Here is a 121,896-nt window from a genome sequence, read left to right as displayed (position 1 = left end):
CTTGTGTATCCTGTCTCAGTATCCCTTACTCAGGTGGCTTATCTACCGAGTTGTAGGAGTCAGAGACAGCACACTATGGGTAGTAGCTAGAGAGGAGGCAGCTGAGATCACACAATCATGGACAGGGACACACACACACACACACACACAGGGGATGCATAGATGAGATTGGAGATCCGGAGGTAAACCCATACAAGGCAGTGCATGAAAACCAACAGTCAAGAGCACAAGACATGACAGATATCAAGATAACCTTGAGTTCCGGTCTCTTCACATGTTAACATCCAATTGATACTCACATCTCAAACTTCCACTGCAAAAACGACCAAACGTAATATTATAGTAATATCACTGTTGTTATACTTTTGCTAGTCTAGGCTTCTTTTAACTACACAGTTCTCCAGATTAAGTCAGAGGCAAAGTGCTTGAATAAGGCAGGTTTTAAAACAAAAACTATTACGGCTCAAGACAAATAACATTGTCATCAACAGTATGGGTGAAAACAACACAAATCAGTCCATAAGTTAAAACAGACACACTGACATGGGGAAGTAATTTGTTTGTTCCTTTGAAAACCCATGTATTTGTACATTGAAGTCAATTGTTGATGTGAAACGGTAATAACAAAAAATAAATGAATCAGCTCCCACCAACAAAAACATGTGACCTCAAAGATCTATCAAGTCCCTTCTGTTTGAAAATATATCTGAACTGTTGCCATAACATGACAACCTATTAACATGTACACATATTGAAATTAAAGAGTGATATAATATATACTGTATATACATTTGACATTTTAATCATTTAGCAGAGCGACTTAAAGTAGTGAGTACATACATTTTCATACTTTTCGTACTATATACACACACATCCTTCCCTGATCAGTTAAGGCCAAAGTGCTATGGGGTGCGCAGCTTCTCCACACTTTGTGTAGGATGCTTTTGCATTTAAATGTTCCTCCGATGTTTTCCACAAAAAAGAAATCAGAAAACCAATACAACACCAAGCTCATTAGGCTCTTTAACTAGCTCTATATTCTGTCTCAAACATATCAATTAAGCAACTCTAACATCTAGAATAAAACTACCAAGCCTTTTTAAACACTAGGTCATTTTCTTCATTAGAAAAGCAAACGATGTACAGTATATACACATAGTGCAGACACCTGAGGACTTCCCAGAGCCTTCTGGGACATCCTGTGGACTTCCTTTAATGCTCTCTACCACTGAAAGAGGATCATGGGTAGTCCGTGTGAGTCGAGGAGGGATGTCCATTGTCCAAAGCGGAATGAGAGGGTAACGGGCATACCAGGGGCCTGGTTGGCGCTGGTGTCGTTGGTACCGCCCCTGCTGTATAAGCAGTCTGGGGTCTGGGGGTGAGCTCCAGGGAGAGGGCCACTCAGAGCATGCCAAAGCCCTCACTGCCCTCACTGATGGCCAGCTTCAGCATCTTGTGCAGCTCTTCATAGGAATCATAGGTGGGGAGGCACAGCTGGTTAAAACTAGAGAGAGAATAATTCACAGATAGTCAGTCATTTGACAGTTGTGTATGTGTGTATTTACAAGATGTGTAGTGTGTCTGTGCATTACTCAAGTAAATAACTGAAACTGACTGTACAGCACATGTATATGAATGTGTAAGAGTGCATGTGTATATATATATATATATATACACAGTGGGGAGAACAAGTATTTGATACACTGCCGATTTTGCAGGTTTTCCTACTTACAAAGCATGTAGAGGTCTGTAATTTTTATCATAGGTACACTTCAACTGTGAGAGACGGAATCTAAAACAAAAATCCAGAAAATCACATTGTATGATTTTTAAGTAATTAATTTGCATTTTATTGCATGACATAAGTATTTGATACATCAGAAAAGCAGAACTTTAATATTTGGTACAGAAACCTTTGTTTGCAATTACAGAGATCATATGTTTCCTGTAGGTCTTGACCAGGTTTGCACACACTGCAGCAGGGATTTTGGCCCACTCCTCCATACAGACCTTCTCCAGATCCTTCAGGTTTCGGGGCTGTCACTGGGCAATACGGACTTTCAGCTCCCTCCAAAGATTTTCTATTGGGTTCAGGTCTGGAGACTGGCTAGGCCACTCCAGGACCTTGAGATGCTTCTTACGGAGCCACTCCTTAGTTGCCCTGGCTGTGTGTTTCGGGTCTTTGTCATGCTGGAAGACCCAGCCACGACCCATCTTCAATGCTCTTACTGAGGGAAGGAGGTTGTTGGCCAAGATCTCGCGATACATGGCCCCATCCATCCTCCCCTCAATACGGTGCAGTCGTCCTGTCCCCTTTGCAGAAAAGCATCCCCAAAGAATGATGTTTCGACCTCCATGCTTCACGGTTAGGATGGTGTTCTTGGGGTTGTACTCATCCTTCTTCTTCCTCCAAACACGGCAAGTGGAGTTTAGACCAAAAAGCTATATTTTTGTCTCATCAGACCACATGACCTTCTCCCATTCCTCCTCTGGATCATCCAGATGGTCATTGGCAAACTTCAGACGGGCCTGGACATGCGCTGGCTTGAGCAGGGGGACCTTGCGTGCGCTGCAGGATTTTAATCCATGACGGCGTAGTGTGTTACTAATGGTTTTCTTTGAGACTGTGGTCCCAGCTCTCTTCAGGTCATTGACCAGGTCCTGCCGTGTAGTTCTGGGCTGATCCCTCACCTTCCTCATGATCATTGATGCCCCACGAGGTGAGATCTTGCATGGAGCCCCAGACCGAGGGTGATTGACCGTCATCTTGAACTTCTTCCATTTTCTAAAAATTGCGCCAACAGTTGTTGCCTTCTCACCAAGCTGCTTGCCTATTGTCCTGTAGCCCATCCCAGCCTTGTGCAGGTCTACAATTGTATCCCTGATGTCCTTACACAGCTCTCTGGTCTTGGCCATTGTGGAGAGGTTGGAGTCTGTTTGATTGAGTGTGTGGACAGGTGTCTTTTATACAGGTAACGAGTTCAAACAGGTGCAGTTAATACAGGTAATGAGTGGAGAACAGGAGGGCTTCTTAAAGAAAAACTAACAGGTCTGTGAGAGCCGGAATTCTTACTGGTTGGTAGGTGATCAAATACTTATGTCTTGCAATAAAATGCAAATTAATTACTTAAAAATCATACAATGTGATTTTCTGGATTTTTGTTTTAGATTCCATCTCTCACAGTTGAAGTGTACCTATGATAGAAATTACAGACCTCTACATGCTTTGTAAGTAGGAAAACCTGCAAAATCGGCAGTGTATCAAATTCTTGTTCTCCCCACTGTGTGTATATATATATATACCGTCATCTTGACGGTATATATGTGTGTATATATATATATACATACACACACACACACACACGGTACATGTCTGAGTGTGTGTGTGTGTGTTTGTGAGGGTGCGTGCATGCCCGTCCACTCACCAGGTGTGTGCAGTGGGCAGGGTGCTGTGTGTGGGAGCAGCGATGATCTGGAATGAGGGGCAGAGGGTGTTGAAGCCCCCAGGGGGCAGCTGGGAGGAGCCTGTGGTGAACTGCAGCAGACGAGCCAACTCCTCCTGGGTGAAGCTAGACACCACGGCCCAGAACCACTTCATCACCTAGCACAACACAACACAGTCAGCACAGGGCTCAACACTAACACATTTAACACATCTCCATCCATATAATACTGTAGCAAAGCAGTATCTTTCACCATCTACTATGGCTCAGACCAGGTGATGTCACACACCTTCTCTCTGAAGTGCCACAACCCTCCTACGATCACAGCATGGGCCTTGAAGTCCTGGACATTGATGTCCCCCGTACCACACATCAACAGCTGGGGACAGACAGACATTTAGACATTACAGGGCCATAGGACTAAGATTTAGAACGTATGACAAGGGATGTAAGCTTGGAACGTATGATAAGGGATGTAATTAGCGACTAAATCAGTTGTGAGTTTTATTCAACATACCTCCAGCTCATTCTCATCAAATATGGCCAGGAGGTTCTCTGGAACAAGTTCATTCAAACCTGCAATTCACAAAACAGTTAATTGCCAAAAGCTTGGTTGCTTATCCCTTCATAGAGATTCCAGATTAGACACAGGGGTGAATGTGAAATGACCCTATACTATATCAGTGTTTTATCCCTACCTTTGAGAAAGTGCTCCACCTCGTCTCGCACCTGACTGGCGAGCCTGTACTGGGCCAGCAGGTTCAGATAATGCATCTTGTTCTCATTGTTGACAGCAATCTGAGCACCTCCAGATATCAGCTCCACCACCTGCAGAGTGACAGAGTAACAGAGCTCAGGACATGACTGACAACGCACCCACATACAGACCCTACACTGCCTTTCTATGAGTACTAAGCAGTCTGCCAAGGAAATCATTATTCTGTTTAGTTAGTGCTTTCTTTTTTCTGTGAGATGACATGGTGGATAAGGGAAGTCATGTCAAACAGAAAGGTTCCCTTGTCACCTTCTCCAGCTGTCCTGACTTGTACTTCTCCTCGGCAAACACCAGGTCCATTTCACTGACATCATTGTTTAGGATGAAGCAGACTTTCGTTTTGTAGAACTCCTGATCATCTGTCTCAAAGTACTGCCGTGGAAAATGAAATGCAAACACAGGAAAATGGATTTTAAATAAACATGTCATTCTATCTCGGCGAATCAATAAGGATGACTTAACCACTTAAAGCGGCAGGGTGAACTCTTAATGTGTTCTAGAAACACCACGATATACAACTCATACGCTATGAAATAAACAGATCGCCTTTCCAACCAGCCGAAGCATCGAGGTAAACATTGGAAGAGAGTTCCATCACTAGGTCCTCAGAGGATGTGGGACTGAGGCGGAGGGCGTACCTTGTAGTTCATCCTGAGTCCGATGAGCTGGGCCAGGAAGGAGCGGGTGAAGCGAGCGCGGACCAGCTGCTTGTAGGCCCCGCCCAGGGCTGACTCGTACAGGCACTTCCCCACCACGCGGCCCGCAAACTCATACATCTTCAGACGCAGATGGACCGGCCGCTCCGCGTTGGGGTGGACCTGAGAAGATACGACGGACAGACACAGTCCCTCAATATCCTACTGGCTAACCCCAGCACTAGGTCACTGAATACTGGCCCTAGCCGTATTGTGTTAGTTGTGCTGGTGAGTAGGGAGGTCTTACCAGGCCCTGGTTGTCATCACTGAAGCGAGTAAACAGCTGATTGGTGGTATCAAACAGGGTCTTACAGATGAGCTCAAACCACTCCCTTCGCGGCCCTCCCCAGTCCAGAGCTAGGGACCAACGCAACACACATACTTAGTCATTCAACAGCCCTCCCCACACACAACACCAGTTGACTGCCTTGTCATCTGCTGTATGTTGAGTGTTGATCTTACCTTCCTCATCCTGGAACACCACCTCAAAGTTCTTACTCCAGTCCGACGCGGAGAAGTTCCGGGTGGATTTCAGAGACTGAGGAGAGACAGACATTTTAAAACGTTGTCATTTTAACACTCATTATCACCATACGAGTCTGCAGTAGCAATTCTTAATCTCACTGTGGCTCGGAGAATAGTTGCACGGTGGGTTCACTCACAGAGTCCAGGATGCAGTGGCGTGTGATCTTCAGGCAGGTCTTGGTGCGAGGTCTCTTGGAGTGGATGTGTCTGAGCTCCCTCTGGAAGAAGCTCACCTTGTCCTGGAACGTCTCCGAGCCACCTGTCAACAGCATACAAACCATCCAATCTCAATGCTTCTACAGAGGCCAAAAAATTATTTTAACCAGGTACACCCCAGGGTTACTGAATTGTAAAAGGAGGGATACCAACCGATATTCTTGTGCAGGAAACGGATGAAGGTGGCGGCCATGATGTTTCTGTCTTTACAGCTCAGCTCCACTGGCGGCTGGATCCCATCATCCACCACAAGAGTCAAGTACTTGTGAATGGGGTCAGGGCCATAGTATGTGAACTGGAGGGGCAGAAAGATGACGGTGAACACACAAGCTCATTAAACCTACTGCTAAAGGTCAGACAGTATTATGTGGACATCACACAGTGTTTCACAGCAGGGCTGCTTGTCCTACCTTTGTCCCTGGGCAAACTCGAAAGGTGAAAAGGCGCCATGGAATAATTTTCAGGTAAAACTCCTTCACGGACAGTTGCTGTGTAGCAGAAAAGTAAATTGTCTAGTCAATGACAGAAGTCTGCAACACACCCAGCTGTAGAGCATGTGGTATGTCTAGTCAAAAACGTCCTTTCTATCCCCTCTTCACCCACCTTTGGCGATATGTAGCAGTAGACCTTTTTTGGTTTCTTGACCTTCTCCGGCTGGCCCTCTACAGGGGAGTCATGCTCGTCCTCCTCGTCCCCCATGGAGGGCCGTCTCTGAGGGGCCATCAGAGCCGAGGCTGGGAGCTGCCACGAGGAGTTACTGTAGTTACTGTAGTTCCCTGTGCCATACAGGTACGCCTCAAAGTAGATGCTGATCCCTGTGGTGGACACGTTCTTCTCCACACAGTTCTTCTCATTCTCTGTGGGGGAGGTGGAAGGGTAGCAATTGAAACAAAGGAGGGATATGAGAACTCTACAACCACAACTTTTACTACACCAAGACGAAAGTCTAGACTCTACATATATTACATTGTGGAGTATCTCATTTTGAGTATGATAGGCTGAAAATACATGTAGCAAGTTGGTGAAATACCATTTGATCCACTATCCTATCACTCTCTCTTCCTTCACCTGGGCTTGTGTAATCGTACCCTAAAATAGGACCCTTACTCACCACTGAGAACAATGATGTCAAACTCCCCGTTGCTGAGGGGCAGGTCGGTATAGGAGATGCATACCCGGAAACAGCCCTTCTTCCTCAGGGTGATCTTCAGCAGTACCTGGCACAGCTGCTTGTTGGACGACACTGACTTACTGTAGTACTCCTCCAGACTGTCGTCATCCACCGTGCCCAGCTGAGAGGAAGAAGACACAAAATGGATTCCCATTGTCCACTTTCACAGTCTAAAATCAGGAAGCAAATGAATTTATGCTGTTGTATGAGTGTTGTGTCGTGTCGTGATGTTGGGTTCTTACCGAGTGGACGTGGATGCTGTAGTTGACTTCGTCTATTAGTGAGGTGGAGTTACTGGTGGGGTTGCCATACTCGTCCCGAGGCTCGATCTGCAGGGTATGCTGCTGGCCATATACTAAGACCAGGGTGGAGAAGTGGTAGGCTATCTTTGTTTTGGACGGGTCCACTCTCCCTGAAATGGACACAGAACATGTGGGGAAGAGATGAGCATTGAGGGGATGTTTCAAATTAAAGTATGTAGTATTTGCCAGTAAAATACATACAATGGCCCTGAGAAAACAGAGAAAAACAGCTCTCCTTCATTTACACAAAGGTTAAAGTTGCTTCCATGTTAAGGGACCGTTTTCAACACTTATCAAGGCTAATTGAGCAAAGCTGTTGTAAGGTTCTGTATTTGTTTTCTTAGTTCACCTTGTGTTCTTGTACGTAGCCCTGTTTCTTTGTGTTCTTGAACGTAGCCCTGTCTTTCATTTTTGTTCATTAATTTCACCTGTGTTTGTTACTCACCTGGTCTCATTAGCTCCTTATTTAGTTCAGTTCTTTCTGTTTGTGCCTTGTGAGGTATTGTTCGTTTTGACGCTACTAAGCCTTTTCCTAGCTCGTTTGTGAGAACCAGTTTTAGCCTTCAGTCCTAGTTTTGTTTCACCTGCCTGTTTGCCTACCTGTGTATGACCATTGCCTGCCTGTGACCACGATTCCTGCCTTCTGCGAAGGCGTAATAAACAACTGCCGCGCTCTGCGCGTGAATCTACACCTTTTTCTCCCTGAGTATTCATTACAGCTGTAGAGCATAATACAAATAATTCCAAACATTGTAATAAACAATCCGATTTTAAAAAATATTGATATTGCCTTATTATCATGTTATGAGGACAAGCAATGGAAAGAACATTGGAAGTAACATTAGCATTATAATTCAGTGGTATCAACATTTCTGGTCTGGGTGGCCATTATTCATTCTTACTAGGCAACGTCAAAGTTCTGTTCTTTATCATAAGCAAAAACACAATTATCAATATCAATTACTTAAACGTCCTCATGTCACCCATGCTTCGCATTTATCTTACAAATATAGCACAGTCCTGTCCTGAGATGGGTTAGTTACACAGTCCAAAAGGTCATGACCTTACCTGGCTTGAATATCTTGTAGTAAGGGCTATAGGCCACGTTGAGTCCTCCCAGTTTGACAGCTACCTCATAGCGTCCGGCCTTGCGGACAGTGAAGGCCACTTTGACCACATTGGACTCTGGCTCCTGCAGAACCTCCTGGGTGATGGGGATGTCTAGGGCCAGCTCTATGTGGTTGATGTTGACCCTTAACCCCACAGGCCGGTGGGCAGGGAAGGGCTGGCCGTTCTTATAGAAGAGCTGGGGTAGAAAGTCAGAGCAAACCATGACAAACCATGACAGGATCTCTAGCACCACAATTTGTGCCAGAACACCATCGTGCCAACAGTCTATTCTCACCTTGATATTGAATATTGCATTGTTGGGAGAAAAGCTAGCAAGTAAGCATTTCACTGTACTATTTGACACCTGCTGTGTCCCGTCCACGTGACAAATAAACTTTGAAACTTGAAACTTCATTGTGTGCTTTATGGCCCCAATAGAAACCCAACCGACAAGACAAATAACAGAATTACTGATTAAAATCCGCAGAAACAAAAAAAAGTGTATCCCTCATACACATTCTCTTTAAAGGCCCAGTGCAATCAAAAACGTGATTTTCCTGTGTTTTAAATATATTTTCTACACTATAAGGTTGGAATAATACTGTGAAATTGTGAAAATTATGATAATGTCCTTTTAGTGTAAGAGCTGTTTGAAAAGACCGCCTGAAATTGTTTTGGTGGGATGGAGTTTTTGCCAATTAGTTAATAGACACATAAGAAAAGAGAGTTCTAACCCCCCCTTGGAGTTTCACAAAGAAGTAAACATATCGCATGACTGAAACTTAAAGGAAAACTCCACCCCAAAACTATATTTTGGTATTTGTTTCATAAGTCCATTGTTGACATAGTCCCAAAATGTGAGGGAGAACTTTAACCCCTCTCCAAACCTCTCTGCCAATAACAGCTTGTTTTCAGTTTCCCCCTCCCCACTCAGACCACTCAGACAGTCCTAGCAAATTTCTTGCTTGAGAAATTGCTCTTTGCTAAGAAGCATTTTTTTTTCTCTTTTTTTTAACCATTTTAATTTAAAACAATCACAGTAAGGTACTTCATTGTTACCCAGAAATGATTTGATATTGAGATAAAAACGTCTGCATTGGACCTTTAATATTTGAGGTGGGTGGTTGTGCTCTAATCATAGTTTCATACAGAAACTTAACTCTTAAAATCCAGAAATGACTGTGAAGTAGCCTAGATGTTTGATTTCAAGCAGTTAGGTAGGAAAGGATCTTACCTGAACACGGAAGCTCATAGTCTGGCCCACTTCCTGTGGATCCTTCCAATCCCAGGACACCTTGCAGGAGCGCGGGTCCAGGTAGTTCCCCCGTACATAGTCGTAGATGCTGCGGTCGCCCCTCCTCCCAGGGTCATCATTCTGTAGGAAGCTAACCACCCGCGCAGCAAGCTCACATAGGAACTTGATGGTAAAGCCAAACGCTATGATGGAAACAGTAATTCCACCTGCCAGGGGGAGACATTCAGTCAGACACCTTGTTTGAACTCACCAAATGTGATTAAATGCACAGCATACTGAGGATGGCTCATAGAGGTCTTCACGGGACCAACAGACCCGAAATTCTGTGATCTGACGAGCGGGTCCAGGTCCTAAATTCTGACTTTTGTCTCGGATCTGGGTTGAGTCTGATATAATTGGCACGGGTCTCGGGTATGTGCAATTCAAATTGATTTACCGACTGGACCCGATTGGACCTGTCCTCTGTTAATTTACTGTTTGTGTGATGAGAAATTAGCGAGCTTGTTATCTGTGTCAGCCAATTGCAGCTCAATAAAACGTATAGTTACGTCCGACTGAAACTGGTTCCAGCTGCTCACCTCACCTGCTGAGGAGAGAGAGAGAGAGAGAGTAAAAGGAGCCTTGGCCTAGGTTACTGTTGATTGTGAAGATGAAGCTATTTTTCATTGAAGTAAAACGAAAGTTAGAGGAGAAAGAGTATAGTAAAAAGAAGCCGACAAGGGGAATGAGAAGAACGTTGGAGTGGCCAAATGGAATGTGTGCAACTCACTAGTCAGGTTTGATGCAATTGTCTACCTTTAATTTATTTATTTGTGTATTTATTATCAATTGTTTAGTCATTATTATTAATGTAAATAATTTGTATTATTATTGTAGGCCTATTTCATAATCTAAACCAGTTCTCTACATAGCCTATGCAAAAAGTGTTTTGTTTCATTTTGTTGAGACATTTTCGTTGGCTAAATTAAGTTCTGTCTTTTTAATTTTGTGATCCGTATTTAGTTTAAGGTTAAAAGTAGGCCTGTTGTAAAATAAATAGCATTAGCCTATTGCTGTAATTTGTTAAGTAGGCCTGCGGTAGGCAATCGCCTTTGTTGGTAATAGCTGCAATATAAGCCTGTTCAAAACTTTTTTGAACGTTTCATTCTGTTGAGCCATTTTCGGTGGCCAAATTAAGTTCCAGCTGTAATATTGTTTGTCGCAATATAACAGAATTACCGGTATTCCCGTAAGGCCTACTATGCTACTCGCACACAAACCATGGGCTCCCGAGTGGCACAGCGGTCTAAGGCACTGTATCTCAGTGCTTGAGGTGTCACTACAGACCCCCTGGTTTGATTCCAGGCTGTATCACAACCGGCCGTGATTGAGAGTCCCATAGGGCAGCATTGTCCGGGTTTGGCCGGTGTAGGCCATCATTGTAAATAAGAATTTGTTCTTAACTGACTTGCCTAGTTAAATAAAGGTTAAATAAAATATAAAATAAATAAATGAAAAGGAAAGGAAAAACCAAAGAGGGCAAAATGCAAAACTTAATTGAATGCAGCAATATAATAACCTGTTCATATTTTCCCTATAAACAATGACTTGACTTACTTTTGATATTACCCTAATTAAGTTAAGCAACTTTTGTGAAGGTATGGTATGGCTATTATTAGGCTTAGCTACTGCAGGCCTGTGACGGCAGTGCGTACTCCAACTGACTCCCACAGTTGAACTTGAGGTGAGGAAGAATGTTTTAGGCCTACCAGAGTTACTCCTACAATCTAACAATGACAGGAGGATGGTGGCACCTTCATTGGGGAGGACGGGCTCGTGGTAATGGCTGGAACGGAATAGGGTGGAATGGTATCAAATACATCAAACACATGATTTCCAGGTGTTTGATACCATTCCATTTACTCCATTCCAGCCATCATTATGAGCCGTCCTCCTCTCAGCAGTCTCCTGTGCTAACAACATAATGCTTATCTTTCAAAAACATATTCGGATCGAAAATTAACAAATTAGCCTCCTGTATGCCTATATCTGTATAGCAGTAGTAGCCTATCAGACAAGTATAAAGAAATCCATGTCGATGTTCGGAACATGGCGCCGGCAAAACCCTATCTTTCTATCGGTCTCTCTAGGGCTAGGCCTAAGCGTGTCTCCCTTAATATTTAATTTTTGTATATGAATATCATACAGTGGACACCTAAGCCTGTAGGCCTATATGCATGCAACGCCCTGATGCATTTAGCGCTCAAATCTCAGACAGCTAAACTGTGCGGTAGACAATTATTGTTTTAGGAAAGTAAAAACCAATAAAACCAATAGACTATAAAGTTTTGAACATCGAAACACAACACATTTAGTTTTTTTGTATTTGGTTATTGGCAGTTTTTAAGGACACGTAATGGTGGATGATTTGGCCAATATCACTTGTTTATTAATGGCGCTGGCAGCGCCGAGTTGGAGGTTTCTTTCTACTCTCATATCTGAACGGGTCTCTCGGATCAGAACCAGCACAAGTCTGTTTTCCATAGTCTTTTTCGGAACAGGTCTGACTGTCCTCAGGTCCATTCGGAACAGGTCTTCGTTTCAGGAAAATAAATGTATGCATATCGGGTTGCGTGGGAAAGCCACGGATCCATTTCAGAAGATCTAATGTCTCATGCTCTGATCTTATTAGTGGAGAGACCATTTGCAATGCAAATGTGGATAAATTACTTCAACGAATGCTTTAAAGGGATCGTTCACTTTCATCCAAAAGTATCTAACATTGATTGTGAAGCTCAAACAGTTACTTATAGATGCTTTGAACATGATGCGCAAAAAAAGTGAATATCGGTCCCATGACTTGAATGGGATTTGTGCCACAAATGCCAAAACTTTAGCATGTGGAAACAGTGCCAGGGAAACTAACCCAAAGCATGGATTGGCGTGATACCTTCTCCATAGACTGCTTACAGGGTAAGGAAACCAATTTTGTAATTTGGGTGAACTATCCCTTTAAGGTCTATTTCCTTGAATGAGCTGTGGAGAAGCAGTAATTGTATGGGTAAAGCCTGGAAGTCTTGGGACACACAAACAGTATCACTAGTTCAAATATGTACTAGTATTTTCAACAAGTACCTCCTGATAATTTTAATGACAGGTTAGTTTAGGCCCCAGGCCTGGCTGACAGGCGTCCATCCCCTACTTCAAACAGCTACTGTCAGTGGAACTCACTCACCAATCACGTAAAACATGAGGTCCCTTATCAGAAAGCACAGTGCCACAGTACAGCCAAATATAAAAGCTCCCGCTGAAAGAGAAAAAAGACAGACATCATACTTTACTTGACTTTCACAGCACAGGACTTTTGACAGACATTTCACACAAAGCTGATGTGCCCTAAGCCCAGGTCTCTAAAGTGCGACTATTTTGGTCGCATATGCTCCTTGATATTTTGCTGTGCGACCTGACATTTTATTTTGGGAGCACCAGTGCGACCAGAAAAATAAAATAAAAAAATAAATCACCCAGATAATGACGGTTGTAATGATAGGCTTCACTGTGCAGTTGTTTCTGAGTGCCCTAGAGAAAAAGGTGAGCGCAGATTCATTCAATCCAAAGTCTAAATGTAAAGAATATTACAGAATGCATCAGCGATTTGTATTTCTCGAATTAAATGGAAGCAGGCTTAACTGGCAGAATGATATGATATCATGATGAGCAAACTTTGCTATTGAGCATGCAGTACAGAAACACCTCGCTTTAGTTTTTATTTTCTTCCCTAGACCTCAAAAGTGGTCTCCTGATGTGGTTTAACCATTGCTGTGGAATTCAAATCCCATATTCTCTACAAATCACTTAATTGAAGTGCCAGAATGAACTCTTTAATAATTCAAAGTATGAAGCTACAAGCCTATACAGATGCTTGTGGCACAATAAAACCCAATCCAAAAGTATTTTTTTTGGCTTTTGGTGTTATTAGGGTCAATACATGTACTGGCTGGTAAGAATTCTGAGTGGCTGGTAGATTTTTTAAATCTTTAAAAAATTGTAGAATTTTCAATGTAATGCATTTCAATAGGTAGTGCTTTTGCACAATGTAGAAACCTAATATTACACAAATGACTAATTTCAATGAACAGCTTTTTTATCAACATTGTAGCTTTTTATAATAAACAAATGTCTTTACAGGGTTAAATATTACATGTGCTTCAAAAGGAGCAAGAATTCATATACACCCAATATGCTAGATCTCAATCAATTCAAAAATATATATTATTTTCTGGTGCTCCTAGATTTTATGTTGTGCTCCACCAGTGCTACAAATGAATGGTTTTAATTTAGAGCACTGCCTACGCCCTTCATTCTCACAGGCATACTTGCAGACCAACTTGGAGGATTGACAAATATTTCACTTTTGCTTTCTGTTATACCTGTAGATAATAAACCTTTAAAACTAGAACACATACCAATGTTGGACTCTGCATTCTGGACATTAATCCGAAAGTCTAATTGGTCCATGTTGTCCTGCACTAGCCAAGCACAGCAGTGTGTGGACACCGTGTGTATTCACCGATGCATCACACAACAAAGGCAAATCAAGCTTTTCCAGAAATAGGACTTAGGTATCTTCTCTGATGCCAAGAATAGCCTATCATAGGAAGCATAGCTATTTGCTCATTGGGAGTGTATAAGCCAATAAGAATCAGTGTGTGCTACAGTATGTAAATTAGGATAGGGTAAGGAAAAGGTACATGAGAATTGTAATGTAACAACCTAGGCCTAGACCACCTTCTTTCACATTATGTGGTTGCACTAACTGTCTTAACATGACCCTGTAGTAACAGTCAACTTCTCCTTTACAAAGCATGACCTACTGTTGCTCATCTGTGTGGCTATTGCTTGATAAAAAAAAGTGAAACACTAGGTACATGAAATTAGGGCTGGCATAATGACCATATAACCGTGTAACCGATGGTTATGGATGAAGACCGCCATGAAAATAAAATAACTGTCACAACGAACAGCTGACTGAAGACAGGACTGACAAGCAATGGTGCTGTTGAGTCCGTTTCTGCGGTAATATGGACTCAACAACTAGGGCTGGGAATTGCCAGGGACCTCACGATATGATATTATCACGATACTTAGGTGCCGATATGATATTTATTGTGATTATTACAATTCTATATGTATTGCGATTCGATATTGTGAATTTAATTGCGAATCGATGATCCAAACATATTGCTCACCATATGTCTGTTGCAGAGGGACAAGAGAGAGCCATGAGAAAACTAGTTTTGATCAGTCATGGAAATAAAAGTGCTGAAAACAAATTTGCTGCTTATTTAAAAAGATTGGGAACAAGCTATGAAGGAAAAATACTGGAGTGTTGGTGCAGGTGCAGCCAACTAGCACAAACATTATATTGCGATATTGTGTCTCGACGACGTTACAATATATTGTCAAAAATAATATCCCGATATGTAACGGTACCAATTCCCCCCCCATCAATATTAACAAAGTTGATGACACGTTGTTGCTCCTTGCTGAAATAAGCAACAAATGAGTCTTTAATGCAGCAGCAACACACATAGAAATATAATGAATATAACGGGCTTGGAACTAACTTTGGCAAATGCACTGGAGATGTTATGGGTACCTGATATTGTGATGCACTAATTTCCATGGTAATATAGACTGTTCATTCAAATTATGTTAACTTAAGAGTGTCTGCTAAATGACTAAACATGTAAATGTGTAGCACATATTGAAGGGTACACTTCCTGCTTTTACTTCGTGCTTTTACTTCCTGCTTTGCTCCTATGGGTACACTCGCAATGGCCGCCAGTCACAGCCCTACTTGTAGTGCATCAATATCTTCTACAGCCAGTGACTGAAATCACTCTTAATCCATGGCAGATGCCTTGCACTCACCGATAGACCACTTCTCATTCAGGCGCCTTTCAGCAAGACTGTGCACCAGTTGGATCTCGTAGTCCTGGTCGCGGCTCCCCCTAGAGGCCTGGAGAACCTTGACGCCCGTGGACAGCTTGATGTAGTCTTCGTAGTAGTATCCCCACGCAGCAAGAGAGAGCTGCAACTGGCTGTCAAACTGGGCTAGATCATCCAGAGTCATACAACCCAAGGTCTTCAGTCTTCATTTGGACCACAGCGCAATATGGTCAAACAGAGAGAAAAAAACGGTCAATTGTATTCATTCACCGCTAGCATGGCCACAGTCTCACACAGGATAACACACAGAACGATTGAACATGAAGAACCTGACTTTAAACTGGGCTTTGGTCTGTTATTTCTTTAAATACTGTGTACTTTATCATGCACGCAAAGCAAATATTGGTCTATCACCCTGTTCTGCACTGTACCACAGTTACCTTAACATGATCTACTAGGTTACATTTACCCTGCCACTGATTTGGTAAATAACAATAATGATTTATTACATTTCTAAAGTGCTTTTCATTATCCAAAAATAATCTCAAAGTGCAGAAAATAACAATTTAAATAGAAAAATAGGTTTTAAAAAACAAAATAAATATATACTAAACAAAAATATGAATGCAACATGGAACAATTTCAACGATTTCAGTGAGTTACAGTTCATATGAGGAAATCAGTCAATTGAAATAAATTCATTAGAATCTAATCTATGGATTTCACATGACTGGGCAGAGGCGCACTTGGGAGCCAGGCCCACCCACAGCCAGGACTGCCAATCAGAATGAGTTTTTCCCCACAAAAGGGCTTTATTACAGACAGAAATACTCCTCAGTTTCTTCAGCTGTCCGGGTGGCTGGTCTCAGATGATCCCACAGGTGAAGAAGACGGATGTGGAGGTCCTGGGCTGGCGTGGTTACACGTGGTCTGCGGTTGTGAGGCCGGTTGTACGTACTGCCAAATTCTTTAAAACGACGTTGGAGGCGGCTTATGGTAGAGAAATGAACATTACATTCTACATTGTGTTGTGTGACAAAACTGCACATTTTAGAGTGGCCTTTCATTGTCCCCAGCACAAGGTGCACCTGTGTAATGATAACGCTGTTTAATCAGCTTCTTGATATGCCACACCTGTCAGGTGGCTGGATTATCTTGGCAAAGGAGAAATTCTCACTAACACGGATGTAAACAAATTTGTGCACAACATTTGAGAAAAACAAGCTTTTTGTGCGTATGGAACATTTCTGGGATCTTTTATTTCAGCTCATGAAACATTGGACCAATACTTTACATGTTGCGTTTACATTTTTGTTCAGTATACAGTACCAGTCCAAAGTTTGGACACACCTACTCATTCAAGGGTTTTTCTTTATTTTTACGATTTTCTACATTGTAGAACAATAGTGAAGACATCAAAACTATGAAATAACACATCTGGAATCATGTAGTAACCAAGTGTTCAACAAATCAAAATAAATGTTATATTTGAGATTCTTCAAAGTAGCCACTCTTTGCCTTGATGACAGCTTTGCACACTCTTGGCATTCTCTCAACCAGCTTCATGAGGTAGTCACCTGGAATGCATTTCAATTAACAGGTGTGCATTGTTAAAAGATAATTTGAGCCAATCAGTTGTGTTGTGACAAGGTAGGGGGGTATACAGAAGATAGCCCTATTTGGTAAAAGACCAAGTCCATATTATGGCAAGAACAGCACAAATAAGCAAAGAGAAACGACAGTCCATCATTACTTTAAGAAATGAAGGTAAGTCAATCCGGAAAATGTCAAGAACTTTGAAAGTTTCTTCAAGTGCAGTCGCAAAAACCATCAAGCACTATGATGAAACTGGCTCTCATGAGGACTGTCACAGGAAAGGAAGACCCAGAGTTACCTCTGCTGCAGAGGATAAGTTCATTAGAGTTACCAGCCTCAGAAATTGCAGCCCAAATAAATGCTTCATACAGTTCAAGTAACAGACACACCTCAACATCAACTGTTCAGAGGAGACTGCGTGAATCAGGCCTTCATGGTCAAATTGTTGCAAAGAAACCACTACTAAAGTACACCAATAAGAAGAAGAGACTTGCTTGGGCCAAGAAACACGAGTAATGGACATTAGACCGATGGAAATGTGTCCTTTGGTCTGGAGTCCAAATTTGAGATTTTTGGTTCCAACCGCCGTGCCTTTGTGAGACACCTAGTAGGTGAACGGATGATCTCTGCATGTGTGGTTCCCACTGTGAAGCATGGAGGAGGTGTGATGGTGTGGGGTTGCTTTGCTGTTGACACTGTCTGTGATTTATTTAGAATTCAAGGCACACTTAACCAGCATGGCTACCACAGCATTCTGCAGCGATACGCCATCCCATCTGGTTTGCGCTTAGTGGGACTATCATTTGTTTTTCAACAGGACAATGACCCAAAACACACCTCCAGGCTGTGTAAGGGCTATTTGACCAAGAAGGAGAGTGATGGAGTGCTGCATCAGATGACCTGGCCTACACAAGCACCCGATCTCAACCCAATTGAGATGGTTTGGGATGAGTTGGACTGCAGAGTGAAGGAAAAGCAGCCAACAAGTGCTCAGCATATGTGGGAACTCCTTCAAGACTGTTAGAAAAGCATTCCTCATGAATCTGGTTGAGAGAATGCCAAGAGTGTGCAAAGCTGTCATCAAGGCAAAGGGTGGCTCCTTTGAAGAATCTAAAATCCAAAATATATTTTGATTTGTTTAACACTTTTTTGGTTACTACATGATGTCTTCCCTATTATTCTACAATGTAGAAAATTGTAAAAATTAAGAAAAACCCTTGAATGAGTAGGTGTCCAAACTTTTGATTTGTACTGTATATAACCATAACATAAAAGCAACAATCAAAGACTAGGTGGAATGATAGGCCAGCCAACAGTCTGAACAGCCCTGAGATTGTCAGGAAGGAAGTTCCTAAGGTGTGGTGCGTGAGAGGAAAAGGCACAGTCCCCCAACAGAGCCAGGTCCTGGGTGCATGAAATTGTTCGGCGTAGCTTGACCGTAGGTTGCGTGAAGATTCATAGGGGGAGAGAAGGTCTGACAGGTAGGCAGGTCCGATGCCTTTTAGGGCTTTGTAGACCAGGAGGAGAATTTTAAAGTCAATTATTTGAGGGACAGGTAGCCAATGGAGGTCAGCAAGGATGGGGGTGATGTGGGCAGACTTTTTTGTTTGTGTCAAAATCCTTGCAGCACTGTTTTGAATGAGCTGTAATTTATTTATTTTTTATAGTATTTTTTTGTCATTTAGGGTTAAGTGCCTTGCTCAAGGGCACATCGGCAGATTTCACCTAGTCAACTCGGGGATTCGACCCAGCAACCTTTCGGTTACGGGCCCAACCTCTTAACCTCTAGGCTACACCCAGCCGATGAATGGAGTTCGCAGGCAGGCCCCCAAGTACTGCATTCCCATAATCAATTCTGGAGAAAACTAATGCATGGATAAGAATTTCTGCGTCAGAAGTGGTGAGAGAGGGTCTTAGGCGGGAGATGTTCTTCAGCTGAAAGAATGACATTTTACAGACTAATGTGGGCATTGAAGGAGAGAGCAGGGTTGAATTTCACACCCAGGTTGGTGATGACTGAGAAGGGAACGATGTGGCCGTCTATAGCAGGGTGGATGCTGCAGGAGTTGGTGATCTGCTGGGGGGTGCCTATCAGCATTGCCTCTGTCTTGCTGCTGTTGAGTTGAAGGAAGTTCTGCATCCAAGATTTAACCTCTTTCAGACAGTTGGACAAGGTTGACAGAGCAGATTCGTTTTAATGTACACCTGTGTGTCGTCTGCGTAGCAGTGGAATTGCTCATCCTGTCGGGCTGTATCACCGCCTGGTACGGCAACCGCAGGGCTCTCCAGATGGTGGTGCATCACCGAGGGCACACTGCCTGCCCTCCAGGACACCTACAGCACCGGATGTCACAGGAAGGCCAAAAAGATCATCAAGGACATCAACCACCCGAGCTAGGGCCTGTTCACCCCGCTATCATCCAGAAGGCGAGGTCAGTACAGGTGCATCAAAGCTGGGACCGAGAGACTAAAAAACAGCTTCTATCTCAAGGCCATCAGACTGCTAAATAGCCATCACTAGCCGGCTACCACCCGGTTACTCAACCCTGCACCTTAGAGGCTGCTGCCCTATATACACAGAATCACTGGCCACTTTAATAATGGAACACTAGTCACTTTAATAATGTTTACATATTGTTTTACTCATCTCATATGTACAGTCGTGGTCAAAAGTTTAGAGAATGACACAAATACTAATTTTCACAAAGTCTGCTGCCTCAGTTTTGATGATGGCAATTTGCATATACTCCAGAATGTCATGAAGAATGATCAGATGAATTGCAATTAATTGCTAAATCCCTCTTTGCCATGAAAATGAACTTAATCCCAAAAAAACATTCCCACTGCATTTCAGCCCTGCCGCAAAAGGACCAGCTGCCATCATGTCAGTGATTCTCTCGTTAACACAGGTGAGAGTGTTGATGAGGACAAGGCTGTTGAGTTAGAATAACAGACTGGAAGCTTTAAAAGGAGGGTGGTGCTTGAAATCATTGTTCTTCCTCTGTTAACCATGGTTACCTGCAAGGAAACACGTGCCGTCATCATTGCTTTGCACAAAAAGGGCTTCACAGGCAAGGATATTGCTGCTAGTAAGATTGCACCTAAATCAACCATTTATCGGATCATCAAGAACTTCAAGGAGAGAGGTTCAATTGTTGTGAAGAAGGCTTCAGGGCGCCCAAGAAAGTCCAGCAAGCGCCAGGACGTCTCCTAAAGTTGATTCAGCTGCGGGATCGGGGCACCACCAGTGCAGAGCTTGCTCAGGAATGGCAGCAGGCAGGTGCGAGTGCATCTGCACGCACAGTGAGGCGAAGACTTTTGGAGGATGGCCTGGTGTCAAGAAGGGCAGCAAAGAAGCCACTTTTCTCCAGGAAAAACATCAGGGACAGACTGATATTCTGCAAAAGGTACAGGGATTGGACTGCTGAGGACTGGGGTAAAGTCATTTTCTCTAATGAATCCCCTTTCCGATTGTTTGGGGCATCCGGAAAACACCTTGTCCGGAGAAGACAAGGTGAGCGCTACCATCAGTCCTGTGTCATGCCGACAGTAAAGCATCCTGAGACCATTCATGTGGGGGGTTGCTTCTCAGACAAGGGAGTGGGCTCACTCACAATTTTGCCTAAGAACACAGCCATGAATAAAGAATGGTACCAACACATCCTCCGAGAGCAACTTCTCCCAACCATCCAAGAACAGTTTGGTGACGACCAATGCCTTTTCCAGCATGATGGAGCACCTTGCCATAAGGCAAAAGTGATAACTAAGTGGCTCAGGGAACAAAACATTGACATTTTGTGTCTATGGCCAGGAAACTCCCCAGACCTTAATCCCATTGAGAACTTGTGGTAGATCCTCAAGAGGCGGGTGGACAAACAAAAACCCACAAATTCTGACAAACGCCAAGCATTGATTATGCAAGAATGGGCTGCCATCAGTCAGGATGTGGCCCAGAAGTTAATTGACAGCATGCCGGGACGGATTGCAGAGGTCTTGAAAAACAAGGGTCAACACTGCAAATATTGACTCTTTGCATAAACTTAATGTAATTGTCAATAAAAGCCTTTGACACTTATGGAATGCTTGTAATTATACTTCAGTATACCATAGTAACATCAGACAAACATATCTCATAACACTGAAGCAGCGAACTTTGTGAAGACCAATACTTGTGTCATTCTCAAAACTTTTGACCACGACTGTACTGTATATACTGTATTCTATTCTACTGTATTTTAGTCAATGCCACTCCGACATCGCTCGTCCAAATATTTATATATTTCTTAATTCCATTATTTTACTTTTAGATTTGTGTGTATTGTTGTGAATTGTTAGATACTTCTGCACATTTTGAGCTAGGAACACAAGCATTTCCCTACACCAGCAATAACATCTGCTAAAAATATGTATGTGACCAATTTATTAGATTTCTTTTGGGACTGTTTCTGGAATATGTTCCGGGATTCATCCGATGGCATTGAAGAGTATACCACATCAGTCACCGGCTTCATTAATAAGTGCATCGACGACGTCGTCCCCACAGTGACCGTACGTACATATCACAACCAGAAGCCATTGATTACAGGCAACATCCGCACTGAGCTAAAGGCTACATTTGAAATGTTTGTAAATCTGTGTCATTTAGCAGACGCTCTTATCCAGAGTGACTTACAGGAGCAATTAGGGTTAAGTGCCTTGCTCAAGGGCACAGACTGATTTTTCACCTAGTCGGCTCGAGGATTCAAACCAGCAACCTTTCGGATAATCGCTCAACGCTCTTAACCGCTAGGCTACCTGCCACCCCTAGAGCTGCCGCGTTCAAGGAGCGGGACACTAATCCGGATAATTACAAGAAATCCAGCTACGCCCTCCAACGAACCATCAAACAGGCAAAGCGTCAATACAGGACTAAGATCAAATCCTACTACACTGGCTCTGACACTCGTCAGATGTGGCAGGGCTTGCAAGCTATCACGGATTACAAAGGGAAACCCAGCTGCTAGCTACCCAGTGACGCGAGCCTACCAGACGAGCTAAATGCCTTCTATGCTCACTTCGAGGCAAGCAACACTGAACCATGCATGAGCGCACCAGCTGTTCCGGATGACTGTGTGGTCACGCTCTCTGTAGCCGATGTGAATAAGACCTTTAAACAGGTTAACATTCAGACGGATTACCAGGACGCGTACTCAGAGTATGCGCTGACCAGCTGGCATGTGTCTTCACTGACATTTTCAACCTCTCCCTGACCCAGTCTGTAATACTTACATGTTTCAAGCAGTCCACCATAGTCCCTGTGCCCAAGAACTTCAAGGTAACCTGCCTAAATGACGTGTTGCATCATATGATGCATTTTTGCATCATCATGATGATGTGGCTGGTGACACTTTGCTTCTTAAAAGACCAATATCTTGATAACTTGACTGCTGATATGCAAAACATTTTGGGACTGTATCAACAGTGGACTAATGATTGTTTTTCTCCAAAAGATAGTTTGAGTGAAATTTCCCTTTAAGTTTGCTGACGACATGGGTAGGCCTGATCACCGACGACACGATGAGACAGCCTATAGAAAGAGTTGATCATGGACTACAGGAAAAGGAGGGCCGAGCACGCCCCCATTCACACTGACTGGGCTGTAGTGGAGCCAGTCGAGAGCTTCAAGTTCCTTGGTGTCCACATCACTAAAAGGTCCTATTATGGTCCAAACACACCAAGACAGTCGTGAAGAGGGCACAACAACACCTATTCCCCCTCAGGAGGCTGAAAAGATTTGGCATGGGACCTCAGATCCTCAAAAAGTTATACAGCTGCACCATCGAGAGCATCCTGACTGATTGCATCACTGCTTGGTATGGCAACTGCTCGGCATCCGACCGCAAGGCGCTACAGAGGTTAGTGCGTATGGCCCAGTACATCACTGGGGCCGAGCTTCCTGCCATCCAGGACCTCTATACCAGGTGGTGTCAGAGAAAGGCCCTAGAAATTGTCAAAGACTCCAGCTACCCAAGTCATAGACTGTTCTCTGCTACCGCACGGCAAGCGGTACCGGAGCGCCAAGTCTGGGACCAAAAGGCTCCTTAACAGCTTCTACCCCCAAGCCATAAGACTACTAAACAGTTATTCAAATGGCTACCCAGAATATTTGCATTGACCCCTTTATTTTATTTGTATTTATTCTTATTTTTTGCACTGAGACTCTTGCACAGGCTCGATGTACACTCACTGGACTAACCACACCCTCACACATACTACACTGACACTCCAACACACACATGCATATTGACACCACACACATATATTCACATACACTGCTGCTACTCTGTTTACTATCTATGCATAGTCACTTTACCCCTACCTACATGTACATATTACCTAAATTACCTCGACTACACCGTACCCCTGCACATTGACTCGGTACCGGTATCCCTTGTATATAGCCTCATTACCGTTATTTTATTGTGTTACCATTTTTCCTTTAGTTTAGCAAATGTTTTTGACTTACTTTTTAAAAACTCTGCACTGTTGATTAAGGGTTTGTAATTAAGGTTTTCACTGTAAGGTCTACACCAGTTGTATTCGGCACATTGATTAGAGTTTAGCGCAGTCCCACAGATGGCAGTGTGCTCTCTGAGACGCTGCAGTAGAATGGTGTGATCTACTGTGTGGAAAGCAGCACTAAGGTCCAAAAGAAGGAGGAGCCAGAGTGGGGTTAGGGTTGGAGGATACAATTTTCTCTCAGATGGTGTTGATTTTAGCCATGAAGAACTCAGCAAATCTGTTGCATTGTTCAGTAGTTGCAGTGGGAGGGCCAGAGTCTGTAGGATGGAGAAGACGACTGATGGTGAAAAACAAAGTCCTGGGATTTCCTCTGTCGTTGTCTATCATGGCAGAGTTGAAGATTGAGTGGGCTGCTTTTAATGCTTTGAAATAACAAGCCTGGTGGTCTTTATAGGCCGGTAGGTGGACAGTTAGGCCAGTACTTCTCCACAGACGCTCTAGCTTGTGGCCATGGGTCTTCATGCTACGCAGCTCCTCTGTGAACCATGGGGAGGACCGTTGGAAGGATACTTGGAACGGTCCTCACCAGAGAGCATGGAAAAAACAGCGCCGGAGAAGATGGCTGCCGTTTTACAGCCCTCTAACCAATTGTACTATTATGTGTGTTTTTCCGCGTTATTTGTAATTTATTTTGTACATAATGTTTCTGCCATCGTCTCTTATAACCAAAAAGAGCTTCTGGATATCAGGACAGCGATTACTCACCTCGTATTGGACGAAGATTTTTTCTTCAACGAGGCGGCCGCGAAGGATATCATACAGACACCCGACAAGGCCCAAATCCCCGTCATTCGCGTGAGGAAGAGACGGAGATATCGTGGACGTAGATCGGGGTGCCTTGTAAGGATCCGACGGCGAGCGAGTAAACTGCCTCTTCCATCAATCCTATTAGCCAACGTTCAATCTTTTGAAAATAAAGTGGACGACTTAAGATTACGGTTATCCTACCAACGGGACATTAAAAACTGTAATATCTTATGTTTCACCGAGTCGTGGCTGAACGACGACAATGATAACATTCAGCTAGCAGGCTATACGCTACATCGGCAGGACAGAACGGCTGACTCCGGTAAGACAAGGGGTGGCGGTCTGTGTATATTTGTAAACAACAGCTGGTGCACAAAATCAAATACTAAGGAAGTCTCGAGGTTTTGCTCGCCTGAGGTAGAGTATCTTATGATAAGCTGTAGACCACACTATTTACCAAGAGAGTTTTCATCTATATTTTTCATAGCTGTCTATTTACCACCACAAACCAATGCTGGCATTAAGATTGCACTGAATGAGTTGTACAAGGCCATTAATCAACAGGAAAACGCTCATCCAGATGCAGCGCTCCTAGTGGCCGGGGACTTTAATGCAGGGGAAACTTAAATCCGTTCTACCTCATTTCTACCAGCATGTTAAATGTGCAACCAGAGGGAAAAAAACTCTAGACCACCTTTACTCCACACACAGAGACGCATACAAAGCTCTCCCTCGCCCTCCATTTGGCAAATCTGACCATAACTCTATCCTCCTGATTCCTGCTTATAAGCAAAAACTAAAGCAGGAAGCACCAGTGACTCGGTTAATAAAAAAGTGGTCAGATGACGCAGATGCTAAGATACAGGACTGTTTTGCTAGCACAGACTGGAACATGTTCCGGGATTCTTCAGACAGCATTGAGGAGTACACCACATCAGTCACTGGCTTCATCAATAAGTGCATCGATGATGTCGTCCCCACAGTGACCGTACATACATACCCCAACCAGAAGCCATGGATTACAGGAAACATCCGCACTAAGCTAAAGGGTAGAGCTGCCGCTTTCAAGGAACGGGACTCTAACCCGGACGCTTATAAGAAATCCCGCTATGACCTCCGACGAACCATCAAACAGGCAAAGAGTCAATACAGGTCTAAGATTGAATCGTACTACACTGGCTCTGACGCTCGTCGGATGTGGCAGGGCTTGAAAACTATTACAGACTACAAAGGGAAGCACAGCCGCGAGCTGCCCAGTGACACAAGCCTACCAGACGAGCTAAACCACTTCTATGCTCGCTTCGAGGCAAGCAACACTGAAGCATGCATGAGAGCACCAGCTGTTCCGGATGACTATGTGATCACGCTCTCCGTAGCCGATGTGAGTAAGACTTTTAAGCAGGTCAACATTCACAAGGCCGCAGGGCCAGACGGATTACCAGGACGTGTACTCCGAGCATGTGCTGACCAACTGGCAAGTGTCTTCACTGACATTTTCAACATGTCCCTGACTGAGTCTGTAATACCAACATGTTTCAAGCAGACCACCATAGTCCCCGTGCCCAAGGACTCTAAGATAACCTGCCTAAATGACTACCGACCCGTAGCACTGACGTCTGTAGCCATGAAGTGCTTTGAAAGGCTGGTCATGGCTCACATCAACAGCATTATCCCAGAAACCCTAGACCCACTCCAATTTGCATACCGCCCCAACAGATCCACAGATGATGCAATCTCTATTGCACTCCACACTGCCCTTTCCCACCTGGACAAGAGGAACACCTACGTGAGAATGCTATTCATTGACTACAGCTCAGCATTCAACACCATAGTGCCCTCTAAGCTCATCACTAAGCTAAGGATCCTGGGACTAAACACCTCCCTCTGCAACTGGATCCTGGACTTCCTGACGGGCCGCCCCAGGTGGTAAGGGTAGGTAACAGCACATCTGCCACACTGATCCTCAACACGGGGGGCCCCTCAGGGGTGCGTGCTCAGTCCCCTCCTGTACTCTCTGTTCACCCATGACTGCATGGCCAGGCACGACTCCAACACCATCATTAAGTTTGCCGACGACACAACAGTGGTAGGCCTGATCACCGACAACGATGAGACAGCCTATAGGGAGGAGGTCAGAGATCTGGCCGTGTGGTGCCAGGACAACAACCTCTCCCTCAACGTGACCAAGACAAAGGAGATGATTGTGGACTACAGGAAAAAAAGAGGACTGAGCACGCCCCATTCTCATCGACGGGGCTGTAGTGGAACAGGTTGAGAGCTTCAAGTTCCTTGGTGTCCACATCACCAACGAACTATCATGGTCCAAACACACCAAGACAGTCGTGAAGAGGGCACGACAAAGCCTATTCCCCCTCAGGAGACTAAAAAGATTTGGCATGGGTCCTCAGATCCTCAAAAAATTCTACAGCTGCACCATCGAGAGCATCCCGACTGGTTGCATCACCGCCTTGTATGGCAACTGCTTGGCCTCCGAGCGCAAGGCACTACAGAGGGTAGTGCGTACGGCCCAGTACATCACTGGGGCAAAGCTTCCTGCCATCCAGGACCTCTATACCAGGCGGTGTCAGAGGAAGGCCCTCAAAATTGTCAAAGACTCCAGTCACCCTAGTCATAGACTTCTCTCTGCTACCGCACGGCAAGCGGTACCGGAGTGCCAAGTCTAGGTCCAAAAGACTTCTCAACAGCTTCTACCCCCAAGCCATAAGACTCCTGAACAGCTAATCATGGCTACCCGGACTATTTGCACTTCCCCCCCACCCCATCCTTTATACGCTGCTGCTACTCTGTTAAGTATTTATGCATAGTCACTTTAACTCTACCCACATGTACATATTACCTCAACTACCTCAACTAGCCGGTGCCCCCGCACATTGACTCTGCAACGGTACCCCCCTGTATATATAGCCTCCCTACTGTCACTTTATTTTACTTCTGCTCTTTTTTTTCTCAACACTTTTTTTGTTGTTGTTTTATTTTTACTTTTTTTGTTTAAAATAAATGCACTGTTGGTTAAGGGCTGTAAGTAAGCATTTCACTGTAATGTCTGCACCTGTTGTATTCGGCGCATGTGACCAATAAAATTTGATTTGATTTGATTTGATACATTTTCAGGTGCAAGGCTGTTTAAGTTGTTCTTTAGAGTCCTGTTATACAGGTCAACCATCTCATCAGGGGTGGACTCATGACAGTCAGCTTGTAGGGCAGGGCAAACAGACTCCTGGAAGACGGACGTGTCAAGGGACTTGTTTTTTAATTTAATAGTGCGCTTAGGGCAGAGTTGAAGTGCAGGAGTACTCACAGACATTGTCATGGCCCTATGGTCAGATACACCTATCTCATGTACATCCAGGTCTGAGGCAGGGACTTCTCCAGTGATGATGAGGTCTAAATAGCTGAGGGATGGGGCTGGATAAATATAACCAATTACAATTACTTTGTTTGAAAACAAAGGAGTAAAACAAGCTTATATTTTGGGTTCTGATGGGGTAAGAAAACTGCTCATTAGGGATTTATAAGTCACATTCTTCAATAATCAATGGGTATATATCATGAATTTAAATGTTTTTTAAAAAATCGATGTAGCTCTCGCAGAGTGCCCCTTTAAGGTTTATATAAACATTAGAAAGTCAGATAGTGTGGTATGTATTGAGGCATGATGAAATGGCTTCCTCCACTGACAGATTAAATGGTATATGGGTAATCTACTCAAGGAGAAAAAGCTTCCCAGAGTTGACAGCTGCTGTAGCCACAATAAACACAGTATAGTAACCACTATAACCCAGCTGCTCATGTTTACAATACATTACTTTAGGTAGGGAGTAAGTGTCACTGCTCAGACAGAGGTGAGCTCATACTGTACTACAGAAATCTGCAAAGAGGATGTGAAGTTTACAATCCCCTCTGTATGACTAGCCCATGTATCACAATGAAATATCTGAATGTGATGCAACTGAAAAGTGTTATGTATTCAAACATTAGACAGAAAATAGGGTCTGCTATTATAAAGAAAGGTTCAGTCTGATTACAGTTCAACTCAGTCCACTGAGAGCTACCCCCACATATGTAGCATTGCATAACATCTACCTGTGTAACAGCCCCTTAAAGCAGCAATCAGCAGTTGAAACAATAGCAAAGCCCCGTTTTGGTAAAAAGCTGAAGGATGGGGCTCTGCGAAATGTAACCACTCTCAAATTCATAGACAGAGCTATGGATGCAAGGACTGACCATCCATGAGATAAAAATTACAGTTTTTAACCACATTTTAAGTGTTTGTTTACACTTACTAATTTACAAACATTGGAGTAAAACAAGCTTATATTTTGGGTTCTGATGGGGTACGACAGTTGAATCTAGCTCATGAGGCATTTATAAGTTCTATTTTTCAAAAATCAATGGGAACATACACTACCAGTCAAAAGTTTGGACACACCTACTCATTCAAGGCTTTTTCTTTATTTTTTACATTGTTGAATTATAGTGAAGACATCAAAACTATGAAAGAATCATATAGTAACCAAAAAAAAGTGTTAAACAAATCAAAATATATTTTATATTTGAGATTCTTCAAAGTAGCCACCCTTTGCCTTGATGACAGCTTTGCACACTCTTGGCATGCTCTCATAACCAGCTTCATGAGGTAGTCACCTGGAATGCATTTCAATTAACAGGTGTGCCTTGTTAAAAGTTAATTTGTGGAATTTCTTTCCTTCTTAATGCGTTTGAGCCAATCAGTTGTGTTGTGACAAGGTAGGGGGGTATACAGAAGATAGCCCTATTTGGTAAAAGACCAAAGCCATTTTATGGCAAGGACCGAGTTTGGGAAACCCTGCTCTGAAACCCTGCAGCCACCTGAGCTCAATGTCACCAAGCGCAGCCAGCCATGAATGGGGATGCTGCCCCCAAGTGGACAAAAAAGCAGATACAGTGGGGGAAAAAAGTATTTAGTCAGCCACCAATTGTGCAAGTTCTCCCACTTAAAAAGATGAGAGAGGCCTGTACTTTTCATCATAGGTACACGTCAACTATGACAGACAAAATGAGGGGGAAAATGCAGAAAATCACATTGTAGGATTTTTAATGAATTTATTTGAAAATTATGGTGGAAAATAAGTATTTGGTCAATAACAAAAGTTTCTCAATACTTTGTTATATTCCCTTTGTTGGCAATGACACAGGTCAAACGTTTTCTGTAAGTCTTCACAAGGTTTTCACACACTGTTGCTGGTATTTTGGCCCATTCCTCCATGCAGATCTCCTCTAGAGCAGTGATGTTTTGGGGCTGTCGCTGGGCAACACGGACTTTCAACTCCCCTCCAAAGATTTTCTATGGGGTTGAGATCTGGAGACTGGCTAGGCCACTCCAGGACCTTGAAATGCTTCTTACGAAGCCACTCCTTCGTTGCCCGGCGGTGTGTTTGGGATCATTGTCATGCTAAAAGACCCAGCCACGTTTCATCTTCAATGCCCTTGCTGATGGAAGGAGGTTTTCACTCAAAATCTCACGATACATGGCCCCATTCATTCTTTCCTTTACACGGATCAGTCGTCCTGGTCCCTTTGCAGAAAAACAGCCCCAAAGCATGATGTTTCTACCCCCATGCTTCACAGTAGGTATGGTGTTCTTTGGATGCAACTCAGCATTCTTTGTCCTCCAAACACGACGAGTTGAGTTTTTACCAAAAAGTTATATTTTGGTTTCATCTGACCATATCACATTCTCCCAATCCTCTTCTGGATTATCCAAATGCACTCTAGCAAACTTCAGACGGGCCTGGACATGTACTGGCTTAAGCAGGGGGACACGTCTTGCACTGCAGGATTTGAGTCCCTGGTGGCGTACTGTGTTACTGATGGTAGGCTTTGTTACTTTGGTCCCAGCTCTCTGCAGGTCATTCACTAGATCCCCCCGTGTGGTTCTGGGATTTTTGCTCACCATTCTTGTGATCATTTTGACCCCACGGGGTGAGATCTTGCGTGGAGCCCCAGATCGAGGGAGATTATCAGTGGTCTTGTATGTCTTCCATTTCCTAATAATTGCTCCCACAGTTGATTTCTTCAAACCAAGCTGCTTACCTATTGCAGATTCAGTCTTCCCAGCCTGGTGCAGGTCTACAATTTTGTTTCTGGTGTCCTTTGACAGCTCTTTGGTCTTAGCCATAGTGGAGTTTGGAGTGTGACTGTTTGAGGTTGTGGACAGGTGTCTTTTATACTGATAACAAGTTCAAACAGGTGCCATTAATACAGGTAACGAGTGGAGGACAGAGGAGACTCTTAAAGAAGAAGTTACAGGTCTGTGAGAGCCAGAAATCTTGCTTGTTTGTAGGTGACCAAATACTTATTTTCCACCATAATTTGCAAATAAATTCATTAAAAATCCTACAATGTGATTTTCTGGAAAAAAAATTCTCATTTTGTCTGTCATAGTTTACGTGTACCTATAATGAAAATTACAGGCCTCTCATCTTTTTAAGTGGGAGAACTTGCACAATTGGTGGCTGACTAAATACTTTTTTTCCCCACTGTATAAAGCACTCTCTCTTCCACGGCTGTTATTCTCAGCCATGTAGCCTATTTCTCAGAAAAAGAGAGAAAGTGAAAGAGGGACCTCACAGTGTTTCACAAAAAGACTGAATTCAGTAAGATGTTAGTGCACTAACTGTAAGTCGCTCTGGATAAGAGCGTCTGCTAAATGTAGTGCAGAATCATGTAGTAATGTGAATTGTGTTTATGGGATGCGTTTGAATCTGCCCATGACAGGTGAGAGGTAGGTAGTACTATGCTGGTAAAAAGTAGTTGTATGCTTGTGTAGTGGCACTGATAACATGGTGGTGGTATGCTTACATATGATAGTAGTGCTCAAGGCTCTGAGAGCAGAGCCACTCCTGGAAGGCAAAGTCTCGCAGCAGCTGGATGTGAGCCTCTGCGATGTCCCTCCAGCGCCGCTTCTCTCTCACTACGTCCTCCAGACGTGTCAGAATACTCAGGCACAGCTCCTCCAGAGTCTGCACATCTACACACACAGGCACAGGCAGACACCACAGACAAATCAGCCAGAGCAGAGAAGGATCTAGTCTATAGCCTGCCTTATCATAAAGAAATTCACCTCAACATCACCAAAATGAGGCCAAGATAAGAATATACTCATACCTGCAAACAGGCACACCCTAAATCACTGAAACCACAACATCATGAGCTATGGGAAATTACACTAACCTAAAACCAAGACCTCTACCTCTTCAATGGTAGAGGATGAGCTAAAGAATTTCACCCAATGGCTGAACATTCAAAAAAATGTCCTTTGAACTGTGTAGGCTTTTGTACAAACTCCAATGGATGAGCAAATTCAAAGATAATCAATTTCCCTTGTTGTAAAAGAACTGGATTGCTGTGCATCAACTACAAAGTAAATCAATGAAGATGTTACTGTGTTTGGATGCAATCACATTCGCCTCTGGCTCCTTTACATCAGCAATAGTTCAGAGATGCCAAACTGCAACTGTTCCATGTCATTCATAAACACTGGACCATCTCAAAGAGTCTGATATTTTCTCAACTGACCTTCAAATAAGTATTTGTATTCGGAGAGACCGTGGCCTTGAATCCATTCTTCGATCTGATTTTCTTTGCCTTTCTTCCAGCGCACTTCCCAGAAGAAAATCCACGAGACTGAGCAGAAGAGGAAAGTCAGCAAAAAGCGGAGGTCCATCAGACCATCTTCAGCTCTGACTCAGACTCCTCTGCTCTTCACAAAGGCTGGGCCAGGTCCAAAATACTGCACAATAAAATATAAAGTCTCAAATTATGCTCATTCTCCAGCTTCTTCACTTGGAAAGACCTATAGCAACAACAACAAAAACATTACAGGTTTAAGTTGGGCAACTCATGAAAGGTTAGCCTAAACAATGACTAAGACAATTAAACAGTTGTGACCATGCTCATCTTGCAACTCAGACGCTTTCACTATGCAATAGCAGCATAACCAAGAAGACATGCATGAATGTTAATGTCTCACACTAGAGGGTAGGACATGTAATCTAGATTACATACGCTTGAACTGGCAAGGTTCTTAAAAGGTCTCATTAGATAATCTAAACTAAAGACCACCTAAGTCCACAGTGACAAAAAACACAGACTAGATGTATTGGCAACACCCATAGAAATAGATTGTGTACAAAAACAACATCCCCACAAGATGCATATTTGTTATCAGCCCCCCTAATGATTGGTGTACAAAATTCCCCACCTACTTCCAGACTCCCCACCAACCACCAGTCACCCCCACTTCCTGCAGGGGCGGGACTTCCTTCCCACAAACCTTTACCTAATCAGTGTTGATACATCATAGACTGGTAGTGTGATATGCTAATATATTCCATTCACCTGGATGAGTTACTGAGTAAGTTTGTCAGTGTTCCTTTTGGCGTTGACTTCCTTGGTCAGTGTGATTTGTGTGCCTTTTGTTTGACCACAGCCTTTGTTAGCTTGCCTTAGCCATTACACTAGCATTATCTTTTCATACAGTCCTTTGTTGAGTTACCATACACACACACACATATATATATATATATATAGTGTTTGGTTACTACTCCTATGTGTTGTACTGATGTAGCCTATTCCTTGTTTTATTTTCAGAAACCATCCACCCAACTGTCATCATAATTCAATAAAAGCTCAAAAGGTTACCCTCTCTTTGTGTTCTTGCAGACACACCGATTGCATTGCCTCCCACACATCCCTTAGTTTCTTTTAGCTAGTTTTCATGGTGCCGAAACCCGGGACGGTAACGCAATGGGGGAGGGAGCAACCAGCTCAGCTTTCCCAGGCCCCGGGCCAGCAACCAGTCCAGCCTTACCAGGCCCAATTCCAACAACCAGCTCAGACTTACCAGGCCCCCTACGCCTACCTTGAGCCGCCAGCCAGCTACCCCCAGCCAAGATGGAAGGGATACCAGTTGCAGGTGGTTCTACAGAAAACAAATTCAGAAAAATATTAAATCCATGTTTTGTACAGAGTAAGATATGCCTCTTGCATGCATGTAGATCTTTGTTTTGGTCGCACTGATGCTCCGTCATCTACTAGTACACGTGGCTGCGTTGCATAGCAATGTCTAGTTCCTGTAAAGATGCTGGGAAACGCTAGATGTGCGGCAGCTAAGATGGCGATGAACCTCCATGTGGTACAAAACATGGATTTAATATCTGAGTTTAAGCTGGTTTTTGTAGAACCACTTGCAACTGGAAACGGACATTTCTAAGATACTTAGTTCTCGATTCAGTTAAAAAAGTATCGCCATGAACAGGTTAGTTAAAAAATCTAAGGCGGTGGTTTGTATGGGGCTTTCCTGTAACGGCCAGTAATGGACACCAAAAATCGTTGGTTATATCACATTGTCTGGGGTACAATCTGCAGCTTGGATGTCGGCCCACCTCCTCAAGCTCAACAAGACAGAGCTGCTCTTCCTCTCGGGGAAGGCCTACCCGCTCAAGACCTCGATCACAGTTGACAACACCACGGTGTCCCCCTCGCAGAGTGCAAAGAACCTTGGCGTGACCCTGGACAACACGTCGTTCTCTGCAAACTCGCTCAAAGCAGTAACACGCTCCTGCAGGATCATGCTCTATGTGATGGCCACTCCAATACCTTGACTTTGTTGTCCTTAAGCCATTTTGCCACAACTTTGGAAGTATGCTTGGGGTCATTGTCCATTTGGAAGACCATTTGCGACCAAGCTTTAACTTCCTGACTGATGTCTTGAGATATTACTTCAATATATCCACAATTTTCCTTCCTCATGATGCCATCTATTTTGTGAAGTGCACAAGTCCCTCCTGTAGCAAAGCACCCCCACAGCATGATGCTGCCACCCCAGTGCTTCACGGTTGGGATGGTGTTCTTCGGCTTGCAAGTACCCCCTTTTTCCTCCAAACATAACGATGGTCATTATGGCCAAACAGTTCTATTTTTGTTTCATCAGACCAGAGGACATTTCTCCAAAAAGTACGATATTTGTCCCCATGTGCAGTTGCAAACCGTAGTCTGGCTTTTTTATGGTGGTTTTGGAGCAGTGGTTTCTTACTTGCTGAGAGGCCTTTCAGGTTATGTTGATATAGGACTCATTTTACTGTGGATATAGATACTTTTGTACCCGTTTCCTCCAGCATCTTCACAAGGTCCTTTGCCGTTGTTCTGGGATTGATTTGCACTTTTCGCACCAAAGTAGCGTCTCCTTCCTGAGCGGTATGACGGTTGCGTGGTCCTATTGTTTGTACAGATGAACGTGGTACCTTCAGGCGTTTGGAAATTGCTCCCAAGGATGAACCAGACTTGTGGAGGTCTACAATTATTTTTCTGAGGTCTTGGCTGATTTATTTTGATTTTCCCATGTTGTCAAGCAAAGAGGCACTGAGTTTGAAGGTAGGCCTTGAAATACATCCACATGTACACCTCCAATTGACTCAAATGATGTCAATTAGCCTATCAGAAGCTTCTAAAGCCATGACATAATTTTCTGGAATTTTCCAAGCTGTTTAAAGGCACAGTCAACTTATTGTATGTAAACTTCTGACCCACTGGAATTGTGATACAGTGAATTATAAGTGAAATAATCTGTCTGTAAACAATTGTTGGAAAAATTACTTGTGTCATGCACAAAGTAGATGTCCTAACCGACTTGCCAAAACTATAGTTTGGTATGCACTAACTGTAAGTCGCTCTGGATAAGAGCGTCAGCTAAATGACGTAAATGTAAATGTTAACAAGAAATTTGTGGAGTGGTTGAAAAACGAGTTAATGACTCCAACCTAAGTATATGTAAACTTCCGACTTCAACTGTATATCTGACGTATTTAGTTATTACTCCTGTTGTGTTGTACTGATACAGCCTATTCCTTGTGTATTCCCAGAAACCATCCAACTGTCATCCTGATTTAATAAAAGGCTACCCTCTCCTTGTTATTGCAGACACACCCATTGCATTGCCTCCCACACATCCCCTTAGTTTCTTTGTGGTATTTTTTCAGTCGGGGAAACCAAGGGTGAAATGATACCTGCATTGCTTTACATATACACACATACATTTCAATGACAACTAGGTCACGGAAGCTATCTATCAATAAGCTTGTTTGACAGCCTCGGGCAGCATTTCACAGACCTGATAAATCTGGAATGCTGTCAAAGGAAGAAAGTAATCAATATGCCTAGCTATATACTGCCTCCTGGGGTTTACGTGATACGTTACCTGGCTGGTTGGAAAAGTAAGTCGATCAATTAATGAGACAGCAGCAGCTAGCTATGTCGTTAGCTCGCTACTCCATGTGTTTTGAGAGCCATGACTAGATAATAGATCATTACCGACAACCAACGTGATTCATGTTTCTTAGGCTATGCAAACTGGCAGGGATTATAGCCAGCTAGCTACAACATCGTAGCTATCGTTAGCTAGCTACACATAACATGTCGCACCATCAATTCAAGTACAGGCTAACTAGCGAGCTTGTTACTGATACTGTAGTTAGCTACCTACGTACGTTAAGCCGTCAATGTCAACGCAAAATATAAATGTGGTATTCCAAAGCCAAATTCAGTGTTTCAAAACATGTATTAATTCACCCCTCGCATAGCTACGTCAAACATTAAAATACATCAGATACATCAATTTTCATTTCAAGAATAACAGTCCTACCTTGAATGTATTTATCATATTTAACTAACTAGCAGCAACCGGAAGTTGAGATGCGCAGGGAAACAAACGTCGATTGTTGATGACGTTCATACGCAGTCACACGAGGGCTGTAGCCAGATATACAAGTCAGCTGCTGGATTTTTAAAAAACATGGTAAAATCGTACTATAACTTATCAAACTACATTACCATCATTTAAATATATCGTGGTTCTTGATTCAGCTGTTGGAATAATTGAAAATGTGTTTCAGTTGTTGATTGGATTTTGTATGCCTTGTTTTGCGCTGCTAGCTTAGCTAGCTAACAGTAGCCACTTGACTTGAGCTAACTGAAGTGTGAATTATTCTTTATTTCTGACTGTTTTATTTCCATACGTTTACTTTAGGGGAAACAGAAGACCAAGAAGTTTGCTTCAATGAAGAGGATGATAAGCTTGAAAGATCAGAGAATGTGAGTTTCTGCCAATGATTTTAGCTAGTACGAATATGAATGTCATTGGTTTCTGCACAGATTCACACCGTCTATTTTAGCTGACTGATAAACCATGCCAACTTTGTAGATTCGCTAAACGTCAAGCTAACAAGTTGGCATGGATTGTCAGAAATAATGTTGATGGGTAGATAGCAAACGTTAGCTTCCTAATTGCTCACACATGCATTTCTTTAGTTTGACTAAGACATACTATCTATCATGATATATTCCAGTTGAGTCCTCATGGTATCGACTCTGTTTCTTTAGAAAAGAGAAAGATCGTGCCAAAGTACAAGAGAAAAAGAAAAAGGATCCATCAGAAATAAAGGAAAAAGAAGTGTAAGTAGCTTCACAAGTAGCCTGGTTGCCATCTCTGTTCAGCTATTAGATTCCACTCCTTGCCACTCCTGTTATTGAATTCCACTCCTGTCATTTGCCAAAGAGACTGGCCTTTAAGCAATCTTCAAATATGAACATTCTATCATTAATGAGCCCGAGGAGATCAGAGGATTTGATAACCCTCACAGCTATCATCCAATCGTGATGTTTATGCAAATTCAACTTAGGAAAACGTTCTTTCATAAAAATTAAAACTTAATTCATACATTTGATTGGAAATATTCTAACATTGGGCGTTCTGCTGTAATACATTTCATTGTAAACATAAACATTGGACGCGGGGAGAACAGAGGATTCCCGTTTTTTTCATTTTTGCCACCAGCCAATGTGATCCCATCACACCAGAGAAGCTCTCGCCATTCAAACTTCTCTGCCTGTTCATTGTGAACGCTGTAGCCTATTTTATATCCAGCAAGCAAGAGCAAGGTACTCTCTTTCCTAGAATGTGTGTGTGTGTGTGTGTATATATATATATATATGTGTGTGTGTGTGTATTTATTCATTTGAATTGCTCAAAATAAGCAACCAAACTATATTGCTACTTCTGGGACACACATTGGGCTAGGCTACTAGTTCAAGAGCTATAAGAGGAGAAGAGAGGCCAGTGGAGATGCATGAATTGCGCAAGAAGGGAACAGTGAAGATGTGTAAGTTAGAAGTTTATTAATTGGCTGGGCTATTTATCCACCATTCGTATGCTAGCCTATCTATTAGTCCTAGCCTACTACAGTGAATTTAGGCAGCCACCACATGTGCTAGCAAGCCAGAAACAAAAAAATATTTGTCTGCACATTTTGGCCTATGAATTGAAGTTGAACAGTTTAATTTAAATGTGCAACGAAAAAGTATAGTGACTAGGGCTATTTCATGAAACCCTGACTGTTGACGTAGGCAACAGATCGCAAAGCAGGGATTCCCCACTGAGCTCATTTTTGGAAATGCAAGTTCACTTTCTCATTCATAAACGCATATCAAATGCAAGTGTGTTGTCCAGTAGCTGACATCAGCAGGATGGGGGGCCTTTTCATTAGGATGATTATGGTCCCATTTCCTCAATTTAAATATTAGGCCTATGGGAACACCTACAGTACCAGTCAAAAGTTTGGACACACCTACTCATTCAAGGGTTTTTCTTTATTTTTACTATCTTCTACATTGTAGAATTTTAGTGAAATGAAATAACACATATGGAATCATGTATTAACCAAAAAAGTGTTAAACAAATCAAAATATATTTTAGATTCTTCAAAGTAGCCACCCTTTGCCTTGATGACAGCTTTGCACACTCTTGGCATTCTCTCAACCAGCTTCATGCGGAATGCTTTTCCAACAGTCTTGAAGGAGTTCCCACATATGCTGAGCACTTGTTGGCTGCTTTTCCTTCACTCTGCAGTTCGACTCATCCCAAACCATCACAATTGGGTTGAGTTCGGGTGATTGTGGAGGCCAGGTCATCTGGCGTATCGCTGCAGAATTCCTTGAATTCTAAATCAATCACATAGTGTCACCAGCAAAGCACCATCACACCTCCTCCATGCTTCACGGTCTAATGTCCATTGCTCGTGCTTCTTGGCCCAAGCAAGTCTCTTCTTCTTATTGGTGTCCTTTAGTAGTGGTTTCTTTGCAGCAATTCGACCATGAAGGCCTGATTCATGAAGTCTCCTCTGAACTGTTGATGTCTTACTTGAACTCTGTGAAGCATTTATTTGGGCTGCAATCTGAGGTGCAGTTAACTCTAGTGAACTTATCCTCTGCAGCAGAGGTAACTCTGGGTCTTACTTTCCTGTGGCGGTCCTCATGAGCCAGTTTCATCATAGCGCTTGATGGTTTTTGCGACTGCACTTGAAGAAACGTTCAAAGTTCTTGAAATGTTCCGTATTGACTGACATTCATGTCTTGGACTGTCGTTTCTCTTTGCATATTTGAGCTTTTCTTGACATAATATGGACTTTGGTCTTTTACCAAATAGGGCTATCTTCTGTATACCACCCCTACCTTGTCACAACACAACTGATTGGCTGAAACGCATTAAGAAGGAAAGAAATTCCACAAATTTACTTTTAAGGCACACCTGTTAATTGAAATGCATTCCAGGTGACTACCTCATGAAGCTGGTTGAGAGAATGCCATGAGTGCGCAAAGCTGTCAAGGCAGAGTGTGGCTACGTTGAAGAATCTCAAATATAACATATATTTTGATTTAGCACTTTTTTGGGTTACTACATGCTTCCATATGTGTTATTCCATAGTTTTGATGTCTTCACTATTATTCTACAATGTAGAAAAACCCTGGAATGAGTAGGTGTCCAAACTTTTGACTGGTACTGTATATATTTGGCAGCCAAGCGCGAGTGATCACTGTAGCCTTTCATCTAGACATGATGTTGAAATATATATATTCACACCTAGAATAAAAACCACCAGGCCTCTGTCATAGACTCAATAACCAAAAAAAATAGACAATAAAAGAATGACAGTGGGGAAAACTAATCCTGTGACGATCTTCCTCTGGAATAAGGCACATGCTGGGATGTGATTAATTAATGATTATATAACCAATGTCTAGTAATAGGCCTACTCTAGCTCCCTCCCCCTTCAAACTTTCCTTGTCAGTTAATTTGATAAGCTACATTATTTTAGCATTATGTTTAATGTAGCATAGGCCTACTTTTTGATGGACTACAGCCAAGATTTTGAAGGTGAGCCTAGGTTCTGAATATGTTTTTAGGAAGAAATGTGAATTGTGTGTGTCTGAGATGTGCTGGTGGCTTTGATTGATGGGTCCTTTTACGGTGTCTGTGAGTTCGAATTCTCTATGTCCATTCAGAATGTTTTCTACAGTACCTGTCTGGACTACATCTCTCAATAAGAGCGGAGGGACAAATAATATAACTGAAATGAGCATAACAAAAATGTAAGCAAGTCATGATGATCAGCATATGTACGAGTAATGACGACAGGTGCCAGTTTTGCGTTTCTTTTCTCTCATTAAATACACACACAAACGCAGCTCGATAAAATCTTGTAGGCTAATATTTTCCTTATCATTATTTCTGTCATTACGGAGTCCTCTCTGGCTACTTTGAACAATGGTTGCCGAAAGGCCAGTCTCTTTGGCAAATGCAAGGAGTGGAATGTTAGCTAAAAAGACTGGTACCAAGACTACTTCACAAGTATCAACACAAACAAATGCAAATGTACCCATAACTCTTAACTGATATTCAGAGTATTGTGGACACATGATTGAAGTATAGGTCGATACCTTCCTACTGTGTGTTCACACATTATTTTCCTACCTGCAGTCCAAAATATCCATCATGCCTGTTCTTCCAGTACAACACTCAGCTTGGTCCCCCTTATCACATCCTGGTTGACACCAATTTCATCAACTTCTCCATCAAGGCTAAACTGGACATAGTTCAGTCAATGATGGACTGCCTGTACGCCAAATGTGAGTATCTGGAGTTTATTCAGCGTAAACTCAGTTAATGGAACTAAGCAATAACCGGTGTATTTTTAAATTATACTCTTGCTTGTTATCAAGGTATCCCATGCATCACAGACTGTGTAATGGCTGAGATAGAGAAACTGGGGATGAAGTATCGAGTTGCTCTGAGGTAACTAGCCTGTTGTGAAGACCAACATCCAGATACACCATACACACACGTTCTGAGGGTATTATCAACGTTCCATATGGAAGGTATATGCCGTATACATTGTCTGCCTCTGTAGGATAGCCAAGGATCCTCGGTTCGAACGACTGCCATGCACCCACAAAGGAACATACGCTGATGACTGCTTAGTTCAAAGGGTAACCCAGGTAATGTAGTTTAATCTACTAAATGGACAATGTATTACATTAGGGAAACCCTTTAGCCATTAGAGCACTGTGGTTTTATACCAGAGAAGAACATCAATTAAATAATGTATCTTTCACAGCACAAGTGCTACATCCTGGCAACTGTGGACAGGGACCTGAAGAGAAGGATCAGAAAGATCCCAGGAGTGCCCGTCATGTACATCTCTAACCATAGGTCAGAATTAACATCAGATTATCAGTGTTCAATGGGTAATTTGTGGTTATCACTGTGTTTATAACTAGTTTATATATATCTATCTCTGATCAAATGTCTTATGATCTTTAAACCATGTCGTAAAAATGTATGCGCACATGACTGTAAGTCGCTTTGGATAAAAGCGTCTGCTAAATGGCTTATTATTATTATTATTATGTCTAACTTATTATATTTTTCACAGGTTCAACATTGAAAGAATGCCTGATGACTATGGTGCTCCAAGATTTTAATATTCAATTGAAATTCCAGTTGGACTGTGGCTTTTGTCGAAGAGGTTTTGATTTGTTTACCTGCTTATTGTATATTATTAAAGGACTTAAGTTTATGCTCTTTACATTTTTAGCAAAAAGGATGACAGAATAATCATTTTGCAAACTTGGCTGGTGTATTTCTAGTATTCTGAAACTGTTTTTCACTTTGTTCCATAAAAGTGCAAATGCATTCTGCCAAGGTGTGAACATTGCAATAAATTAATGAATGAAAAGTAAAATGTATCCAGTTTTTTTTCTATGATAGTGTGAAGAGGTAGGCAATACTTCTTTAATCCTAGAGAGCTATGATAATTTGGAGAGTGCATTTATTATAAACCCTTGCTTTGTGCTGCTTGTAAAGTATCCAAGAATGATGCCAATAAAATCAATTTGCTGTTAAAATGTCTGATGGCGGCCCACTTTTGTGCTGGCATTACAACAAATCTTGCAAACCCTTGCATTTCACAGATTTTCTTCTCATTTGTCTGTAACAGTGTAGGAAATGTAATCCGTCAGCGCATGCGCAGCTGCTATAGATCTGGGAGTGTCCGAGCGGCGCAATATTGTAGCAGGCATGAGATTAGCTCTCGCTGCTCTGTAGCCATGGCCGTTCAAACTGGACTGATTTGGCCTGACACGAAAAATATTATGTCGTAAAATGGACTAGACTGGAATGCGGTCACCGACTAAGCGGAGTGTCGAAGAAATGTGATCGTATCCAATCTTTCCCGTCGTTTTGGATATATACTGAATGACCTCTGGAATAACGGTGCCGGGTGTTAGTGGCTTTTAATACAGTAGTTTGCTATCTGTATAATTACACATTTGTAAAATGCTATTTTCCCCCCATATGTTGTAGGCATAATGTGTATTCATTTCCTAATTGTAGATGTATTATTTCCCTGTTGGCTGCAAATTCACGCCTTTTCTTGTTTTGATAATCTATTGTCTAGTTTCAGTATTTCAATGATTTACTTGACTTAACCTGCATCGTAGAGATCATTGTGATTTTTCTGAAGTGCCAATAACAATAGCGATCAGACATGACTTGATGTAGGCTAGTTAGAATTTCCTTTAATCTCTGCTTTTGTAAACAAATGTTTTTATTTTTATTGAACTCATCTGACATAAGTGGACAATTGTAACAACTACTGTAGCTTTAACTCTGCATTTGTGTGGAACATATGATTGTGCCATTTTGTTCATAAGTGGTACAGTATTTGAATTTGGAGACTGATACAGCCTGCAGTTTTGCAAAGTTCTACATATCCAGCGTGTCATGAATTGCTCATGTTTCTCACCTTCTGTGGGAGTGTTACTTGCTGAGAAACTGCAATCAGATTGACAGTTAAAGAGCAGGGCGCACAGGCTGCAAACCATCTGTGCCAGGTTCCAGGACTGGGGTCCCTTGTGTGGGGGGATGCTAAGGACCACAGTGGGGTGTGTGGGGGTGGAGGAGAGAGATGAGGATGAAGGTGAAGAGGATTTGCGGGATGGAGGGGTGCCCTTCTTCATAAACAGGGGAGGCCTACCGGTGGATGAGGAGACTTGGGAGCAGATGTGGCGGCATGTGGCCCGGATTCACCCTAATGGTGAGGCCATAGCGATACGCATCCGGGGAGCCAGTGATCTGCCTAAGGTAAGAGCAGGTGAAATCCTCACCTAGACACCCTACTCTGTTGTTTTCAGTTTGACAACTCTACAGGCTACACGCATAGTCTTTTTCAACGATGTGAAAGTAAAAAATAATCAGCTTCCCCCCCCCCCAGTAGTATACACCGTTTCAATATGTATCCTAGTCACATTTACCGTAAACCATAATTCAAGATAAACATGCAGTAAACTGTTCAGGAGGTTATATTGTCCCATAACATAGGCCTAGTATATTATGCTACATGCTTAGTTGGATTCACACAGAGATGGAGTGAAGATAACCCACTATGCAGAATGATTGTAACTGACTCAGTTACGACCCTTCAGATAACAAGTGGATGAAGCTGTCAAAAAATATGCAGCATTTCAAACCACACAGATAAACATGCAGTCATAACATGCCAATAGATGTACCAGTGCTGTGCTGTCCAGATGAGGTTAAATGCTACCTCTGTACTCATAAGGAATTCCATCATATATTCAATTAATGTAGCATTGTGTATCTTGCTATACAGAACAATTAAGATAATGACCATGGTTTATGTTGCTCATAAAGGATGGTTGTTAAGTTAAACAAGAGGACATTCTCCAGCTCTGTGAATATAGGGATTGTGCGATACTAATGCTTCTGGTTGTGCTCTGCCTCTGCCCCATAGATTCCTACACCGAGTGTGCCTACATACCAGCCAACCACCAGTATCCCACAGCGCCTGGAAGCCATACAGAAATACATCAGGGACTTGCAGTATCCTTTGCCTGGAATGGTAGAACTGCTTGGTCACTATTACCAAGCTCTAACCCAGGTACCCTAGATGAAGCTATGACTATTCATTGGAGTTGTTGTTGGTCATGGTCAGTTTCTGTATGATTGACAGGTTGGGATATACAGTCTAGATAACAGTTTAGGTCAAGACCAGACTTGTCTCCATTTCAACAAAATATATAGTAGGTTGATTAAACATGAATTAATGTGTAAATATGTTCAATTCCATGCCTGATGCTAGGACACTATGCTTTGGATTGGAATTCAACATGTCTCTTGAAATATGTGTTAGCCATGCACTCTATGTATTTATAAATAATTCATAGATATAGGCACAAGCTGATGTCATGCAAACTGGGCCACACAGTAGATAGTATGAAAAATGTATGCACTCACTAACTGTAAGTCGCTCTGGATAAGAGCGTCTGCTAAATGACTAAAATGTAAAATGATGTCATGAAGAAGATTATGGTGATTGGTAACTCACTGAGGTCCTTTGTAGCCTAGTTGGTAGCATGGCGCTTGTAACACCAGGGTAGTGGGTATGATTCCCTGGACCACCCATACGTAAAATGTCTGCAAGCATGACTGTAAGTCGCTTTGGATAAAAGTGTCTGCTAAATGGCATATATATATATATATATATATATATATGACCAGTAAAATAGTTCATAAGTATTTATAGTTGTCTGACTCGTTCATTCTTTTAGGACAATATCAATGTATGCCACAACATCTCAGAATGTAGGCCATATTTAGACTATAACATATTTTGAGCATAAACATTAGTAGCTCTCAGCTCAAAAAGCTCATCCATAATTCACAAACGAGGAACTATGAATATCAGAAAGCACTTAACGTGGTTCATTCCCCATGAGAATACGTTTAGTGCACATTTCCCATATTGTTTCACTCTCTCTGCATTTGTATGTACACTGAACAAAAATAGAAACGCAACATGTGAAGTGTTGGTCCCATGTTTCATGAGCTGAAATAAAAGATCCCAGAAAGTTGCCATACGCATAAAAAGCTTATTTCTCACATTTGTTTACATCCCAGTTAGTAAGCATTTCTCCTTTGCCAAGATAATCCATCCACCTGACAGGTGAGGCATATAAAGAAGCTAATTAAATAGCATTATCATTACATAGGTGCACCTTGTGCTGGGGACAATAAAAAGCCACTGTAAAATGTGCAGTTTTGTCACAGAACACAATGCCACAGATGTCTCAAGTTTTGAGGGAGTGTGCAATTGGCATGCTGACTGCAGGAATGTCCACCAGAGCTGTTTCCAGGCATATGTTATGGACAACAAACACAATTGCATACTATCGATGGCAATTTGAATGCACAGAAATACCGTGATGAGATCCTGAGGACCATTGTGAGGCCTATTTTTTTTTTTTTAAAGGTATCTGTCCAACAGACTCATATCTGTATTCCCAGTCATGTAAAATCCATATAATATTAGGGCCTAATGAATTTATTTCAATTGACTGATTTCGTCATATAAACTGTAACTCAGTAAAATCTTTGAAATTGTTGCATGTTGCATTTATATTTTTGTTCAGTGTACTTAACAATATCCTACAGGTACAATCACACGGGAACACAGTTTTTTGAAATCAAGAAGAGCAGGCCTCTTACTGCGTAAGTTTCACAGTCTCTTCTATCCCATTCCTGTTTCCTAATCTTTTGTTTTAGGTTAGCTCTTAGATCAGTGGATCATGGCCTTGTAGGGATATTGTAAATGTCAGACAGTAAGCAACATGACCGCTACCTGCCAGAGAGAATCTCAGGGTTTGGTGAAATAGCTTTTCCTGGGACCGCAGAGAGGCCACAGAGGCAGCAGACAGAGGAAGTAGCTGAGCATGTTTACCAATTGCTTTCATATTGTGCTGATCATGACAGAAGCTGAAGGAATTGGATATCTGGATCAGCTGTATGTCTGTTGCCCCAAGGGCTTTGCGACCAGAAACTGTTTTCTGTTTCCCAGGCAGAAGCTTCTAATGCATTTTGCTTACTCACCCTCAGTTCATGACATTTAGCACCAGATGGTTTTATTTCAGTGTCTCATGCAAAATGCCAGTTTTAATAATCAAATGTATTTATTTTTCCTAAAGAAGTTAGTCATTTTCCTTATGCATGCACAAAGATAACCTGTAATATGTACAAATGTATTTCAGGCCATTTAGAATCCATGTTTAGAATTGCTACCTTTTAGAGTAGACTATTTTGTTGCCTTGCCTTTGGGTGTTCTAACCCTTATATTCTGTGAAGGTTGATGGACATTGCCAAGGAGATGACCCGGGAGTCACTGCCAATCAAGTGTCTGGAGGCAGTGATCCTCGGGATGTATCCTTTCTTTAAATAGCTTAGGTGTTCCATGTGAAAACTGTAATGACTTTCTTATGCCACTGTTGTTACCTGCACATAAACAATTTTCTCATCTAGTACACTCAGCAGCTCGAGATTTGTCAATGGGGGGATAAATGATGACCTGGAAATGTGAGTGCTTGTGGGAAGCAAAAAAATAACCTGGAGTGATGCCTCAGAGTGTGGTAACAGGGATTTAGAGACAAAGCTTTATGGGCACAACCAGGGCATCCAAGTATTATGTGATTAGAACTGACTAGCGTGCTTACAGTCTGAGACTACTGTATGCAAACTAATGTATTCTTGTCTTAAAAACAGATCAGTGGAGCTTGAAAACTATTGTTGTTTATGTTACCCTGTGAAGGGGCACTCCAATTGGAGCATGCAACCAGGGTTAGTGATAATAAGGTTTTTCGATGTCCTTGACCTTACCTGTCCCAGTTACCTTACCAACAGCATGCCGGGTGTGGAGCGCTTCCCCCTCAGCTTTAAGACGCAGTTCTCAGGGAACCACTTCTGCCACATTGTGCTGGGGGTGCACAGCGGGGGCCGCTTCGGGGCGCTGGGCATCAGCCGGCGGGAGGACCTCATGTTCAAACCCCTGGAGTTCCGCACGCTGGCTGACCTGGTGCAGGAGTTTGAGGGGGCCTACAGGGGCTACTGGCATACCCTGAGGAAGGTGAAGATTGGTCAGTATGTGTCCCATGACCCCCACAGTGTGGAGCAGATAGACTGGAAACACTCCATCCTAGATGTGGATAAGCTGACCAAGGAGGAGCTGCGGAGAGAGCTGGAGAGACACACCCGGGACATGAGGCTTAAGGTACACAGAGACCCTGTGTTAGAGACTGCAGGAATGTGATTGGATGTATAGAACTAGGGCAGGACATGTGCACACATCTGGGGACTGAGATGGAAAAATGTCCATGAACTAAACCATGTTAGGGATCCATGAAACAAACCTGTCAGCTTCCTAATTAGAGGATTCTAGTGATTGCGTTCGATCCAACTGGCACTGAACTCCTAGTAGACTTCTACAGTACCAGTACAGAATTTAGATTAGTGTCAAATTAAATTGGGATACATCTGAGCGCCATATGTTTCTGATTCATGTGAGGGTAAAGCACCAGGGGAATTTGAATGTGAATCCATCCTGAGCAGATGGAAAGCCCCTCTTACTCTGAGATTCTGACTCCTTTTGACCCTCTGTCTCATCATGCATGATGACATGGAGTTGACCTGCCATTTCAGGAGCTATCATCCGCAAATGATGATCTCTCATGCGCTATCATCCCAAACAGTAATGAAAGGATCCTTAATGCAGGGCCCTGTGTATAATATAACTAATGGGATGGCTTTGCTCTGCTCGGTTGTGCGTCACGTATGGCTGCCTCTATCAATCAATGGCTGATCTTTTATAGAGCTGGACTCACAATCACATTAAAGATGGAGGATTTTACCATCATCACTGTGCCTCCTTCAGCACGTTAGGGCCTCTCATTGAGCAGCTCACCTTAGGACTACTCTAAGTAATTGAAAGCTGATGATCAGTGTTTGTTTGCTACTGACTTTCCTTCCACCTCGCTACTCTGCATTTATTGATGTGCTGTATTTTGAAAGACAAATGTTTAGTAATTGGAGTCTTACTTGAACTGCACTTCTCCTTAGTCTGTACAGAGGAAATGACCATAACTGTTTGTGTACCTCTTGTTTGTATTGCCCCTTGTTGTTAATGTGAGGTAAACAGAACTGTGTGATTGTCTTTCAGATTGGGAAGGCTGCGCCCCCTTCGCCCACCAAAGACAGGAAGAGTAACATGGGCTCGCCCCTCCGTAACCCGGGCAGCCCCATGCGCAGGAACAGCCGCATCGAGAGACGGTAATGCTGATTGTGCACTGTAGTCAGATATCAGGAGATGCTTAGTCTCACTATAGTCTCTCTGACAGCACAGTAAATACTCATTAGGTCAATAAACAAGGTGCTAGCTGTAGTGGAGAGTGCTCTGCACTGATCTGAACAAGCGCTAGAGGCTAGATGTCCTATGACATAGTCCAAGAGGAATCTCTGAACAGTAATCTTTCAGTTTTAATCTGTGTCATGAGAAGTCATATCTTTTTTTCTTTTTTGGGGGGTGTACAGTCCATCAGGAGAGAAGAAAGTTCTTGATCCGAAGTCACCTCCAGACATGAATGGATATCAGATTCGAGTGTGAGGAAGATTTCACTTCATAAAATCATCCTGCAAAACAAGACCGTAGAATGGTAGGGTTCTGTCCAACAAAAGGTTAGTTCTGGGGAATGGGCTTTTGTGTTCATATTCGAAATAGGTTTGTACTGTGTAAGCAATTAATTTAGGGTATTTTGCATTCAATAAATGTGGGGTATACTGTACAGAGCATGGCCAGGTCAATAACTGATTATTGACTAAATGTAAGTTAAAAGCCTATAATTCTAAGTTCTCACAATGCTCAATTTAGGGGATATCAAACACTTGTTTTACACAGCCAAATCCATTTCAATTAACGGGCCTAACTGTTTGGCCTATTCACAAGATCTCTTTGAAAAATAGATTAAGTCCCCCGCAACTTCTTTCCAAAATCGTGGCATGGGCCATTCATCTGCCCTGTGGTTCTTTGTTGCTACCAGGCTTTTGTAAAGCCAGAAGCTTGGTAGTGTAGTACATTCTACAATAGGATTGGTTCAGACAGCATTTAAGGGTCAAACAGGCATTGATCATGTTTATAAAGATGCAGGGTTTTGTTAATATGCAATATTACATTTGGCTTATTTCTTAACGTGTAAAGTTGTGCAATTGGACATATCATAGAAGAGATCCATGTTGTCAATCAGTTATTAAGAATAACAATTATTTTGAGGATTATGTGCAATCTGTGTCTCCATGTCGTACTGTAAGTGTGTAAATACATTGAACCTTTAACCTTTTAGCTCTGCTGGACAGTAACTGCTTTGTAGTGACTAGTTTGCGATCCACTTACTTTGTGCCTTTTATGAACATTTTAATGGACAGTGATAAAGAAAACGAGTATTACTGGGTGAATAGTTTTTTCAATTTCACTAGGAAAATACACTATACAATCCATCTACTCTATCCCAAATAGCCGGTAAACTGAGCTATTTACACCTTACCCTGTGTTTGTGTGTTCCGCTATGGAGATGATGCATGTGATTGAATATGGGGTAATTCAGTGTACAGTAGTCTATTTAAACCTTTCAAAGCATGAGAAGTGTGATATGTTTTAGGATAGTAAGAGAAAGTGGTCAACAGAATTTTTGAATTCTATGGTCACTCACAAGACAAAATCTCACACTCTCACAAAATGACTGTGCAACTCAGAGCGAATGGTGAAGTTGCAGCTGATATGGTTTGACCTTATTTTTGAGGAAATTGAGACATTTTGAAGGCAGCAGTTACTTTTTATATTGACATTGTCTGATATATTTTAGCCTTCGTACAGTATAAATAACATTATTCTTATTATCTTAACACATAGCCTTAGTGTGGTTGTCTAGCTATATTTAATATTTACCATTTTTATTAAAGGTGCAAAGAGATTTGTTTACAATATTCTCATCTGCATTTTTAAATGACATTTAGGCCAGAGCACTTGAGAAATTGGAGTCTGCACCATTTTTGAAAATATTACCACAGAGCACATTGATTGGTTGGGATTCCTTGAGTCCTCCTTCATTTCGACACCATAAACAAAGAGGTTGTTGTCTTGCACCAAAAGGTGAATTACCTTTTATCACGTAGTAAGACTTTCTATTGATTTAGAAATAAATTCATCTGTTGTGTTGATTTAGCTGATTTATGTCATGGGTCAGATGGCTGTGAGTTTATTAGAGCTTCAGCTACATTAAGAGATCTACAGAATGCAACAATGGATCAAATGTAGAGCTAAAATCAATGAATACAGTAATTAAACAGGGTGCTGAGGACATGGAGGGCACACTGCCAGTCTACATGCCAACCAAGAGTCCAAATTGGGCACAGTGTGCACTCATCTGAAAGACCTCTGCCACACAGCGACGGACAATACAAAGAATAGACGACGAGCAACAAACATTTCCACCTTTGATTGTCTACAAAGAAACCTTAATACAAATCCCATACTGAGGATCTGTGCACTGGGGGACTATACATTTATAAGACAATGAACAAAGACATCTGGTTGCAGCTACACTAATTAGAATAACATTTTCTGTATCTTCTCTGTTGCCTGCTGGTACACTGTGAGAACTCCTAGCCCATTTTGGGCTTCAAGACATCCTTAACTGTAAATCACAGCTGGGTTTTTATTTACTATTTTTCACTGCAATTTAGTGTTTTTGTTCCTTAGTGCAAAGATGATGTGTGATGACATCACTGAGATTTTATCTAAGGTGGAATAACAAGAAATATTGTAACCAGAAATCACCTGTACGGCTTTGTGACACTTGAAACTGAAATAAACAAGCAACTGGTATTTGACTAGATTTGTTGAAAACAAATGGTGTAACATTGAGTGATTATCCTACCTCTTTTCCCATTCAGCAATTATTATTATTTTTGTACTGTGCTGGCTGTGTCTGCAGTGCACTGTACTGACACCTAGGGATCCTGCTGCACATAATCAATTAAGTCTAATGGAAGCCTCACTGGATGGATAGTCTACCTGACAGCACTGCAATCGGCTAACAAGGCTTAACTAATGAATTGCTGCCAACCTGACATATTTCATCATATCATAGGAGCACAGAGGACTGCCATGGTTTCTGCTCTCCTGAACACCCAGCCTCTCTTTAACAGGGGAAATCCATACATGAGGTACTGTTTTGTGTTCAGACCAGGGAGAGATGGCAAGACTTTGAGAGCTCTCATACAGCACATGAGTACTGGTGACTGTTCTCTTACAAAATAGCTCCTGTTAGTGTAAGTTATAGCTGAATGAACATAATGTAGGTATGGCGTGTGAAATGTGTTTTAAGAAGTATGGTGCAAGTGCTTTAAGGAATCACAGCTGATGTTGAAGTCAGTTTGTTAAGTGGGGGTGATGTTGGTAATGTTCAGTGGAAAGAATGATGGAGAGTGATTTCAAAGATATGAAGGCACTGCGGGAGCCAAAACATAACTCCCGTCTTATCTGAAAGTAGATCCCAGTAGTACCTCCCCCACCTTATCTCCTTAGCACTCTTTATGAAATTAAAAGACAGAAGGAATAGTGGCCTACTTTTAAAAACCTACTGACCCATTTCTCCTCAGCGGGTGTGTTTGGTGCCACAGGGGGAATCTCTGTTTGAGCAGCACAGTCCAACTCCTCTACAGGTTTCAAGGTAAATCCAGGAACTGAATTACTACACTCGGAACACCATGCCCAAGGTATTTATTCTACTCATATGAACTGATGTTTATAACTCTTTCAGTGATTGATTATAATGAGATACAGAAAATACTTCCCTGGAAGTCCTGGTAGAGAAAACATCTACTGATTTATTGTAGTTAAGCTTAAGTGACTAGAATCACTACTCTCGACGGGTCTGACCTAGAGTATGTGGACAACTACAAATATCTAGGTGTCTGGTTAGACTGTAAACTCTCCTTCCAGACTCACATTAAGAATCTCCAATCCAAAGTTAAATCTAGAATCGGTTTCCTATTTCGCAACAAAGCCTCCTTCACTCATGCTGCCAAACATGCCCTCGTAAAACTGACTATCCTACCGATCCTTGACTTCAGCGATGTCATTTACAAAATAGCCTCCAACACTCTACTCAGCAAATTGGATGTAGTCTATCACAGTGCCATCCGTTTTGTCTCCAAAGCCCCATATACTACCCACCACTGTGACCTGTACGCTCTTGTTGGCTGGTCCTCACTACATATTCGTCGCCAAACCCACTGGCTCCAGGCCATCTATAAATCACTGCTAGGCAAATCCCCGCCTTATCTTAGCTCATTGGTCACCATGGCAACACCCACCCGTAGTATGCGCTCCAGCAGGTATATCTCACTGGTCATCCCCAAAGCCAACACCTCCTTTGGCCGCCATTCCTTCCAGTTCTCTGCTGCCAATGACTGGAACAAATTGCAAAAATCTCTGAAGCTGGAGACACTTATCTCCCTCACTAACTTTAAGCATCAGTTGTCAGAGCACCTTACCGATCACTGCACCTGTACACAGCCCATCTGAAATTAGCCCGCCCAACTACCTCATCCCTATATTGTTATTTATTTTGCTCATTTGTACCCCAGTATCTCTATTTGCACATCATCTCTTGCACATCTATCATTCCAGTGTTAATACTAATTGTAATTATTTTGCACTATAGCCTATTTATTGCCTTACCTCCATAACTTGCTACATTTGCACACACTGTAGATATATTTATTTCTGTTGTATTTTTGACTTTGTTTTGTTTTACCCCATATGTAACTCTGTGTTGTTGTTTTTATCGCACTGCTTTGCTTTATCTTGGCCAGGTCGCAGTTGTAAATGAGAACTTGTTCTCAACTGGTTTACCTGGTTAAATAAAGGTGAAATAAAAATAAAAAATAAAAAGTGTCAGACCTTGACATTGTGTCATTCCAGTGAGATATAACTGGAGGTCTTAGTGGTGACAGGAGTCCGTTAGCTGGTCCTCTAGACCAGGGGTTCCCAAACCTTTTCACTCGGGGTCCTCCTTCCAGCATTGGGGAACATCCCGTGAGACTTTTGCAGGTTTAAAGCTTATTTTCTACAATTCTACACATTTTGTAATTGGTTGCAAATAAAATGTTGCAGTTTTAAAGCTAATTTTCTTGCAATTCTATAAATTTTGCCATGTCTAATGTGTATTCCTGTGATATTTGAGTGACAAAAAAATTACAACAATACAGTGGGGGAAAAAAGTATTTAGTCAGCCACCAATTGTGCAAGTTCTCCCACTTAAAAAGATGAGAGAGGCCTGTAATTTTCATCATAGGTACACGTCAACTATGACAGACAAATTGAGAAAAAAAAATCCAGAAAATCACATTGTAGGATTTTTAATGAATTTATCTGCAAATTATGGTGGAAAATAAGTATTTGGTCACCTACAAACAAGTATTTGGTCACCTACAAACAAGCAAGATTTCTGTCTCTCACAGACCTGTAACTTCTTCTTTAAGAGGCTCCTCTGTCCTCCACCCGTTACCTGTATTAATGGCACCTGTTTGAACTTGTTATCAGTATAAAAGACACCTGTCCACAACCTCAAACAGTCACAATCCAAACTCCACTATGGCCAAGACCAAAGAGCTGTCAAAGGACACCAGAAACAAAATTGTAGACCTGCACCAGGCTGGGAAGACTGAATATGCAATAGGTAAGCAGCTTGGTTTGAAGAAATCAACTGTGGGAGCAATTATTAGGAAATGGAAGACATACAAGTCCACTGATAATCTCCCTCGATCTGGGGCTCCATGCAAGATCTCACCCTGTGGGGTCAAAATGATCACAAGAACAGTGAGCAAAAATCCCAGAACCACACGGGGGGACCTAGTGAATGACCTGCAGAGAGCTGGGACCAAAGTAACAAAGCCTACCATCAGTAACACACTACGCCGCCAGGGACTTAAATCATGCAGTGCTTGACGTGTCCCCCTGCTTAAGCCAGTACATGTCCAGGCCCGTCTGAAGTTTGCTAGAGTGCATTTGGATGATCCAGAAGAGGATTGGGAGAATGTCATATGGTCAGATGAAACCAAAATATAACTTTTTGGTAAAAACTCAACTCGTCGTGTTTGGAGGACAAAGAATGCTGAGTTGCATCCAAAGAACACCATACCTACTGTGAAGCATGGGGGTGGAAACATCATGCTTTGGGGCTGTTTTTCTGCAAAGGGACCAGGACGACTGATCCGTGTAAAGGAAAGAATGAATGGGGCCATGTATCGTGAGATTTTGAGTGAAAACCTCCTTCCATCAGCAAGGGCATTGAAGATGAAATGTGGCTGGGTCTTTCAGCATGACAATGATCCCAAACACACCGCCCGGGCAACGAAGGAGTGGCTTCGTAAGAAGCATTTCAAGGTCCTGGAGTGGCCTAGCCAGTCTCCAGATCTCAACCCCATATAAAATCTTTGGAGGGAGTTGAAAGTCTGTGTTGCCCAGCGACAGCCCCAAAACATCACTGCTCTAGAGGAGATCTGCATGGAGGAATGGGCCAAAATACCAGCAACAGTGTGTGAAAACCTTGTGAAGACTTACAGAAAACGTTTGACCTGTGTCATTGCCAACAAAGGGTATATAACAAAGTATTGAGAAACTTTTGTTATTGACCAAATACTTATTTTCCACCATAATTTGCAAATAAATTCATTAAAAATCCTACAATGTGATTTTCTGGGGGTTTTTTCCTCATTTTGTCTGTCATAGTTGACGTGTACCTATGATGAAAATTACAGGCCTCTCATCTTTTTAAGTGGGAGAACTTGCACAATTGGTGGCTGACTAAATACTTTTTTCCCCCACTGTATCTATGGGCTAAAAAAAACTAAATAAAAATACATTAGCTGACATGGGCTAGTTGATCTGGATTTTTCGGACAAGTTATAAATACGGTAGCTCTCTAAGGTATGCAATGACTAACATGACAAGAGGAACTGATGATGCACCTTGTGCATACCCCAACACCCCCCTGCCGACCCCTCGCACCCCCCACAGTTTGGGAACCACTGCTCTAGACTGCAGTGTACACACACAGAAGCCCCGACTGTGCCCTATCATGCATGAACGCTCCCTCCCTGCAATCTGAATGAATAATTCATTCATGCCTCAGCCAGCCACACATCTTCTCCCTTACAGACAGTGCCTCGCTGGAGTGAGAGATCTCCCATATTAGTGGGACACTGCCAACATTCAGGTCACAATCTTAAAGGTCCAATGCAGCCGGTTTTATCTCAGTACCTTACTGTGTTTGTTTTCAATGGTCAAAAATAGCTTCTTAGCAAAGAGCAATTTCTCAAGCAAGCATTTTGCTAGGACTGCCTGGGAGGGGAAAACTGAAAACCAGCTGTTTTTGGCAGAGAGGTTTGGAACTCTTTCTTATGGTCTATCTATGAACTAATTTACAGCCTGGTGATGCCACCTGGCAGGCCAACACTCCATCCCACCTAAACAGGCAAAAATGTCAGCTCTTACACTAAAAGGGCATTATCATTTTCACAATTTCACAGTATAACCTCAATGTGGAAATATACACAGTTTATTAGGTACACCACCCCATTCACAAAAATGGTTCGCGCAGGCAGGCATAAAAGCAGGCAGAAAGGCATCGAGGCATTCAGTTATTGTTTGATTGAACGTTAGAATGGGCAAGACGAATGACCTAAGCGACTTTGAACGTGGTATGATCGTCGGTGCCAGGCGCACCGGTTCCCACACTGAGTTCCACTCCTATCAGTTAAAAACAAGAAGAAGCGGCTCCAGTGGGCACACGATCCCCAACACTGGACAATTGAGGAGTGGAAAATATTGCCTGGTCCGACGAATCCCGTTTCCTGTTGCGTTATGCTGATGGCAGAGTCAGGATTTGGCGTAAGCAACTTGAGTCCATGGCCCCATCCTGCCTGGTGTCAACAGTACAGGCTGGTGGCGGTGGTGTAATGGTGTGGGGAATGTTCTCCTGGCACATGTTAGGTCCCTTGATATCAAATGAGCAACGTTACCATGCCCGAATAATTCAGGTTGTTCTGGAGGCATAGGGGGGTCCGACCTGGTACTAGATGGGTGTACCTAATAAACTGGTGTATATGAAACACAGGAAAATCACATTTTTGACTGCACTGGACCTTTAACATAATCTCAGCCAGGATAGACAGGAGAGGATGTAGATCTTCCCAAAAAGACTGCCAAACTGATGTTGTTATCTGGAAAATATTTATTCAATATTTCTACCATTTTGAAAAAGAAAACAATGACTGGCCCATAAGGGACAAAACACACCACATCATCAAACACAGTCTGTAAAGGTGTGAATATTCTAATTTACAAGTGTAGCAGATTGTGAACAAACTGAGTAAACTAAATCCCCAAACAAAATATCAACTTTTAAAATCTATACGCTTCATGCATTCAAATCTCAACAGTAAGAGAATTTGTCAAATAAATTCCAACTCTTAACTGAATTTAACCTTGGTTAGTTTTTTCTCTCTATTCATGTAAACAAAAATGATTCTTCAGAGGACATCCCATCCCCCCTGGACATTGGGATGAGTCGTTTTTCTTCAGGTAGGAAACAACCCTGTGAGCCCAAGAAACCAATTAAGTACAATTATTAACTTTTAAACATGGAATCACACCATGGGCAAATCATGTACAGTTTGAACAACATTTTTTAAATGCTTGACTTCGGTCCTCCTGATTTATTAATTGACCACAGACAGCCCAAATCACACAGGGTCCAGCTGGAACCTGGCCAGGAGACTGAGGTGGTCCGAAGGGAACATTTCATTGGGTAAACTCTTAATTGACCAGAGATCCTCCTCTAATAGGAGGGAGCAGCTTCAAACCTCCGCTCTGCCGTTGACCTCCACCTGAAACAACTTTTTTGGTAAGCCATAGCTCAATTCTTCTTTCTCTATATACTAAATAGACTGGAGGTCAATATCAAAGGCTATTTATATAATTATTTTGGATACATGCCCCTTACCTTTCTGATCAGCACCAGAATTGCCACGCCTTGGAGAGTAGAAGATGTAGTCGACCGTAGCTCCATCCTCAGAGTGCATGGTGGCCACCTCAGCTCAGTCTGTTCCAGGGATGAAGTGTCCGTAGGCTGACCGCAGGTTTAGGTAGTGGGAGATAGTCTGTCTGAACATGAGGAAGGACATGGACAATGTTATTACATTTAACATGTATTCAGGACTGTGATATAAATATAAACATAGCAAGGGGCAAAAATGTGGCCCTTTGGAAAAAAATCAAAAGCTGACCTTGATGCAGAAGGATGCTTGTCCTCAGGATCTATTGGAAATAAGTGAAAGAGTAACATACAGAAGTCATTACTAAAGTGGAACTGACAGCATTTTAGCAACATGAAGTCCTATTAAAATCTGTTCATATACTGTACACCCCCAAGAAGAATTTTACACATTAAAAAAAAATTTATCTGACAAGCGAGCACTTAGATAAAGTTTTCATAAGTTCATAGAATGTTTGGGAATTATGTATAGTAAGGCATTTGTGAAAATTCTAGAACAATATAGAGTGGGAAAGCGACCGTGCGTTTGGAAAATTAATAGACACTGCAGTAAATAAAACCTAATAAAAGCATCTGTCTTGTCCAAGACCACCAGAGTCTATGCAGACCGGTGCGCCATAGCCAATCAGAGCTACAGTAGGCCTATATGCAAATAAGCCATTTGCCACACGGGCCTGCCATCATTCACTTTGAACTGGACTGTGTGTTTACAGGCAGAAGCAACACCGCGACTTTAGATTAGAATGCATTCACCAAAAGCCACAAAATACACATTAATGGATTTCTGCAAATATGTAAATACCACAGGAGTCCTCTTACATTTGAGAACTTCACGGCCCTATTGATCAAACAACCATGTAAAGGTAGGCTCTCTCTCCCTAGGTTTCCTATGCACATCAACAACAACAAGATCAACAACTAATGCTAGCCAGAGCAAGATGAGCTCAAATCTAAAAGAGGAACATTATTAGATAAACCCTCTCAAACTTTTTTCAGCTAGTTGGCCATCAGAATTGCACTGATAAACGATGGGGAATAGTAGCCTACTCATCCTTCTGCAGTTTGCCTGCCAATGCATGCTTCAACGACGTTTTGACAACTGAATGTGAACTTGCCTTTCTGCCCGCCCATTTGATTGATGCCAAATACATAACTGTGGATAACAGTCGTTCAAGTTCAGCATAGCTAGCTAGCAAAGTGATTCACATTTCTTGCTAGCTAACCAAATTACACCGCAATCTCTAGCTGTAGCCACCGGAAAACGATATGAGGTGAAAAAGTCAGTCACTCACCCACTCCCCCAATGACATGACATCCTCCCAGCTAACATTAGGTTCTGTGTTTTTAGCTCGCTAAATAAATCGATACCATAGCCCAGGGGTGTCAAGCTCAATCAGCGCACAGACCATATTGAAAAAACACAACGAATTTGCGGGCCAGACATAGCCGGTTTGTTTTTACAAAAAAACATGCAACTGCGACCCAAATTGAAAAAAATATGGCCCTTTATAATGTCCACGTACGTACATAGGATGCTGTATATAGCATTTTAACATATTAAACAAAATAGATAAATAATATTTGTCCAGCCTTTGCTGCTATGCTTGCAGATGTGCATAATATGCTGCGACTATAATCAACAAGTATTTAATAACTCAAAATAACAAAAATGTAGCTATAGGTTGTTGTAACATTTAAACTTGAAACATGTTTTTAATTTCTTTGCACTGCATGGATCACCGATGCGGTTGAATGCAGCATTGTTGTATGGTGCACTCTTAATTTTTTATTGTATTTTTATTTAACCAGGTAAGCCAGTTGAGAACAAGTTCTCATTTACAACTGCGACCTGGCCAAGATAAAGCAAAGCAGTGCGATAAAAACAACAACACAGAGTTACATATGGGGTAAACATAAAGTCAAAAATACAACAGAAAATAGAAAATATATATACAGTGTGTGCAAATGTAGCAAGTTATGCAGGTAAGGCAATAAATAGGCCATAGTGCAAAATAATTACAATTAGTATTAACACTGGAATGATAGATGTGCAAGAGATGATGTGCAAATAGAGATACTGGGGTGCAAATGAGCAAAATAAATAACAATATAGGGATGAGGTAGTTGAGCAGCCAGCCTACTGCTCAAATGTTGCTGTAATAAGCCTACATGTTTCTCCTTTGCATAGTGTTTTGTTGCAGGTTTAGTTTTTTGGTTATTCATTGTCAAGCTTTAAAATCCGAAGCCAGAGTGCAACATTTTAGTAGCCTAGCTAGGACTGTGGCATATCTGTACACTTTCCCTCCGCTGTAAATGGGACACACAAAAGCAGCGCAATTGAAATTGAATTCCCCGACGTGAGCACATCAGGCTGTAATTTCATAAAGTAGATGACTCAACTGTTGACTCATTTATTCTCGCTTGTGACTTGTAGTGCAGCGCGTCGCGGGCAGTATGGAAGCGGGCCAAAATGAATTGAAATGTGTCACGCCTTGTTTGACACGTGCACTAGCCTATTAGCCCCGTTATGACTGACTTGTGATCATTGCTGTTGCTAGTTTGATTGTATTAACATTCCCAGCCTTAGTTACAATTGTCTGTTTTTGTTCAAAATATTGAGACATTGAAACTGAAACAGTGCATCCTGAATGGGTGGAGGCAGCAAACAATGTACCAGCCCAGCTGTGATTTACAACCTGATATAAATATTTTTTGGATGACCAAGAAATGTATTGGTGAATTATATGAATCATGCATTGAACTGCATCCATCTATTCTGCCAACAATGCCTTACTGTACGTCATGGAATTTTGAGTCAAATAGAACCTATTTTTAAAACTCGTATAAAGTTGGTATTGAAGCATAAACTGGGAATATGGTATTTTTGACTGATATTATGATTGTCTGTTTGTTTCATATCTGCAAAGTAGTTAAAATGCTATCAGTTCCACTTTAACTGTTCTCTACACAACTGTGCTCTGGAATCTCACCTGCTGTGAGTACAGTTGAGATTAAGTGTTTTAGTAGTAGTGTGTTTTACTGTGTGTGTGTGTGTGTGTGTGTGTGTGTGTGTGTTACCAGGTTGTTGTCATTGACCCTTGGGATGAGCTCCAGTTCCTGTGGCCGGACACAGACAGCCTCACAAAAACGCAGCTGATTGAGGAAGTCATGGTTGTACTGCAGGTTCCCTACACAGGAAGAACAAATATAGAGTCCAGAGTCAGATCACACAACACTTAAATGGAGACACGCTGTCTGTGAGAAGAGGTATCGACCCATTGTCATAATGGGAGCTTGAAATCCCTCTATATACTTGCCTGCCACGTCTGTATATGCCATCTGTAGTATATACAACCGACAATCCACCCTGACGTGGTCCAAACAGATAAAGACTGACACGGTCCAAACAGATAAAGACTGACACATACGTACCTGGTTCTGCACTCTGGGTTGACGTGACTGGCAGTTGTCATCGATGCCTACGGTGCTTGGCCAAAGGGGGGCAAATACCCTATCATGGATATTGTAGGACAGGTCCTATTGACCTGATATCTGACACTCAGAGGAAACAAAACACGGAAGCCTGAACACCAACTCATCGTTTCATTATTAAGCAACTTAAAATTGACAACAACATGCCATTTTCCATAGAAGCAGTGGTGGAAAAAATTCCCTAATTGTCATACTTGAGTAAAAGTAAATAATAGAAAATGACTCAAGTAAAAGTGAACGTCACCCAGTAAAATACTACTTGAGTAAAAGTCTAAAAGTATTTGGTGTTAAATATACTTAAGTATCAAAGGTAAATGTAATTACTAAAATATACTTAAGTATCAAAAGTAAAAGTATAAATCATTTCAAATTCCTTATATTAGGCAAACCAGACGGCACCATTTTCTTGTTTTTTTTAATTACACACATTCAGACATAATTTACAAACAGAGCATGTGTGTTTAGTGAGTCCGCCAGATCAGAGGTACCAGGGATGTTCTCTTGATAAGCATTCAAAATGTGACGAGTACTTTTGGTTGTCAGGGACAATGTATGGAGTAAAAAGTACATTATTTTCTTTAGGAAGGTAATGAAGTAAAAGTTGTCAAAAATATAAATAGTAAACTACAGATACCCCCCCCTAAAAAAAAAAAAAACTACTTTACTACTTTCAAGTATTTTTACTTAAGTACTTTACACCACTGCATAGAAGTAGTGTGCTCACCATCCAGGCAGGTAGACCATGATAGGAAAGCTGTATTGTAGTGATCAGTTGGTACAGTGGCATGTTGGAGTCCTAAGTAGAACAACATTGCAGTGCTCTCCCTTCACCTTGCAGTTCCTCAAGATGCAGTCGATCTCTGCCAGTAGCATGGCCAGCTGGGCCAGTTTCAGGTCACCCCTCCTAGAGTTGAACAGCAGGTGGGTGGTGGCCACACAGAGGGGCGGGCTCTTGGCATGGACTTCTGACCCCTGTGTGATGATTGGCTGGAGCATCAGGTCAATGCCCACGTTGCCTCGGTCCAGCAGCTCACATTCCGGCCTGTAGAACTCCAGCAGGCTCTCTGACACCTGGGAGAAGTGGTCGCGCGTTAACAAACCACACAGCCGTCCGTCTTGGTGTCAGGGTGCTGCTTGTGAACACAAGTGTAGCTTTGAAGGAGGTTTGAACCACACAATTACAAATATTGATATACAAACAGTATTACATGTATTTTACCAACTGTAGCCTATCTTGTATCATTTTGCAATGGCCTTGAGTGTGCCAAAAACTTGGACCTACCCATGTCACAAAGGGCAGGATGGAGTTGCTCTGTAAAGTGGTTCTCCTGGATCTCATGCACACAGGATCTACACATGGGAAAAACATACAGCTCAATTCACAAAAAGAAACTCAGACATCATTTACAAACGAAGCATTTGTGTTTAGTGAGTCCGCCAGATCAGAGGCAGTATGACCAGGGATGTTCTCTTGAAAATTGCGTGAATTTGACCGTTTTCCTGTCCTGCTAAGCATTTTAAATGTAACGAGTACTTTTGTAAAGAGTACTTTTGGGTGTCAGGGAAAATGTATGGAGTAAAAAGTACATTATTTTCTTTAGGAATGTAGTGGAGTAAAAGTTATCAAAAATATAAATAGTAAAGTACAGATACCCCCAAAAAACGACTTAAGTAGTACTTTAAAGTATTTTTACTTAAGTATTTTACACCACTGGCTAGCCAGCACAGTTTGCGAAAATGTACAGGCAATAGCCTATAATGACAATGTGCTGTTGGTGAACACATAATAAGGAGAGGGAGTACAAACCATCGACGCTAGACAGAGAGGAATTTGCTTAATGCAAAAAGGCAGTTTATTAAAACAGAGAGATCTTGTCCTGCTCAAGCTACATGCATGGACCCCAATCAATTGCCTCTTATGGAGACAGTTGAGAAGGATGGATAAACAGAGTTTACAGCATTACTTTATACAATGTAACATAAAGGAAGGGGTCCTTCTTCTAGTCCCTTGATTGGTTCCCGAGGCGTAGGAGGCGGGTCTGCTCTGTCCAGAGCAGATGCCCCATTGGTGCACGGCAGAGTCCCTGCCCTTGGCACCCGACCAGTAGACAGGGGAGTGGAATGAGTGGGGCGCAAATGAAATGTTTGTGTGTGTCCAGGGAACTCGTGAGGAGTTGAGAATGAGTGTGCGTGAAAGTGAAATATTGGTGTGTGTCAAGAGAAAGTGGTGGGGAGTATCTGGTGGTTTATGGCCGGAGAGGGGGTGTTGTCCTGTTATCGCATTCCTGCAAGACTAGGTCATCTGGTGGTGTTCTCCTCTGTCCTTTGTTCTCTGACCTGGAACAGCATTTATTGAAAACAAGCTCCTAACACAAATTGGTCTTTGCACAACATTTTAGTCAGACCAATCTATAACATTTTATATTTACTACGACAAATTATATTTACTACGACAGTGCTCAAACCGTGCTCTACAAATTCAAACTTCTACTGAAATGCTTGTTTGCATGTGGTTTACCTAAGACGCAGTTTCTAATCGGTGTTAACAGGTAAAGTCCGTAAAATATCAGGCTCCCGATCATGCTCTGCTCTAATGACTGCCCCAATGTTGCCAACAATTTTACAGTGAGATCCGCTATTGGCTCCTTGATTTGTCGTTAGATGACGTTTTGCCGTTGCCGCGACGACGTCACAGCATCAATTTGCCTTGCTGCGGCACAGCTGCAGTCCCCGTTCCTAGCGTTTTCACCTCCTCTCCTGCCGCACATTCCACCCCTTTTGCGCCTGTGTGTGGGCCATTGCTGTAACTTCTGTTACACAAACAGCTTCTCGTTTGCGGCAGAATTGAGTGGGAAAAGTCGCTAAATGGCATAAAATCTCATAGAATCCCAAAACTCCCCAAAGGCAGCCTGAAAAGTAGCTGAATTTGTCGCTAGAATCTTTTACCAATATAAAGTCGCTGGAGGGGTCTGAAAACTCGATAAATATAGCGACAAAGTCGCTAAATTGGCTTGTCTGCTAGCTATGATTTGTCTTTAAGTTCACTCATACTACAACATATCCTACCTCAATGCAAGGTCCTTGCTACCCGGGTCCTTGGGACGTCCCTAGTTGACATTTTAAATGGGTAGGTAAGGGTTATGGTTAAGGATAGGGATGTCCCAAGGGTTCTGGATAGCACTAACAGTGACTGCTGCAACAACCTCAGTGCCAGATTCTCATTTTACTGTAGACTTCAAGATGATAGTAATAACAAATAACGCAACAAGTTTAACAACAAGAAAGCTACATGTTGGAATATTTGTAGAACATTGCCATGGTCTAGATCTGTGAATGCAGCATTTGTCTTTTTGTGTTGTAGGTAAAAATCAACTCAAAATTACAATACTCAATAGGCCTTCTCTTAGCCTTTCCTGTGAGTGGTGAATTTTTTATGACACACCATGGTCTCCTTAGGATTGAATTACAGTTTGGGACAAAACAGGTGGGTATTTGATTTCACTGTTGCAGCAACAGTTGCTCAGCCCTCACAGATACCAGTGCATGATGTGGGAAGTGCCACAGTCATAACGGGAAGTAAAATAACATTTCAACAAACATGTTTTGGAGTTGGAGCTTGTGACTGTTAAACAGAGAAGATGTCTGTCCTATCTCTCGAGTCCCTCTGCCTAGCAGATAATGACAGTCCATCCCCTGCAGAAGACCTAGACCTGGAGGATGAGTGGGATACAGACCTGGAGGTTGATGGTGAATAGGCTATTATATTGACATTTTATGGATTAAAACACATCAGCTCACAGTAGTTATTAGAATGTGTTATTGTTTGCATTGTAAGTTGATTTGTTTGATGCGTATCTCACACTGATGGTTGTCTGATAGTGACGCCACTTCTTGTAATTGTTAGAGATGAAAAAGACCAGTAAGGACACTTCGACTGCTGAGATGTACCTGCAGGCCTGCAAGCTGGTCGGGGTGGTTCCTGTCTCCTATTTCCTCCGGAACCTGGGCACCTCCACCATGAACCTCAACCACCACGGCCTGGGACCTCCGGGGGGCAAGGCACTAGCCATCGCCCTGGTGGTAAGTCAGGTGGATGTCTATTAACATATAATCAACTTCAAGGAACGCTCTTTATGTTCCAATGTTTTTTCTCAGACTGACATGCATATTACCAACCTGGAGTTGGCAGACAACTACCTGCTGGCTGAGGGAGCCAGATACCTTGTGGAGATGTTGAAGGCAAATTTCACCATTCAGCATCTGGTAAGTTTGTATGAGATGGTCTTTAGGCAGCTCTTTGTAAGAAGGTATAGTCATTGTATCTGGTATCTCTTTTGCATCTCTATAACCTGTTTATTCAGAAGTGGGATAAGTATGAGTATGTGGTCCTCTGTAGCTCAGCTTGTAGAGCACGGCGCTTGTAACGCCAAGGTAGTGGGTTCGATCCCCGGGACCACCCATACACAAAAAACAAACAAAAAAATAAATAAATTATGCACGCATGACTGTAAGTCGCTTTGGATAAAAGCGTCTGCTAAATGGCATATTATTATTATTATGACATGATACGTCACACAATCTTTGATTTGATTTGAATCTGCCACAAGAGGGCATAATAGTCTTGCGGGTCATGCTTTCATGATGGAATTATAGATCTGTATTAAAATGCCCACTGTTTGTCTTGTAGGATTTGTCCAACAATCACCTACAGTCTGAAGGCGCTGAGTGCATAGCAAAAATGTTGCTCGATAACATTTCCATCAAATCCATCAAACTTTCAGGTAGTGCACACAGATTTGAAAATGGAAACAAAAAGAACAGTCTGTTAGATACTATATTTCTCTACTCTATTTCTGAATCTTTTTATGAAAACAATTTCTTAACAGGGAATGGATTCATAGAGGACAATGCTAAAAGTTTTGCAGATGCCCTGGCAGTAAGTGAATAGAAATGGCATTCAAACATGCATGCATATTGATGATATTACTGTCATTGGAGTCTATAGCTAGCTCCTTGCTATATCTCTCCCTTTAGAACAACTACAGAGTAAAAGAGCTGGACTTGAGCCACAATCAGTTCTGTGGGAGAGGTGGGGAGCATCTGGGCCAGATGTTAGGTAGGACCATTTCACTTAATTACGGCTGAGCAGTCTCATGGAGTATACAGTCAAATGGAGTCATTAGGGTTACAATCATGCACAATGTGAGTGTTTTGCATCTGCTGTCACTGACGTAATCCTACAGCCAACAATGAAGCTCTGGAGGTACTAGACTTGAGCTGGAACCATCTGCGAATGAAAGGAGCTGTGGCTTTCTGTGCCGGCCTCAAGGTTTGGATAAACATACTCAACCCAATTCCCACATTTAAGGTGTAAGTTCATAAAACAGTATGTGATCAAAATATCTACTCTTCACATAGGTGAATGTGACCCTGAAACACCTGGACCTGTCCTGGAATGGCTTTGGGAATGAGGGGGCCTTGGCTTTAGGAGAGGCACTGAAATTCAACAACACTCTGGTGTACCTGGACCTCAACAACAACCGCATCACCAACGAGGGGGTAGGCATGCTGTGCAAGGGGCTGGAGGCCAACGACACTCTCAGAGTACTGATGGTAGGTGCTTGATTGACAGGGCACACACCCACTGACCTGTGTGGTGTGAAACTAGGGTGACTTTATATATTTTGTGTCCCTGCAGCTGGCTTATAACTCTCTGACAGTGGAGGGAGCGCTGGCTCTTGTCACTGTGGTCAAGAACACACCCAAAACCGCTCTGGAGGAGATCAACATATCCGTGAGCGCTGTTGTTCTCTTCTTGATGTACACTAGAAGTGTTTTGGTCCCTGCATTATAACTTTACCATGGTTTGGAGCGTTAACTTGATGTTTGTGTGTAGAATGTGTTGGTGAATGAAAACTTTGTGCAGCTGCTAGATCTGACGTGCCTTGAGCATCCCTGTCTGGAGGTGCAGTATGGAGGAGTCGGGGGCTTTATCGCTAAGAAACCACCCAAACGCCTTGACCCAATGAAAGTAATCCAGGTACTGTAGTAGGCTACTGTTACTCATGAAACCATTTTAGAAATGTAGTAATGTAGTAATCACAAGTGATATCATTGCATACCAGTGCAGTGTATTTTTTTTGTTTACAGCTAATTCTACAAACTAGGACCTATTTATGGCTGTTTTTAAAGACAGTGCAAGATGTGAAATAGGGAGGAATTTTTTAAGACAAAAAAACCCGTCCCAACTATTATTTTCTTTGAAGGATTATCTGGATGAACGGAAGCTGCGTCTTTGGGACTTCTTTCGGAAAATCGATAAAGATGGGACAATGCGAGTGCCTGTGGCAGACTTCAGGAAGGCTGTGCAGGTCTCAAACTAATTGCTAATTCCATAGTCTCTGACATTTGCACGGTCTATTGAGCTAATGCATTTCCAATGCTCCAAGATATCCCGGAATACCCTCACATGTACTCATCTGAGTGGGTTTTGTAATGTCTTTATTTTGAAGTCAGTGGCCAGCTCATAGTCTTTATTTGTTTACTCTTATGTAACCATTACAGCAATCCAACATCCCCTTGGATCGATACCAGATTGAGGAGTTGATTCAGAGACTGGATCGTGAAAGGACAGGGATGGTAGACTACAGGTGGGCTTTTCTCATAAGAACAAACTGCCAGAGTGGGGAGACCATTATGGGTGTGTAAAGAAAACACCTAACATCAGCAATAACCTGAGAACTGAACAGAAACTTGTCATAAACTGTCTACACATCTGTTTGCCCAACAAACAAAACATGAGCAGACCTTTATGGTCAGAGTGTTGAAGTAGGGCAAACGTATCTATGTGTAATTGCTTGTAGTGCCATGCCAATGTTTTCCCCTTTCAAAAGCTGAGAAAGTCAAGTTTACATCTGACTTGAAATTAAATAAGTTTAAGTGAATCATCACATTAAATACATTCTTTGGTGTCTCTCCTCAGGGGTCTGGCTGACACCAGGAAGCAGATGATGCGGGACCACCGGCGGCAGCTGCGTAAGGTGGAGTCCCGTCAGAAGAAAGAGAAGCAGAAGAGCGAGCGTATCCTGAAGACCTTTCAGAGCGCCGTGGAGGCCAACACCCCCCGCAGCTCCATGGTCATGTCCCCAGGCGGCACCAAGGAGGACTCCAGTGGCCCCCAGCACTTCTCTGCCACCCCACTCAGCTCCTGGCACCACATTGTCATGTCCAACAGCAGCCGCTACTCTGTCACAAACCTGAGCAGTGAGCACGTCCACCTCCCCATGCTAGGGGGCAGCACCCACCAACGGCCCACCAGTTCCCCCACCATGCGCTCCTACTCCCAGCCCAACCTGATGGATGATTCCCCACGATACCCCCAATCCAAGCCCTCCTCGGCCCAGGGGATGCTCTCTGACTCCAACCCTGATGTTGACCACACCAAGCTGAGCCCCACTGCCAACCACCTGACCAGGTCCAGACCAGCACTGAACTCCAAGCAGCCAGCTACTAAAATCAAAACCACCAAAGTGAAGAAAAAGAAGACCAAGAAACACGTGGATAAAACTCCACGTCAACAGAATCAAACACAATCATCGAAGTGACTGATGCTGCTGTGTCTTACTATGCAGTAACAGCTCCACTGACCCTTTGTTATATATTTTTACTGGGAAATATAATAATAATAATTCCATATATTACACATATAACCACAAAATAAATATTATTCCAGTATACATAGCCACGTTTCATGCAAACCTTATTCTCACCCAGCTAAATTAGATGGTATGATTATCTTTAAATGTATCCTGTTAGTTGTTGAATTGATGTGCCTTAGCTCAATAGTATGAACTATTTTATTTAAGATACCATTTAGTGGCAGGGTTGGCAAAGATCCTGCTCAGACCATAGTACTTTTCATTATGTCTGGGAAAGTTCCCAGGTGTAGATGCAAAGTGCACACCCATGAATTATCTGTGAAAATTCTAAAACCCACCACAACATTATATGACATCCCTGCACTAAAAACATCCTAGCAGTTAGAATCTGTTTGTCAAAGATAACTGACGTCTCACAGTTGTAAAAGGTGTCTAGATATTCTGTGACGTGTGTCTTTGATGGTGACAGTGTGGGTGTGAAGGCCTATCACTCTCTGATGTACGCCATAGATTCTGCAATGAGCAATGGTTCTGATGACTATTTCCTTAACAATAATTATGTTTGCCTATGATATGTGACTTAGAAGGTACTTACTGTATATCAAATATCCTTCCCTCCAGTTTGAGACATATGAGAACAAGCTGACTGTGTGCAGAATGGTTAGTGAACCTGACGGTGTTGGTGGAGCTGATGGAGAAGAACCATGAAGCGTACAGCGAGGCCTACATGCAGGAGGTAGAAAAACAGAAAAACAGCCCATTCAGCATGGCTAAACTGAATTTGACCACATCCAAATATGACTACAGAGTAATTGAAAAAGCCAATGCAACATTCTCATACAGTTTCTCAGCCAATCAGAACATGGACTTCTCAGCCGATGAGAATGGACTGTGGGTAACATATGCCACAGATGAATCCAAAGGTAAAATGGTCATTGCCAAAGTAAACAAGGTTGAATTTGGTATAGAGGATGTATGGAGCACCGGTGTGTACAAATCATTGGTAGGCAATGCCTTCATGGTGTGTGGTGTTCTCTATGCTACCAGACCAGTCCACGTTCACACAGAGGAGATCTTCTGCTCTTATGACACCAAAACAGAGCAGGAGAACTACCTCAGCATTCCATTGGAGAAGTTCCAGGATGGATGTATAAACCTGCACTACAACCCTATTGATCAGAAACTCTATATGTACAACAAGGGCTACTATGTGTCCTATAGTGTCAAGTTTAACAAAGACTAGATTCCCCCTCTGGTCTATTGTATCTTGATTGATGCGACTGATATTACTTTCTGACAGCATGGGGCTTTGTTGAACAGATAGATATTCATTACATTGCCTGAATAATTGACTTGCATTTGAAAATCACGTCCCTTGAATTTCTGAAATAAAATCAAACTGAAGCATTAAAATAACTATGTGTTCTATTTCGGTTAATTTGAAATTGAATTGAAAAATAAAATGTTCATTATTATCATTACTAGAAATACCCAGCCACTGTGTCAGATTCCCTCCCATTACCTGGGCAGTCCAATGAGAAAGAGTATAGGGGTGCGGTATCCCACCCCTTATTTTTCAGTCGAATTTGAGTCATTCCGTATAACTAGCACCTCAATATGACCATCCCCAGTATGATATCAGACCCCTCCCACCCTAGCTTTGGGCTGAAGGGCTGGGCCTCTCCTTTTCCTCCCTTCCCCCTCCCCTCTCCCCTCCTTTGGCTCAGGCTGGGGCTTCCGCCCAGCTCCTCTGTAAGCAAGCCCTCCCCTGGGGTTGTTCTTTGTGCTCCAGCGAGAAGCTGGCTCCATCTGGTACTGAGGACCAAGTCAGAGCAGATTACACTAACCAGGCAGGGTGAGACCCACATAGCATCCACCCACTACATATACAACAATGAACCATGCACATTGTTTTATTCTTACGGTTTCAGGTAATTGTTGTACAAATCCATTGACTCATTCACATTTTCATACAACATTATACTATAACATACTGTAACATATTGCAAAATCTATCTGAAATAGAAAAATAGGTCTGGAGACACAGCAAGACAAAGATAGCACTGTCTTTTTAAATCTTGCATCTGTCAGCATGGGAGGGGGAAGTGAAGGCCTTGTGGCAAATGGTACCCTTAGTGACATCATCGCAAGCCAATAGGCAGCCTAGATGAGCGCCCTCCTTTTCCTGAGATCTGTGAAGGGAGGTCGGCTGCTGAGGATGCAGGCAGCTGCTGGGGCGGTGGGTCCAGGGCATGCTCTGATCACATCAGGTAGGTAGAATATATATGTATATATGTAGTGGTGTGTGTGTGTATGTGTGCAGCAGCACTGATTTTTAGATCTATTCTAGCCTGCCTCCCCCTCTAAGGAGGGCCAGATCAGGGATGCTGAAATAGCAGTGTGAGGGAGGATTGAGAGAGAATGCAGATGGCTGTGTTTCATATCAGTGGCTTATTATATGCTATAGCATCCCTGTCTGTCGTGTGGCGACCATGATGTGTGTATTATGCAAGCATTTATCCATTCGAGACAAACAAATGTGATTATTCCATTGTGAATCTTGTGTGTTCTGGCTTGTCTCTATGTTCACATGATATGTTTGTCATTGGTATCAAGGATGTTGGTGCATGTATCATGGGAATACTGCAGGAGGCTGACTGCATGTTATTGCTGTGTGGATTCTCAACGACAGACACACTAGGGTGCTGCAGTGCTACTTGGCTTGACTTCCCCCCCTCAGACTGTATGAGGGATGATAATGAGTGTATGTGTGTGGGTGTGTATACAGAGCTAACCCCATGTCACAATGGTACTGTAGTAAGGCATCAGCACATTTTCATAGTGCACATTTGTGGTATTGCGAAACATTAGCATTTATAAGTCCTCTGACAACAGGGATCTGCCCACAGCTTTCCTATATGTATTTAATCTGACATGAGTGAGTGGACATCAGGCAGTTAAGCACTCCGAGTCATCGTTCCTCGGCCACCGCAGCAGCACTGACAGTGTCTGTTCATTCATCACCAATTATACAGGAGCAGCACACTCATACTCAGTTTCTGTGCTCTGCTGAAGTTGAACCAAACTCTCTGATTACCCAGGTTCGTATCGTCATGTTCGTCAATAAAGACTTTAACCTTCAAGTGGAGGAGGATAACCCCCCAGTGAGCCGACTGACTGCTGCCAGTGATGAGTCCCACTGCTGACAGGACCAGGGAGCAAAGGTGAGACAACTTACTCCACATGTTTATGATCTAACGATAGCATGGAGAAGAACAGAAACAGTCTGTTATTGGTCACATTACTTTCACATTACTCTCTGTTTTGTGCTTTGCTGTCATGTTTTTCTCAGACAAGTGACTAGTTAAGGGATTTACTGTAGCCCTGAGAAATATTGACTCTTGGTTTTCGGCAGTTACCACCTCTGGAGATTTGATCAATCATTCACCACAAGAATAAGGATTATTCTTTGGAACTTCCCTTAAAGAGAGTAAAGTCTTAGCGGTGGCTGGTCGTGTTATGATTCCTCCTAGGACGTTCCTACAGTACACTCCTTTAACCAGGTCTGTTGTGTGGCTGCTAGGTCCGTCTGGACCTCCACAGAGCCAAGCCAGGACAGACAGGACAGCCATGGCCAAGAGAGACTACCTGGTGGAGGCAGCCAAGCAGATCCGCATGGCTCTGGACAGGGAGGTCAATGAAGACTATGAGGCTGCCTTCAGCTACTACAAGAATGGGGTTGACCTGCTGCTCAATGGAGTTCAAGGTATAGTGGTAAATCTACTGTACTGTATTCTATCAACATGCAGGGTTCTGTTTAGGGTGATATTGAATAGATCAGCTACTCAACACTGTGAGAACAAGTCACGCGGCATGAAACAGGAACATGTGGATTTGTCCGTCCATGATTCATCCATTGAAAAGCAGAATTAAATCATTCCTATGAAAAACAGGAAGTCAGAAAGCCAAGGTCAGCGAGAGATTTCCATACTGGCAAAGTATGCTGAATATTATTCTGCTCTTTCCTCTGCTGTTTTAGTGAAGTAGGTAAAACAAACGCTTTTGAATTATATGAGTCAGGGGTTGACATTAAAGTCTGAAAGGCACTTGCCCATCCAGCAAGTCAGGAGTATTCTTTGGTTGCCTGAAGATTATGATCACCTGCCTGAAAATGGCAATAGGCTATTTACACACAGAAATGCCATCCAGTATTGCCGGCCTTTTACCTACACATTCTTTTTTTTCTTTTTTCTTATTTAACCTTTATTTAACTAGGCAAGTCAGTTAAGAACAAATTCTTATTTACAATGACGGCCTACCAAAAGGCAAAAGGCCTCCTGCGGGGACAGGGATAACAAAAAAAATATATATATAAATATAGGACCAAACACACATCACAACGAGACAACACAACACTACATAAAGAGAGACCCAAGACAACAACATAGCATGGCAGCAACACACGACAACACAGCAAGGTAGCAACCCAACATGAAAACAACATGGTAGCAACACAACATGGCAGCAGCACAAGACATGGTAAAAACATTATTGGGCACAGACAACAATACATCACGTGAAGCAGCCATAACTGTCAGTAAGAGTGTCCATGATTGAGTCTTTGAATGAAGAGATGGAGATAAAACTGTCCAGTTTGAGTGTTTTTTGCAGCTCGTTCCAGTCGCTAGCTGCAGTGAACTGGAAAGAGGAGCGACCCAGGGATGTGTGTGCATAGGGGACCTTTAACAGAATGTGACTGGCAGAAAGGGTGTTGTATGTGGAGGATGTGGGCTGCAGTAGGTATCTCAGATAGGGGTAGTGAGGCATAAGAGGGTTTTGTAAATAAGCATCAACCAGTGGGTCTTGCGACGGGTATACAGAGATGACCAGTTTACAGAGGAGTATAGAGTGCATTGATGTGTCCTATTAGGAGCATTGGTGGCAAATCTGATTTACCGAATGGTAAAGCACATCTAGCTGCTCGAGAGCACCCTTACCTGCCAGTCTATCAATTACGTCTCTGTAATCTAGCATGGGTAGGACGGTCATCTGAATCAGGGTTAGTTTGGCAGCTGGGGTGAAAGAGGAGAGATTAGAGGAAACCAAGTCTAGATTTAACCTTAGCCTGCAGCTTTGATATGTCTTGAGAGAAGGACAGTGTACCGTCTAGCCATACTCCCAAGTACTTGTATGAGGTGACTACCTCAAGCTCTAAACCCTCAGAGGTAGTAATCACACCGGTGGGGAGAGGGGCATTCTTCTTACCAAACCACATGACCTTTGTTTTGGGGGTGTTCAGAACAAGGTTAAGGGCAGAGAAAGCTTGTTGGACACTAAGAAAGCTTTGTTGTAGAGCATTTAACACAGAATCCGGGGAGGGGCCAGCTGAGTATAAGACTGTATCATCTGCATATACAGTGGGGGAAAAAAGTATTTAGTCAGCCACCAATTGTGCAAGTTCTCCCACTTAAAAAGATGAGAGAAGCCTGTAATTTCCATCATAGGTACACGTCAACTATGACAGACAAGATGAGGAAAAAAAATCCAGAAAATCACATTGTAGGATTTTTTATGAATTTATTTGCAAATTATGGTGGAAAATAAGTATTTGGTCAATAACAAAAGTTTCTCAATACTTTGTTATATACCCTTTGTTGGCAATGACACAGGTCAAACGTTTTCTGTAAGTCTTCATAAGGTTTTCACACACTGTTGCTGGTATTTTGGCCCCTCCATGCAGATCTCCTCTAGAGCAGTGATGTTTTGGGGCTGTCGCTGGGCAACACAGACTTTCAACTCCCTCCAAAGATTTTCTATGGGGTTGAGATTTGGAGACTGGCTAGGCCATTCCAGGACCTTGAAATGCTTCTTACGAAGCCACTCCTTCGTTGCCCGGGCGGTGTGTTTGGGATCATTGTCATGCTGAAAGACCCAGCCACGTTTCATCTTCAATGCCCTTGCTGATGGAAGGAGGTTTTCACTCAAAATCTCACGATACATGGCCCCATTCATTCTTTCCTTTACACGGATCAGTCGTCCTGGTCCCTTTGCAGAAAAAACAGCCCCAAAGCATGATGTTTCCACCCCCATGCTTCACAGTAGGTATGGTGTTCTTTGGATGCAACTCAGCATTCTTTGTCCTCCAAACACGACGAGTTGAGCTTTTACCAAAAAGTTCTATTTTGGTTTCATCTGACCATATGACATTCTCCCAATCCTCTTCTGGATCATCCAAATGCACTCTAGCAAACTTCAGACGGGCCTGGACATGTACTGGCTTAAGCAGGGGGACACGTCTGGCACTGCAGGATTTGAGTCCCTGGCGGCGTAGTGTGTTACTGATGGTAGACTTTGTTACTTTGGTCCCAGCTCTCTGCAGGTCATTCACTAGGTCCCCCCGTGTGGTTCTGGGATTTTTGCTCACCGTTCTTGTGATCATTTTGACCCCACGGGGTGAGATCTTGCGTGGAGCCCCAGATCGAGGGAGATTATCAGTGGTCTTGTATGTCTTCCATTTCCTAATAATTGCTCCCACAGTTGATTTCTTCAAACCAAGCTGCTTACCTTTTGCAGATTCAGGCTTCCCAGCCTGGTGCAGGTCTACAATTTTGTTTCTGGTGTCCTTTGACAGCTCTTTGGTCTTGGCCATAGTGGAGTTTGGAGTGTGACTGTTTGAGGTTGTGGACAGGTGTCTTTTATACTGATAACAAGTTCAAACAGGTGCCATTAATACAGGTAACGAGTGGAGGACAGAGGAACCTCTTAAAGAAGAAGTTACAGGTCTGTGAGAGCCAGAAATCTTGCTTGTTTGTAGGTGACCAAATACTTATTTTCCACCATAATTTGCAAATAAATTCATAAAAAATCCTACAATGTGATTTTCTGGATTTTTTTTCTCTCAATTTGTCTGTCATAGTTGACGTGTACGATGAAAATTACAGGCCTCTCTCATCTTTTTAAGTGGGAGAACTTGCACAATTGGTGGCTGACTAAATACTTTTTTCCCCCACTGTAAATGGATGAGAGAGCTTCCTACTGCCTGAGCTATATTGTTGATGTAAATTGACAAGAGCGTGGGGCCTAGGATCGAGCCTTGGGGTATTCCCTTGGTGACAGGCAGTGGCTGAGACAGTAGATGTTCTGACTTTATACACTGCACTCTTTGAGAGTGGTAGTTAGCAAACCAGGCCAAAGACCCCATAGGGGAGGGATCAGAAAGATCAGGACTGGAATTCTTTGTATTTGGTTGTTATCAGTAAAAAAAATCTCAGAGCAGACTCAGCTTGTCTGACTGGCATAAATGCCATAAATTCACTTAAGTTAAACAATGTGGAGGAACGAGAAAGATGTGTTTTAGGCTACTGGAATTCTTATATAATAGGGCAACCCTTAATGTCAATCCCTGTGAGTTGATTTGAGTGAGGTTTCTCTCCCTCTCTGTGTGAGGGGGAGAGAACTCTAAGGTTGGTCTGTCTTCCAGTTGACCCTAACAAGGAGCGCCGGGAGGCAGTGAAGAGGAAGACTACTCAGTATCTAAAGAGGGCAGAGGAAATCTTTATCTCCCACCTGCAGGACAACCTGGGGAAGGGGAACTCTCACTTAGGGGTAAGAAGATTACATTTTACAGTAAACCCTCCCTTGACAAGACTAACATTCCATAATACTGTGCACATCTTATGAATGGGTATCAACCCGCTCTGACCATCCGTGTTACTCAATGATACTGGGCACTCATTTTCCAGCTTTTCACTCCTGTATTGATTTATATGTCTAGTCTGTTTATTGAAGAGTTGGTTGATATGCTATTTATATGTCCACCACTCTGAATCATTTCCTTCTGGGAAAGCCGGAGTCACATCTTCAGAGTAATCAGTCTGTGCTGCTAACAGTCTCTGGATGTTGGCTACAGAGCAGCACAACATCCCCTCTGTTACAACTGTTACACTACACCCGACCGGGGGGAGATCACATTATATCTGCCAGGGTGGCTCGCACTGGACGGCTGGGCGCTCTCTCTCCCTCCTCTCTCTTATGTAACATTCTAATATCTGTCCTAAGATTGTAACTAATCCCAGAGTAGAAGCACTTTGATGTGAATTCAACACAAACACGTGTCCACATTGCTGACATCTGTGCTGTAATCTCTTTTTATCACCAGGGTTACAGTAGTCTGAGATTCCGGCCAATCAGACACCTGAGTTCCCCAGTGGAGGATCTAGAGATGTGTAAAGTGGTGGGGATCATCGATAAGGTAGGGAGGTTTTTACACCCACTGCTCTCAACCAGACGGAGTATACTTGAACTGTTTGTTACAGCTGATGATCATCTTTTGAACAGACATCCTGGTTGTAGTTGCCCCTTTATTAACCATGCCTTATAGATCCAGTGAACCATGATGCTTATCTTTGCAAATATGAATTTGTCCCAAAACTGTCATAACCATCTAATAACAAACTACTCCATTTATTCTCAGCTCTATTTAAACTAACATAAAATATGTCTTCTCCCCAAGGTCCTGATTGTCCAAAGCCTGATTACCAAGGAGAAATTTGTTGTTAAAGTAAGTCCTTATGCCTCAACACTACCAATACAGTATGTCAGGGGGGAGGGTGGCAGGGCAGAATGACAGAGTACACATGTAGTGCAGGGAGCCTAGCGGCTGAGAGCGTTGGGCCAGTCACTGAAAGGTTGCTGGTTTGAATCCCCGAGCCGACGAGGTGAAAAATCTGTTGATGTGCCCTTGAGCAAGGCACTAAACCCTAATTGCTCCTGTAAGTTGTTCTGGATAAGAGTGTCTGCTAAATGTAAAATGTATATCTGTGTAGATGCATATCCAGTGCACAGATGGCTGTTGTACTGTCTGGATCCCTGCCAGCCATTCTGTGGCAGCCCAGTTGATGGGAATACTATCAGCCTTGTCTCCCTGAGTATCCTTCTCCATTGATCTGGCTAAAAGCCCTCTACTTTGACCCTCTTAGTGCAAATGCACCTCCCATTTCTGTAACCAGAGAGTTGCTATTGGAACATGCTGTAGCAGGGGTGGCTAAGGCGTAGGTCTCAGAGAAGATGCTATCTATCTAGTCACTGGTAGTGAAAGCTTTTGTAGAGAGATTCGTTTTTAGATCAATTAACCATAGACTTAATTAAGCCTAGACTGAAAATAATTTGTATTACAGTAGTGATAAGTTGTATTTTGACAAAGGTAATAACAGCATAGTAATATGTGTGTTGTTCTCTGTGTCCTCACAGAGCCTGCCCAAGTCGAGCTGGGAGAGCCGGGACCAGCCCACTATCATCCCCCAGGGGGTCCCCTTCATGGTGAAGCTGCTGAGGTACTATGTCAGTGAGGACGCTGTGTACCTGCATCTGGAGCATGTTCAAGGTGAGCTGAACACAGGTTCTGCCTGCCAGCCCTGCAGTATGGGAGATTTAGCTGATGCTCTTACCTAGCCTATAGTCATGCAAAGGCAGTGGACCAACAGTTTTCATTTTTTGCTGATGGCTGCAATCTTCAGCCATTTTGGGTCAAGGATGCCATAGAGAGTAGAAAAGATAGCTGAATTAAAATGAAGAAAAACAACTATTGTCTGATGTATTGACTTTTCTATAATCTGTAGGTGGGAAGCTTTTCTCCAAACTGCACAAGGTCAGGAACGACCGAGCCAAGGAGCACCCAGAATGCTCCAGTCCCAGCCAGCACAGGATCAAACTGAAGAACAGCTATACCTCCCCTACCATCAGCTCAGACTACCAGCAGAATGACAGAGGGGGCACATGGACAACCCCTCTCCTGGAGAGGGAGAGCGAGGAGAGCCCAGACACAGACTCCCCTGCATCCTGGCACGAGGCTCAGCAACGCCTGGAGAGCTGCAGGACCCACTCCTACTGTGAGGAGACAGGCTGCCTGCAGAACAATTCCAGGTCTGTAGCGCCACACGCTCCGGCGACACAGCCCTACTTATCTAGGCCAATGAGGACAGACACCAGTCCCCATTTCCATCCAACAGGCCTCAGTCAGTGTTTGCACTCTAAAACTCAGGACAAACTTGCTCTCTATGGTCATCCGTGCATCGATCAGGCTCCTGATGTCACCTCTGAGCCCTCTGGGAAGGCCACTGGAACAGAAAAAATTGAATCCAGTTCGGATTTCGACATGGTGTGGAAGGCTGATCTGACTTGTAACTGTGAGAGTTCAGCCCCCTATGCAGAGACTGGTACTGACTCCAATATAGCTGCAGGTAAATCTGTACCTCAAACAACTCAGACCTCTTCTGGTGGTGCAGGGTCAACAGTGAACTTCAAGAATCATTCTATCAGTTTATATTCACAGAAAAGGTATGTTCCCACTACATTGCAATTACCCCTCCATAATCAAAGCCAGGTTAGTGAGAGAGAAACTTTGACTACCAATGGCTCTCACCAAGACAGTGTTTCAGGTAGAGAACTTGAGAACACTGTGAGCATGGTGACAGACACACACCAGGGGAGAGGGCAGGAGGAGAAGGTAAACTCAGTAACCAGGGGCACAGAGACTTCCCAGCCTGGCAGAGATGTGTCCCCCTCTACAGTAGACAAGCTGAAGCTCATGAGGACATCCTCAGGGAACTCTCAACACCCTTCAGTCTCTCACTGTCACAGTACAGGGACACAGCGGGGGACCCAGCCAGGCACCTCTCTGGCCCTCACAGGGGTGAAGTATCATGTGGGGCCTCCTGGCAGAGAGCCAGGGGAGGAGGTAGAGGAGGGCTGGGAGCTGCTGAGCCCTGTGAGTAAGGACATCCCCCGAGAGAAAGGATCACTATATTACCCCAACACCCATGACCCCACAGGGGCCTCCCCACAGTGTCGGAAGGGGGACATGGATGCTTTCCTAAAGTCAGAGGGATCGGATGGACAGGGTGAGGATCAGATCATTGAGGTGGATGGCTGGTGCCACCTACCCAAGTTCCCAGGCAAGGCCTCCAGAGGGAAAGACAAGGCCAGGCAGGGCTGCTGGGGGCTGCCTGAGGCAGAGGTGCGTCTGTTGGGGGCTCAGATCCTCCTGGCCCTGGAAAGTCTTCACCAGCAAGGTGTGGTGTGCCGAGACCTCAACCCAAAGAATATCCTGCTCACCAGCAATGGTTAGTCACCTAAATCACTTTAACCTGTTGTTGGTCTCTGTTTTTGGCATGAGTCTTGAAAATTCAACTAACTTTGATTGTGACATAATGTCATGTTTCTCACTAGGAAAGGTCTGCCTGACATTCTTTGGCCAGTGGAGTGAAGTTCAGTCAGAAATCAACTCTAAAGCTATGGAACAGATGTACTGTGCCCCAGGTGAAAACACTTTTTCAATGTCACATGTTACAACAGTTACACATAGGGTTCCTACCCTAGATATAAAGTGCCATCTAGTGGTGAGAGTCAGACATTTTGTTTGATCCATTAATAAATCTGTGAATAACAAGTTCTGTTTGTTGTTGGCCAACAGAGATTGGAGGTGTGTCCAAAATCACAGAGGCTTGTGATTGGTGGAGTCTGGGGGCATTGCTGATTGAACTTCTTACTGGAATGGTAAACAACATTCTATTGAATAATCTGTTTTTCCATGATCTCTGTAGTAAATCCAAACCTGTATAGATTAATGACAATGCTGCCCACTAGGCCTGTTGATAATGTATATCTGTTGTTGGTGTCATTATCTAGGCATGGTTGTTTAATGAAACTGTATGCCTGTTCCTGTGCCTCCAGCCCCTGTGGCAGTTCCACCCAGCCAGGGTGCATTCTCACACCCAGCTCCTGATCCCAGACCACCTGAGTACTGCAGCCGCCTCCCTGCTCACTGAGGTAAGGCCTGTGTCCCCTTACACACCCATGTGGCCTGTACTTTAAGTACCGTAAACATATAAACACTTGCTGCTAGCCTGCTACCACAGATACACACAGCCACACACATTGTACAAACTCATATCTTTCTGAATGAGTGACTATTGTATGTTCCACAGCTGCTGCAGTTTGATGCTGGTTATCGTTTGGGCTCTGGAGGCGGTGGTGTGAGTGACATCAAGTGTCACCCCTTCTTCAATGGTGTCTCCTGGAAGGCACTGTCGAGTTAACATGCCAACAGACTACCTGTGTAGACTACCTAGCCACTGCCCCCTTGTGGCTAAAATAATTGAAGCACCAGCTCTGGCTCTACTTCCTGAGCATCTTACTTCCCAAAGAAAGATGCTAGATTGATTAGAAGTGTAATTCAGAGGAGCAGACAAACAGCCAACATGCCAACCCTGCAACAACCAACCTCCATGTTTGAATGACAGAGGCTAGTGTAAACCTCACCTGGCCTTTTGACATATGGTAGGGCAAGATGTTTTAAAGACTAAAGTGTACTCTTTTTCAGCGGACTTTCGGGGTACTTCTGTTATTAATATACTGAACAAAAATATAAACACAACATGTAAAGTGTTGGTCCCATGTTTCATGAGCTGAAATAAAAGCCCCCAGAAATATTCCATACGCACAAACGTATCTCTCTCAAATGTTGTGATTTTTAAATTTAACATTCCTGTTAGTGAGCATTTCTCCTTTGCCAAGATAATCCATCCACCTGACATATCAAGAAGCTGATTAAACAGCATGATCATTACACAGGTGCACCTTGCGCTGGGGACAATGAAAGGCCACTCTAAAATGTGCAGTTTTGTCACACAACACAATGCCGCAGATGTCTTAAGTTTTGAGGGAGCGTGCAATTGGCATGCTGACTGCAGGAATGTCCACCAGAGCTGTTGCCAGAGACTTTAATGTTAATTTCTCTACCATAAGCCGCCTCCAACGTTGTTTTAGAGAATTTGGCAGTACGACCAGCCGGCCTCACAACCGCAAAATACGTGTAACCATGCCAGCCCAGGAATTCCACATCCTTCTTCACCTGCGGGATCGTCTGAAACCAGCCACCCAGACAGCTGATGAAACTGTGGGTTTGCGCAATCGACAGCCTGATCAACTCTATGTGAAGGAGATGTGTTGCACTGCATGAGGCAAATGGTGGTCACACCAGATACTGACTGGTTTTCTGATCCACGCCTGTACCTTTTTTTTAAAGGTACTGTATCTGTGACCAACAGATGCATATCTGTATTCCCAGTCATGTGAAATCCATAGATTAGGACCTAATGAATTTATTTCAATTGGTTGATTATGTTAAAATATTTGAAATTCTTGCATGTTGCGATTATATTTTTGTTCAGTGTATATCCATGCATATCATCCTTATCACCAAGCATGAAATGTTTTTCATTGTCAAACATTGACTACACAAATACTTTTTGGACCGTCAGCCAATGGCTGTGATAAACAGCTTCAACAATGAGGTTAATAAAAAGAAGCAATGCTTCGTTGCAGCGCTTGTCTTTGAAACACACTCATGGTGGGCATTTTTGCTTGGTCATCTGTACATGAGCTTTATGACTAGAAATGTCTACCACAGCTCAGACAGTCTACCCACTTCCTGACTTGAGCATGTGAAATTAAAACTTGAAACTGACTTGTGTAGTGGCTTGTCACTGGCATGCTTCTTTTAAATGTTTATTTTAGCTTCCAAGCCCTGGCAGCATCTATTTTAAACCACAACAGCCACCTGGTTTCTGAATTATTGTTATCATCAGTCATTTTGAGAGCATTCTGTAAAAAAGGCAAGTGTCTGTGTAAACAGTATACAACAAAAAAGATGGTTAAGATTTTGTTAAATACTTTTCTTAGGGTGTGCGTGAATCAGATTTTTTTTTAAAGGACCCACTGTGATTTCATCAGTGTAACAAAGCATAAAAACCTGTCCCATGTACCACATCTTAGGCGATAGTGTTCACTGTTTGCAGTCCATCTTATGATAAGTTACAATTGTTATTTTCTCAGCAAAAATAAATGAATACATAACTAAGCAAATTTTTTTTGCCATTTATATTACAATTATTTGACAAATATTTATTGTAGGTAGAAAATGGCAAATGGTGCTTTGAGTTGTACAACACCCTCTCCATCTCCAGACATATAGAACATTTAGCATAAATTCTTTCACTATTTCAGCCCATGCAATAAGTCCAATGCACCTTTCGCTCTCTTCAAGTATCCCTTTGTCTAGTTAACCAACAATAAATGTCATCAGGAGGAAGGGTATAGCCACTGTGTGTGAAGGGCGGTAGGGTGGTTTGTTGTGACTGCGGAGAGGCTGGCTCACATGTCCAGGAGCAGCACTCTGGGGTCTTCTACCACAGCCTTGATCTTACGCAGGAAGGTGACCGCCTCTCTGCCATCGATGAGCCGATGGTCATATGTCAGAGCCACGTACATCATGGGGCGGATCTCCACCTGCAGCAGAGGAGGAAGAGCTTCAGAGACAAACAAATAATGCTTCCTGTCTCTATTCCACATCTGATAAGGGGGTCTCCTGAGATATGAGTATAATATATGGAGTAATTCAAAGTCTACAGAACAGAGCCAACACCCACCTTGCCCCCGATGGCCACTGGCCTGTCGAAGATGCCATGCATGCCCAGGATGGCAGACTGCGGAGGGTTGATGATGGGCGTGCCAAACATGGATCCAAATACGCCACCGTTGCTGATGGTGAAGGTGCCTCCATCCATGTCTTCCACGGCCAGCTCATTCTTACGGGCCTGCAATCAACATCAACTTAGAAAATGCACAACAAAGTACAGCGAAACAGAGCATATCCTTGTTCTCCTACTTTCTCCCCCAGCTCATTGATGGTCTTCTCGATGTCAGTGAAATTCATTCCCTCCACTCCACGTATCACAGGCACCACCAGGCCCTGGGAGACAGGATGAATGAGATATTCAGATTTTCGGTTCATGTATATTAGCCCTGTTGTAAATGTGTTAAAAGTGAATAGCCAAACATTGGCATTACCTTTGGTGTTGCTACAGCCACACTGATGTCTACGTAGTCCCTGTACACAATCTCTTTGGTGGTGTCATCAATTACTAAAAAGAGAAAAGGTGTGAAAATAGGTTTTAAACATTTAAAATACTGTAACTAATTAACTTTAAATATTGCTTTAGCTTCTATGATTCACTTCCTTGAAGCATATAGTGTTTTTTCTGTCTGTGGGAGGGGAAACCCACAGACAATTTTAGCCACAACCTCCTTGGCTGTGGCTAGTTTAAATAGGCCAGAGAGGCCTTGGTGGAGTACATAACTACAATGTGGTTCTGAAGTTTGTCTATCTAAGAGGCAAAAACTTAAATTGCGTTCTTGTTCTTATCCACAATACGCCTGATACCAGTGGATGCTACATTTGTTTTGCCATATTCAGATTGATATGACAAGTTAAAGTGACTTTGGGTAAAGGAAAGCATACCTCCGTTGACGGAAGGCTGGTCCATCAGAGCGTATGCTGAAGCCTTGACAAAGGCAGACATGAAGCCCAGCTTGATGTTGTGTTTCTTCAGGAAAGCGTCTTTGTAGGCCTTCCTCATCTCACTGATGTTGCTGTGGACAGAAACTAGACCAAGTCAGAATGCTGCTGTCCTAACCAACACCCAGTATATGTACTAAATAAATCGACAATACTGAAATACATTTTTCATAGACATCTCTGATATTGATGGACAGCACAAACATGCATTACTCTCTCAATCTTTTCAACCAAGCCTAAAAACAATACATACAGTGCATTCGGAAAGTATTCAGACCCCTTGACTTTTTCCACATTTTGTTACGTTACAGCCTTATTCGAAAATTTATTAAATTATTTTTTCTCCTCATCAATCTACACGCAACACCCCATAATGACAAAGCAAAAACAGGTTTTTAGAAATTTAAAAAAATTAATTAAATAAAACGGAAATATTACATTTACATAAGTATTCATACCCTTTACTCAGTACTTTGTTGAAGCACCTTTGGCAGTGATTACAGCCTCAAGTCTTCTTGGGTATGACGCTACAAGCTTGGCACACCTGTATTTGGGGAGTTTCTCCCATTCCTCTCTGCAGATCATCTCAAGCTCTGTCAGATTGGATGGGGAGCATTGCTGCACATCTATTTTCAGGTCTCTCAAGAGATGTTTGATTGGGTTCAAGTCAGGGCTTTGGCTGGGCCACTCAAGGACATTCAGAGACTTGTCCCGAAGCCACTCCTGCGTTGTCTTGGCTGTGTGCTTAGGATAGTTATCAGAATGGCGCTGAAGGAGATGGCTGCCGTTTTACGGGCTCCTAACCAACTGTGCTATTGTGTGTATTTTTTCACGTTATTTTTAACTTATTTTGTACATAATGTTTCTGCCACCGTCTCTTATGACCGAAAATAGCTTCTGGATATCAGGACAGCGATTACTCACCTCGTACTGGACGAGTCGGACGCAAAGGATTTTCTTCAGACACCCGATATGGCCCATAATACCCGTCATTCACATGAGAAAGAGACAGATATCGGGGACGTAGGTCGGGGTGCCTTGTAAGGATCAGACGTCGAGTGCTTAATCTGCCTCTACCATCAGTCCTATTAGCCAACGTACAATCATTGGATAACAAAATAGACTAAGATCACGTATAGCCTACCAACGGGACATTTAAAAACTGTAATATCTTATGTTTCACCGAGTCGTGGCTGAACGATGACATGGATAACATACAGCTGGTGGGATATACACTGCATCGGCAAGATAGAACAGCTGCCTCCGGTAAGACAAGGGGTGGCAGTCTGTGTATATTTGTAAATAACAGCTGGTGCACGAAATCTAATATTAAGGAAGTCTCAAGGTTTTGCTCGCCTGAGGTAGAGTATCTCATGAGCTGTAGACCACACTATTAACCAAGAGAGTTTATCTATATTTTTCGTAGCTGTCTATTTACCACCACAAACCAATGCTGGCACTAAGACCGCACTCAATGAACTGTATACGGCCATAAGCAAACAGGAAAACACTCATCCAGAGGTGGCACTCCTAGTGGCCTGGGACTTTAATGCAGGGAAACTTGAATCCGTTTTTACCTCATTTCTACCAGCATGTTAAATGTGCAACCAGAGGAAAAAAACTCTAGACCCCCTTTACTCCACACACAGAGACACGTACAAAGCTCTCCCTCGCCCTCCATTTGGCAAATCTGACCATAACTCTATCCTTCTGATTCCTGCTTACAAGCAAAAACTAAAGCAGGAAGCACCAGTGACTCGGTCAATAAAGAAGTGGTCAGATGACACAGATGCTAAACTACATGACTGTTTTGCTAGCACAGACTGGAATATGTTCAGGGATTTTTCCGATGGCATTGAGGAGTACACCACATCAGTCACTGGCTTCATACCCCAACCAGAAGCCATGGATTACAGGCAACATCTGCACTGAGCTAAAGGGTAGAGCTGCCGCTTTCAAGGAGAAATCCTGCTATTCCCTCCGACGAAACATCAAACAGGCAAAGAGTCAATACAGGACTAAGATTGAATCGTAATACACCGGCTCCGACGCTCGTCGGACGTGGCAGGGCTTGCAAACTATTACAGACTACAAAGGGAAGCACAGCCGCGAGCTGCCCAGTGACACAAGCCTACCAGACATGCTAAATTACTAATATGCTCACTTCGAGGCAAGCAACACTGAAGCATGCATGAAAGCATCAGCTGTGCCGGACGACTGTGTGATCACGCTCTCCGTAGCCGATGTGAGTAAGAACTTTAAACAGGTCAACATTCACAAGGCCGCAGGGCCAGACGGATTACCAGGACGTATGCGCTGACCAACTGGCAAGTGTCTTCACTGACATTTTCAACCTGTCCCTGACTGAGTCTGTAATACCAACATGTTTCAAGCAGACCACCATAGTCCCTGTGCCCAAGAACACTAAGGTAACCTGCCTAAATGACTACCGACACGTAGCACTCACGTCTGTAGCCATGCAGTGCTTTGAAAGGCTGGTCATGGCTCACATCAACACCATTATCCCAGAAACCCTAGAGCCACTCTAATCTGCATACCGCCCCAACAGATCCACAGATGACGCAATCTCTATTGCACTCCACACTGCCCTTTCCCACCTGGACAAAAGGAACACCTACGTGAGAATGCTATTCATTGACTACAGCTCAGTGTTCAACACCATAGTGCCCTCAAATCTCATCACTAAGCTAAGGACCCTGGGACTAAACACCTCCCTCTGCAACTGGATTCTGGACTTCCTGACGGGCCGCCCCCAGGTGGTAAGTGTAGGTAACAACACATCTGCCACACTGATCCTCAACACGGGGGCCCCTCAGGGGTGCGTGCTCAGTCCCCTCCTGTACTCTCTGTTCACCCATGACTGCATGGCCAGGCACGACTCCAACACCATCATTAAGTTTGCCGACGACACAACAGTGGTAGGCCTGATCACCGACAACGATGAGACAGCCTATAGGGAGGAGGTCAGAGATCTGGCCGTGTGGTGCCAGGACAACAACCTCTCCCTCAACGTGACCAAGACAAAGGAGATGATTGTGGACTACAGGAAAAAAAAGAGGACTGAGCACACCCCCCATTCTCATCGACGGGGCTGTAGTGGAACAGGTTGAGAGCTTCAAGTTCCTTGGTGTCCACATCACCAACGAACTATCATGGTCCAAACACACCAAGACAGTCGTGAAGAGGGCACGACAAAGCCTATTCCCCCTCAGGAGACTAAAAAGATTTGGCATGGGTCCTCAGATCCTCAAAAAATTCTACAGCTGCACCATCGAGAGCATCCCGACTGGTTGCATCACCGCCTGGTATGGCAACTGCTTGGCCTCCGAGCGCAAGGCACTACAGAGGGTAGTGCGTACGGCCCAGTACATCACTGGGGCAAAGCTTCCTGCCATCCAGGACCTCTATACCAGGCGGTGTCAGAGGAAGGCCCTAGAAATTGTCAAAGACTCCAGCCACCCTAGTCATAGACTGTTCTCTCTGCTACCGCACGGCAAGCGGTACCAGAGCGCCAAGTCTAGGTCCAAAAGGCTTCTTAACAGCTTCTACCCCCAAGCCACAAGACTCCTGAACAGCTAATCAAATGGCTACCCGAACTATTTGCATTGTTCCCCACCCCCACCCCCTCTTTTACGCTGCTACTACTCTCTGTTTATTATATATGCATAGTTACTTTAACTCTACCTACATGTACATATTACCTCAATTACCTCGACTAACCTGTGCCCCCGCACATTGACTCTGTACCGGTACCCCCTGTATATAGCCTAGCGACTGTTATTTTACTGCTGCTCTTTTATTATTTTAATTTTTTACTTAACACTTATTTTTCTTAAAACTGCATTGCTTGTAAGTAAGCATTTCAGTAAGGTCTACACCTGTTGTATTCGGCGCATATGACAAATAAAATTTGATTTGAGAAGGTGAACCTTTGCCCCAGTCTGAGGTCCTGAGCACTCTGGAGCAGGTTTTCGTCAAGGATCTCTCTATATTTTGCTCCGTTCATTTTTCCTCAATTCCATGATTCACTATAGGGATGGTGCCAGGTTTCCTCCAGATGTGATGCTTGGCATTAAAGCCAAAGAGTTCAATATTGGTTTCATCAGACCAGAGAATCTTGTTTCTGAGAGTCTTTGGGTGCCTTTTGGCAAACTCCAAGCGGGCTGTCATGTGCCTTTTACTGAGGAGTGGCTTCCGTCTGGCCACTCTACCATAAAGAACTGATTGGTGGAATGCTACAGAGATGGTTGTCCTTCTGGAAGGTTCTCCCATCTCCACAGAGGAACTCTACAGCTCTGTCAGAGTGACCATTGGGTTCTTGGTCACCTCCTTGACCAAGGCCCTTCTCCCCAAATTGCTCAGTTTGGCCGGGCGGCCAGCTCTAGGAAGAGTCTTGGTGGTTCCACACTTCTTCCATTTAAGAATGATGGAGGCCACTGTGTTCTTGAGGACTTTCAATGCTGCAGAATTGTTTGGTACCCTTCCCCAGATCTGTACCTCGACCCAATCCTGTCTCAGAGCTCTACGGACAATTCCTTCGACCTCATGACTTGGTTTTTGCTCTGACATGCACTGTGAACTGTGGGAACTTATATAGACAGGTGTGTGCCTTTCCAAATAATTTCCAATCAATTGAATTTACCACAGGTGGACTCCAATCAAGTTGTAGAAACATATCAAGGATGATCAATGGAAACAGGATGCACCTGAGCTCAATTTCGAGTCTCATAGCAAAGGGTATGAATACTTATGTAAATAAGACTTGTTTTTAAATTGTAATAAATGTGCAAAAAATTCTAAAAGCCTGTTTTCACTTTGTCATTATGGGTTATTGTGTGTAGATTGCTGAGTTTTTATTTATTTAACCCATTTTAGAATAAGGCTGTAACGTATCAAAATGTGGAAAAGGTCAAGGGGTCTGAATACTTTCCGAAGGCACTGTATTTTTCTGTCAAAGTTCAGCTTCTCCAGGTCATGGTGATTGAGTGCTATTGACACTGGGCTGCTAATGTTACACCATTGCCCATTTCTCCTCTGTATGATGAAGAAGGGCTCTTATATCTCACTTTTTAATTGTTTGTTTTCCTGTCTCTAACCCGGTTTAAACTCTAGGGTTTCTCCGCTAACGGCATTAGCCCCTCCCAAGACACGCACTCTCCGAGAAAGGAGAGAAGAAGCGATAAAAATCTTCACTTTCCAAACCCTCCAAATCTTATTGGCCTGTCATAAAAGCCCATATCGGTTGAGGCAGCTCGTCCACTCAGAGCACAGGTCTCTGTGGGCCCCAGTAGATGCTCTGGCCTCCTGCTCTGGCTGCTCCTTCAGCTCCAGATGAGCCCAGGCCTGGAAGTCTTCCTCCAGACCATCAATGCCAATTCAATTAAGATGCACAGAAACCCCTGAATAGCTGAAAGCTGACACCCCACATTTGCACAGAAAAGAAATCCTCAAAGTGTCATCTTCAGCACAGGGGGCAAACATGGGCACTAACATTTCCTTGTAAATTAATAAAGCCCCCGTTTTAACAAATCTTATCTTTGTTTTCACCAACATTAGAACCAAATATTTACATTCCATCGTTTAAGAGGGGATCAGGTTTTCCTATTGAGCAGATTCCAATCTATAACCATTGTCTGTATGGCCTCAGCTTGAATAACATAGATAAGTATAGCATTTCTTTACTTTTGACCTGACTTTATTCAGACATTTATTTTAGATACATGATTTATATTTCCAGATAAGATATATAATCCCTAATATAAATGTATACATTAATATAAGTGAATCTGTTTCACTGAAAGTGTACTGCTAATGTTTAATATGTGGTGGATGAGTAATCATCTCCCTTAAGAACCATTTCCTTTCTAATAATGTTAATACAGCTAGAGGGCCAACTACTCTGTTATTTCCTACCTCATGTCGACCTCATTAAATGTTGTCAACATAGCGCAGGTGTTCTGGGCTTCCTTCAGTCTCTGGGCGATTCTCAGACGCATACGGTTCATTTTCACCTGAGATAGAAAATACACACCAAAAACAAAAAACTATTTTAAGAATTTCTCAAAATATTTTATCTGAAGAAAAAAACTAAAACACTGCCACAACAGCTATGCATACTAGCATATACTGTTTATTATTATTATTTGTGTTTACTCTACGAACACCACCTACGATCTCAACCATTGTGAATAATCTAGGTCCTTTACTGCAGTATTTCCTGATTATGATGCCTCACCCTGTGCTCTGTCCTGGCTGGTTTACCCCCTCCATCTGCAACAGCGGCTGGGGCAGCAGTGGGTTTGATGGCTGAAACTGTGTCAGACAGACAGGGGAACAGGAGCTGTTAATGCCTCACCACCTCCATTTATCCATTAGCAATTGTCACTGTCAACAGGCAAGGGCTAAGTGATTTATTCCATTTCCATAATCAACAGTGCACACAGGTCAGGCTAAATACCTCTCATGACATTGAGTCCACTGAGTGGCCGGCTTACAGACTAAGCTCCAAAATTGCCTAACCTGGAGGCCTGTGTTTCAGACATAAGGAAGTGGATGGTGGGAATTGTTTTACTTTTAAAAACCTTGACCACACAGAGATGCTAGTTCAAGGTCCCAAGAAACAAAGAGATCTGCTGTTTGATCTAAACAATGAATCTTGATGGTTGTAGAGTCGTCAAAAAAAAAACGGTGAAGGACCTCGACGTTACTCTGGACCCTGATCTATCTTTTGATGAACATATCAAGAACATTTCAATGGCAGCTTTTTTCAATTTTCGCAACATTGCAAAAAATCTGAAACTTTTTTTGCAAAAAAAAGCTATTCCATGCTTTTGTCACTTCTAGATTAGACTACTGCGATGTTCTACTCTCCGGCTACCCGGATAAAGCACTAAATAAACATCAGTTAGTGCTAAATACGGCTGCTAGAATCTTCACTAGAACCAAAAAATGTGATCATATTATTCCAGTGCTAGCCTCTTTCCACTGGTTTCCTGTTAAGGCTAGGGCTGATTTCAAGGTTTTACTACTAACCTACAAAGCATTACATGGACTTGCTCCTACCCATCTCTCCGATTTGGTCCTGCTGTACATACATTTACATTTTAGTCATTTAGCAGACGCTCTTATCCAGAGCGACTTACAGTTTTTTAGTGAGTGCATACATTTTCATACTGGCCCCCCGTGGGAATAGAACCCACAACCCTGGCGTTGCAAACGCCATGCTCTATCAACTGAGCTACACGGGACATACCTAGAAGTACGCTACGGTCACAAGACTCAGGCCTCCTTATTGTCCCTGGAATTTCTAAGCAAACAGCTGGAGGTAGGGCTTTCTCCTATAGAGCTCAATTTTGATGGAATGGTCTACCTATCCATGTGAGAGACGCAGACTCGGTCTCAACCTTTAAGCTAGGGTCAGTCTGTCCTATCTGGTGTAATTCTCCTGTCTTACCTGGTGTCCTGTGTGAACGCATGTATGCTCCCTCTAATTTCCTTCTCTCTCTCTTCTCTTAACAATGTTTGAACATCTTGAAGAATGATCTGGCCTTAATGGCCATGTACTCTTATAATCTCCACCCGGCACAGCCAGAAGAGGACTGGCCACCCCTCAGAGCCTAGTTCCTCTCTAGGTTTCTTCCTAGGTTCCTGCCTTTCTAGGGAGTTTTTCCTAGCCACCGTGCTTCTACATCTGCATTACTTGCTAATTGGGGTTTTAGGCTGGGTTTCTGTATAAGCACTTTGTGACATCTGCTGATGTAAAAAGGGCTTTATAAGTAAATGTGATTGATTGATTAACCTGGTGTGGCAGAGATGGCAGCTCCTGGCACGGGTGGCACGGCGGGCATAGTGGTGGGGATGGGTCCCACTGCAGAGGGAGCAGGGGAGGGAGGTGTGGCAGCAGCAGGGGGTGGAGGGGCTGCTACTGCTACTGCTGAAGCCTCTGCAGCTTGGGCAGCAACAGCTGAGGAGAGAAAGTTATAAGAATGCACATCAGGCAAGATTAACACTAGACAATAGCACATTTGTTTACTGTGTAGGTAAATATAATCTAATACCTCCGTAAACACGACATCTACCATGTGTCTTGAATTGATGGAATTTAGAAGATTTTTTATTATTTTTTATTGGGTCCTCCAACATTAACATGCCACACTCAAGTCAGACCAGTGGAGGATGTGCCGACCATATACCTGGTAAACTCAGTGGTACTGACCTCCTTTTCGGAGTTTGAAGAGAGCCTGTCCTCCCTCGACCTTCTCCCCATCAGGGACCAGCAGCTCCTCAATCACCCCAGCAGCAGGAGACGGCACCTGCACTGATGTCTGTGGAGCGAGACAAACCATTGCAGACCATGCATGATACAACAAACTATCCTTAGATCTGTTATTAACAAAAAAACAGTCAACCCTATTAGTCTATTACAATATAGGCTGTTGTAAAAATTGAATTTCAAAAGGTGAGTTATTCCGTGACCATAAACAATAGACTTCCAGAGCTGTCATACCTTGTCCGTCTCAATTTCACAAACCACCTCATCCTCTTTGACAGAGTCACCAACCGCTGCAAGGAGAGAGTTCCATTTAGCGTGGCTAACAGAAATATCTACCGGCTGCAACCAACATCTAAATGAGCCCAAAGAACAGACACAAACAAAATAAGCCTAAGTTACTGTACCTTTCTCCCACCTCACATCCCCCTCTGTGACTGACTCTGCAAACGCAGGTGTCTTTACTGTGATGACTTCATTCCCTAGAAGACAGACCACACAATATTGACTTCATACAACTCCTGTAGTATTATACAGAATAACATTACTGCTCAGATCACAAGGGTCAAATAAAGGGAGAAGAGTCGAAGCCGATACATACTGCAAGCTGAAGATGTCTTGAAGTATCTGATTTGGAAGACGCTGGACCTGGCTTCGCATTTCCTACAGATAAACACAGTGTCAATATAGAAAGTCCAACTGCACATTACGAGGCTAAAACACAGCTGAAGCCATGCTCTAATGAGAAGACGGAGGTCAATGGTGTATCGATAATACTTACGCAGGGTTGTTGACTATGACACTACGGCTAGCTGACAGTCCTGCAGCAGAGATGACAAAAGTAAATCACTCACTTCTAGTGCAGAATCTAAAACTACTTCATACAGGCAAGAGCTGGGTTCTACTACTGTGATTTACAGTGCCTTCAGAAAGTATACAGACCCCTTGACTTTTTCCACATTTTGTTACGTTACAGCCTTGTTCTAAAATGGGTTAAATATAATTTTTTTCTCAGCAATCTACACACAATACCCCATAATGACAAAGTGAAAACAGGTTTCTAGATCTTTTTGCAAATGTATTAAAAATAAAAAACAGAAATACCTTATTTACATAAGTATTCATACCCTTTGCTATGAGACTCGAAATTGAGCTCAGGTGCATCCTGTTTCCATTGATCATCCTTGAGATGTTTCTACAACTTCATTGGAGTCCACCTGTGGTAAATTCAATTGATTGGACATGATTTGGAAAGGCACACACCTGACTATATAAGGTCCCACAGTTTACAGTGCACATCAGAGCAAAAACCAAGCCATGAGGTTGAAGGAATTGTCCATACAGCTCCGAGACAGGATTGTGTCGAGGCACAGATCTGGGGAAGGGTACCAAAAAATGTCTACAGCATTGAAGGTCCCCAAGAACACAGTGGCCTCCATCATTCTTAAATGTAAGAAGTTTGGAACCACCAAGACTCTTCCTAGAGCTGCCCGCCCGGCCAAACTGAGCAATCGGGGGAGAAGGGCCTTGGACAGAGCTCTAGAGTTCCTCTGTGGAGATGGGAGAACCTTCCTGAAGGACAACCATCTCTGCAGCACTCCACCAATCAGGCCTTTATTGTAGAGTGGTCAGACGGAAGCCACTCCTCAGTAAAAGGCACATGACAGCCCGCTTGGAGTTTGCCAAAAGGCCCCTAAAGACTCTCAGACCATGAGAAAGAAGATTCTCTGGTCTGATGAAACCAAGATTGAACTTTTTGGCCTGGAAGAAACCTGGCACCATCCCTACGGTGAAGCATGGTAGTGGCAGCATCATGCTGTGGGGATGTTTTTCAGCGGCAGGGACTGGGAGACTAGTCAGGATTGAGGGAAGGATGAACGGAGCAAAGTACAGAGAGATCCTTGATGAAAACCTGCTCCAGAGCACTCAGGACCTCAGACTGGGGCGAAGATTCACCTTCCAACAGGACAATGACCCTAAGCACACAGCCAAGACAACGCAGGAGTTGCTTCGGGACAAGTCTCTGAATATCCTTGAGTGGCCCAGCCAGAGCCCTGACTTGAACTCGATCTAACATCTCTGGAGAGACCTGAAAATAGCTGTGCAGCAACGCTCCCCATCCAACCTGACAGAGCTTGAGAGGATCTGCAGAGAGGAATGGGAGAAACTCCCCAAATACAGGTGTGCCAAGCTTGTAGCGTCATACCCAAGAAGACTTGAGGCTGTAATCACTGCCAAAGGTGCTTCAACAAAGTACTGAGTAAAGGGTCTGAATACTTATGTAAATGTACATTTCTGCTTTTTATCTTTTATAAATTTGCAAAAATCTCTAAAAACCTGTTTTTGCTTTGTCATTATGGGGTATTGTAGGTAGATTGAGGTAAAAAAAAAAAAAAAAAAAATCAATTTTAGAATAAGGCTGTAATGTAACAAAATGTGGAAACAGTCAAGGGGTCTGAATACTTTCCGAATGCACTGTACATGCAGTTTCAAAACACACTCACCTGACACAGCCTGCCGTGCCAAGACATTGTTTCCCTGTCATAGAGAACAGCAACCTGTTAGCTATCAATATAAAGTGTTTATTAAACAATTCAAAATAATCTACTCCAGATGTGATGTTGTTCAGGTGGTTTACAGTAGAATTCACAGACATAGTTTTAAAAAGTTGAAGTACTCAAATGGCTCATATCATATGCCACTGACTGTATTCCCCACTTCCAAAACAAGGGGGTGAATATGCATAAAATCAACAACAGGTGTTTGTTACCAAGGACCATGTTTTTACAATGTCCACATGCAGGGGTGAAACTTTCACTCCCCCACATTCTGAAATTGCAAACTGGGACATACTGTTCTTTAGCTCCCCAGTCAAAGGTCAGTGTAGTGGTGGTAGGGGGAGGTCAACATACATGTGTGTTGGACCAATCAGTGAATTCAACACATGGAAACAATGTAGACATAAGGTCTACTACACTAGGGGATAACTAGCTACTATAATGTAATATATGACCAAGTGAAAATAGATTGAATAGAGGGCTTTCTTATCTGTGTGTGAAAGTTCAACTTCAGACCGATCTGTTTATCTTTTGCTAAGACAGTCAATAGAGGGGTGATGTAACTTTGAAGAGGGAATTCGAACATCATGTGCAATGTAAAGTTAATTTCAATAAAAATGTATCTAGCTAGGCTAAATATAAGTCTTCATCATTATACAAATTGTTACTGGTATGTGTGCTAGCCAAAACTCTCAAATGACCTCAGATTGTTTCCAAGAGGCAAGCTAGCTAAGTTAGCTAGCTAAATAAACCACTGGTTGACTAACGAACAAGTTAGCAAGTGAAACCAAAAATGTTAGCTAACAAATCAGATTAGCTACATGGGAGAGACTACTTTAGAATTCAAAATCGGTTTGAACCAAACAGGGTGTCAGGCTGTCCTTGGCTTGACAATGCGAAGAAGGCCTACCATGGCCTCTACTGCTCGCACCGGCGGCGCCACACTCTAGCTAGCGAGCTAACGTTAGCATTGGCAGCAGCATGGATGAATCTACCCGTGCGATCACAGAAAACACTCAAGTTTGCCAATGGTATAATGCTTACCTGACGAATGACAGAGATGGAACGACCAAAATTCCGGGTGACACACCGGGAGTGGGATAACATGGTAGCTGTAGTGACAGCAACCTGTCCGCGGGAGGGAATCTCCTTCAGCACACCAAGCTGGGTCGTCACTAGTTACCACAGCCACAAAGTCATGAACCCCGCCTATTTCTAAAATGTATCTTGTGATTTTATTAAACCTAACGCTAACCTTAACCACACTGCTAATTTTTGTTTTCATGAATTTTTATGATATAGTCCATTTTGACATTGCGGCTGTGGTAACTAGTGGAAACCCAAAACTGCTAAATCCAGCGGAAGCAGTGTGGGACTGGGAGGAACCAGCTAAAGAGTGGAGTGATCGGAGTGATCAAAGTCTGTCCCAAAGAGGATTCACCGTGGAAAAGCTAGTGGCATGAGTGGGAATGAATGAGCTACAATAAAATAGCTTAATGTATATATATTTTCTGTTGTATTTTTGACTTTATGTTTTGTTTACCCCATATGTAACTCTGTGTTGTTGTTTTTACCGCACTGCTTTGCTTTATCTTGGCCAGGTCGCAGTTGTAAATGATAACTTGTTCTCAACTGGCTTACCTGGTTAAATAAAGGTGAAATAAAAAAAAAAAATGTCTTATATTTATTCATCTAGATTTGGCTAAATATAATTACATAAAACGATTATACATTCGTCTTTTTATGACAGTTTATTCATGTGTAATATAACTTTTAAAATATGGTAACATGACCATATGATATTCAATTTAGCAGACGCTTTTATCCAAAGCGACTTACAGTAATGCGTGCACACATTTTACATATGGTATGTGATTTCTTCTAGTCAGTGCCTAAACAAACTATGAGTTCACCACAAATTGTAGCCTAGATTTTTTTTCCATTCCATAATCAGTTTTCTTGCAAATTGTCCTCTAACTCACCACTCAGAATTTTTATTTTATTTTTATTTTATTTTATTTTACAATGACGGCCTACACCGGCCAAACTCGGACGACGCTGGGCCAATTGTGTGCCGCCCTATGGGACTCCCAATCACCGCCGGTTGGGATACAGCCTGGAATCGAACCAGGGGGTCTGTAGTAATGCCTCAAGCACTGAGATGTAGTGCCTTAGACCGCTACATAGATTTGTTGTAAATTAGGGGAAAACATGATATATGAAACAACTAACTTGAGCTCAACTAATTTGCATTGAAGAGTTATTTTGAATGACAATCCTTTATATGCTTGTCTCTTTTCACTTTCCAAGTTGTTTGAGTCAACTCAGAGGCCACGCCTCTGTTTCTGTTTGATACATTGACAGTCGCTCCCGCACTCATCTCATCTCATCACTCTGCGTATAACCCGACCCGACTCTACTCAACATAACAGGTAAGGTCCGCATGCTTTGTGTTCTTTTACTTTGGGACATGCTCATGATGACAACCAATCCTAAATAACTCAGATGCATCCAGTATGAAAAATGTATGCACTCACTAAAACTGTAAGTTGCTCTGGATAAGAGCGTCTGCTAAATTACTAAAATGTAAAATCCTTAGTTTCAAAGATTTCATCAATGTTGAATACTGTACGTTTTTTTTTGTTTCTATCAATAATTCAGTGAATAAAGGCACGTTTATTTGGTATTTTATGGTGATGGTAGGCTAATTGATCAAACATTTGATAAACAAGAACTCTCAACTTATCTCATCATCAATGAGCACATATAGACTACTTTTCATTACAGATACAAGCTGCACTGTAACAGTTTGTAATGCTTGTCTTGTGAAAACATATTAATATTGATTATATTGATTATAATTTTATGGATAGTTTAGTCATTTCCATGCAGATTGATGTATAGGCTATTTGGTATTATGGTAGAATATCTTGCCTCGTTTAGGATTGATCCAAAGGAAAGTACTTCATAATGTACCTTTTATCATGAGTTGCCTAAAGAATAAGAGATATTAGATAGCCTTACCTTACTATATACTAAATAGACTAGCCTTACTAAAAGTTGCAAGGAGGGTTTCCATCAAATAAAGAAGATGAAATAATTATGAAATAATCCTTCTTCAAACTGTAAATCAATCTGCTCTTCAGTCATATACCAGGTATACAATGTGGAATGTGCTGTAAATTATGACACCTGGGATATGTGCTGTATGTGGAATATGAATGACTTCACTGTTTATTAAGGATGCCTAGTATTTCTATTTTTCTGTTGTTTTGTCCTCCTAGTGGTCAGAAGATGCTCTTTAGTTAGCTTTTATTGTGTTTTATCCCCTCATAAATTGTTATTGAAAAAAAAATGATTCATGTTATTGGCTCTAGGCTTATGGTTATTTTGGACTTATATAAAACTAGAGATCTATGGTGTGAGGACTAGGTGAAATAGAAATATATCAAATGTGGATCTCTCATACACAAATTCATTGTTTTGTTTTTATAGACTGAAAGTCTGTCATTTGTAATGTGTAGTTAAAGGTGAATAAGTGGTCAATTCGAACCATGCATGTTTTCACCAGGATATATTTTTACTAGCCAACTTAACCTATTGTTTTTACAGAGATTTTAAAACAATGCATACATGGTCCACACATCGGAATAAAATCCACTTACTAAGAAACTACAATTTTACGCAATTGAGAGATGAAAAGATTAATTTATTTATTTTCCTCTTAATTATATACAGGTAACTGCCAAAATAAAGGAAACACCAACATAAAGTGTCTTAAAGGGGCGTTGGGCCACCATGAGCCAGAACTGCTTCAATGCACCTTGGCATATATTCTACAAGTGTCTGGAACTATATTGATGGGATGCTACACCATTCTTCCACGAGAAATTCCATAATTTGGTGTTTTGTTAATGGTGGTGGAAAATGCTGTCTCAGGCGCCGCTCCAGAATCTCCCATAAGTGTTCAATTGGGTTGAGATCTGGTGACTGAGACAGCCATGGCATATGGTTTACATCGTTTTCATGCTCATCAAACCTTTCAGTGACCACTCGTGCCCTGTGGATGGGGGCATTGTCATCCTATGGGGGCATAGCCATGGTAGCCAAAATAATGGCCAAAATAATTCTCTGACAAGTATTTTTATACATGACCCTAAGCATGATGGGATGTTAATTGTTTAATTAACTCAGGAACCACAAGTGTGGAAGCACCAGCTTTCAATATACTTTGTATCCCTCATTTACTCAAGTGTTTCCATTATTTTGGCAGTTACATTTACATTGAACCTTTGTGTGGTTTTTCAGACTATTTTCTTGCCTTTCATATACTGATTAAAGAATACCTTTCATGAGTATACATTTGTTATTCTTTTTATCATTCATATTGACTATCTCCAACCCAAGATAAAAGGGAGACACAAGTGTGCACTCCCCTGTGCCTTGAGATCTTAGAGATTTCTCTTATAAATCTGAGGGTCATTTGACATTCCATGCTATAAATATGTAATAACAACTTTGTTAGCTGAGGTAGTCATTATAAGATCCCAGATTAAATGTAATGTTTAAAAAATTTGAGGCTATTGCATTATATTTTATACTATTTTAAATAATAGTTTTTTTTTCTGTGGTGGTGGACATCACTGTTTTAAGCTCCTAACACAGGTGTCATAAGCATAATGGAAGGATGAGATTATTGTTTCCCCCAAAATGACATAGATTCAATCAACTCTGTTGAATATAATTTAAGTGGCATGTAATAGAGAAATGAGGGAGAGCTGTCTACTAACATTTAATAGCCGAAGTGTTCTGGTGCAAGTCCTCTGCTCTATGTTTTGTATGTTTAACTTGCACTTGTGCTTTCTACTTTCCCCAAAACATAACCATATGAATAAAAAATATTGTTAAGTGTGCTAGACTGTTCAGAGATATGCTGTGCTATAGATAGTGTACTGAATGAGAGATTTACGGTATATTCCTTTTTCCCCCTTTCCTTTTCTAGAGCAGTCTGTGATCCAGTCATCTCATCCTGACTCACTCCAAGGTGTCCTGACACAGCTAGTAAAAAGGTTCCACAGTGAGCATGAACCTGAGCCTCCCTGACCAGAACATGCACAACCCCAGTGACGGCGGTCTGGAGGATAACAAGGCTGAGTTCATGATCCCCTGCTTCCGCAGAAACATGTACGATGAGCCTCTAATCTCATACTCCAATGGATCCATCATCTCTCACCTCCTGCGCAAAAACATCCACAACAAGAAGGCTCTGGACGAAAGCCACTTCTACCTACCCACATCGGCTGTCTCCAGCTCCACTATGGCTGACTCCAGTCAGGAGGACCAGAGCAGTGTCTCGTCCAAGGACAGCGCGGCAGAGTCTGCATCCCCAGGCAGGAACCTCTCGAACAGGGTCAGCCCTAAGGAGGACAGGCACCTGAGTGATCACCTCCAGGCCAAGCGTGCCCGTGTGGAGAACATCATCCGAGGCATGGCAGGGTCTCCCAACAGTAGGCTCCATGGGGACACTGAAAGGGCTGAGTCAGACACCAGGGAGGCTAGAGAGGCCTACAGGGAGAACAAACGCAAACAGAGGCTCCCCCAGCATCAGGAGCACAGTCTCAATGCGACAGCTCCGGCTAACAGAGGCAGCAGTAGCAGCAGCAGCAGTAGTAAGGATGAAGAGTTCCACAAGCTGAAGGTGCAGCTCCAGAGCATGCAGAGGCTCCTGAGACAGCTCCAGGAGAAGTTCTTGCAGGTTTATAACCAGGAAGACGCTGAGCGTGAAGACAGAGATGACACGGGCACAGCCAGCACTGCTGAAAAGGACGACACCACACCAAGAAAAGAGTCTGGGTTCATGTTCCGTATAAACATGGATGAGGAGTTAGAGAGGAAGCATGACAGTGCTAAAGGGGGCTGTAAGGACAGAGTGAAGACATACAGAAGTTATCTGACACATCAAAGGGAAGGCAAGAACCTACAGGAGACTCTGAAGCATGAGCTCTCCAAAGCGGTGAGTGAGAGTGTAGATAGGGTGTTCAAGAAATTCTCCTCCACGGGACTCAACCAGTCACCTCATCAGCGCATGTGTCACACCCCAGAGCACGTCATTATGGGAGCTGAGAGGAAGAGCCAGGTAGCCTGTAACCAGGAGCAATCACACACTGAGGAGCCAGTCAAACCCCAGGCTCTGGAGTACTATGAGAGCAGTGAGGCTCACAGTCCTGAGGATCAGACCGAGGCTCTGTCTCTAGTGGTCCTTAAGCCGCCCCTTAGGTCAGTTACCCCGACGGTGAAGAGGCCCTACCCCTTACACCAGTCTCCATTCCAGTTCAACTACAGCACACCTCTCCATGACAGTCAAATCCTGGAACACCTCCTCAAATACGGGCCACACACTAACTTCGGAGGTCTCCCATGCATGCCCCCATCCATGGACAGAACCTCCCCAAACTCGATGGAGCTGCCCTGGGATGCCATCACCATGAGGTCCAAAGTGACATCCAGCCACCTGACCCACCACCCTCGCCCATCAGGCCTGGGACCAGTGACCGTGGACAGTCTGTGTCTTCCTCACGTCAAGATGGAGTGTGGGGATATGCAGAGCATGGCAGAGAGAAACTCCTACATGTCTCTCAATATATCCTTTTACTGGCATGAAAAATCTCTTACTGTCACAGTGGCCCAGTTAACCTCTGTAATTGCGTAGGATTTGATATAATTAATGGCTGTATGAATAAAATTGTATTATATTTTTTCCCACTAAGATGGCCTATAGAGCATTACATACACACTGAATCCTAAATGTTTAGTAATATTTTGTTATCTGATATATACCTTAGTATCCAGTACCTCAGTATTCAAACTACCTGTGTTTTGCCTTCCCAGTTGAACAATGACTTGTTGAGGTTCATTGCAGGATGAGCAGTTCCAGTAAAACAGACTTCAAGGAAACATTTTTCTTTGATCTCGCTAACCACAAAGAAAATTATAGCATCTTCTTTAATCTGAGCAGAGTAATGACTTTAAGTCTAGAAAAAGACAAATAAAAAGGAATACAAGGCTTTGATAAGAATTGTCCGGAACAAAAGCCAATTTTCAAAGGCAGAGAAAGCATCAGTTTCTGTCCAGGAAACAGTGCTTTTTTCAGACTTGAAAAGGTACAGAATATATTTCTCTATCATCAGTATGATAGGGGTGTATCTGAAAGGTCAGAGCTGAGTGCCTGTGGAAAGCAGAAGTGCCTCCCTACCAGAACACTTGTCTTCTTGAGCATACATACACAGCCATAAAAAAATATATATGTTTATAAAGTACATGAATGAGTACATTTTCTAAATAATGTTTTTGCAAAATAGAGAGACAAGCAATCTAAGAAATATAATCCAGTGAGAGTATTTTCAACCACACCACTCTGCATTTTATCACAATGAACTCTATTATTATGTTAACTATAATGATAATTATTAATATAATAACATGATCATAAGCAGCATAATATTTATTATGTCCATAATCACTGTTATAGAAAAACATCTAATATTCCTTGGCTGCTGCTGTTCATCATTTTTTGAAAATCGGATACGTTATAGAGACATTACAGGTAAACTGTAGTAAGGCAGTTCCTGTGTGATATTTATTACAGCTACTGAAGAACTCAAAGCTATGTGAAGATCCTTAACATGGTCCGAAGTGGTCATTGTCCTTGGTTGTAAGTATCTGGAGAAGAATATTATCAGCTCTCTCTCTCATGGTATGCTTTATCTTTACTGTGCAATGAGCTATGGTTCTCTTTGAACAATTTCTCATCAATCTTTCATTCCAACTTCCTTATTTCAAGGTAGGATTCCCTAATAAATGTATGGTGTGCTGTAACCTGCTGATAAGGAAATATTAGCTAAGGCGTGGCTGTGGGCTACAGAGAGAAAGGCCTCTGAAGATCTAGTTGCATAGAAAAGTTGCATTGAGATATGATTTTATTTGTTACATAATGTATTTCATTTAATAAAACTAAATTGTTCCTCCCAAACTACTAATCTTTTACAGTTCAGAGGGATGATGTAAAACATAATTTATGAAAATACTATGCAGTGACATTTTTAATTTTTTATGTTAAACAAGCAATTACTTTGATTAGTTTAATACAATTAAATAGCTGTAAAATGTCTTCAAAGATCAAGTAACTAGCTACTATTCAAAGCATTTTTTCAAACAATCACCATCACCACTGCTAAGCATTAGGTGTGTAAGAGCCGCAGTCACTAATTAAAATCCCTAATCTAATTCATAATGTTGTAGGGTCATTATTGACTCCCTGGTTACTGCAGAGCTGTTATTTAGTGTCATGCATTTTAACTGGAGACAGAAGCAACCTAGTATTCTAGTCCATTAACACTTTGTAAATTGTATTTGAACTGTATTGTGATTGTGATCGACTGACAATACTTGCGGCCTTAACACATTGACACATCCAGGAAGGTCTAACCCCCAACCATCTGAAGAAAGCTAAGCTGATGTTCTTCTACACCCGTTACCCCAGCTCCAATGTGCTGAAAACCTACTTTCCAGATGTCAAGGTAAGCAATCACAATATTATTTGTTCTATGTTCACCATATTTGCCTACAGAATACTTGTGGATGTATTTTTGGGACAGAATGAGAAGTGGGGTGGAGGAAGGAAACAAAAGAATACATGGTTTAGAAAAACAAAGCTGTTAAGCCAGTAGCATGTCCTGGGGCATAGGCCAGGGAGATAGAGAGGCATTATTTATTTAAAAAGCCACTCCAGTCAGCAAATGGAGTGACAAAAGCCTCTGTAATAAAGCTACTGTCATTTGGCGTCAACACAGGGCAGGTTTTAAACATGCAGGCAGGCAGGCAGGCAGGCAGGCTGTGAGGCGAGCACTGGGCCTAACCACAGCATCCTGTATGTCTGTGTGCCCTGTGTGTCTCCTCTCCTGTCTCCTCTCCTTGCACCATGGCCGGGACATGTCCTGCTGGAGCCTGTCTGTGTCTGGCCCTGGCCTCCACACTACTCTATCTGACCCCTAAGGTCATGGGGGAGGCCTGCAGCCAGCAGCCTACTGCGTCTCCTCCTTGCCCACGACCCTGTGGTGGGAAGTGGCACTGAACAAAAGACAGTTCTAATCCTGGTGTCTGATTCCATCCTATCAGGCAGAGTCATTGAGAGGGAAGCTTCCTTCTGTCCTTACACTGCGCTGCGGCTTTCTCACCATCCGATAACACCAGAGAAAAGAAACGTCTTTGATGCCTGCCCAGCCCTTGGGCGTTTTTTTTTTCTTTCTTTCTGGATGAAGAGATAGAATAAGAAGGCTAATGTCAAGACTGAGTTTAGAAATACACGGCTTTGACAGATGTTTTTTTTATTCAGTAAGTTGGTGGGAAAAGTTCAGAGCAATTAACGTTGAATAAAATGACAGACTAACGCGAAACATATCCATATACAATGCATACATAAATGTATTCTCTTGTGGAAGAAGAAAAAGAAAAAAAGAAGATATATATTTCAAATCAAATCAAATCAAATTTTATTTGCCACATGGGCTGAATACAACAGGTGTAGACATTACAGTGAAATGCTTACTTACAAGCCCTTAACCAACAATGCAGTTATTTTAAGAAAAAGTAAAATAAAAAAGTAGCAGCAGTAAAATAAAATAACAGTAGGGAGGCTATATACAAGGGGGTACCGGTACAGAGTCAATGTGCGGGGGCACCGGCTAGTCAAGGTAATTAAGGTAATATGTACATGTGGGTAGAGTTAAAGTGACTATGCATAGATAATAAACAGAGTAGCAGCAGCGTAAAAGAGGGGGATGGAGTGGGGTGGGGGGGAAGTGCAAATAGTCCAGGTAGCCATGATTAGCTGTTCAGGAGTCTTATGGCTTGGGGGTAGAAGCTGTTGAGAAGCCTTTTTGGACCTAGACTTGGCGCTCCGGTACCGCTTGCCATGCGGTAGCAGAAAGAACTATCTATGACTAGGGTGGCTGGAGTCTTTGACAATTTTTAGGGGCTTCCTCTGACACCACCTGGTATAGAGGTCCTGGATGTCAGGAAGCTTGTCCCCAGTGATGTACTGGGCCGTACGCATTACCCACTGTAGTGCCTTGCGGTCGGAGGCCGAGCAGTTGCCATACCAGGCGGTGATGCAACCAGTCAGGATGCTCTCGATGGTGCAGCTGTAGAACTTTTTGAGGATCTGAGGACCCATGCCAAATCTTTCAGTCTCCTGAGGGGGAATAGGCTTTGTCGTGCCGTCTTCACGACTGTCTTGGTGTGTTTGGACCATGATAGTTTGTTGGTGATGTGGACACCAAGGAACTTGAAGCTCTCAACCTGTTCCACTACAGCCCGATGAGAATGAGGATGAGGGTGTGCTCAGTCCTCTTTTTTTTCCCTGTAGTCCACAATCATCTCCTTTGTCTTGATCACGTTGAGGGAGAGGTTGTTATCCTGGCCCCACACGGCCAGGTCTCTGACCTCCTCCCTATAGGCTGTCTCATCGTTGTTGGTGATTAGGCCAACTTGATATCAAGATGTTCTGAAAAAAAACCTATGGGTAAAAACTGTGTCATAGTTATTTTTCATTATTGACTTTCAAATCTAAACTGTGTCATCGGCAAACTTAATGATGGTGTTGGAGTCGTGCCTCCAACACCATCATTAAGTTTGCCGACGACACAGTTTAGATTTGAAAGTCAATAATGAAAAATAACTATGACACAGTTTTTACCCATAGGTTTTTTTCCCGAACATCTTGATATCAAGTTGATCATAATTTGGTTGATAAAGACAAAATCAGGCCATCTTCTCAAACTTGTTGTCGATCTTGTGTCTCCAGTTCAATCGCTGCATCACCTCTCAGCTCATCAAGTGGTTCAGTAACTTCCGGGAGTTCTACTACATCCAGATGGAGAAGTTTGCCCGCCAGGCCATAGTGGACGGGGTCACCGATGTGAAAGACATGTCCATCAGCAGAGACTCTGAGCTGTTCAGAGCCCTCAACATGCACTACAACAAAGCCAATGACTTCCAGGTAAGTCAAAATACTTGTATCTTACCATATGGTCAGCTCCTCCCCTGGTATCCAATGTAACTATATACTTTATATAAGCTTGTCAATGTTTTTCCATGACTTTTAAATGATTAGATATTACATTAACATTCTCCCTTTCCAAAGTAAATTGAGCGAATTATGTTTATGTATGGGAACCGTGTGTTCATTCTGCTTTCATCAGCACTCCTCAGTTTATGCAGCCAATTCTGTGTTTTTTGTCCTGAGAGATACAATTGGAAACTACAATTTGTATTAAAGTGAGCTAAACAATAAAGTTGTTTTGGCATGAATGTGATATATTGTGTGTGTGATGTAATATAAATGTAATATACCTTCTTTAGCATATCAGAGAACTTCTCACAGAAACCTGGGTGTTAAATGTTCCTGGTCTGGTCAGCTATTTCCTACCTCTATGGTTCTGGTCTGGTCAGCTGGTCAGCTACCTCCTACCTCTGTGATTTTGGTCTGGTCAGCTAACTCCTACCTCTGTGGTTGTGGTCACATATGACCGTGTCCTTGCCCTGACCCATGTGTCACTCTGCACCTGTGGCTTCACAGCCTTTGCTGCCATTATCTAAACTCTAGAGTGATGCGTTATCAAACTGTGGGAAGAGGAAGCCGCAGAATCCCACTAAAATAACTCGGGATTAGAGGACCAGTACGCCTGAGCGAGGCTCAGATTGCTACTGATGCGGAATGCTGAGAAAGACGCTGTAAATTCCGAGGGAGAAGGCTATTTGGTGGGAAAGAGCCGAGACAAATTTCTTTACCTTGGGACCAAGACATTCCTTTCCCAGGGATGCTTTGTGTTGGGAGATGAGGGCAAAGAAAAATAAGTTATGCCAACAACTGGACTGTTAGCTGGTCTATGGGAAATAATGGCACCGGATAGATCCTTGTCCCAGCATCCAAGCCTCGATCTGATGATCTTTGTTGGGAGCGGAGTGAAATTCCTGGGAAAGCTTGGTGCTTTCTCTCTTTCCAAACAGTTAAGTTCAAGGCAACAAGGCTTCAAATTCAAAGCAGAATCCCACCACAGAAGGCTAATGATTCGGACATTGTATTTGTTTTATGAGCACAGAGAACAAGAAGCTGTCTGTTTTTGAAAAACATGCACCAGTAATGTAAATTAATGAGAGAACACACTTACCATCCACTGTAGTGGTTTGCACTCACAACATCAAAGCTCTTAGATCTTTGTTGCTACCAGTGCAGGTGATTATGATGATACTTGACTTTAAGCACAACATTGTGTTTGATCCCTCTACCAACAGGTTCCTGAGAGATTCCTTGAGGTTTCTGAAATTACTCTTCAAGAGTTTTTCAGCGCCATTTCAACTGCTAAAGATTCTGACCCCTCTTGGAAGAAGGCAATCTACAAGGTCATCTGTAAGCTGGACAGTGATGTCCCAGATGAGTTCAAATCATCCACTTGCCTATAGACAGAGCAAGCAAAAGCCATGCTCAAGGAAGGAAGGACATTTTCAAGTCATGCAATGACAATAAGTGCTGATTTTAAGACGTTGCCAATGAATTGGATTTTAGTGAGGAAATTCTGGAAAAAAATATGATGTTATATATTACATATTATACGCTGCAGGAGCCTACTTATGGCACACACTTTTTACCGTCTCAGTCAACACATTATAACACTGCTTCAGCTCGCTCCTATGAGTTTTTGGTAACAGTTTACTTGACACCAAGTGTCATAACACGTTACCACACGGTTGTCATAATATGTCATAACAGCTGAAATAACCTGTCATAACCTGTCATAATATGGTCATAACACTGCAATGACCCATATATTTATACCTGTTGTGACATACACTACCAGTCAAACGTTTGGTCACACCTACTCATTCAAGGGTTTTTCTTTATTTTTACTATTTTTTACATTGTATAATAATAGTGAAGAAATAACACATATGGAATCATGTAGTAACCAAAAAAGTGTTAAACAAATCAAAATATATTGTATATTTGAGATTCTTCAAATAGCCACCCTTTGCCTTGATTGAGTGTCTTTGCACACTCTTGGCATTCTCTCAACCAGCTTCATGAGGTAGTCACCTGGAATGCATTTCAATTAACAGGTGTGCCTTCTTAAAAGTTCATTTGTGGAATTTCTTTCCTTCTTAATGCGTTTGAGCCAATCAGTTGTGTTGTGACAAGGTAGCGGGGTATACAGAAGATAGCCCTATTTGGTAGAAGACCAAGTCCATATTATGGCAAGAACAGCTCAAATAAGCAAAGAGAAATGACAGTCCATCATTACTTTAAGACATGAAGGTCAGTCAATCCAGAACATTTCAAGAACTTTGAAAGTTTCTTCAAGTGCAGTCGCAAAAACCATCAAGCGCTATGATGGAACTGGCTAACATGAAAACCGCCACAGGAATGGAAGACCCAGAGTTACCTCTGCTGCAGAGGATAAGTTCATTAGAGTTACCAGACTCAGAAATTGCAGCCCAAATAAATGCTTCACAGAGTTCAAGTCACAGACACATCTCAACATCAACTGTTTACAGGGGACTGCGTGAATCAGGCCTTCATGGTCAAATTGCTGCAAAGAAACCACTACTAGCGGACACAAATAAGAAGAGACCTGCTTGGGCCAAGAAACACGAGCAATGGTCATTAGACTGGTGGAAATGTGTCCTTTGGTCTGGAGTCCAAATTTGAGATTTTTGGTTCCAACCGCCGTGTCTTTGTGAGACGCGGTGTGGGTGAACGGATGATCTCTGCATGTGTAGTTCCCACCGTAAAGCATGGAGGAGGAGGTGTTATGGTGTGGGGGTGCTTTGCTGGTGACACTGTCTGTGATTTATTTAGAATTCAAGGCACACTTAACCAGCATGGCTACCACAGCATTCTGCAGCGATACGCCATGCCATCTGGTTTGGGCTTAGTGGGACTATCATATGTTTTTCAACAGGACAATCACCCAACACACCTCCAGGCTGTGTAAGGGCTATTTGACCAAGAAGGAGAGTGATGGAGTGCTGCATCAGATGACCTGGCCTCCACAATCCCCCGACCTCAACCCAATTGAGATGGTTTGGGATGAGTCGGACGGCAGAGTGAAGGAAAAGCAGCCAACAAGTGCTCAGCATATGTGGGAACTCCTTCAAGACTGTTGGAAAAGCATTCCAGGTGAAGCTGGTTGAGCGAATGCCAAGAGTGTGCAAAGCTGTCATCAAGGCAAAGGGTGTCTATTTGAAGAATCTCAAATATAAAATATATTTTGATTTGTTTAACACTTTTTTGGTTACTACATGATTCCATATGTGTTATTTCATAGTTTTGATGTCTTCACTATTATTCTACAATGTAGAAAATAGTAAAAATAAAGAAAAACCCTTGAATGATAGGTGTGTCCAAACTTTTGACTGGTACTGTATATTGCGTTATTTTCTGGCTGGTTATGACACCTACATAATAGTGTCAAAACCTACCACATTTGTTTTTTCCCTGCCAAGAAGTATCCTTTCGTTTTAAAGTTTGTTTCTTAAATCCTTTGTTGTTGTTATGAGTTCTTTACAGTCATGTATTTTTTAAAATATTTTTCAAATAACTTCTAGGAAATATACTTTATGACACTGTCATGAAGTATTATGACCATCCTGTGTCACTTTACTTGGACTAAGAAAATACACTTTATAACACTGTCAAGAAGCATTATAACCATCATAATCATATAAACCATATAGGCCTATCACATACATGCCCATATATCAGTCATCAGTCAAAAAGAGGGTGTCTTGTCCTGCTCCTGAAATCTGCTCCTGCATTCATCCCAGTCATCATCAACAGAGCATTGGGGTAGGTGCATGTTTGACATCAATGTGTGCACAATTACAATGATAATTTAATATGGTCAATTAAAAAAATATGTATAGATATTTAACATAAACATACTGTTGACACGTAGGCTATGGTGTAATTGAATGTTTTGCCTTGTGTGGTAGGTTTTTGGGGTTTTGACACTCTTATGTAGGTGTCATAACCAGCCATAGAATAACTCAATATATGGCACAACAGGTCTAAATATATGTGTCATGACATTGTTATGACCAAATTATAACAGGTTATGACAAGTTATGTCAGCTGTTATGACATATGATAGGGTTATATAGTGGTCCTCTGTAGCTCAGCTGGTAGAGCACTGCGCTTGTAACGCCAGGGTAGTGGGTTCGATCCCCGGGACCACCCATACGTAAAAATGTTTGCACACATGACTGTAAGTCGCTTTGAATAAAAGCGTCTGCTAAATGGCATATTATTATTATATTATGACCAGGTGTCAAGTAAAGTGTTACCAAGTTTTTTTAAAGACTTAGCTGAGAGCAGATAGTATTACTGTGTCTTTGTGTAACCATATGGATTCAATTGATGCAAGATGTAGTTGAATGTTTGTAGATTTACTGATATTTAAATGCAGTGTGATATTTAAATGCATTCAATACTGTAGTGTGCTTGCTAGGTCTGGTAGACTTACAAGTGTTAAGATATTTGTACTTTTTATACATATTTTACTTATGCTTCCTCAATGGACATGCGGTTTTGGATGATTTAATTGTCTTTATAGGTGAGAGAAATATTCATTCGTATCAAGTGTTTTATGTAAATGTAAATACGCTAGAATTACATTTGGATACTCTAAAGTGTTTAAGCCCACATATATTAACCTAATAACATGTAAACGGCAGGTAGTTTAGTGGTTAAGAGCGTTGTGCCAGTAACCGAAAGGTCGCTGGTTCTAATCCCCGAGCCGACTAGGTGAAAAAACCTGTCGATGTGCAAGGCACTTAACCCTAATTGCTCCTGTAAGTCGCTCTGGATAAGAGCGTCTGCCAAATGACCAATTTAAATATTGCAAATGAAGAGAAAATCACATGTACAAAAAAAGCTATGTTTAGATGTTTGTTTTGTGCCTATTACTATAGTCTATGGTCTACTGTCAACTTACTTCCATAGACATCATATTTTGAGTGGTTATTTGAAAGTCCAGTTGATAGAATAAAGCTGCACTAAAACTTCATCTTGGGATGTCTTGTTTTGTTATAACTGATTGTAAGTCGCTCTGGGTGAGTGTCTATTAAAATTACTTAAATGTAAACAAGCACAATTTTATTTTATTGAATTATTTCACCATTAATTTCAGGCCTCACAAACATTTAGTAAATATAATTTATATTTTTAATACTAATGTTTCCAACAACCCATAGGAAGTATTATGCCTAAATTCTGAGCCACTAAGGTGCCTCTAATCCATGTCATAAAGACAGCTGTTCAAAGTCCTACAAACTATGTTGCTCACATTGTTCACTGAAGCCAATACAAGTCGACTTTCTAAGGCCTGCATTCATTCTGCGGGCAGCGCGGATGCGAACAACTGCCATGTCTTAAAAACAGACACAATGCATTCCCTCCTAATGAGTAATGCCCAATGTGACCTCATATCAGAGTTGTGCCACCAAAGCAAAATTCCACAAACCCGTTGACTTTTTCTTCCAGGCACCGGCCCGCTCAAAGCGTGTTAATCACTTTACAAACCCACACACGCTCACACACACACATACACACACTATGACACCACAACTATGAATGGCGTGGTTCCTCTCCCTGTTATCTGATAGAGAGCCGCCTGCAGTTAGCTCAATGCAAGCCTTTCAACTTCAAACCTGACATGATATTCAGCCATGATGATTGATTATAAATCTATCAAAAGACTATCAATAAAATAACCTTAAATGTATGAATAAACATGCTGTAGCTACAGCTTTGACTTCTTATAAACATAAATTAATAGAAAGGAAAAGGAAATACAAAAGGAGACTGTGAGAGTTGAAGCTTTTCATTAAAGTAGACTGTTTCATGTTAATGTGTTAAATTATTTAGACAATTCACAAAACAAACATTGAATTGGAAAACCTGCTAGGCACCCAAGCACCAATTACATCTGAAATGACAACGTTAAAGAAATTAAAACATTAGTTTCATTAGCTTCATGAGGAGGAGTGGAGAATACCAACCTAGGTAATCATTTAATAGACATTTCTTTTCAATTAGATCATCTTCCTCTGTAAATTTATTTAAAATGTCAACTAAATTAAAAATCCACCGGTTGAACCAAAGTGCTTTGTTCAAATCAATTTGTTTTGACATTTTCAGTACAAGACTTGGTAATGTCTGATATGATCAAAGAAAACAAAACTAATTGTCTCAAATGTCCAACTGCCCCCAGGGTTTACAATGCTAAAGCTCCCATTGTGACAACATAGAAATAGGAAGGTAAAGAGGTCAATTGAACTCCACCAAAACAATGGAATTGCCATGGAAACGCGTGGGGGAAAGGGGTGTAGGGGAAAGATCCTGAATCGTCTCATTGCCCCCCAGCAAAATTAGCCTACATTTAGGCTACAGTTTATATGTGTATTTCACACTATGTTCAGATAAAAATCAGAGTATAATGCTTGTTGGATGTCAACCCCAACACTTGTTCATGTCATCATCACTAATCAACTTCATTACAGTTAAAAACGACTTTGACTACCACCACCGATTTCTGTATGCTAGCTATGCTAACCAGTTTATATTAATAGGAGTTAGCATTTAGCAGTCACTTCTTCTAAACCTGAAAAGGGGCAACTTCTTGTTTTTATTTAAAAAAATTCTCCCCCTTCCCCTTTTTTTACACTCCAAAAAGAAACGTATACATATGAACAACAATTTACAGACACACACAAACAATAACTACATCTCATCTGCCTAGACCCACATGCTCACAGCCCATCCCTAGTGCCTGCAAAATCTAATGATTTATTATTGAAATATTGAAATAGCATGGGCGACCGAGAAAAACAAATGGAATCAAATGTATCGGTCGCCCATGCAATTTCAATATTTCAATAATAAATCATCAGATTTTTCCATTGTATCAATGATGGCGGATTGATTGACTTCCAAGTTTTTAGTATGTGTTTTTTCAAGATGAGTGATGAGAAGAGAATCATCCAGCCCATTGGGTATCCTACTACACCCCCATATGCCATGTCTTGAAATATGCAGACTGTTACGCCCTGGCCGTGAGAGGCCTGTTGTCTTTAGTTGGTTTGGTCAGGGTGTGAGTTTCTATGTTCTATATTCTATGTTTACGTTCTAGTTAGTCTATTTCTATGTTTCAGTTCTAGGTTGTGTGTCTAAGTTTGGCCGGGTGTGATTCCCAATCAGAGACAGCTGTCGCTCGTTGTCTCTGATTGGGGATCATACTTAAGTAGCCTGTTTGCCTACCTTAATTGTGGGATCTTGTTCCGTGTTAGGCTTGTATGTTTATAGCCTGAGGACTTCATGTTACGTTGTTTCTTGTTTTGTTTATGTTTATTGAGTTAAATAAACATGTACGCTTTTCACGCTGCACCTTGGTCTGACCCGTCTCTCAACGTTCGTGACAGAAGATCCCACCGCAGAAGGACCAAGCAGCGTGCCCAGAAGGAGCAAACGCCTGGTACTCAACGGGAGGCTACGTTGGTAGATGTCCTCCTCGGTTGGGGGAGAATCACCGAGGAGGAGGCCGTCCGTTACGGTAAGGCAATGAAGGAGGAAGCCCGGGTAGGAGAGGATCAACGGCGACATCAACGAAGCCGGCCGACGAGGAAGCCCAAGAAGCAGCCCCAAGAAAATGTTGAGGGGGGGCTCACGGGGTGGACGACGAGGCAGCAGGAGGCCGGGAAAGGGCTGACTAGTGAGGAGGAGGCCGCTATTTTAGAGGTTCTCCAAGACCTGCGGATCGAGAGAGAGGAGCCCCGACCACTGCACCTGGTGGGGTTCCAGTTGGAGTCCCTACGACCATGGGAACAGGAATGGGAACAGTTTTACACTGAGGAATCGGAGGATGACGACGACGATGAGTTTCTGTTCCATAACTCGTGGGGGCTCCCGGAGGAGTCCTCACTGGAGGAGGATTGGGCGCGAAGAGCGAGGGACTGGAACAGTTGTCCATACCCAACGGCAGTTCCCAGCCCGGTATGTCCTGTGCCTTCTTCTCGCACCAAACCAGTAGTGCGTGTTCCCAGTCCGGCACGGCCCGTTCAAGGACAGGAACACGCACCTAAAATGGAGTCAGCAGGTACAGCCGGTCCGTCCGGTTCTTGCGAGGAACGTATCCAACGGCAGGCGAGCAGGATCCAGGCGCTCGGCAGCGCAATGGTGCGTGGTGAGTACATTGGAGCGATGGGAGAGAGGTGGCGTTTCTACACCTCCTCCAACCACACAACTCACCCGACCTCCAGTCTCCTGCAGGGAGCACTTTAGCGTGTCGGTGCCCAGTCAGGGGCCGGCAACCATCCCAACGACCGGTTTGGAAACCACTTCTGCGTTGGTGCCCATGGTGGGCACGACGTACAGCCCCGTTTTGGAGCAGGAGCTCCTAAACGTGTCGGTGCCCAGTCTGGGGCCGGCAACCAGTCCTATTACAGGCTGGAAATTTCCTCTGCGTCGGTGCCCAGGCTGGGCACGCCGTTTAGTCCTGCTCCAGAAATGGGGATGGAGACGGGTCCGGAGGTTTTCTCCACTCCAGAGCCAGAGCAGACCGCTCCACTGGTGCCTGATCCAGCTCCGGTCGGTTGCTCCACTCCGGAACCAGAGCAGTCCGCTCCACCGGTGTCCAGTCCAGCTCCGGTCAGCGGTTCCACTCCGGAGCCAGAGCAATCCGCTCCATCGGCACCTGATCCAGCTCCGGTCAGCGGCTCCATTCCGGAGCCAGAGCAGTCCGCTCCACCGGTGCCAAGTCCAGCTCCGGTCAGCGGCTCCACTCCGGAGCCAGAGTAGTCCGCTCCACCGGTGCCCAGTTCAGCTCCGGTCAGCGGCTCCACTCCGGAGCCAGAGCAGTCCTCTCCACTAGTGCGTGTATCCAGTCCAGTACGGCCTGTACCTGCTCACCGCACCAAACCAGTGGTGTGTGTATCCAGTCCGGTAAGCCCCATACCTGCTCCCCGCACCAACCCAGTGGTGCACGTATCCAGTCCGGTACGGTCCGTGCCAGCTCCTCGCACCAAACCAGTGGTGCGCGTCTCCAGTCCGGCACGACCCGTTCCTGCTCCTCGCACCAGACCTGTGGTGCGGGTCTCCAGTCCGGCCCGGCCCGTTCCTGCTCCTCGCACCAGACCTGTGGTGCGGGTCTCCAGTCCGGCCCGGCCCGTTCCTGCTCCTCGCACCAGACCTGTGGTGCGTGTCCCCAGTCCGGCCCAACCCGTTCCTGCTCCTCGCACCAGACCTGTGGTGCGTGTCTCCAGTCCGGCCCGGCCCATTCCTGCTCCTCGCACCAGATCAGTGGTGCGTGTCCCCAGTCCGGCCAGGCCTGTTCCACCGGTGCCTGGTCCAGCAACAGTCAGCGGCTCCACTCCGGAGTCAGAGCAGTCAGCTCCACCAGGGTCCAGTTCAGCTCCGTTCAGCGGCTCCACTCCAGACCCAGAAGTCAGCCCCTCTCCAGGGTCGGGGCCTCCCACACCAGGGTCCAGACAGGGCTTGGTGCATAGTGGGGGGATTGCCGATCCAGGCCCAGACGTCAGCCCATCTCCAGGTTCGAGGTCTCCCACACCAGGGTCCAGACAGGGCTTGGTGCATCGTGGGGGGATTGCCGATCCAGGTCCAGACGTCAGCACCTCTCCAGGTTCGGGGTCTCCCACACCAGGGTCCAGACAGGGCTTGGTGCATCGTGGGAGGAAGGAGAGGGGAAGCATCGCGCCGAGGTCCAGACCAGACCAGGGGCGCAACGGGGAGGCAGAGAGGAAGAGCCGGATCCGCCTCCGAGGCTGAAAGCCCACCCGGACCCTCCCCTAATGAGTCAGGTTGGTGCGGCTGGAGTACGCACCTTTGGGGGGGGTACTGTCACGCCCTGGCCGTGAGAGGCCTGTTGTCTTTAGTTGGTTTGGTCAGGGCGTGAGTTTCTATATTCTATGTTTACGTTCTAGTTAGTCTATTTCTATGTTTCAGTTCTAGGTTGTGTGTCTATGTTTGGCCGGGTGTGATTCCCAATCAGAGACAGCTGTCGCTCGTTGTCTCTGATTGGGGATCATACTTAAGTAGCCTGTTTGCCTACCTTAGTTGTGGGATCTTGTTCCGTATTAGGCTTGTATGTTTATAGCCTGAGGACTTCACGTTACGTTGTTTCTTGTTTTGTTTATGTTTATTGAGTTAAATAAACATGTACGCTTTTCACGCTGCACCTTGGTCTGACCCGTCTCTCAACGTTCGTGACACAGACAGACAGATTAAAAGTAAATTTACATTGTAACACTTCTGACAACCAACTTTCTAGCTCTGCCCACAACTTCCGGACTTTATAACATTCCCAGAAAGCATTGATTATTGAGTCACTATTAGTTTTACACTTGAGACATGACTCTGCCTGTAGATTCTGTGAATTTTGTCTCTTGTATAACAAATTATATAGATGAGTTTATACTGGATTAAGTGTACCTTTTTGTTAACTTTAATTTCGTTAGTATGCTCCAACTTTCCCTCCATCTTGTGTCAACATCGGTTCTTTTCAAGTCTTGGATCCAATAGTTTTTTTTCTTGGAGATTGTCAGTCGGATATGCTCTCTGCATGGTTTTGTATACAGTGGGGAAAAAAGTATTTAGTCAGCCACCAATTGTGCAAGTTCTCCCACTTAAAAAGATGAGAGAGGCCTGTAATTTTCATCATAGGTACACGTCAACTATGACAGACAAAATGAGAATTTTTTTTCCAGAAAATCACATTGTAGGATTTTTAATGAATTTATTTGCAAATGATGGTTGAAAATAAGTATTTGGTCAATAACAAAAGTTTCTCAATACTTTGTTATATACCCTTTGTTGGCAATGACACAGGTCAAACGTTTTCTGTAAGTCTTCACAAGGTTTTCACACACTGTTGCTGGTATTTTGGCCCATTCCTCCATGCAGATCTCCTCTAGAGCAGTGATGTTTTGATGTGCTGTCGCTGGGCAACACAGACTTTCAACTCCCTCCAAAGATTTTCTATGGGGTTGAGATCTGGAGACTGGCTAGGCCACTCCAGGACCTTGAAATGCTTCTTACGAAGCCACTCCTTCATTGCCCGGGCGGTGTGTTTGGGATCATTGTCATGCTGAAAGACCCAGCCACGTTTCATCTTCAATGCCCTTGCTGATGGAAGGAGGTTTTCACTCAAAATCTCACGATACATGGCCCCATTCATTCTTTCCTTTACACGGATCAGTCGTCCTGGTCCCTTTGCAGAAAAACAGCCCCAAAGCATGATGTTTCCACCCCCATGCTTCACAGTAGGTATGGTGTTCTTTGGATGCAACTCAGCATTCTTTGTCCTCCAAACACGACAAGTTGAGTTTTTACCAAAAAGTTCTATTTTGGTTTCATCTGACCATATGACATTCTCCCAATCCTCTTCTGGATCATCCAAATGCACTCTAGCAAACTTCAGACGGGCCTGGACATGTACTGGCTTAAGCAGGGGGACACGTCTGGCACTGCATGATTTGAGTCCCTGGCGGCGTAGTGTGTTACTGATGGTAGGCTTTGTTACTTTGGTCACAGCTCTCTGCAGGTCATTCACTAGGTCCCCCCGTGTGGTTCTGGGATTTTTGCTCACCGTTCTTGTGATCATTTTGACCCCACGGGGTGAGATCTTGCGTGGAGCCCCAGATCGAGGGAGATTATCAGTGGTCTTGTATGTCTTCCATTTCCTAATAATTGCTCCCACAGTTGATTTCTTCAAACCAAGCTGCTTACCTATTGCAGATTCAGTCTTCCCAGCCTGGTGCAGGTCTACAATTTTGTTTCTGGTGTCCTTTAATAGCTCTTTGGTCTTGGCCATAGTGGAGTTTGGAGTGTGACTGTTTGAGGTTGTGGACAGGTGTCTTTTATACTGATAACAAGTTCAAACAGGTGCCATTAATACAGGTAACGAGTGGAGGACAGAGGAGCCTCTTAAAGAAGAAGTTACAGGTCTGTGAGAGCCAGAAATCTTGCTTGTTTGTAGGTGACCAAATGCTTATTTTCAACCATAATTTGCAAATAAATTCATTAAAAATCCTACAATGTGATTTTCTGGATTTTATTTTCTCAATTTGTTTGTCATAGTTGACGTGTACCTATGATGAAAATTACAGGGCTCTCTCATCTTTTTAAGTGGGAGAACTTGCACAATTGGTGGCTGACTAAATACTTTTTCCCCCCACTGTATCTTCCCTATCATATGAACATCATTTTCTGACTCAAATAAGATTCCCTCAAGGTTGCACTGATGTCCAAAAGATTTCAAATCGACGTTTCGTGATATGTAACTTTTAAGTTGCATGTATTTAAAACGATCTACATTGGTCAGTCCAAAAGTACTTTTTAATTCTGTCATGGAAATAAATGCATTTTCAGTTTCTATGCCTTTAGTTTTCGATGTGGACCAATTTATCTGTGAATTCTGAAAAGATATCCAAGTATTGTTTGATAAGGTTATGTTTTTAGGGAGTGATATTGTTTCTTGTAGAATACGTTTCATTTTCTTCCATGTTGTTATAATGTTCTTAACTATGAAGATAAAGCTTTGCTTTATCCATTGAAAATAGAAGTAAAAATATTCTGGGGATGAGCATGCCTATCTTCAATATGTACCCATTGTTCCTCTCTAGTGAATTTAAGCTGTAATATAGAACTTTTTGGGCGACCTGACCAAATACACATATATATGTAAGTTATAGATCTGTCATTCTCATTGAAAGCAAGTCTAAGAAGCAGTAGATATGGTCCTCTGTAGCTCAATTGGTAGAGCATGGCGCTTGTAATGCCAGGGTAGTGGGTTCAATCCCCGGGACCACCCATACGTAAAAATGTATGCACACATGACTGTAAGTCGCTTTGGATAAAAGCGTCTGCTAAATGGCATATTACATATAATTATTATATGTTCTATGTACGCTATTTCTATGATTCCCGGTCTTAAGTTTCATTTTTGAATGTTTTACTTTCTGTTTTGTACACCAGCTTCAAACAGCTGAAAATACAATATATTTGGTTATGGAAAATATATTTCACAGGGGTTTAGATGGTACAATTATTCTCTACACTATACTTGCTTGTTTTGTCACATAAAGTGAAATTAGGCAAACTATTAGAATTTTAGCAACCATGAAATGGCGGAGCGATTTCTGCATAGTGCATCTTTAACTATATGTTCAAGTAAAAGCCTTGGGTAGGGAGTTGATATAGGTTAAAACCACCCTCAGACTTAGAAAGATGTAAAACTTTCCTTTTTATTCTATGAATTGCATTTGATATAAAGTCTGTTATCACCTAGTATACTTTTTTAAAGAATGTCTTCGAAAGGGGTAATTGCTATTACCGAAAATAAATACAACATTCTAAAGAGGTTTATTCTACCTGTAAGATTTATGGGAAGATTATTCCATTTAATTAGATCTGCTTTCATATCGTTGAGTAATGAGGAATAAAGTTATCATTATATATTTGTATTTTGTTGTCACTTTTTAAGCATCCTAAATATTTTGTGGTCCACTTAAAGGATTGCTGTACATCGTGAGTTATTCTCTTTCTTTTTCCTATTGCCATTATTTTCTGATTTTTCCACTTTAATTTTATAACCTGAGATTTTTTTAGCATTCTGAAAGTATTTTTTAGCAAAGGGGGCATTGAGTTTTCAATATTGGTCAGGTATATCAGGCATTCACCTGCAAATAAGTTTAGTTTATATTCATGTTTACCAATACTGATACCTGTTACGTTTGGGTCTTGTCTAATTCTTTCAGCAAGCAGTTCAATTACCAGTGCAAACAGGAGGGGGGAGAGGGGATATCCCGGTATTGTGCCCCTTTTCTAAATCAATTTAATCAGATAATGTATTTTTTGTGTATATTTTTGCTTTACAACATTTATACAATATTTTTAGAAAATGTATTATTGCAGCTGGAAAGTTGAAAGCTTCCAAAATGTTGAATAGAAAGGGCCATTCAAGACTGTCAAAAGCCTTTTCCGTATCAACAGACATTATTGATGAATCTATATCTTGTTTTTTGGGGTATTGTATTAAAATAAAAAATGGTTATTGTATTTGTTTGTGTCTATTTTTAATAAACCCTGTTGGATTGATATGTATCACGTCTGGTAAGACCTTTGCCATTCTATTACTTATAAGCTTTGTTATTATTTTATTGTCACAATGTATTCAACTTATAGGTCTATAATCAGCAGGGGACTCTCTAGATTTTCCTGGTTTTAATATAACTGAAAAATCTGTTTGATACATGGAACTAGGAAGTACTGAATTGAGTGAGGTGTGTTGTCATTTGTGTAAATAGGGGGGCTACTTTGTCCCAAAATATTGAATAGAATTCTATGGGAAAGCCATCCATTCCTGGTGCTTTTCTCCTGCTAATGTTTTAACAGTATATAATATCTATTCTTGGGTGATCTCTGTTTTTAGTGATATTTTTTTGGTCTGCTGATAGTTGATTCAAAGTTGTTGAGTCTAAGAAGGCAATTCAACCATTGTTTAATTCTAATTAATATAAATGTTCATATAAACTTTTTAAATGGTCATTAATCGCATTGTTGTTTCTAATTACTGCTTTTGTAACTTTATCTTTAAAAATTATAACTGGTTTAGCATGTATTTGTTTTGTGAGAGCTGTGAGATATTTACCAGGTTTATTTGCCATTAAATAGTATGCTTTATTTCAGTTTAACCTGTAGTCGTTGGCTCTCTTCAGAAGTAAAAGTTTGTATTCCTGCTTAAGTTCAGAAATTGTATTTTCTTCTTTACCTTGTAAAGATTTTTTATGGACTTTTTCTAAGATATTGATTCATTTTCCTTTTTCCTTAATTTTAATTTCTAAATCAGATTTAACTTTGACCGAGTATGAGATTATCATTCCCCTAATGTACGCCTTAAAGGCATCCCAAATAATATCCAGGTCGGCTTTTCTCTGTCCTCTATGTCTAAAATTGTAATGGTAAAGGTTTAAATTTTTTCCTTTGTGTATTTAATACATTTCGGGTCCAGAAGATGCGCTTTGTTCATTCTCCAAATTCTGTTGCTAAATATATTTTATATTGGTGTAATTAAACATAAAACAGTCATAGAATGATCGATATCACTATATCATAAATTTTTTAATTGTTTAGTGCATTTTTGTAAATAAAAATGTAGTCAATTCTTGAATATCTTTTCTTACTTTGATAAAAAAAAGGAATAGTATTTTGTAGTTGGGAATAGTAATCTTCAGGTGTCCTGTAAATTATTTGTAGAGATAAAAAATGTCCGCCTCTTCGGAGACCCCCTAAATGTGCCTTTTTTATTACTACCTCTGTCTATCTTATGGAATGTATGATTTAGGTCACCTGCTAAAATAATAGTTCCTGTCTGGATTGAATCTATATAATATCTTGAAAAGTTCTAAATATTATGCAGCGAAAACAGCCAAAAATATAACTAACCACATTGTGGGCCTGTTATAATACATAAATCATGACGGATTTGACGAATATCCACTTTGTTAGATCAGATTTGTTGAATGTGTGCCGATCTGGCGTCTTTCTTTTAGTACAATTGTGTTGTTTGTGTAATGTCAACAGCCTTACATACAGTTGAAGTCGGAAGTTTACATACACCTTAGCCAAATACATTTCAACTCAGTTTTTCACAATTCCTGACATTTAATCCAAGTAAAAATTCCCTGTCTTATGTCAGTTAGGATCCCCACTTTATTTTAAGAATGTGAAATGTCAGAATAATAGTAGAGAGAATTATTTATTTCAGCTTTTATTTCTTTCATCACATTCCCAGTGGGTCAGAAGTTTACATACACTCAATTAGTATTTGGTAGCATTGCCTTTAAATTGTTTAATTTGGGTCAAACGTTTCGGGTAGTCTTCCACAAGCTTCCCACAATAAGCTGGGTGAATTTTGGCCCATTCCTCCTGACAGAGCTGGTGTAACTGAGTCAGGTTTGTAGGCCTCCTTGCTCGCACACACTTTTTCAGTTCTGCCCACAAATGTTCTATAGGATTGAGGTCAGGGCTTTGTGATGGCCACTCCAATACCTTGACTTTGTTGTCCTTAAGCCATTTTGCCACAACTTTGGAAGTATGTTTGGGGTCATTGTCCATTTGGAAGACCAATTTGCGACCAAGCTTTAACTTCCTGACTGATGTCTTGAGATGTTGCTTCAACATATCCACATAATTGCCTTCCTCATGATGCCATCTATTTAGTGAAGTGCACCAGTCCCTCCTGCAGCAAAGCACCCTCACAGCATGATGCTGCCACCCCCGTGCTTCATGGTTGGGATGGTATTCTTCGGCTTGCAAGCAACCCCCTTTTTCCTCCAAACATAACGATGGTCATTATGGCCAAACAGTTCTATTTTTGTTTCATCAGACCAGAGGACATTTCTCCAAAAAGTATGATCTTTGTCCCCATGTGCAGTTGCAAACCGTAGTCTGGCTTTTTTATGGCAGTTTTGGAGCAGTGGCTTCTTCCTTGCTGAGCGGCCTTTCAGGTTATGTCGATATAGGACTTTTTTTTACTGTGGATATAGATACTTTTGTACCTGTTTCCTCCAGCATCTTCACAAGGTCCTTTGCTGTTGTTCTGGGATTGATTTGCA

The 121,896-nt window shown here is 42.6% G+C and overlaps 7 protein-coding genes and 1 long non-coding RNA gene across 15 annotated transcripts; 5 read left to right on the top strand and 3 right to left on the bottom strand.

Moving 5' to 3' along the window:
• Positions 1-425: 425 nt before the first annotated feature.
• LOC121539271 (apoptosis-resistant E3 ubiquitin protein ligase 1) lies at positions 426-36,095 on the bottom strand. 6 transcript variants are annotated; one of them, XM_041847634.1, is made up of 23 exons: positions 36,029-36,081; positions 33,233-33,310; positions 31,906-32,182; positions 31,189-31,357; positions 15,406-15,626; positions 12,707-12,778; positions 9,472-9,698; positions 8,196-8,433; positions 7,068-7,237; positions 6,766-6,946; positions 6,258-6,511; positions 6,065-6,142; positions 5,808-5,949; positions 5,576-5,697; positions 5,376-5,451; positions 5,161-5,270; positions 4,857-5,036; positions 4,468-4,590; positions 4,142-4,271; positions 3,961-4,019; positions 3,733-3,822; positions 3,426-3,601; positions 426-1,504 (listed from the first exon to the last, which is right to left on the bottom strand). In XM_041847634.1, the coding sequence occupies exons 3-23, from the start codon at positions 32,051-32,053 to the stop codon at positions 1,402-1,404; spliced, it is 3,069 nt and encodes a 1,022-aa protein (XP_041703568.1). In that variant the 5' UTR covers positions 32,054-32,182; positions 33,233-33,310; positions 36,029-36,081; the 3' UTR covers positions 426-1,401. The 6 variants fall into 6 exon arrangements, with proteins under 6 accessions (XP_041703568.1, XP_041703573.1, XP_041703569.1 ...); XM_041847639.1 differs by having other exon boundaries at positions 31,906-32,119; XM_041847635.1 differs by having other exon boundaries at positions 33,251-33,310.
• A 2-nt stretch (positions 36,096-36,097) lies between these two features.
• LOC121539272 (rRNA-processing protein FCF1 homolog) lies at positions 36,098-41,462 on the top strand. Its single transcript, XM_041847641.1, has 8 exons — positions 36,098-36,181; positions 36,413-36,477; positions 36,766-36,837; positions 40,199-40,347; positions 40,441-40,513; positions 40,629-40,716; positions 40,836-40,930; positions 41,154-41,462. The coding sequence occupies exons 1-8, from the start codon at positions 36,179-36,181 to the stop codon at positions 41,200-41,202; spliced, it is 594 nt and encodes a 197-aa protein (XP_041703575.1). The 5' UTR covers positions 36,098-36,178; the 3' UTR covers positions 41,203-41,462.
• Positions 41,463-41,778: 316 nt separating this feature from the next.
• On the top strand, positions 41,779-50,526 carry LOC121539273 (tubulinyl-Tyr carboxypeptidase 1). The gene is made up of 7 exons (XM_041847642.2): positions 41,779-42,862; positions 43,533-43,621; positions 45,233-45,289; positions 45,920-45,994; positions 46,457-46,838; positions 47,784-47,893; positions 48,155-50,526. Exons 1-7 carry the CDS (start codon positions 42,644-42,646, stop codon positions 48,225-48,227), a joined length of 1,005 nt encoding a protein of 334 aa, XP_041703576.1. The 5' UTR covers positions 41,779-42,643; the 3' UTR covers positions 48,228-50,526.
• A 5,368-nt stretch (positions 50,527-55,894) lies between these two features.
• LOC121539275 lies at positions 55,895-60,464 on the bottom strand. 2 transcript variants are annotated; one of them, XR_005995338.2, is made up of 5 exons: positions 60,172-60,464; positions 59,818-59,927; positions 56,972-57,002; positions 56,689-56,849; positions 55,895-56,280 (listed from the first exon to the last, which is right to left on the bottom strand). It is a non-coding gene; the product is annotated as an uncharacterized LOC121539275 (long non-coding RNA). The 2 variants fall into 2 exon arrangements; XR_005995337.2 differs by having other exon boundaries at positions 59,818-60,464.
• Positions 60,465-62,378: 1,914 nt separating this feature from the next.
• LOC121539274 (leucine-rich repeat-containing protein 74A-like) lies at positions 62,379-68,489 on the top strand. 2 transcript variants are annotated; one of them, XM_041847644.2, is made up of 13 exons: positions 62,379-63,978; positions 64,136-64,311; positions 64,387-64,494; positions 64,919-65,012; positions 65,118-65,167; positions 65,266-65,347; positions 65,475-65,560; positions 65,650-65,844; positions 65,930-66,025; positions 66,158-66,271; positions 66,498-66,602; positions 66,796-66,881; positions 67,214-68,489. In XM_041847644.2, exons 1-13 carry the CDS (start codon positions 63,870-63,872, stop codon positions 67,833-67,835), a joined length of 1,923 nt encoding a protein of 640 aa, XP_041703578.1. In that variant the 5' UTR covers positions 62,379-63,869; the 3' UTR covers positions 67,836-68,489. The 2 variants fall into 2 exon arrangements, with proteins under 2 accessions (XP_041703578.1, XP_041703577.1); XM_041847643.2 differs by having other exon boundaries at positions 66,128-66,271.
• A 1,290-nt stretch (positions 68,490-69,779) lies between these two features.
• LOC121539277 (ribosomal protein S6 kinase delta-1) lies at positions 69,780-80,367 on the top strand. The gene is made up of 12 exons (XM_041847645.2): positions 69,780-70,159; positions 70,991-71,113; positions 71,473-71,655; positions 75,370-75,494; positions 76,048-76,140; positions 76,402-76,449; positions 77,139-77,271; positions 77,507-79,009; positions 79,116-79,205; positions 79,360-79,442; positions 79,620-79,715; positions 79,874-80,367. The coding sequence occupies exons 3-12, from the start codon at positions 71,520-71,522 to the stop codon at positions 79,982-79,984; spliced, it is 2,418 nt and encodes an 805-aa protein (XP_041703579.1). The 5' UTR covers positions 69,780-70,159; positions 70,991-71,113; positions 71,473-71,519; the 3' UTR covers positions 79,985-80,367.
• Positions 80,368-81,438: 1,071 nt separating this feature from the next.
• On the bottom strand, positions 81,439-95,524 carry dlst (dihydrolipoamide S-succinyltransferase). Its single transcript, XM_041847646.2, has 15 exons — positions 95,197-95,524; positions 94,099-94,132; positions 92,376-92,415; positions 92,196-92,257; positions 92,002-92,076; positions 91,832-91,887; positions 91,541-91,649; positions 91,124-91,288; positions 89,561-89,637; positions 89,239-89,336; positions 83,248-83,378; positions 82,797-82,870; positions 82,615-82,698; positions 82,376-82,543; positions 81,439-82,235 (listed from the first exon to the last, which is right to left on the bottom strand). The coding sequence occupies exons 1-15, from the start codon at positions 95,257-95,259 to the stop codon at positions 82,101-82,103; spliced, it is 1,371 nt and encodes a 456-aa protein (XP_041703580.1). The 5' UTR covers positions 95,260-95,524; the 3' UTR covers positions 81,439-82,100.
• A 3,657-nt stretch (positions 95,525-99,181) lies between these two features.
• prox2 (prospero homeobox 2) lies at positions 99,182-107,005 on the top strand. The gene is made up of 5 exons (XM_041846967.2): positions 99,182-99,967; positions 100,088-100,790; positions 102,619-102,728; positions 105,014-105,208; positions 106,504-107,005. The coding sequence occupies exons 1-5, from the start codon at positions 99,236-99,238 to the stop codon at positions 106,669-106,671; spliced, it is 1,908 nt and encodes a 635-aa protein (XP_041702901.2). The 5' UTR covers positions 99,182-99,235; the 3' UTR covers positions 106,672-107,005.
• Positions 107,006-121,896: the final 14,891 nt, after the last annotated feature.

This window comes from Coregonus clupeaformis, chromosome 25, assembly GCF_020615455.1.
Source record: "Coregonus clupeaformis isolate EN_2021a chromosome 25, ASM2061545v1, whole genome shotgun sequence".
In the NCBI taxonomy this organism is placed as follows: domain Eukaryota; kingdom Metazoa; phylum Chordata; class Actinopteri; order Salmoniformes; family Salmonidae; genus Coregonus; species Coregonus clupeaformis.
This window is presented reverse-complemented; position numbering and strand designations above follow the sequence as displayed.

Coding starts and splice junctions, on each gene's coding strand:
- LOC121539271 (XM_041847637.1), bottom strand. CDS start 32,053: ATGGACCTCCGCTTTTTGCTGACTTTCCTCTTCTGCTCAGTCTCGTGG. Junction 5,271..5,375: donor GGTGTTCCAGGATGAGGAAG/GTAAGATCAACA, acceptor GTTGGTCCCTAG/CTCTGGACTGGGGAGGGCCG. Junction 4,591..4,856: donor GACTCAGGATGAACTACAAG/GTACGCCCTCCG, acceptor TTTCCACGGCAG/TACTTTGAGACAGATGATCA.
- LOC121539272 (XM_041847641.1), top strand. Junction 40,514..40,628: donor AAGTATCGAGTTGCTCTGAG/GTAACTAGCCTG, acceptor CTGCCTCTGTAG/GATAGCCAAGGATCCTCGGT. Junction 40,931..41,153: donor ATGTACATCTCTAACCATAG/GTCAGAATTAAC, acceptor TATTTTTCACAG/GTTCAACATTGAAAGAATGC.
- LOC121539273 (XM_041847642.2), top strand. CDS start 42,644: ATGCTAAGGACCACAGTGGGGTGTGTGGGGGTGGAGGAGAGAGATGAG. Junction 42,863..43,532: donor GAGCCAGTGATCTGCCTAAG/GTAAGAGCAGGT, acceptor TCTGCCCCATAG/ATTCCTACACCGAGTGTGCC. Junction 43,622..45,232: donor AAATACATCAGGGACTTGCA/GTATCCTTTGCC, acceptor AATATCCTACAG/GTACAATCACACGGGAACAC.
- LOC121539274 (XM_041847643.2), top strand. CDS start 63,870: ATGTCTGTCCTATCTCTCGAGTCCCTCTGCCTAGCAGATAATGACAGT. Junction 65,561..65,649: donor CTTTCTGTGCCGGCCTCAAG/GTTTGGATAAAC, acceptor CTCTTCACATAG/GTGAATGTGACCCTGAAACA. Junction 66,272..66,497: donor ACCCAATGAAAGTAATCCAG/GTACTGTAGTAG, acceptor TTTTCTTTGAAG/GATTATCTGGATGAACGGAA.
- LOC121539277 (XM_041847645.2), top strand. CDS start 71,520: ATGGCCAAGAGAGACTACCTGGTGGAGGCAGCCAAGCAGATCCGCATG. Junction 79,010..79,115: donor TATCCTGCTCACCAGCAATG/GTTAGTCACCTA, acceptor GTTTCTCACTAG/GAAAGGTCTGCCTGACATTC. Junction 79,443..79,619: donor TTGAACTTCTTACTGGAATG/GTAAACAACATT, acceptor CTGTGCCTCCAG/CCCCTGTGGCAGTTCCACCC.
- dlst (XM_041847646.2), bottom strand. CDS start 95,259: ATGTTATCCCACTCCCGGTGTGTCACCCGGAATTTTGGTCGTTCCATC. Junction 92,258..92,375: donor GTCATAGTCAACAACCCTGC/GTAAGTATTATC, acceptor GTTTATCTGTAG/GAAATGCGAAGCCAGGTCCA. Junction 91,289..91,540: donor CTTCAAACTCCGAAAAGGAG/GTCAGTACCACT, acceptor TTCTCTCCTCAG/CTGTTGCTGCCCAAGCTGCA.
- prox2 (XM_041846967.2), top strand. CDS start 99,236: ATGAACCTGAGCCTCCCTGACCAGAACATGCACAACCCCAGTGACGGC. Junction 99,968..100,087: donor ACACGGGCACAGCCAGCACT/GCTGAAAAGGAC, acceptor GACAGAGTGAAG/ACATACAGAAGTTATCTGAC. Junction 105,209..106,503: donor ACAAAGCCAATGACTTCCAG/GTAAGTCAAAAT, acceptor CTCTACCAACAG/GTTCCTGAGAGATTCCTTGA.